The following is a 124,690-nucleotide window of genomic DNA, read 5'->3' on the forward strand; positions in this document are numbered from 1 at the left end:
GCCCGTTCTCTGGAAGAGCCAACAGAGAGAAGCCTGGAGCCCTGACTCCCGCCCAGCCTCGTGTCCACTCAGCACTCCCCCTCCCTTCCCTGCCCGCCTCAGCGCCCCCCACCACATTTGGTTCTGCCCACTCGCTCCTCTTCCCCCCCCTCCCCGTTTGGTTCTGCCCGCTCCTAAGCAGCTTCGAGTCCTCAATTCCTCCCCCGCACCGACGCCGCGGGCGCTTCACCCTCCCAGCTCCGGTTTTTTGTCCCCGGGCGGGCTCCGTAGCGCGTGCGGCGGCCCCTCCCCTCTGCGGCTCGCTCGCTTCTGCTGCGCGATTGTGCGGGCGAGAGGCGGCGGCGGAGCGAGCGAGCGACCCAGGCGGCGGCGGCGGCAGCGGCTCGGCGGCGCCATGGCGGCCGCTCTCAGCGACATGGCGGAGCCGGAGGGGCTGCTGCCCGGCGAGGCGGCGGCGGGCGAGGAGGAGGAGGAGGCGGCCGGGGCGGCGGCGGCGGCGGAGTCCGAGGCGCTGCTGCTGCTGCCCGGCGAGGCCGAGAGCATGTCGGAGCCCAGCCCGGAGAGCGCCAGCCAGGCCGGGGACGGGGAGGACGAGGAGGAGGAGGAGGAGGAAGGCGGCGAGGAGGAGGCGAGCAGCCTGGTGGGGAGCAGCAGCACCAGCAGCGGCTGCTGCAGCGACGAGACCCGCTCGCTCAGCCCCGGCGGCAGCAGCGAGGCCGACGCCAAGGAGGAGCCCAAGGGCCCGCGGGGCAGCCAGGAGGACGGGCTGGGCCGCGGCGGCGGTAGCAGCAGCAGCAGCGTGTCCAGCGGCGGGGACGAAGGCTACGGCACGGGCGGAGGGGGCGGCAGCGGCAGCAGCAGCTGTAGCGCCACTTCGGGGGGCCGGCGCGGGAGCCTGGAGATGTCCTCGGACGGGGAACCCCTGAGCCGGATGGACTCGGAGGACAGGTCAGTGCGGGCCCCGCGCCTCGGCAGGCTGGGGGTAGCCACAGCCCTGCGGTTGCTCCGCGGCCGGGGCTTGGGATCCTCGGCCCTCCAGCTCTTCCCTCAGCCAGGATTCACCCTTGAAATCCCGCACGGGATAGGGGCCCTGAGACGCCATCTCCTGGGCCTCCGGCACACAAGAGCTCCTCGAAATTCACCTCTCTTAGCCCAGAGAGACATGGAGCAACACCAAGCCACCGTCACCCACACTCCTGCCCCATCTCCCAGTCTGGGGCAGTAGGCAGCCAGTACAGGAAGGGATGGGTGGGGATTTCCTAGAACCGAGAGTAAGGGTTAGGAGCCGCCAGGTGGGTTGTGTATTCCTCCTGAACTGACCCAGCAGACGGAAGAGAGGTCTCGATACTTTTATTTGCATGCTGATTTTTTGCATGGTTAGTGCTCTCTCCTGAATGATTCTAGTCTTGCCAAGTTTAATGATAGTGAGCAGAAAAGTCCACAACTTCTATACTTTCAGATATCTATTTGGTCTTAAAATCTTTGTTTCTTCCTGAAAGTTTTTCGGGAAAAATCTCTGGTCAGGTGAGATTTCTTGCCGTATAGAAATCATTAACTTATTTTGATAGCCACTCGATTTGGTTCCTTCCTAGTTTGGTGTGCAAGAAGCCCAGCCTTTAAATAGTAGAGTTTAACTACTGTTTCCTGGGATGCTAATATCTCTTTCAAAATACTTTCAAGTGTCTCTAGTTGTATTTTGTGTTTAAAATGCAAACAGCAGGATCTAAACCTCAAAGATCAAGTGCTAAAGGTGTTCTCCATGTATTACAGAGAGAACATAAAGAAGCAGCCTGTCTAACTGTAGGGGGGAAATTTTAGTTTACTTGATCAGCATAGATTGTTATCTGGTATGTGGAAAAACCTCCTCGTGTACCAATCTTTGCTGTGTAAAATATTAGTTTTCTTCATTTAAAAGCCACACAGATTGATAATCCATGTAGTTAGTAGACAAGGTAGGTGAGGTAATTTGTATGGTGGACCAACTCTTCTTGGTGTAGTGATCTTTACAATTTTTTCAGGACTTGAAATATGTATGTAACTGAATCCAAAGAAGGATGAACTTTTTCGATTCCTATATAGATTTATCTTTTACACTAAATCTTTAGTTAATTCCTTTTTGTAAATGAACAATGAACTTAGCGTGCAGAACTGAATATTTAAAAATACTGTTTTGGCATGATTTAAGTTCAAAAACATAAAACTAGCAGCTCATTGACTGTCAAGTGCTACCACACAAACTAAGTGATAGGCAAATAGAATAAGAAATGCTAAATTAGTTACTTGAGTCACTTTACTAGTCCAACTCTCTTCTGGAGCTGCTTAATGAGTTTCAGAATGGCTTAATGATTCTGTAACTTTGATTATATGTGGTGCTTTGTGTCCTTGACACATGTATAGATCATTGCCCATTATTATTTTTACATAAATATGTTTTTAATTTTACTTAAGTGGAGAAATCTGGTTTATTTGTTCATATAGAGGAGCAAATGACAAAACAGTAAGGTTCTTAGTAGCATTTGAAAAGTTATTTATTTAGGTTTATAATGTGCTGTGTTTTTATCACTCCTAACAGGACATGATAGTGTGTGTGCGCGCGTGGGGCACGACGACAACCAAACTATGTTAAAAGCTTAGTTGAAGAAAAGCTTAAAATGTCCGTTCAAATACTGCAGAAAAGTAGCAGATGAGATTGATGTCAGTATATTTGAGTATTGACAACCTCTAGTGTTCAAATCAGCCACCTCCAAATCATAGAATTGACTTGAAAATCCTGATGATTTAAGAAACAATATTTTGGGTGCTTTGCATTTACCTTCTGCGTCATATGCTTTTAGTATGTATTGGTGTCATGTTTTCATTCCTTTTTCAAAGTGGAATGCTAGAAACTTTTTAAATGAGATTCTCATTTAAATTGCATAGAATCTGGGAGTTTGGGGCTTTAAAATATGAAAAATCAGTATTGCCAATCCACACAATTTTACTACAATGTCTAGCAATATTTGGTGTTTTTTTTAATCTAATGTAAAAACCACTTCATGTGTTTGAGTGACTATCTCGACTATCTCCTGGCCTAGTAGATACTGGAACACAGATACGAGCTAACTAGCCTGGTGCAAGTTAAGGATATTAAGAAGTGGGTACTTGACTAATTGTGTATTCAGTACAATTTGTTTCGAGTACCCGGTTAGTCAGTAAGGGGCCCTGCTGCAGCTCTGCCGTTTAAATGTAATAAGAGCCAGCCATGCAGGCAGCCTGGCTCCTCCTACATTTAAACTGCAGAGCTGCAGTGGGGGTAGGTCCAGAACTTGGTGCAAGCTAGGATTTAGTAGTCCTGGCTTGTGCTGGGTCCCGGATGGCTGCTCCTCTGCCTTTTAAATGTAGTAAGAGCCAGGTGGCTCTTACTACATTTAAAAGGCAGAGTCGCCATGTGGGTGGCTCCCAGAGCTGGCGTGTTATGAGATTGAGTAGTCCTAGTTCGCTCTGGTTCCAAGATTGCTGCAGTTCTGCCTCTCAACCTCAGCACCAGCTTCTGCTGCCTCAGCTCCCCCCCCCCCCCCATAGAGAAGCAGCAAGGAGGGTGGGAAGCAAGTAGTCATCATTTGACTCGACTACCTCGTAAGTCTAAGCTTGTCAAGTAGTCAACTACTTGAGTAGTCATTTACATCTTTAGTGAGAGAGAGAGACTCAACTTAGATAAGCAACAGAGTTAGGAGAGCAGTGGAAAGGAAGGCTGGATTTCTCTTTTGTGACTTATTTGCTGCATAATAGGATCCATATTTTTCCTCTACCCTTTCTCTAGCTGTTGTCATGTTCATTTTGGCAGGAAAGTTAAAACCTTTTTTTTCTTAATCTATGCCTTGCTACAGTGTTTCCCCCTAGATTGTATTAGTAATAATGTTTACATGGGGTACACCTCAAAATCATTTGGAAAGTGCAGCCATAGCAAAATGAGGCATCCTGTTTATTTACTGGTGTAGCACATAGAGAACTTAACACCCGTCCATGCACTGTGATCTTCACTGACTACCTGCTGACTTCTGAGTGAAGGTTCTGGCTTTCACCTATGAAGCTCTGAGAAGCTTGAATTTAATAACCCCTTTTTTAAAGGAGGAAGGGGTTAGTGGAGTGATGGTGTTGGTGAGGGATCCTTTTTAACATCTGCCACAGCCTATGTCTGGTAACAGTATGATTGCCCTTTAAGGTATGTTTTTGCCATACTTTTTCTCTGAAGGTTCGAATGGGTTAGGAAAAAGTTGAGAGGGTCACTATTTCAGAATTTGGGTGAGTGTTAGCATTCTAATTAATAAAATCCAGACATACAGTAATACAAAAATTCAAAAGTAGTTAATTCTCCTGCTTTTTGAGAGAACAATTGAATGCACTAGTATGAAAGTATTATAAAGTAATATCTAAATATATGGATGGTCTTATTTAAGATTTTAATATTCAATTGAAATCTTTCTCCTTCTGAGCAGCAGAAATGTACCTAATTCATTAGGATTGTCACATGTCTTTATGTCAAACTGTAGCCTGAAATATTTGAGGCATTGTGAAGCAATGAAAAAACCTACATACATGGTTATGGACTTTTTTTTTTTTTTTTTTTTGGAGGGGGCGAGGAGTCAGAATATCACCACACTCATTTGTTACTGGGATTCTGTTACCATCCAGTTTCTAAGTTTTCAGCCATTTTGACTTTATGAATTACACCTGTGACAACAAAGCATGTATTTCTGATATGTCCGGTGCTCAGACTTGTGATAGCTGTGGTAATTCAACCAATCACCACCCTCATTTTACAGCTAATTTGCATGCAGAGATTTCATTGGCTGTATGAAGGCAAATGCCAGGTAGATTACCTGGCCCAACTGCCATATCCATGTAAAACAAAATACTCCAAACACATGTGGGCTTTCATCTGCAAAGCTTAGCATAACTCACAATAACCCAAAACACAGCCCCATACCACAACAAGCACTTCCAATTTACCATCTACACATGTCAAAGCAATCTCCCAGCACAAAACACATATTCTAGCCTACTTTGACTTATGCTTACCATAAACTTGAAAAGCAAAGTTGCACATCATCACAAAGAAAGATTATTCAGCTTTTTTTTTTTTTTTAAACTGATTTTGGGTGGATCTTGATGAAAACATGAGGGGAGAAAATAGGGATGTAAAATCCCATTAATCAGTTAGCCAGTTAAATGTTAAGTTTAACAGCTTGACCAGGATCCCGCAGGCAAGGAGCCTGGCCGGGCTGGAGCAGGCTCACTGTGCTGTGGGCTGCTCTGGCTGTGAGAACCCGCCTTGGGTAGGTACTGCTGTGGCCCATCCAGGCCTGCCACACTGTGCTGTGGGTGGGGGCTGCTCCACCATACAGCAGCTGGGCTGGATGATGGTGATACCTATAGATAATCGTTTACCATCCCTAATAGGAAAAATTGATTTCCTACAGCAAAAGCCAGGAAATTTTAAACATTAGCTCTTCTGTGTAGAAAATAGACACTTGGACGTTGGGACTGAATTTGACTCAGTGGATTTTACTCATTTATTCTCAAGCGTGAATTACTGTCCTCAAAGTAACTGCATAGGTACCACTTTCTTAGCAAATAGGTTTGTTTAGCCAATTAATTTTCCATTTTTGGTGATTTATTTTGGCTTTAAAGTATTTATAGTCGTTGACTTTCAGTGCCCTTCGTGTTTGAGAAGTTGTAGGTTAGTACCAACTTGCTGTTATCAATCTTGAAAAAACAACTTAACCTGATAGTAAATACTGTACTCAAAGAATGAAATAGATATAGGCAATTAGTAAATGACTGCTTTCTTTCAGTTGAAATGATAGTCTATTGCAGTGAAAATGCAGGACAAATCTCTCAGGAGCTGATTATCCTCCAATACCTACCCACAATTTCACTGTGTACACAGAAGGACAGACAAGTTCTGCCACAATTCACTTCAAAAGACTGAGTGGCTAAGCTTACTGCAGTAGGAAGAACCATGGGAGATGCCTCCAAAAAAGTACAAGCGGCACACATGGGTGAGGACAGCACCAGGATGTACTCCAGTCACCCGCAAGTTTCTTAAATTGTGAACTGAAAAAACCCCCAACAAATAGTCTGGTAGCACTTTATAGACAAGTGGTCCCCAACGCAGTGCCCGCGGGTGCCATAGCGCCCGCCGGGGCATTTGTGTGCTCCCGTCGACAACCTGGGCCGGCCCCGCCCCCGGCGCACTGGAGGCACTGGCCCTAGGCGCGCGACATACACCGGCGCCTGGTCCGCGGCGCTCGGGCGGCCCCAGCCTCGGGGCACATGCGGGCGCGCGTCGCTGGTGCTGGCCCCGGCGCACATGCCGGCGCCGGGTGCAAGGGCATCCCTGCCCCTGGCGTGCCCCAGGATGCGCGGCCCCGCCCCCGAGCGCCCGGCGCATGAGTGGCCCCACCCCGGCGCCCGGGAGCCTCTAAAGGTTGGGGACCACTGTTATAGACTATCAAAACATGTAGATGGCATCATGAGCTTTTGTGGTGTGTGGCAACTCTTACCAAAGTGGTGTACCTTGGAGTGCAGATTATCGAGGTTAACTCTAGGCAAAAGACATAATTCACAGTATTCAGAGGATTTCAGGGAAGGACATTTTTAGACAAATGCATTTGAGAAATTATTTTTAAGGTTTAGAAGTAAAACCTTAGATTCAGTTGTTCCTTTGTTAATTTTTGCCATCTTAAAATGAGGATGTAGCAGCACTAGGAATGGAAATCCTGATGTATTTTTTTGTCTGATTCGGAATGGGGGGGGGGTCTCCTTAATATATTGTGTGCAGCTTTTTTGGGGAGGAGGTTAGTTTATTAGATCTCCTAAAGGCTTGGTGTCAGGTTTGCCCACATTTGACCTACTTTTTTAAGCTGTTAGTTGTAAAACTTTGTCGTCTTCTAAATTGACTTCTTTGGAGTGGTATTTGCAGACCGTATTATGAATGGTAAGAGTGACATTTATGAAAGCAGAACAGCAATCTAAAATACAATAAAAAAGCAGGAGGTACTAGTGCAGCTGTTTCATTTCTATGATGTGTTCTTGTGACCAGATTGCAAAATGCTTCAAGCCTCTTTTAGGTATGCCTTCTCATTTGTGAAGGCTGCACATCCTACCCAGGAAGTGAAGATCATCCATTTTACACCTACATCAGGGTGCTTAAGCAGATGGAATTTAGTATAATTTTTCTAGTTCTTATGTAACACAAACCACAGTTGACAATTGGCTATACAAGCTTTTACTTACAGTTCAATGATTCTGCTGAAAATAACATTAGCATTGTTTTTTAAAAATGTGTTCCTGACATTTTTGCAGTAGCTGTGAGATTTAGAAGTAGTACATGGTACAGGAAAATAAATTCTGAATTCTAGTTTCCATAATGTTTTGTTCAAGTTTTGTGGCACTGGAGGAAAAATGTTTAATGGAAGACCAAACTGCCTAGATATTTCATAGGAAGGCCAGTAGCATCTCTTGCTATACAATCTCCTGCTAGTTTTAATTAAGCCTGGATAATATAAAGGCATTTAGTGGACTAGTTAAAAGAACTTGATCATGTGTACTTTTGAACATTTCTTTAGGATTATTGCAGTGATACCTAAAAAATATCTAGAATCTGAATTTAGTACTCTTACCACTCAATGAAACATGAGTGATATGATTAATTTTACACAAATATAGTTGGGATTCTTGCTCCCAAGATACCGGCTTTCGTTTCCAGCTTTTAATCATTCGCCTACAAAATAAATTTGTTAGCTACTTAAGAGTGTTGTGGGTTTTTAAATGTTTGAATTTTCAGATATCTCAAATTGCTTCCTTTTGAACTTTAGTGGGTTTAGTCATTGATGTCAAGTGTTTTTGTCATATATCTGGGGCATAAGCAGCATGTTCAAAGAGATTGTTTAGAAAGAATGTTATAAAAACCCTTTTGTATTTCACATGATATTAGTTTACAGTGCACAGATATGTAGTGTTCTAATTCTCAGAAGCAAGTTATAACTTTAAAAAACTGGAAAATACATATATCCCATTTCATTAAATTGCTGTAAAGCATCTTGCCATTTCCTGCACAAGTCTTTGAACAGTTCTTGCTTAGCTTTTGTTTCATGCCATTGGATGCAAAAAGAGATGTCCTGGGACTTGTAATTTCAAATTTAGTGTTTCTTTGTAGGACTCTTTTTGTGCTAGCATTTAAGATCCTATCGGTATTATTTATACAGGGATAAATCATCTGTGACTAGCTGGGTGTGGGCTTGTGGGGTTCAGATTCCAGAGCTAAAAGACATTTGGGCTTGCACTGACACTTAAATTCTGGCACCCTGGGAAGGAGGGTCATGGAAGGTCCCACCCCAAGCCTGAACATCTACATAGCGATTTTTAGTCTCCTGAGCCCTGTGAGCCAGATTCAGCTGACCAACTGTGGCCATGCCATGGGTGTGTTATACTTGAGTAGAGGTACCCTAAATCTTTTTCTAAACTTTGTCGTTGCTTAGTTTCACTGGCAACTTCTCCAACTGTATAAGTTCTGAAAGGCATATGTAAAAATACCCTGTGTACTATACTAGTAATGAAGTGAAATCCATACTGGCTGAGTTTGGCTGGCAGACATGTCAGCCTATTGAATATTGTCCAACACGTGCTGTCTAAATACAATAGTTGATACTAATGGCAGGGGTGGGTGGAGAGGAGAGACAATTTAGGAGGCTTGTTTAGGGTATGTGTCATTTAAAAAAAATCCGAATTACTGGCAGTTATCATGAAATTCCTTTAATTTGGATATAGTTAGCCAAATAAGAACATGAGGTAATGGATCTTTACGTAATGTTGCAGTTCAAATGCTGTTCAGGATTTTACAGGATGCAAAAGACACAAGGCTTGATTATTTGTTGCTCTTTTTAGTCTTTTCCTGTGATATAAAGGAGGCTTAAACACAGAGGGACAGATCTTCAACTGGTGAAAATTGTCATAGGAAACAATGAAGTGGTTTTTTTCTCGATTGTAGAGCTGCTACGCTATATCTGCAGTGGCCACCCTGGCACGGAATTACTACCTGAAACGGTTTTTATTTTTTCTAATATTGACTCCAGGGGGTAGCTTAGTTAGTCTGTACAGGATAAACTTAAACAACAACAAATGGTCTGGTAGCACTTTATAGACTAACAAAACATGTAGATGGTATCATGAGCTTTTGTCGGCAAAGCCCACTTCCTCAGATGACTGGAGTTTTGAGTTTAGGATGTACAGACCCAAATCAATAGGGGAAAAGAGAGATGCTGGCAGGGCCCACTACTATATGTATATTGGACAAACTGGACAGTCCCTACGGGAAAGAATCAATGGACAAATCAGATATATATAAAGGGAACGTACAGAAACCTGTTGGAGAGCACTTCAGTTTACCTAATCACTCTTTAAAAGATCTCCAGGTGGCTGTCCTGTTACAAACCAATTGTACAAGCCAAATACACACAGTCATTGGAATTACAGTTCATTCAGTTCCTCTACTGTTAACCACCTCAATCGAGATAACAGATGGGTGGGACATTATCAACCTTACATTCAGTGAAGATGCTAACAGCTCTTTGTGTAGATTCCTGCCTTAATACCCTTCCTATCTAATTGCTATCCTTTGATCCTTATCTGTTTCTTTTTAACTATCCAATCTTCAGGTGCTTATAGATTACCAGTTCTGCCTACTTGTTTTTCCCTTTGCTATTTTCATACCCTCTGCTCCTTGTTTTCCTTTCCCTTCCTTTTTTCTTCCCCCTCCCTCCCATTTATTTGGGGTCTGCACATCCTAAACTCAAAACTCTAGTCATCTGAAGAAGTGGGCTGTGCCCATGAAAGCTCATGATACCATCTACATGTTTTGTTAGCCCAGTGGTCCCCAACGTTTTGGGGTTGCTGGGCGCCTGAGGGCAGGGCCGCTCACGCGCTGCGCGTATGGGGGTGGGGTCACTCACGGGCCACGTGGCTGGGGGTGGGGCCAAGCATGTGCCGCACGCCCGAGGCCGGCACCGGCATGTGCCGCGACCCCAGGCAGGGGCCGCCCAGGTGCCTGGGGCTGGCACCTGCCGCGCACCCGGGGGCGGGGCCAGCCCAGGTTGCTCCGCGGGCGCATATAAATGGCCCGGCGGGCGGCATAGCACCCGCAGGCACTGTGTTGGGGCCTATAAAGTGCTACCAGACCATTTGTTGTTTTTTAAGTTTATCCTAATATTGACTGTTCATCATTTTGAGGGGTGTCCCTTGAAATACTGATAATTATTTCTTAAATATTTGATTAGCATTCTAGAAACGCTATTCAAAGGTGGAATAATTTGTTTCCATAATATAATTGTCTTAATAAAGCTATACACATTTAGCTCTTTAAATTTTCCTCATACTGTACATCAGTTTCTTTCAGAAACCCCTGACAATTTATTTCTGTTCCCTGAACTCCTAGGAAAATACACAAGTTGAAGGTAATGTGGTCCCTGAAAGTAAACAACAAATTCATGGTATCTTTGTTGGAGCCATGTACAGACACTCGATCTATGGGATATTTAATAAAAAGGATTTTTTAATTTAAAATGAATACGTTTATTTTAAAACATTTAAAATTTAATTTGAAATCCTATGCTCTATGTTATGGCCTAAGTATAGAAAGAAAGTTGAAAATATAGGAAATCCTGTTTCCTCTTCCAATTTATGAATAAAATCTAGAAGCAAGTCTATTGATTCTAAAATCTTTTAGGATATGATGCTCAGAAAAAAAAAGAGATCACTTTATAGTTACAGATAATTGTTTGTTTATCCTACCTTTAATGAATCAGTCATTTTTAAATGCAGAGCATATGTCTAAAACATTCTGGTAGTTTTATTCAATAAAAAAATTAAAATGCTTTGTGTCCTTTTAATTCAATTTATACCCTAGTCCTTGTGTTATGAGAAGGAATAAATAACTCTTCCTTATACTTTCACCTTGCCAATCATGATTTTTGTAGACCTCTCGCTCCTTATTCATCTCTTTCCCATGCAGAAAAGTCCCAGTTTTAGTCCATCTCTCCTCATATGGAAGCTGTTCCACATTCCTTATTTTCTTGCTTTTTTTTTTGCTTTTTTCCGTATCTTGTTTGAGATAGGGCGACTAGATCTGTATTTACATAGAAGCAATATGATGTTTTCTGTCTTCCCTTTCCCTTTCCTATTGATTACCAAATTCTGTTAGATTCCTGGAGCTATTCTTAAGGACCTCTCAGAAGTTTTACCTACCAGTGTGGACTATAGTGATCTCTTCTTCTGGAATCTGTACTGACTTCAAATGTACAGTTCTCTCTTTCTGTGCTTGCTGAAATCAGGTGGAGTCTTTTTGTTTACTGTTCAAGGCCTTGTCTATACAGAACAGTTTTGTCAGCAAAAAGTAGCATTTGCCTACAAAACAGTGGAAATGTGCACACTACATAGCTATTTTTGGTAGCAAAAACTCTGCTGTTTTGCTGACAATGTAAAATCATCTTAATGAGAGGCATAAAGTTTTTTGGAGTGAAGTTTAACAAAGCATCAGTGTAGGTGCTATTGACATACTGGCCTCCCCCAGCATCCCACAATGTTTTGAACTCATGGCATGCACCCATACCTTTTTAGAGCTCCCAGGAGCTTTGGATGCTTTCACATCCCTCTGCATGGAGAGCTCACAGAGCTGCTGAGGAGGGAATTACAGAACCATTAGTGCAGAATCATCAGGCAAGCAGACCAGGGTGCTGCTGTGGTGGGAGTAAAGGGAGAACAAACTGCTGTGCTGTGCAGAGCTGTGGGCTGATATATATGTGGGGATCCCCAGTAGAGATATTAAATGTCAGTTAATTGAATAGTTGATTAACCTCACGAATTCTTATGTTACTCGACTATCTATAGTCCCCGGAGGCTGGGGCCAGGAGCTGTATCAGTTCAGACACCAGAGGCAACAGCGTGTATCGGAGGCAGCAGTGCGGGTTGCCGGGTGGGAGCTGGTCCGCGAGGGGAGAGAGTTTAAAAAACAGCTCCTTTTGTGAACTGCCTGCCTGTCACCCTGTGCTCCTGCCTCTAACACAGAGGGAGCGGTGCACGGTGACAACAGCCCCTGTCCGGGAGGGGTCTGAGCTTCTGGACCCAGCGCAAGCAGGAACTGAGCCGGGCTGCCTTCCCGCCTGGCTCCTAATGCACTTTAAATGCAGAGCTGCAGCAGGGGTAGGTCCCGGACCCTGTGGGAGCCACAACTGAGCCAGGCTCCTGGCCAGCCCGCTAAAAAATTTACTGGGATGGGGGAAATATGTATAGTCTGTAGCAGTGGTCCCCAAACTTTCGGAGCTGCTGGGCGCCCAGGGGCAGGGCCACACATGGACTGAGCGTCCAGGGGTGGGGCCGTTCACACACCGTGTGCCTAGGGGTGGGGCCGTTCATGCGCCATGCACCCGGGGCAGGAGCCTCCCATGAGCTGTGCGCCCCGGGCAGGGGATGTCCACAAGCCGCGCGCCCGGAGCTGGCACTGCGCATGCGCGCCGGAGGCAGGGCTGACCCAGATCATTCGGCGGGCGCCATAGCGTCCATGGGCACTGCATTGGGGACCACTGGTCTGTAGCATTAACCTATAAGCTTTTGCTAATCAGTTAATCAACTACATTATTACATCCCTAATCCCCCTTCCCCAGGATTGTTTGCTCAGGTTGCTGTCTGAATTTAGACTGCATGCTGGCACATTTTTCCCCAACACACTCTTCCTCTCGGTCTCTCCCGCACGCTTTCTTCCCCCTGTCTTTCAGTTGAAAACTGGCTGGCAATCTAGTAGAATGCCTGTGGATTGAGAAACTTGCATTATATGATGATGCTCTGTTTGCATTGCAAATCCTTCCCATAGCACCCTGTGGACAGTTGAACCACGGGATAGCTATTTATAATACAAGAGATGCTAGTGTGGATGTGCTCCTCCAAAACAAGGAGCATTCTGTGGACATGTAAGAGCAGTTTAATTAAAGTGGCATAACTTTTGTTGTATGTATTGTAAACAAGACCCTAGATTTGAGCATCGGAAAAATTGGGTGCTATTAATGGAGGAACCTGTAGGTCTGAAAGGTTCTCTTTTTGATCAGACTGAACTAAAGTTTGTTGACCTTTAAGAACTTCTCATAAGGCTAATTTTTTAGGTTAGAATATTTTGTGTGAGGGAAGATTGCTCGGGTTAAGCTCTTGAGGAGACAAGAGTAACCAGATGTAGAAATCTTAATTGTAAATTTTACAGAATTTAGTTTGTACCTTTTTGTGTTCAGTGCCTGGCTCTGAGGAAGTTTTTACATAAGTGGACTGTTGCAAGTAATTGTATTTATAGAAAGGTAGAACAGAATTAGGCTGTTCTTGTCTTTTTAAATATTCATTCTCCACCATTCTGCTGCTTTCAGTTATGAAAGGCTGACAAAGATGAATTTTGAGATAACAGTGCCTTCATTAAATTGGCCAGAAGGGATTATTTGCAATAATGATGAAATCAGCCTCCTTAGAGAACTGCATTATGTGTTGGGAGTAGTGTGTACTTACATGATTTTCATTTAAAGAGATAAAATACATGCTCAATATATTTTCATTTGTCTTTAACTTTTTTATTGCATTTTTCAACCTTGCAAAGTAATTAAGTCTTTAGAATGTATGTAATCAGTTTAAAATGTCAAAAGAAAGCATTTTTAATTTTTTGCAATTGGAAAAATATGTTTATATTCAGTTTCACACCCACTTAACTTGAAACTGGCTTACTGGATTTTGTGTAGGTAATTTTAAAAAAAGGAAAAATGAAGAAAAACTTCGAAATTGTAAAAATAGAAGTTATAGGTTTAAATGATCTTTCAACCTTTATACTATGATTTTTTTCCTTTGCAAATCATTTTGAGAGCTACTGATCAAAAGTGCTATATTGGAGCTATTTATAATTAGTTGTATTGTTGATATTTTAATGTCTTGTAGAAAGATGTGCTGTATCGGAAAATGGAAGGAAAAAAATGTTCTGGTTACAGCTCCACTGGGAGTGATATTTTATGTATTATTTATCTCTAGGGCATATATCTAACGGATTGCAAAAATCCAGGCGGATAAAGCACTTTTTCCAAAACACCCAAGGAATCCCCAAAACTCATTTCATGTGCACGTTGGTTATTATGTTACATTTTCCAGGATTCTGTTTTAAAAAAAAAAAAAAAAAAGTGGGAACTGCTACTGACTCAGTGTTTATAGTTAAGAGTCCTGTAGCTTGAACAATGGAATGGGAACTTCACAGATGAAATGGAATTTATACAGTACTGGTCCAGTTCTTATCCATCATAAAATTGAAGCAGATGTGGAGCACAGATTATCCAAATATGAACTACCTACCCTGATTATCAATTTCTGGAACGTTAAACTTCAGTTTAAACACCCAATGGATCCTTATCACACACTTTTTTCTCAGCAATTATAACCAGTGCAAGTAGAGTTAATTTCTTCTCATTTTATTAATAGGTCTGGCCCATCATAATGAAAGGATTCGTATCCTCTCATAGCCTTAAGGTTACTGGTTTCAGCCTTTCCCATGTTTCTCTAAAATAATATGTTGAAAACAATCCAGCATTTACAAAGAATTCAAGCTATTTGCAGAGTCCTGAGTTTTCAAAAAGTCACTGAAATTTGTGACTTTGTATTGAAAAGAAGTGTGTGCACACTCCAAGGATATAAAACATATCTGCTCTATTTCCCTTTGTTTAGAGAGATTTTTTTAACTTATAAATCCTAGTAACCATAAATCAGCAGTAATTCCTAAAATGCGTACTGTTTTTATGTCCAATACTGTTCCCATTCCATTTCAGTTTGACAGTTGGGTTGCTATTTAACACCAATTTTTTGACGGTGCCTAGCTCAGTAAGGTCTCGATTCATAGCCTAGGATTCCTAGGTGCTGTGGTAATACAAATATACGTGGAACCTAGGTGAATCACCCATGCCTTCCCCTGTTTTTTCCTTTCTCATGCCTACTTTAATCCATTGTGGTCTGGTTGTAACAACCCTGTCTTCCCTCCAACCCCCACACTTTCCTTTCTCCCCCTACCCCCCCAACACCTGGTTGTGTGGCTTTTAGGAGACAATTCTGTGTAGACTTGGAAATAAGGCCTTAAGTCACATAGGCCTGAACCTGCCATATTTTTGTAACAAACTTCCCATTATACTTTCACAAAATCCATGGAAGTGATGTCAGTTCTTGACCATAAGAGTTATTTATATCATGTTATGCCTGGCTCACTGGCACTTAAAGCTTTATCTTCAGATAATATCCAGTGCAATCTACAGGGAAAGTTCAGTATTTCATTCTGTTTGTGTTAGTATCTGAGGTAAAAACACTTGGGATGGAGATACTTCTTAGTACTTTGGTAGATTCTTATGTGATGGCTATAAGGAATGATAGTTGGGGAGAAGATGGCAGATGCTTTATCAGTGGCTAAGCAATTTAGTCAGTACTGAAAAAATAAAGTTAAAAGTCCTTTAACCTACTAACGTGTTATCCAGATACCTTGCAGATTACAATCTAGTACTATATAGATGGGAGAGAAAACTTGAAATAGACTTGAGTTAATGCTTCCCAAAATTGAAACATTTGCTTTGAGAGAGGTAATTTGAGCCCTTGGTGAATGTTGGTATTGAACCCTGATTTTTCTCACAGGGCAAACAGTATTGTTCAGGTCCAGTGATCTTTCCTCATGGTAGAGGAATCTTGGCAATTAAGAATTCTCCGAGCTACTGCAAGTAGTGGTATGGCAGTAAGGTTAGAATTTTAGGTTCTAAGCTCACATATGTAGATTAGAAGATTCTAGTGCTTTGATTGGGCTTTTCTATAGTTAGGGCCGTCCAAAGTAATGACCCCACTTTCTTTTCTGGTCAGAGAACCATAGCTTCTGAACCACTCCAGTATGCCTGAAAGTCAGTGATATGCATTCTTATTTTTACGGGCTACTTTTACTAGTAGTGGAAAAAGATGTATTTCACACTTGTGCTTCTGAATGAAGTACACAATTTTTTCATGCTTGGAGGTGAAGATATTAAAATGCATGTAAGCAGCCATCTGCCCCCCTATGCTGCTGCTGCCTCTGATACAGAGGCAGTAGCCTGAGAGCCCATGCATGTGGTGAGCTAGCTTTAGGCTATTGCCTCTGTATCAGAGGCAGCAGCTCAGGATAGCAGGTAGCTCCACAAGAGCTGGCGTGTGCCAGGAGCGAGCTTTTAAGATGGCTCTTCACATGTACAGGTAACCTGTGTGTAACTGTGAACATTAGCTGATGAGCTCCCCCCCTTTCTCTGTATCGGAGGCAGTGGGGAATGTGGAAGCAGGAGCCGGTGCTGGAGGGGAGCCTGCTTAAAAGCTGGTTCTCCCCAGCATTGTTTTTGCGGTGCTGCCTGCTCCCCCTTCTGGCTGCTGCCTCTATCAGCGGCCATCTTTGTACAGGTTGGAGATCTGTAGAGTTATAGGAAAAAGGACTCTAATTATAGGCCTTATGAAGTTGCATGTGGTTGAGACTAAGTTTTGAGTTTCAAACTCAGTCATTTGAGCTTTCCAGTCAGAAGGGTGGGCATTTTGGGTAATTTTTCTGAATGGTGGTCCAATAGCTATTTCCCTGATTTCTGTTAATTGCAGGGATTTTTGTGCTGTGTGGAATGACCTGTAGCCTGTCAGCGCTATCATATAGCAACAAAAAAGGGCCTTTGGTATTCAGAAATGGTAAAGATTGCTTAATTTAACCTCCCTCTGTGAAGGTCTCTTTGCATTTCCATGTGTGGCTGTGCCTTGAAAAAACAGACCATTGGAGGGTGCAAGTGAATTCTTGTTTGAAGGTGGTATCATCTTGCTTAGGGAGTGCACTCTCCCAACTTCCTTGGTTTCTTTACTTGTCACAGAGAGGAAATGGAACTTGATTTTGATCTTTAGGACTAGACTTACTCTTTGCTGAACTTGAGACCCAAGAGAGGGAGGAATAGCTCAGTGGTTTGAGCGTTGGCCTGCTAAACCTAGGGTTGTGAGTTCAATCCTTGAGGAGGCTATCTAGGACAAATCTGTCAGGGATGGTACTTGGTCCTGCTGTGAAGGTAGGGGACTGGACTCAATGACCTTTCAAGGTCCCTTCCAGTTCTAGGAGATAGGTGTCCCTTCCAGTTCTAGGAGATAGGTGTATCTCCATTCATTTAAATTGTATAGAGCAGGGATTTGAAACTCTCAGCCCAAGAGACATCTGTGTCCCAAGAGTTCCACAATCCAGCATGTGTGACTGCTGGCACCCAAGTTCCTGCAGCCCTGGGTGTATGTGGGTGTACATATCTTTCCCCAAACCCAACTCCTGCGCTGCCTCTTTCCACCTCTGTTCTGCCTTCTTTCCCCTATTGCACCTCTTCTCCCAGAACCCCTTCCCTGATGGCCATGGCTTTCTGGGATTATTGGAGAGCCTGGCATAGGGAGGCAAGTGGGGTCAGGCCCCTATGTACTCACTATCGTGGCAGGAGTTGGAGGGAAGCAAAGTGATGCAGCAGCCTGCTCTATTCTGCCACTATCTCCCAAGCCACCTGGTTGCTCCACATTGCTGTAACAGCTTATAGAAGGGACAGCTCTTCTCACACATGCCCTGAGCCGGTCATCAGTTTGTTCTGTTTCTTTACAGTTAAGTTCTGTGGGATACCATGAATCTTACCTTGACTTCCTTGCAGGAGGAACAAAAAAAGTAGTTAAGATACTGTTCACTATGTGCCATATGGTCATTATGCACTTGGAGGAAAGAATATGATTCTTAGGACAGCAGTGCAAGTGCAGTAGTCAACACTCACCTTTTCTTACCCTACCGGGTCTGGGATTTTAAGGGCATGATAAATGGTCATTATGTTAGGAAGCCTTGCTTTTGGGATCTTTATTAGGACAAAATTTAAGTGGTGGGGTCTCCATATAAGTCTCTTCCTCCTTCATTTATCAATGGAAATTACATTCCTGATAGCTACTACATCTGTTGAGAGGGTGAAGGAACTCAGTACTTAGATGACCGATGATTCCACATTATACTGTGGCCCGTAAGGAGCAGATCACTACGAGGACCCATTCTGCCTTCATTCCCAAGGTGGCTTCATGTTTCCATTAATTTCCATTCCTGTATCTTTCCCAAATCCTTACTCTCATCCAAGTGGAACCTTTTCATACCATAAATGTAATAAGGTCCTTATTTACCTGCAAAAGTCCAAGTCATTTATCCCTGTGGTGTTCAGCCAGCTATTGCGAACTAGCTACATTCAGTTGGCCCAATAGCCACATGTGGCTAGTGTATTGGACACCATGGATTTAGAAAATCTAATTTATTTGTAGCCTGTTGGGAGAGTTTCATGGCATTCTGTTACCAAATAGAATTTCAGTCTGGGATGGTAGATGCATAGAATATTGCCACATGTTAGCTAGGAGGCCAGTATTCCTTTTTTTAAAAGACCAAGTCCATGAGAGTTACCAGAGCTGTACCTTGTCTTAGTGAATATCTGTACTGAATTCCAAATTGTAGCTGTGCATATCTCCACCACAGGAGCGGGACTGAATACTATTTTTTGGACTTAGCTTTGTGCTTCAATGCCCAGTTTGGCAGAACAGTGCTGCCATCCATTTATAGCTAAGAACTTGCCCATCATCCATTTCATGGAATGTTGTTTACTACTCTACCACAGGTAGCAACTTGTACAAAGGCCCTTGAAGAAAGAGAGGATCCTTTTAGGTGACTGTTGTCTACAGTACTCATCAACCTTTCCCTCTGCCTCAGTTCTGTACAAATCACCCCTGCAGTTTTTGAGGGGAAACTGAGGATAATCTTGGGGATTACACGCCTAATATTGAGTTGTGGCCTAAAGACATGACTTTTTCCAGGCATTTCTGCAGCTGAGCATCAGTGGAATTTTATTCCTCAAGTGCATATATATGAGAGTCATTCTTGACAAGCATTAGTTAGGTTCAAACAGGGTGTATTACTAGGGGGGACTGGATTTTATTCATTGACCGTTAAAGAGATGGGAGACCTTTCATCTCTAGATTTGGCCCATGTAAAAATGGCCAAGCCTATAATGTGGCAACTCTTCAGCTTGTTAGGCTTCAGTTTTGATTACTGATTAACAAAATGTGAGAACTCACCTCAGTCAGTTTAAACATAGAAAAATTCATATTTTATCTATTCTGGAGAGCAGACTTACACTGATCACAGCTTACATCTTTCACATGTATCTGCTCCAAAGTGTTTACCTAACTTGATTTTTATTTGTGACAAGTCTGAGGGATAGCCATGTTAGACTGTATCTACAAAAATGAGGAGTCTGATAACACCTTAAAGTCTAATAGATTTATTTGGGCACAAGCTTTCGTGGCTGTAAACTGCTTCTTCAGATGATGTTTTTATTCACAAAAACATATGTCCAAACAAACCTATTAGTCTTTAAGATGCTGCAGGACTCCTAGTTTTTGACTTGCATTTATATTATACTTGTTTATGGTAGAAAATATATCTTGTTCACTTTTTCATATCTCACTTTGTGCAGAACCATTCTGGATGTTAGTAAACAGTAGAGGGCAGATAACATTAGACATTTGAGAGCTACGCTAATAGTATCTGGCATGCAGTTAATATTTGGCAAGCCTCAGTAAAACATGCCCCGTGTTTTTGACAACTCAGTAGAACATACCTTTTATTTCTAATAAAGTCAACACATTAAAAAAAACAAAACAAAGGCTATACATAGTTTAATAAAGTTCCCCACTAAAATTTGACATGAATACAAGGCATCCTTCGAATACAATTCAGAATCATAGTTGGGGATGGAGAATTAGATGCTTTCTCTCTCCTGTTTGGTGCCTTTCTCTCCATATCAGGGTAGTAGCATATTGACAAAGATGTGTAAGGAAGTTTTCATTTTCTGTGCTCTACCTGTTTGATTGTAGATGCCAGGTCTGTAGGTCTAATTCCTTTAATGCTGTTATATTCACATAAATGTATCTTAAAGCAAGTCAGAGAACTAGTAATTGTTCTACATTGTTTTGTCTTTGTATTTGTCAATTTAAATTATAGGTTCTTCAAAGCAAGAACAACACCTATTGCCTATTGGTTGGTACTTTGTGAATAACAGTGTTTAAAAAACTTAAGTATGAATAGCAGTAGGTTCCAAAACTACTCTGTATGACACTTGTTTTTCTGTGTATTGTTTAGTTTTGGTATCCTAACCTTTCTACAATAGTCCATAAAGGTGAACTTATGTGTCCGTTAAAGAACTGAAAGATGTTGAGAGCTGAGGGTGCCAAATTTGGCCAAAGGAAGACAAGGAATAATGCGATGAATTCCAAATATTTAAGAATATATTAAAAAGAGAACTGGGACAGGAATCAAACTATGAACAAAGTGTGATGAATTAATATGACCAGAGATAGTCATGGTTAGATTAGTCAAGACATTCCTAATGCTCAGGAATGAATCTCTCCCTGAAGAAGTTGAATATTTTGTGTGTTTTCATAGAGGGAGTTTGGTGGTAGACATCTCCCCATCCTTATAGAACAAGTTTACCGTTCCTCTGCAGAGCTACTCTTCGAGTGGTGGGGGCAGAAATGTTTAATTAGGAAATGAAAATGTGCCAAATTAATTTAATCTTGGCTTTGTGGGTGTTTTTCAGCATTGCTTGGTCCTCTGGTGAGTAGGTGCAGGGGAATTTGTTTTCAAGCTGTCCTTATTGTGAATGGGTTAAGGATTACTAAAATCTGCTTTACCGTAGATGCAGTAGGATGGACTAAAAAGTCTGTCTATAGATCCTTTGTCAAATCTGTGGAATGTTTTAAGTGAAAAATAATTTAATCTTTAAAATAAGTAACAAAGGCTACCTGCAACAAGAAGTCAAACTAAAAGCCATGTGTTCTTTGAGTGGGTGTTGAGGTAACGTGCACAAAAGAATAACTTTCTCTTTTTTTCTTTATAGCATAAGCAGCACTATAATGGATGTAGACAGCACAATTTCCAGTGGGCGTTCGACTCCAGTTATGATGAATGGCCAAGGAGTTACTGCTTCATCAGCAAAAAGTATTGCTTATAACTGTTGTTGGGACCAGTGCCATGCTTGCTTCAACTCCAGCCCGGATCTGGCAGATCACATTCGCTCCATACATGTAGATGGTCAGCGAGGAGGGGTTGGTCTTATTTCTTCTTTGCTGTCCTTCCTCCATGCATAAATACTATTTTGCAGCTCTTTCATGAAAATGTCAATAGTTTTGTGTCTTCAAATAACTTTGTTTGCCTGCATATGTTTGTTTGAACTATAAAATTAGATGCCAGCTATCACATCTTTATTTAGAAACATGCTATCAAGGTCCTTTCCAGTTCTAGTATTTTGTAATTCTATGTCACCACAGATTTCTTTGAGTAGATAAAATAGCTCATGTTAGGAAATGCAGCATCTGAAGTGAATTGATGCTGGATGATTTATACTAGTCATTATGCTTGGGACTTAAAAAAAAAAAAAAAAAAAATGGATGCCTAAAGTTAGATTCCTTTATAAATCTGACCTGATATTCAAAAGTTCTGAGCTGCAAATTTTAAATCAAATTCAGAAAAAAATATTTTCACAGCGGTTTGTCCATAACAGCAGTTGTCACAGGTTTAGTGGAAGATAAAGTATGCATGTTATGTTTTGAGTTAGTGTATTGTTACCATAACACAAATCTCTTTTACTTGCAAGCTTTATAAAAATTCTTTAAAATCTTTTGTATAAGGTTGTTTTTGGTGCCCCTGTTCCAGTTCTAAGTTTTATCATTAGAGTTTCAATCACATGTTAACTGAATAGTTAATTTTGGAACTATATGCTTCTTCATAAACTCTTCATTGTTGTTATGCTTCCTTTGATCTCTTTTTTTTGTGAGTAAAGGATTTCTTTCACAGTGTTGGTCGTAGGATATGAGAGTCCAGGTAGGAGTGGTAATATATTTTATTGGACCAACTACTGTCAGTGAAAGAGGCAGGCTTTCAAACTTATAGTGTTCTTCACGATCAAATTTGTCCACAGAGATGCTGGTTTATTTGGATGCTGAAGCTGATCTCTCTTTTAATTACCCATAGTTGGAGCTTGTTCTCCAATAGTTTCTAGAGTACATATTGTTGCATACAGCTTGGAGAAAAGCTACATTTCACCACTTTAAGAATGTAATATGTCTTTGGCTTGGTATTGAATATGTAATAGTGTTGACTGGCATTGTTCCAGTTCATCCAGAGAAAGAAAGATCTCATAGTTGCAGCAGTATTTCTAGTTTCTGTGACAGGTCTCTGCAAGCTGTACCCTCACAATATTTTGTGTTCATGTATTTTTAGGGTGTGCATGTCTTAGTCCTTGTTAATATTTGGGGAATTCTGTAAAAGAAAATTACATTCTCTGAATGCTTCTGGCTTCTTTATGCCAGTATTAACGTAAAGCTATATTCTGAGTGAAGTATTAAGCCTGCTGTGTAACAGAACATTAATCTGGTCCCTGATCAACACATGAAGTCTTCCTTGGTCTCATAGAAATAGTCTGAGATTCTTAAAATTATGTAGTTTAAAAATAAATTGAAAGCCGTGAAATTAACTTGGTGTCAGTGATGCCATTTCAAACTGAACTGGCTTTGAGTTAGGTGTAAATATTAGGCCCGTTCAGTTTCTAAATCATGTAAAATGCATCAGCTAGAATATCAGTCAGTCATCCTAATTTCCTTTGACAGGTAGTATAATTACTTACATTAATCTTAAAAAAAACAACAAATGGTCTGGTAGCACTGTATAGATTTACAAAACACTACATGTTTTGTTAGTCTGTACAGGATAAACGTAAAAAAACAACAAATGGTCTGGTAACACTTTATAGACTAACTCAGCCACCCCCGAAGCTTAAATTAATCTGTTGTTCTTGTTTCTTGTTTCTCAGTTTCTATGTGCCTGTTCTGACAAGGACCCTGTCTACACATAGGGCATTAAAAATCCTTAACTACACTTGAACCTCTGTACTGCAGGTGTCCCTAATCTGGGAACACCTGTGACACAGAGGGGGAAAAGACTCTGCCTGCTGCCAGTCCTCCTCCCCCCAGCTAGGGAATGGCAGCGCAGGAATGCACTTTCCTTGTGGCTTTCCCTGCTGCTTCCTTAGCAATGGGGAACAGTGCCTGGGAGTGGCAAGGAGTGTGGGTCATGTATGCCTTGGAGTGTGGTGCCAGGTGAGTGCTACCTTCCCATCTCCCTCATGCCCAGACCCCACTGCACTCTCCCTGTCCCAGCAAAATCTTTAATTCAACATACCCTGTTTCCCAGGATTGCCAGATTAAAGAGGAATTTTCAAATTTTGGATTTTAATCTGTTGCTAAGGAAGACTTGATATTGTGACTGTATCTTGTTAATATTATTCCTTAGCAGGAAACAGGCTTCCTGCTAGATGATAGGTAATATTCAGTCACACAGGCATTGCAGTGCAGTTAGCCAGTCTCACATTTTTCACCATGTGCAAAATGTGCGGAGTTACGTGACAATCTCAACACATATTCACCAAACATTTAGCATGGAATCTGGATTGCAAAAGTGTAGCTGCCAGTGCACATCTGTATTCTTTGCATTTTCACACTCTGCTCTTTTAAGCTTTTTAAAAATTCTTTGGCTTGGTAAGAGAGAATTCTTTGATATTTGTTAAGAAAGAGACTGACAGTTACAGTTTGTTCCACAAGAATAGGTGAATGTGCATCACCTGCTGGTGAGGTGGTTGAATTGCTTATGGCTTTATTGTGGAGTTTTCTAACTCGCTTATGCACAATGACTGTTCTTATAAGCATGATAATTAAAGGAGCAATGAGGCACATTCAGAACAATATGATTAAATGTAGAGGCTGCAGATATACATAGATATAAGAACTCGTATCCAAATTACTAACAGGGCATATAGCACATGTGGCTATGGGTACTGTAAACCTGAGGGTGAGTGTGAAGGCAATCCTACTTCTACCCCATCAGCCTGTTAAAGGATCCCAGAATCCCATCCCACTCCGTTCCCTGTGGTAGAAGGAAGAAATGAGGGAAGCCACAAAGTACATGAGACAAAGGCATACCTGCCCATCCTGAACTGCTGTGTTCAGGATCAGTCCCATCTAGCCCATTGAGTTGTATAGACTTCAGTCAAACACTTTCTTACTCTCCAGCCACAATGGGACTTTCCAAAAATGGAACAATTAATAAGTGAAATGCCCCAAACCAGAGGTCCAGCATGAAAAATGAAAACCTATATGGTAGTTTGACAGCTTTGCCATTGGGTAAAAATCCCTTCCGGATCCCCAAATGATGACTGTCTTAGCCTCTCCAGTCAAAGGAGTTCCAAAAGACTAGTTTAAGGGAAGGGATGAAAGAGGGAGCCCCAAATGGCTATTTGCTTATGTAGCAAGCCATAGCAGCGTTTTTCATCTTCCAGGCAGGAACCAGTCATCCTGTCCCATGGTAGCAGTGTTGAATGGGACAGGCTTCGTAGCCAGAATGCACAATGCAATACACTTTTCCACCCTCCCGTTGTACAAGTGGAGGATGAAGTGGGGGAAAGGGAAGCAGCCACCCTTGCATTATAAAGGAAACCGAGAGAAGGAAGTGGCAGCACATGGAGTCCAGCCCTAGTTGCTCCTGGATGAGATCTAATCTCATCTCATCTCCCCCTCCCCCCCCGCCCCAAACTCTTCATCCCACATATCAATGCTCAGAGCTGCCTATTATATAGCTGCCTATGATGTGATCATTTTCTTTTTCCCCTGGATGTAAAATTAGCAAATACCTTGGAAAATTAATTAAGAGTTGCAGTCAATTTAAATCCGTTTTTTGTGATGATTTTTTTGCTTCATTGTTTTGCAATTAATATTCTTCGGTAAAATAGGAAAGCACAAAACATTACAAAAATTGGCCTGGGAGATTGGAGTGAGAGTTTACATAAAATTATTACTTCTAATTCTTTTTAAATATGATGGTTTTTTAATGCCCCACTTTTTTACTTTTTCACCTGCTTAGGTCTCTGTGTCAAAGTCCAGAGAACTGAGGTCGATTCTTCTTTTTTTTTTTTTTTTTTTTTTTTTTAAATTAAACAAGGTAGAACTGAGTGTGCACTGGAAGGTTGATAAAAAAAATATGGAAGGAATTATTTCAAGTTGATGGTGTATGTATAATAATTGTTGAATACCATACTTAGGGTCTCTGTACATCATTCTTAAAGACAATAACCTAAAATTCAGTACTTTGTCTTTTGAAAACGAATGAGTGTTTAAAACATGCTTTCAAAAATTACTTGAATAAAACTGCTCATGGAATCAATCTTTTTAATATGATGGATAACAAAAGCCTAGTTCATTTTGTTGGAGGGTGTTTTTGTCATCAGAAATTTGAACCCAGAGGAGAATGCGGAGAAGTAGAAATCGGGAAGTAGAAGTTTTGAGTTTTATGGAAGGAAAGAAATTGACATGGAAATAACTGGCACTGTAGAAGTAGAGTTAATCCATAAGTGTATCTGATTGCTTTTCCTCCATTGTACGAGAGCAGTTAGATTCCATAGTGATAGATGGAATAGAACAGTGGTCCCCAACACGGTGCCCACTGGCGCCCTGGCGCCCACAGGGGCATTTGTGTGCACCTGCCAAGTTCTTGGGGCTGGCCTGGCCCAGGGCACGTGGCGCATGCATGTTGCCGGAGCCGGCCCCGGGCGCACGGCGCATGGGGTGGCCCCACCCCTGGGTGCGCAAATGTCCCTGCCCTCTGGTACCCTGCAGGCGAATGGCCACGCCCCCTGACGCCCAGCAGCCTCAAATGGTTGGGAACCATTGGGATAGAGAAAAACAGTTACATAAGTTAGGGGTTAAAAATCATACTAGACAGAGACAACTTTTCCATTATATAATATGTCTACATGTATGTTGTGATGTGAATAATGTGAACATATGGCTTAGTTTGGAGTGTTCAAAAATCACTCCTGTTGAACAGTTAAGTCAGGGATGGGGAATCTCAGGCCTAGGGGCTGGATGTGGCGCCCCCCCCCTCGTGCTCTAACCCCCCGCTGCCCCACTACGGGGCTGGAGCACCCAAAATATCCTAGGCTGGGACCCCACTAATCTTTGGTGTGCGATGGGAATGTAGGGAGTGTCTTTCTCTTTCTCAGTTAAACGCCATGTCAGTGAGGGGTTTTTGTATGTGGCCCTCAACTGATTTCTCTGAGAGTCAGTGGCCCCTGACCCAAAAAAAGTTCCACGCCCCTGAGTTAACTAAATACTTTTTAATACCTTGAAACAAAGTTTTTTAATTTGATTCCCTCATGGGCTGTTTGCCTTTTTCTGGGAATAAGCCATTTTGTCCTTTTCTCTTATGAGAAGAATGTAAAGATGGTTAGTAAGTTTGGATATTTCGTTTCCTTTATTAGTATAGGCAGGGCTCGCCAAGCGGTGGCGAGCTCTGCTCGTCAGCCGCGTGCTGCGCATGCACAGACTGTATTGTGAGGCTGCGCTGGGCTAAAATTTACTTGCCACGGGTGACGAGATTACGTTAGTTGTCGAGCCTTGAGTGTTGTAGGTATTAATCGTTATAGGATTTCAAGATTTTGAAGTTCTCTATAAGGTTCATGGTGGAGCTCTTGAATATGTTTATAGAGGAAGAACCACTTGGGCACCAGAATTTTGCTCCAGAGAACTGCCATTAGGAATACTTGTGGGTGTTATTTCTTTCCCAAAATTCTGGGCAAGCTGTTGAGAGAGCAAATAATTCTTATTAATTTATTCAGGGTCTCATTCCTTTTTTGTTTACTCTATGAACCAGCAAGTTTTGTATTTACCAACATGTTTTGCATTCATAACAAATAATACTTTGATACTTCTATAAGAATTAATGACATATTTTTCCTTTATCAGGTATTTGTTTGCTTATGGAAAGGTTGCAAAGTATATAATACACCTTCAACAAGTCAAAGTTGGTTACAGAGGCATATGTTGACACACAGTGGGGACAAACCTTTCAAGGTAAGCTTTTTTTTTTTATAAGAGATCATGCATTGTATTTTGAAAAGGATAAACAATATTACTTTTCTATCTGGACTACATTATTAATACATTTTTAACACAGGAGGATTTTCTAAAAGTATCAAGAGACTTTGGCCAGTTTATTTATATTGTTATAGCATGGGAAGCCTGCATCACTATATGAACACAGATGAAGACACTGTCCCACCCCTACCCCTCACAGAGCTTGTATATTTATTTTTAATGCCTTTGTCTAAAATTGTATGGGATTATTACATTTAATTGTCTTTTCCAAAGCTCAGCTTCCAATTTAACCTGTTTGCACTGAAAACAGGTGGAAGCGTGACTCTTGTGTTTTAAACTTCCACTCTTGGTGAGTAAAAACATTGTGTAACCTGTATCTAGATGAAAGCCATTTTTGCAAACAAAATTTAGTTGAAACTCAGCAGTATTTATGACCAACATATTTCTTGTAGTGTAGTGAGGATATGTGCATCAGGAATAGAGGTCCATATAGCTTACTATATTTCTTGCATAGCATTTTCTAACTTTCTTTCTCTCTCTGTTTCTCTCTCTCTCTCTCTCTTTCTCCCCCCCTAATCTGTACCTGTGATTCTAGGTATAGTAGTGTTTATCATTCCCATATCCACCTATCCGTTATTAATGGGTTGCTTCATCCTCTTATGGATACAGTGGGGCAGTTCATAGCTGTCAATCCCGGATCACTTGATGGTAAGTCCCACCCACGCTATTTCCAGTCTGAAGTTCTCCCTCCATGCAGGGTTCCTCATTTTGATAAAACATCAATTTGGGCTTTTCTTCCTCTTTGATAACTTACTTAGACAGTACTACTTTTTAGAGAGAGAAAAATGCTATTTTTTTTCTGGCTACTTTTATTCCATTTTCTCTTTTAAGGCATTTATATTTCTAAGATGTTTTTTTTTGTTTTGTTATAATGATCTCTGCCAGAAGTTATTTCTCTGCAGAGCTAATGTTTGTATCCTAGCTGAAGAAACTCTGGTCATAATCTGAGATGGGGGAAAAATGCAATCCCTCTCTCCAAATTTGAGAACTACAGTGTCTCTTTTCATCCCAAACTGTAAAACACAATCTAAGGATTTATGACTGAGAGGATGAATGACAAGAGAAAATTCACTGCTAGCCCTCAAGGTTGTTCCAGGGGAATTTAATTGGCATAGAGGTGATGGCTCCCATTTTTTTTATAAGCTCAACAAATGGTTAGAATCTTTAACACTTCCAAATATTATTCCAGTAACTGATCCAGCTCTAAATGCTAGTCCTGGAAAGAATTTTGAAAGTTATTGATTAATTGAAACTTTTCCTTTAATTCACTCTTATTTTGAGATGTAAAATGGGTATTTCCTGCACAATAAGTTAAGTAGTGGTCATTGTTCTGAAAGATCATCTCTTCCTGTCGCTTTCTGATAGCATGCCTAATCCTGACTCAATAAGTGTACTCTAATTGTACTCATGCAGCTGTTAGAGATGTCACATTTTTTATCATCACTCTCCCTAAGTCAACAAGATTGCTTCTATCCAAATTTTAGTGTGATGTAAACAAGCAGTGAAAAGCCATAGGCATTCAATCCAGGCATTAGTATAAATCAGGGAAACTTAGCCCATGAAAGATTAGGTAAAAGAGAATCCAATTCTAGAGACATTTGTCTTTGCAAATGTAGGCTTTGAAGTGGAATACCCACAACAAACTGTGATGAATTAATCAATTATAATTGCCATAGTTACCTAGCGAAAGAGAGAAGCATCTGTAAAGACCCAAACTTCAGTGGACTCCCAACTTTTAGGTTAATGCATCTGCATGCAGCTCTGGCGAGAACTTGTACAGTTTAAACTTCCCAATAGTTTGTTCTAGATGAATGTAACTTATGTTACATGTGCTGATATTGCTAATCTGGTCCCAGTACTTTTTGGCTAAAATTAAGGAAAGAACTTTTTAAGGAGCACAATTATTGGTCAGTAGTGCTCATTATGGCTGAGTAATTTCAGCATTTCATCCTATTAGACTCTAATTCTTTAAGTCTTTGGTGTATTTCCCTTAAACTCCCTTGATTGTTTTTTAAACATTTCCTGTGATGCCTTTGACTCTGGGGGAAGTTTTCATCTCTATTGTAGCTTACTTGTTTTTGTTTGTTTCTCTTATGTTTTTGGTTCCTTTCAGAGAAGCTAGCACAAAATGTAGGCATTAGAAATCAGATTGCAAGTAATCAAAGCATCTGTGTGCCATCAGTTCCAGGTATTGGGGAGTAGACTGCTTCCATATGAATGGGGGCAGAGTTTTTACAGTCTGTACTTGAATGGATGGAGAATATATTATAGCCAGTGCAAAGACTGCTGAACTAACCATGGATACCCACCTCTGACCTAATGCACTGGATACTCTTTATTAAGGTTTACTAGACAGCGATGCTGATGGCTTATATTAGTTAAAACATGTCTTTCATTTGGAAAATGCCATCTTGAGCAGTGAAGGACAGAAGGTGTGAACTCTCTTCTAAGAATATGATTAATGAGGGAGTGCATTCAGCTATCATATGCAGTCATCCTTTGCCTGTTATATGGCAGAAAATGTAGATAGCATTGATGGATACAGACACGCATAGCTGTGATTATCTGGCATTCACATGGTATTCATTAAAGGCTCGAAAGATCTACCATATCACAAGAAAATCTCTTTAATGAAAAGGTGGCATCTAGTCTCCCTAAGGCCAAAGATGATGTGCCTCTCCTTCTCTCTTTTCTTACCCCTCCTCCTCTTCCCCCACCCCCTAGTTTCAAGTATTTTAGCCATTCATCATCATTCATCTGCAGCAGGATAAAGCTGTTTCAGGTGTCCTCCTTCTTGGTCTGAATTCAGGAGTTCACAAAGTTAGATTGCTCTGCCCTTGTAGCAGATGCCAAAATAATTCTGAGTCCTATTTACACATGTAGCAATTCCTACTCTGTTTGCTGCAAGTTAGCACATAGCTAACCCAGGTCAGTAATCTGCTTCTTAGAGCCTTCTTGTCCAGTAGATGGAGGCCTTTTGTTCCTATGACCCTGGTCAACTCAAACACAAGAATCCTCAGCAATATCCAGCTGCTAAGTCTACTTTAAAAAAAATCCCTCTTTTTACTCTACTCAAGGGACATGGCAGGAAATCTGATCCCATCAAATCTGGGGAACCTGGCAAAAATTGCAAAGAGTTTTAATTTGAAGGAGGGTTTCCTGGATACCCAGAAAGTCAGAAGAGCTTAATCCTAGCATCAGTTCCTGAGAAACCAAACTTCACCCAATTAAGAAAAATGTAATCTCTCTGCATGCTAGTCACTAGTGTTCATGGTTGATTATCCAGCATTCTGTCTTGTGCCCACCAAGATCACCAAAATACATACATGTCCTGTTAGACATCAGTCACCTCAAAGTGTTCTTTCCCCATGATGGAATCCAGAACATTGTGGATTTGGCAGGCAGGATTTACCAGATTAGGCATCAACAAGAACTGTGCTAGTAATGTCACTGTGAAAGCCAAAACAATGTATAGACTAGTCATGCACAAATCTCTAAACTGCAAGACCATTCATGTGGTTAAAAAGCCTTGTATGACATTCAGGAAATAGACAACTTCTTAGGAAGCCTCCCTGGTTTGGTGGCATATCAAGTATCAGGCTGTAGAGGAATGTGAAGTCCATTCCTAATTAATCTCCAGTTACTCCAATGGGATTATAAACTCAGGCAGAGACACTTCACAATTTAAATGCTTGGTGTCTCTAGATATTACAGCAGCTTCATATTAATGTTATGGAGAGAAGTGCTGCTTGAAAGCACAGGAGACTTTCTGAGAACTGACATAAGCCATTCTGTTTCATATAAATGCTAAAACAGGGGAAAAAAAAGAATCTCACTTCTTTTACACGTGTGGGATTGAGCTATGTTCCATAGGACATTCCTAATTGTCTAGGAAATACCTAGGAAAACAAGATATCAGGTGGGTAATTGACTTAACAAAATTGAGAGAGGGATAGAGGATGAGAACTTTTTTGGATGGGGGAAACCAGAGAGATCTATTTGGAATCTTCCTGAAGAATGAGCTATGAGCTACCACTGCTCTCTAGGAATACTGGGAAGAAATGTATTTCTACGTATTGTGACAGCAAAGGTTCAGCTCAAACTTGAGAGACTGAGTGATTTTCCCCCCCCCCCCCCCCCATGGTTTGGTTTCATGTAAATTTCAATCCTGTTAATGATGGTGGTGGCTAATATCATTACCATGGTAATTTGGCTATATTATCACAGAAATTGAGCACCTTTATACATCCCACTCAATCTCTCTACTTGTTGGCATGAGTCTTTCAGTACAAGAGCTAAGTACTATTATAGTAGAAAGTAAGATGTTATGTCTGAGAATCCTTGTTTGAATCCTTTTAGCTTTCTGAAGGCATCTTTTATAATGATGAATGACAAGGACATATTGTCTTTTATATGCCTTCACCATGGAAAATTATAGGGTGGAAGGAGCTTTACTCTGGATCTTCACATTTTTAGCTAATAAAGATGAGGCACTGTCAAATTGAGATGGCAAGAAGACTTGCTGGAACAAATAAAACAGTGCAGTTTAAAAAGACAAATAGTACACATCCAAGAATATAGTGCCTGAGTTGCAAATAAAAAAATAGTCTTAATTAAAACAGCATGGAGTCCTGTAGCAGACTGGCATGGTAGTGCCTGTCTTTATAAAAGGTATTAGGGTTGATCGTATGAATTAGACCTTGGAGGCTTTCTTCAGATCCAGGAAAATTGAGTGAAGAATCAGAGAATTATGAAATATCTTGGCGCTTATAAAAGAATCATGCCTGTAGTCTATTAAAAGTAATTGAATAGATCTATAAAACAGCAATTAAAATAGATTTGGTAGATATAAATTTGGATTTTTAAAAATCCTTAAACTTGTTTTGGAAACTAACATGGAGCAAGAGGCAAAGTTTTTTATATTGGATTAGAAACTGGCTAAGAGAAAACAAGGCATTGAAAAAATGGTCAGTTCTCAAGTAGGCAAAAGATTAAATAAAAGATTGAGGAACTTCAGAAGAGCATATCAGAGTGAACCCATATATCTTGTTGACAAATATAAAATAATACATAGTGGAAGGAATAGTTTGAACTGCTGGTATACCTTATTGGATTACAAATTTTCTGAAGACTTTCTAGGGAAAAGACCTGGATGTCCTTAGGTATGTGTATACAGCATGCTAAGGTTGGACTCTCAGTTTTGAGTCCATCCGCAACCCCCTAAACATCCATACACAGACTGACTTAGGGTAAGCAAGCACTCAGGATCCCTCTAGTGATTCTGGTAGGTAATAGCCCCCCAAATCCTAATATGTCTTGGGTTCATGTCCTAGGTCAGAAGGTCTGTGTACAGTTTTAGTGCAACCAAGAACTGGGTCTAGCAATTGTAAACCCAAGATTGTGGGATAGCTCAATGAAAATCTCTATTCTGTGTGAAGAAATGCTTTTATAAAAAGCAAACAGTGTTAAGATTTATAAAGAATGGAATAGAAAATAATAATGAAACTATAGCGGTATATGAATCAATGGTACAGATTCACCTGGAAAACTGTTCAGTTCTGGTCAATCTGTTTCAAAAGGGTAGAATAAAAAGAGGGGAAAAACTGCTATTGATTAGAAAGTTTTCTAATGTGGAGAGGGTGAAATGACTGATTTGTTTAGAGTGGAGACTATTAAAGCGTAAAGAAGATAAAATGGGTACTCTTGTACCCTTTCTCATAGACCAAGAAAAAGATTTGTTCATTAAATTGAAAGATAAGCTTAAAACTCTGTGTGTGTGTGTGTGTGTGTGTGTGTGTGTGTGTGTGTGTGTGTGTGTGTGTGTGTGTGTGTGTGAAAGATAAGCTTAAAACTGTGTGTGTGTGTGTATATCAAACTCTTAAACTAGTCTGGAACTTAGTGAGAGAGAGATCACTGACTCATTTAGATCTTTAGCATTAGAAAAGGTTTCATCATTTATGTGATTAAGGATAATATGAATCATTACATTAAATAAGGCTAAAATAATATTTTTAAAATATATGGAAACCCTCATATCAACTACTGAAAGTATGTCTGCATCCTGCAGATGTACTCAAACCTGCTTTGATGGAGCTAGTATTACGATAGCAGTGTAGTCCTGATGGCATGGGCTAGCCACCTGACTACTGTGGCTGTCCAGGACTATGGTATGTAGTTGAGTGTCTAGCTTAAATATAAGTGTTCTCCAAACATACACTGTATGTTTTAATGACTTGGTACATCACTTCCCCACAGAATTGAGGATTATGTAAATTATGAGTACTTCTCTCTTAATTAATGATGATTATGAAAGTGGCTTTGCCCCTCATAGGAAGGCACTAACGGAAGACTATGCCTAGCTTAGCTACAAAAGTAAATCAAGATGCTTTCTTGAGTCAAGAGATCTTTTGGGTTGTGGTAGTCCATGCACTCATGGACCCAAGAGTGGTAATTTACTGCAGTATTGCTCTTCAGAGAACTATAATTGTATATAGCTCATTACCTCTTCCAGAGGGGAGAGCGTCTCCTTTGTACTTCATGGATAGAATTAATATTGAACTTTCAATGATCTCGGTCAGCCTGATCATTCTCCAATGATCGCAGTGATTGAAACTAACTTAGTGTCCCTTATTATGCCTTATCTTGATAAAGCAAACAGAAAAAGGAAGTTACTTGATTAAGCTTTTAGATGTACTAATGAAACTCTTAAACCGTTTCCTCAACAAAGTCAACAGGAGTTTGACAATTGCTGAAAGGATTTAAATGCATGGGAGAAGTGATATTTTTTGACAAGATGCAACAATTTAATTATTGACCCAGAAATAATTCAGTGAGATTTAATCTGGGATGTTATAACCCTGGATAGAAATATCCCTGTAGGCAAGTCTGCACGTTGAGGACATTGAAGCTGTTTATTCCCAGATTTAAAAAAAAAAGTTTTTTGCAGGGTTTGAGTGTACAGTGGCTAATATTTAATAACTGAGATCAACATAGACAGCTTTAAATAACTGAGGGGTCCTGCTAGCACCTTCCAGAATTCATTGAAGGATAAGCACATTTGGAATGCTTGTCAGCAAAAAGCTCAAGTCTTTAGTTTGATTTCTGCCAGTTATTCTTCTGGCAAAGTATCCTCTCCATCAGAGCACTGTACACAAAGGATGTATAAAATATTAAGGCTGATTGCTTAAGCAGACTCATCATTGAGCAATAACAGTGTTCAAATTTGCAGGGTTTATGCAGATGACAGATGTTTGAAACATCAAGTTTGGCTTTATTTGCAAAATTCTTAACTTGATTACTGTTGCAAAGATTTGAATCTCATAGAAATATAAAGGCAACAGAATTTCTTTTCAGATCATGTCCCACTGATTAGGAGTCCTCTCTTTATTTTTTTAGTGCCCATCAAATGTAAATGTTGAACCAACATGTCATCATTTTTTACTTACTAAAACCTGTAGCTAGTGTTCTGTGTATTTGCATTCCAGAATTAGCACATCAATGCCCAAGGGTCGGATTTTCAGAAATGCTCATCTTTAACCTAACTCTACACCTTTGAAGTCAGAATTTGGTCCAGTGCTGGAGCTTCTGGGAATCCCACCTAAAGCAGTATAGGCACTGACACACACAGAATTATTTTAGGATTTAATAATGTCCTTTCAAAATAAATATTAGGAATGAACTTAATTTGGATTTTAAAATATGGAGGAAAAGAGTTTTGGCTTTGAAACTTGATCACAAAGTAAGGTCTGACTAAATAAAAGCTCTGGTGTGCAGAGAGCTTTCTATTCTTGACACAGAGTATTCTGTGACTATGTAGGGGAAATATTAAAAAAGTATATTTTACAAATGTAAGTATAATTGGAATGGTTAACTGCTGTTACACTCCCATCCATGTGCTCCTAGATATGAGGGGACAGTACATTTTATTAGTCTACAGTAAATTGGGAAATTCTGAAAGAAGGAACTGAAACAATGTTTGAAATAAGATTGGCAATTGTGAAGCTGATATCTGTTAAGTTGGCATTATTATAAAGGATGAAAAGTGCACAGTTTACCTCAAAAAATTGCAGATTGAAAGCTTTTAAAGTTGTCATTTTAGTGGATCAGGTGCTGGAATATTTACAAATGTCACCTTTGGGATTAAAACCATTGTTTAACAAAATTAATAAGAACAACTGCATGGTCAGAAAGAATGTAGATTTCTTCAGAGAAATCTAAGGTAGAATGTTGAGTTAGTTTTTCAAAATACAAGTCAATACTGAGCATTTGTACAGATAGATCTTTCTTATATAGCACAAGCTATAATTCCAAAATAACATATTTAAAAGGGGATTATAGCAGATGTTCTGTTTTAATTTACTACCTATTTCTTCTCCCCCCCCCCCACTTATTCTGTAAATTAAACTCAATGCTCATTACTGCCCATTAGTAATGGTGGGTATGGGTACACTGGAGAAATTAAACTTCTTACATGTTAACTTATTTTCTCTTGAAGTAACATATCCACCAATCCGGACCCACCCTGTGGTAGTAACAAATAAAATATTTAAAAAATAAGATCTGATTTTCTGAGAGAGAGGTTTAAAGTTATGCATAATAGTTGAGTTTGATTTATCAATGGCCTTCTAAAGCTGTATAAGTATTTGGTGGGAAGCTGATGGGATTTAAAGCCCAGAGATCCTGAACTGACAGCCTGAACTGCTCCTATATCTTTGGAGAGGAAGAGACATAACCCATTAGTAACGGATTGCTGGATATATTATTTTAGAGAAAAAAAAGAAAAGAACAGGTAAGACATTTTTCTCTTCTATTTCCTCTTCACTACAAAGTATTTTGTAGCATCTGTGGTATACTGCAGGCTTCTTTTAATTGGCTGTAATAATATAACCAACTACTGGCAAACTATGTGGCACATTTGTATCTTGGTTACAGGCTCAATTGCTTAACTTATAACCAGTCATGTTTGGGTGTTTTTTAGATGTAAACGGCACCTACTTAAGTATGCTGTGTCAGTAATGACATGGATAATAGTTCACTTTTGGATAGAGCATGTGCTGATTTTTGTGGTGGAGCTCTTGAATATCTTGTGTTCCATGTCATCAGTGTGTGGTTAAAGAACAGTGACACTCTAGTCCATCTAAACAGACTAGAAACACCATTCTGTCTTATGAACCTGCTGTCCAGAATCATGTCTGGTACTCATTTACTTGGCACATTTGTAGAATGTATTACCATTTCACTTTCTTTTAATAAGTTTGTAATATTGCCCCCCACACATTTCTAATAACCCATTTTTTTCTGGGACATTTTTTCTGAGTTCTAGCATGCATTGCCAAGAGTGTAGCTTTAAATTTCGCAGGTAACATGGTTCTTCTTTGGGTCTTTGCTCCAACCTTGTCAGAGCTAATGGAACAAGAAGGATTTTTAGTGAAAGTTAAGAAGGCAGTTTTACGCAATTTAAGTAGAGTCCTATTTTTTTTTATAGAAGGTACATAGAAGAGACTCTTAGGTTTCATATTCGTAACCCTTTCCTTTCATGCAATCCTCTTGTTCATACAATTCATATAGTTCTTATGGCTTCAGAACTGCAGAAGAAACCATTTTTGGTAGAAATTATGCTTTTGGATAGTTGTCTTTATCCTTATTTCTGCAGGTATATATTTGATTTCTTTTTCTTCACATGACTAAGCCAAGGTTTTTACTTTGTCAGCATGAATTCAAAGCAATTGAAGTCACATTGGTGTTACTTCAGCTTTACAATTGTGTATATGACACCAGGATCCTGGACCACTGTGTTAAATTTGTCGATGGATGCACTAATTAGGTATTTATATGTGATTGATAGGTTCCAAAGTCAGAAGGGATCATTGTGCTGATTTAGTTTGAATTGTATGTAACCAGTGTCTATAGAACTTACATTAAATAATTCCTAAAGCATGTTTATAGGAAAATATCCAGTATTGATTAAAAAATTCTTAGTGATGGATAATCTACCTTGACCCTCAGTTAGTTGTTTTAATGGCTGGTTACTCTGTTACAAATTTATGCCTGATCTCTAGTCTGAATTTGTCTACTTGCAATTTGTAGCCATTGGCTCATGTTATACCATTTTCTGCTAGATGAAAAAGCCCTGTATTAGTGGCTTGTTCCTCATACTTATAGATTATAATCAGGTCACTTCAGAACCTTCCCTTTGTTAAAATAGATTGAGATCCTTGAGTCTATAACTGGAAGGTATGTTTTCTAATCCTTTAATCATTCTTGTGCTCTTCTGGTAACTCTCTCCAAATTATCAACGTCCTTCTTGAATTGTGAATACCAGAAGTGGACATAGTATTCTAGAAGCTGTCATCTCTCTATATATTTTGAAAAACTTGTCCTGCAGGATGACAGAGTGATGTTGTCATGTCATTCTGTGTCCTGTAGCCCTTCCCTCCTCCTCTTTCCCTCCCAGGTGCTTGGCAGTTGCAGCCGGGGAAGAGCACGCAGGACCTGCAAGGCCTCTGGGGAGAGGGAAGAGTACAGAGCTTGTGATGCCCCAGAGAGGTCCCTTTCCCCTCCCCAGCAGCTGAGGGGAAGAGCCAAGTGCAACCTCGCCCTGGCCCCCCTCCCTGGCGGCCAGGGGGAGGAAAGAGCCAGGACTGGTTGGTGGAGGGAACGGGCTGGGGGGCCAAAAGCAGGAGTGAGGGGGTAAGGGCCGGGGTGGCTTCAGGGGGAAGGGGGGAAGAGCTGGGGCCAGGGCGGCCTTGGACCCTTGGTCACGGAGGGGGAATGGGGGAGGCAGAGCCTCAACCCAGCCCAACCTCCTGGTGGCTGGAGGGAGGGGGGATGAGAGCCGCGGCTGGCCTGGCCTTGCGGGTGGGTGGTGGGGTGCCTGGTGGCCAGGGGAGAGAACCAGGATATGCCAGGGCTGTCAATCTGGGGGAGCTGTGGCTGCCTACCCCCAGAGAATGGGGTTGGCGAGTGTAGCAAGCAGCGGGCACTGCCCCCTAGTAATACCAAAAAGAGAATTCCTTTGTTGATCCATCACAGGATCATGTTTGCTCTTTTAGTCACAGCAAAACATTAGGAGCTCAGCTGATTACCCCAGTCTTTTTCAGAGTCACTGCTTCCTAGGATAGAGTTGCCCATTGTGTAGTCATGGCCTACATTCTCTATTCCAGTGTTTCCCAATTGGTGCTCCGGGGAATCCTGGGGTTCCGCGGAGCAAAACTAGGGGTTCCGCGAGGAGCCGGCACTCCCCCGCCCCCTCTGAAAGAGAGAGAGTGAGCCAGCTAGCCAGCAGAGGAATGGGCGACGAGTTGTGTGGGCTCGTGGTGCCCATGCGCCCCCCCCCCCCGTGCATCCTCCCACCCCGGCCCCAGAGCATCTCTCCCCCGTCCCCGTCCTGGTCCCGTCCCTGCTGTGCGCAACCTTCTCTGAGCTCCCCCTTGCTGGCTGCTGCTGCCCTGCGCAGCGTGCTCATACCAGTGGGTAGACGCCCGGATGTGATGTAACGTCACGGCCCTGGATTTGAAACCTGCTGGGTGCTGTGTTGCGCCGCATGGCTGAGTTGCGGGTTCGGAGTCTGGGGACAGAGCACAGACTTCGGCCCCGCAAAGTGGAAGGCAGAAGGTACGGGAGAGGGAGAGGGAGGGAAGGGGCTTGTGCAGAGGGAAAGGGGAAGGGCTGGGAGAGGAAGGTGCTTGTGCAGAGGTGGAGGGGAAGGGGAAGGCACCAAAGGGACAGGGGTGGAGGAGAGACGAATGGCAGGGGACCAAGTACAGACAATGAGGAAAAAGGCAGGAGGGGAGGTGTCAGTGGGAGGGGGACAGAGTGATGCTGGGAGGGGAGAGGGTAAGGGTATTGGGGGCTAGAGGGAGGAGGGGGAGAAGGCTTGAAAGAAGGGATGGGCATGAGGAAGGCCAGGCTGGAGCAAGTCATGTGAGAGGGCACAGGGGCATGAGGAGAATGGGGGCAGAGGGTGGTGAGGGGTGGGCATCAGGGAAAAAGGGGGCAAAGGGGACAGGGGAAGTGAGGGAAGGGGGAGGCACCAGGAGGGTGCAGGGGTAAGAGAAGATGCAGGTGCCAAGGGATTCTGGGGGTGAAGCAGAAGGGCAGACACCTGCAGGGGAGGGACCACCATCAGGGGAGAGACACAGGGCAGGTCTGTAGAGGGAGGTGTTAGAAGAGGGGATGAGGAGGGGTAGCTCACATGATCAGAGTGGGGCTACTGGAGGAGTGGGCACAAAGAGGAGAGAAGGGCTGGTGGAGGGAGGCAGGTTGCAGGAGAGCTGAGGACAGTGAGAAGAGTAGGAGTCAGGACAGCAGGGGAGGGGGGAGGGGCAGTAGGCACCAGGGGACCTGATGGAGCAAGGGGAGGAGACATGGCGGTAGAGGTTTAAAAATATTTGTTAATAACTTGGGTGGCACATCCAAACAAGCCACATGAACTCAGTACTGGTGCACAACACAAAATTCATTTTGCTCATGGGAGGAAACTCTTAGACTATGTCTACACTGGTTGTTTCTTGCACAAGAACATCTTGCACAAGCGTTCTTGTGCAAGAACACATCCACACTGCCATGTGCAAACTGTGCTTTTGCACAAGAGCATTTATGGCAGTATGGACGCTTTCTTGCCCGAGAAAGTGCCGATGGCCATTTTAGCCATAGGGCTTTCTTGCTCAAGAAATTCATGTTGCCTGTCTACACTGGCCTCTTATGCAAGAATAGTTGTGCAAAAGGGTTTATTCCTGAGTGGGAGCATCGTAGTTCTTGCGCAAGAAGCCCTGATTTCATACATGAGAATGTCAGTGTACTTGCGCAAGAACACACGGCCAGTGTAGACAGGCAGCAAATTTTTGTGCAAGAGCGGCCGCTTTGGTGCAAGATCGTGACAGTACAGACACAGCCAAGGGGAGGGAGGAAGGCAGGGGCAGGGAATCAGCACTGGCTCAGCATGTCTGCGTGGTTTGGGGGAAGGTGCAGGGAAATTGAGCTCTGCTGGGTTGCAGAGTGGGGAGGTGAGGGAGGGAGGGAGAGAGAGAGAGAGAGAGAACACACACACACACACACACACACACACTCTCTCTCTCTCTCTCTCTCTCTCTCAGAGCTCAGTTTGGCTGCAGGAGGAGGGAGGTGCCAGGAACCAGGGCTAGACTCAAGGGGGGCGGGGCTTGGGGGAGGTGCAGGGAAACGGAGCTCAGCAGTTCTGTAGGGGAAGGCATGCAGGGATCCAGTGCAGGTCTCAGCTGGGCTGAGGTGGATGAGGGAGGGCATACGGAACAGAAGGGCAGCTCAGCTGGGCTGTGAGGGGCTGCAGGGAACTGGTACTGCACTCCCTTGGATTGTGGGAGATGGTTTTGGGGGAAGTGCAGGGAACCAGTAGGGGTGAGCAGCTCAGTTGGGTTTCAGGGGATAGAGGTGCAAAGAAGCCTAGTGGGGAAGGGGGAAACCAGGAACCCTGAAATGACCTCCCCTGGTCCAAAAATTCCTCATCTGGGACCAGTCAGATCTAGAGGGTGCCAGATCAAGGAGGTCCAACTCCTACCCAAGTCCGCTTCTTGCACCCTACCCCCAATCTGCTCCTGCTCCCTCCCCCTCGTCAGACACCCTACATCCAGCCTGCTTCTGCACCCTACCTACCACCCCAACTTAAACCTGTCCAACACATTATCAATAAACTACAGCCTATACTGGAACAGGATACCATACTCCAAGAGGCTCTGGGAGACAGACCCATAGTCTTCTATAGACAACCACCTAACCTCAAGATGATTCTTACCAACAACCACAGGACATATCACACTAATACCAACCCTGGTACCTTCCCTTGCAACAAAGCCCATTGCCAGCTTTGTCCACATATTCATTCTGCTGATACCATTATTGGACCTAATCAAGTGAGTTATAAGATCAAGAACACACATTCCTGCGCATCCAGAAATATAATCTATGCTATCATGTGCCGAAAGTGTCCATCTGCTATGTACATTGGACAAACATGTCAGACACTTCGCCAAAGGATTAATGCCCACAAAACAGACATCAGACAAGATCACAAAGAAAAAACAGTTTCTTGCCATTTTAACCAGAAAGGACACTCTCTCAATGACTTAACCACCTGCATTCTGCTACAAAGACCTTTTACATCTGCACTTGAAAGGGAATCCTCTGAACTGTCATTCATGTTAAAATTCGACACTCTCCAAAAAGGAATGAACAAACACTCAAACTATCTTAGCCATTACCAAGATAGCTTCCCCAATTATCACCTCTAATACCATTAACTCACAAACATCCCACTCCCCACCTCTAATATCATCAATTCACAGACACCTTCCTTCCTCCCCCCCTCTTGCATCCCCCTCCTGTTCTGAAATGTGATTTGTCCTTTTCATATGTGTTCATTTTTTTGTATCCTTTGGTATATATGGTTGTGACTATTTTCTTCCACTATTTGATCTGAGGAAGTGGGTCTGGCCCACGAAAGCTCATCATCTAATAAACCATCTTGTTAGTCTTCAAAGTGCTACATTGTCCTGCATTTTGCTTTACCTATCACCCAGACCTTGACCCCTTGCACCCCCCTCCTCCTTCCCAGATCCTGCACCCCATCCCACTCCTTGGCAGCCCTGCCATCCACTCTAGCACCGCCCTGACCCCAGCACCTTGCCTCACACCCCAGGACTCAGCACCACCCTGGCCCTGGCCCCAGCACTCTGCCATCCACTCTAGCACCCAGCAGCACCCTGTTCCTTGTCCCAGCACCCTGCCAGTCACCCTTGTGCCCAGCAGGACCATGTCCCTGACCACAGCACCCTGCCACCTGCCTGCCCCAGCACCCTGCCACCTGAGCCAGCATCCTTCCACCCAGCGGCACCCTCTTCCCAGCCCCAGCACCCACTAGCACTCTGTCCTCTACCCCCACCAGCGCATTTGGGACCACATTAGTGAGGCTTGGGCCTTTTTTGAGGAGTTTTTTGTTTTTGTTTTTTGCATCTCACTTGTGTGGCCCCAACTGACTTTTGTGTGGGTCAGTGACCTTTGACTCAAAACAGGTTCCTCACCCCCTCACATATAAAGACAATGCTAAAACCTTTTGAGTTTGACATAATATTTTATTTTAAAAATGAAGCCTGGCCAACAAGCCCCCAAGTGGGACCAAACCCCCATTTCACTGCAGCATCATAACACTCCTGCACCGCCTGACCCCAAATCTGAGCCTATCATACACTGGAACCCTCTGTCCTGAGCCTCTTACATCCCCAAACTCCTGCATCCCACATATTCAGTCTTCTGCCACAACACTCCTGCACCATCCACACATCACAAATCTGTGTCCTGAGCCCATCATACTCACAGCCTCCTTGCCCTGAGTCCCTCACATATCCAGCCCAAACTCCTGCACCCTCACATCCACAAGCCCTGGCTTGCTCAGCACCCCAACCTTCCACCTGAGCTCAACACTCCCCAGCCTAGAGCCCCCTCCCCGAGCCAACAGCCCCTTCTCCTGCATCCAAATTCCCTCCCAGAGCTTGTACTTCTCACCCCTTTCCACACCCAAATCCCCCATTCCCACCCCACACCTCACTCTCACTAGGGTGAGACAGGTATAAGGGCTGGGGATAGCAAGTGATGGAGAGGAGGGGAACAGAGCGGATGAGGCCTCATGGAAAGGAGGTGGGGGGGAGGTCTCTGGGAAAGAATGTGATTTTCATGAATTGGTGGGTCCCTTTCTCCTCCCACCCCCCCTTCTTTTTTTTTGCTTGACAAACCTAGGGGTTCCTTGAAATTCTGAAAAGCTGAAAAGGTTCCTTGGCCAAATAAAATTGGGAAACACTGCTCTATTCCATAGCTCAGAATGGCTCAGTTGGGAATAAGGGAGTAGAAAAATGCTAAGTGGTAGACTCAGCGCCTCCCATCCTGCAGCCCAATTTGTAAGGCCAGGGTATATGAGGAAGGCCAGAGCTACACTAGTCCTGGAAGGTCAGGTGAAGGTACGCAATATAAAATATGTAGCTGGAGTTGGCTTACCTTAAGCTTAGCTTGGCGCCATTTTTACAGAGGGAAGCTGACAGGAGCATATGATCCTGTCATCTTCCCTTACTCCTCGTGACTGAGGGATACCGGCTCCAACTGGAGCTGCCCTCAGTGTTCAGTTGAGCAGGTTATAACTAGACCTGCTAGGATCGAACACTAGAAGGTTGATCACTGGCGCGGCAAGTGAAGACATGGCTGAAGAGGTTTGTGGTTTTATTCTTTGGTCTCCACCTGGATGTCATTATCTGCGGAGTTACAGCCTCCCTCACTCATCCCAACTGCTCAAGTGCCTTACTGTCAAGGGAGTTTTTGTAAGTCAAATGGACAATAAGAGGATGCTGGCCAAACTCAAATAACAAGATTATAATAGAGAGGAGAGAGGAATAGGAGCACATTGTTTCATTTTTTGGCAGTGATAAGTTAGTTCTTTTCAGCTACTAGTCCAGTTAACTATTACTGTTACTTGGAATGGGATCTGAAAAAGTTAATATGACAGTTACACACACATCAGTTCTCATCTCAGAATGAGTGTCAATCTTTTTTCATTTACTTCCATTTTCAAATGGCCTTGGAGGGAAGATTTCCATTATCCCTTAAAGTGAAATTAAAACATTTTGTCAATGAACTAGTACGAAGTAAAACTAAGCCAAGTATAGAATGTTGTGCATTATTTAAACATTGTTTTGGTTGCCATTTGTCTAATTGCTTCATATAACCATTAATGCGAACACTGACTTTAACCATAATTCTTGTGTTTATGATCAGGAGATTTCTGGGTCTTGTTTTGGTTTTGTTTTCTGACCGTATCTTTTGATTATGCATTTTCTTTAAAAAATTGCCAAAATAACGCTGAGGTACTTAAAATTTGTATTGCAGTATCTTTTAAAAATAAACATCCTTTGATAATATTATAATTCTTAACAGTAATTGTTAAACTCAACAAGTACTTTATTAAAAATCATTCTCAAGAAAATAATTGTCACAATGGACAGAAGAGGAAGATATAAAAGAACATTATATTTGATAGGTAAATAAGCTTAGAGACTCTGCTTCACACTATCCATAAGCTTATAGAGTAATTGCAGAGTAGAGCTAGTTCATGAGTGGAGTCTTTGAAAAAAGGGTATGTTTGAATTGAAAGGGGAAATGTCATTGAGGATGAGAGTCAATGGATCTGCTTCTTGCAGTAAGAGCTGTAGGTCCAGTGTCTAAGGTTTTTCTCTGACATTTGAGATGACCTTATAGCACCAAAAAAGGTACTTGTTTCAGTGAAAAGCTGTTATAGAAGTTAGTGAGAATTTGCATCAGAGTTCTTCTATTCTTGCATAGACTTGCGCTTTGAGAATTTGAATTGATTGCTTCTAATTTGCTGGAATTGAAGTCAGCCTAGGTAAAGTGGAAAAAACTGTAAGTTAAATCAATTCTTGAATGAATGCCACATTGTCTCCAATATTCTCTGGTCATTTTGTTTCCCTTCAGTGTGTAGTTGGTGGATGCAATGCGAGTTTTGCATCTCAGGGAGGACTGGCTCGTCATGTGCCCACGCATTTCAGTCAGCAGAACTCTTCAAAAGTTGCCAGCCAGCCAAAGGCCAAAGAGGAATCTCCTTCTAAAGCTGGAATGAACAAAAGAAGGAAGTTAAAGAACAAAAGACGGCGCTCATTACGTAAGTGTACTAGTTATATGGATTTTTTTACCTTAACAGTATTATCTTATTTACCCGCTCCAGCATGTGATCTCTCTGTGCTCCTACCAGCATATTTGAGATCCCTTTCCAATGAAGTTCAGAGTAACCCTAGGATATATTTGCCAGGCAGTGGGACAGAAGAAGCATCATTGTGCAGTGAAGCTGTTGGAAAAGGATTTTCTGACACAAAAATTAACATATTCTATGTAGATACTAGGAAGGAAAAAGAAGCAAGTTTTATGAAGTGGGTGTTAAAACCTTAAGTGTAAATTTGCTTATTGAAATTACAACTGACTGCTTTTATGATTTGATCAATTTTGCATTTCCATCTAATTGAGTTTAGGATAAGCTCCTGAAATGCACTTCTCCAAAGGTCATGTGGCCCAAAAGCTTAGCTGAAGCTGATAATACTTTCAGAAAATGCTGCATATAGCTATCTTAAAACAGTGGTCTCCATCCTTTTTAACCACAAAATCACTTTTTCAACTTAAGTGCAATGTAAGAGCTACCTCAAACCCAAATACCCTTACCCCACTTCCTTCCTGCTCCTTCTCTGAGGCCCCATCCCTGCTCCACCCCTTCTTGAAGGCCTCACCTTGCTCACTCCATCCCTGAAACTCATTCACTTTCACCGGGTTGGGATAGGGAGTTGTAAGCGATGATAGGAGTTACAACACATCATGCAAAGAGAGATTAATGTGAGTGAAAGAGGATAAAATGAGTTTATCTGAGAGAAATGCAAAATAATCTGAAGCAAAAATCAGAAGCAGATTTATCAGGAACGAGAAATCAGGAATGGACAATAAGGAAGATGGACTAGATGACTTACTGGGTCCTTTACTTTGTCTAGAGTTTGTTATTCAAAATCTGATTCTCTTCCTCCTTTTACCATGTGTCTTGTGTGTTTGTGTTGCTTGGATAATTTTAGTTGATATGCCGTTTTGTTTGATGTTTCATAGACAATGTATAGAACAACTAATTTACTTTTTTTTCCTCTTGACATTGCTTGAAAAATTCTTCCTTACAGGACTTCACAAAAGGTATTTTTCTGTTGGAGTTATCTTCAGTATGCTGACATCCTGTACATGTGGGATGTCACCGTTCCTACTCTATGGTTACATACCTGTGTCTCTTACTACTTTGAAATTTGCCTTCCTCTGTTTCCAAAATTAAGTTGTACATAAAAAGAGAACTGACTATTTCCATGAGCACTTGCAGTTTTGTTACCCTACGCAATAAAGTTGTTTGGCTTTAGCTGAAGGCAAAATTTCCATCAAACTGAGTTTAGGATAGGCTTCTGTGATGTACTTCTCCGAAAGTTGTGTCACCCAAAAGTTTAGCCGAAGCTGATAACGCTTTCAGAAAATTCTCCATGTTAGGTGGCTTGTCCTAAATGGTTCTCCATGGATTGTAAATCTTGTTAGGCTCTGAAATCAGACTATAATGCAGGGATGGGGAACATTTTTTGGGTCCGGGACCATTGATCCAAAGGAATCAGTCGGGGGTCATGCACGTATCAGAAAGGGGTGGGAAAAAAAACCCCCTCACTAGTGTGGCCTCTGACGTAGGAGAAATACACTCCCCACTTGCACACCAGAGCCTAGCGGGGCTAAGGCAAGTAGATTTTGTGTACTTCAGCCTTGCGGGCACCCTAATCCTGGAGCCAGGTGCCAGATCCAGATTAGGGATGTTAAGGAGTAGTCAACTATCTGATAAGCAATTGCTTATCAGATAGTCAACAGGATAGTCAACTAGTTGTTCCCCTCCATCCCCGCTGCCTCTATCAGAGGCATGGGGGGGGGGGGGGGCAGGTACTTCAAAGTGGCAGCACTGCACGGAGCCTGGGTCTCCGTGTGGCGCAGCTTTTTTGAAACGCCATGGAGTTTCAAAGGGGCAGCACCACACAGAGCCTAGGATCAGCTGTGCAACACTGCTCCTTTGAAATGCCACCACAGTGTTTCAAAGTGGCACTGTGTGGAGCTCGGAGTCAGCTGGGGAATCATGCGGCTCTGCCCCTTTGAAATAAGGGGCAGCACCACTTTAATGACTAATCGAATAGTTGATGCAAAAATGCATAGACTATTCACTTAGTGAATTACACGCTACTTAACAGCCTTAATACAGTCAAGCAGGGGGGCTGTATCCAGCCCTTGGGCCTTAAGTTCCCCACCCCTGATCTAATGGTCTTAGAATTCTGTTTTTCTTTGCTTCTTCAGAAGTAGTGGACCTAAAGTTAGGCAGGTTAGGGTAATGCTGGTCAGTAATGCTGGTAATGCAGAGCCACACTAATGTGAATTCATTGTTTAAAGTACTATTGTTACAGATAGAAAAATTTGTCTCCAGAAACACTGAGGTCTGAGTGTCACTGCCTTAGATGCATAACTTTAGACACACTACTTTTGAAGAAACAGAAAAGCAAGTAGAATATATAATTAGTCTCACAGCAAAATGACTGAACAGGTATTTTACATGTGCTTAGTAACATAGTAAAAGTATCCTTATTGGTTGTTAATTTAGATTGGTTGATAATTAAATCAGCGTGTTATTACCATGTGCTGCAAAGTTTCAGGAGACACATTAAAGAGCCACCCAAGCCTCAAACTAACCATCTCTGATTTAAGGTCTCATTTCACTTAGAAGTTAGATTGACATAGTTACTAGACCCCTGGGGTGTGAATTTTTCAGACTATTGATCTCTGTAGTTAAGCTGATCTGACACCCCCCCCCCCCCCCCCCGGTAGATGATGTAAGTGGATGGAGGAATTCTTCCATCAAACTAGTTGCATGTGCTTCCTTTCCTACTAAAGGAAAAAACCTTTCATTGCTATAGAATGCGTCTATCATATGGCACTACTGTGGCAGAGTTGCAGTCATGCTACTCTAGTACCCATAATATAAACATGGCCCATATCTGTATTTAAGTACTTGAATGAGACCCCTATCTTAGAGTTGCTCAGCTTAGAATAATTTATTGATCACACAAATTCTGAAATAGTAACATGCAATCTTCTAAAATCATACAAAAAAATTAGATTTCTAAAGTTTGTCTCCTTCCTAACCAGCCTTTCAAATTCCTTTTAAATAACTGAAGTACATACTTATTTTCCTCCTACATTGAGGAGGGAATTCTTTGCACATGTTAATAACTCAGGCAATTATGTTTTGTTGTCTAGAAGTGTCTATAACAAGTACCTGGTTACACGGAAAATATCCTCATATATACAGCTATAAAAGTCAAAGTAAGGAGTTTACATTCTGTGCTCACACCTGAGGTTCTCAGTGGAAGGTATTAACATAAAATAAGTTAACACAAATGATTAAGTGACAAAAGCATGATGATATAGTAAATTAAAAGATGAATCGTTTATGCTGTTAATTTATTCTTCATATTTACATTTTGTAGGTCAAAACTAGATTGTATTTTTTCTTCCTGTCCATAAACACTGCATTTTTTCACTTGCTTGTTATAGGTGTATTTGGTTTTAAAAATTGGTAATGAAAGATTAGATTTTGTTTAAAGTTGAATCTAGTATTTTTGACAATGTGATGTTTTTCTTTTTCTCTTGCTGTAGACATCTTCCTAGCTGATTACATAAGCAGTCAGATGGCGACTTGCTGACGTTGTTACTACAAGTGCTATCAAAATTGACACTTGTGCTTAGTCATAATATCTCTACTACAAAATTCTGTTGTGTAGTCTCAGCTAGACTCTCAGTTCCTAACACTTTTGGAGGCATCCATCTAAACTTATTGAAAGTGATTCTAAATGTTGTATCATGACCCTAAAGTGGGACACAATACTGGTTTTTGGGGTGTCTTCATGTTTGCTACAGAATCTAAGCTTCTTCAGTTGCTTGTCCATCTGTATTCTGCTCTTGCTGCGTCCACACCCATTCACTCACTTGGAATATTTGGGCCAGCAGTATCTGTTGGGACCATGCCTGTACCAGGGAGAAGCCCCAAGCCTTCCCAAGGCATAAAGGATTGAGTAGGACTAACTATCCCTCAGCTCCTTCTTATTGCCCGTGGCAGAGAGCAGCTTCCCTGGCTTTTGCACTTGTGCTCCTTAAATGGGAATTCTTGTATACAGTTACCATCTTAAGGCTTACACAGTGGTATAATGAATTTTCCAAGGGAGTGATTTCTAAGGCACCACACTTTAACATATTCTTAGGTCCTCAGACTTCTGCTAGCTATGCTTCTGCCCTACATGAAGAGGGCTTGCACTGCTTCTCTCTTGGATTATCTTGCTAGGGAGTCACCACGTATTCACCTAGAGGTGACAGTCTTGTGACTCCTCCTTTCAATGGGGATTCCAAGCATTGTTTAGAAAATGTTTTTTAAAATGTCGCAACAAAACATTTTGGCAGTTTCACATGGTAGAAAAATTAGTTGAAACCAACCTTTTCCTGCAGATAATTTGTTTTGAAATTTTCACATTTTCCAGTGGAAAAATGTTTTCCAAAATATTCCCAACCAGCTCTCTGCAGTAATCATTTTATTAGCATCAGTGAGGCCCAGAGAATACTGATACATAGACTGGTTGAAACTTTCCAGATATTGTCTAAAAATATTGTCAGTGTCGATGAACATGATTTCTCAGGATAGTGGCAAGAGTCTTCATCCAGACCTGGCATCTCCACATCTTCTGACATGAATGCTGAATGGTAACTGATTCTAAGAAACCTCTGAGATGTGCAAAAGACTTTTTTATACTAAGTGGAAAAGATTCTAAATGACTGGATATACCATTAGGATTTCTTTTTTTCCCTGGATCCAAATGATGTTATCCTGAAGCTGCTATGGACTGACCCCATCACTATAGGGCTTTCAATAGCTTACAACCTATGTTTCATTCTACTTTCAGATTCAGGAAGGGAATTGCACTGGTTTATGTTTGAGTCACAGTTGGAAAATGTGTCCTTGTAACTAAAAAGCTTGAAATTTAACTTTTTTTAAATGAAAGCTTAGATTCTGTTGAGAATATTAACTCACCCCATTCACCAGAGAGAGTCTTACCACTGGTTAGCAGATTTGTCAAGTACTATATTAACATTTTTGAAGTGTCACGGGAATATTAATTATCAATTTAAAAAGTGTCATACGACACACTTCTGGATCCTTTGTGTAATGGATCCAAGATATTGGGTCAGAGAAGAAAAAAGTGGAGCAGTTTTGAGGTTATGGGTGAAAAAAGATTGAGAATCCCTGCAGTTGTGTAAGCTTCAAGTATCATGTCAAATCAGGCCTTCATAACGCTAATACAAATACCAAACTTAGTGTACTTCTGTACATGTTCTCTTTGTACAAGTGTGTTTTATTGGTTGTATTATAAACAAGGACAGTTAAGGATAGTTGGGATACAAGGCCATGGCTTTGTCTCAAAACAAAGGTACATTTTGCATCTATTATGGTTTTGACAGAAGGATGTCTCAGTATAAAAAATGGTTGTTTCAGAGGCCTCTTGTGGCCTGGCCTACACTTTTAAGTCATTTGATTTCAGCAGGAAACCATTTACAACTGAAATAATTGCCCAACTTTCAGTATAGATTTCTGAGAGAGTAAGGCACATTATGTGCAGCCAATGCCTAAGCAGTAATTGCTCCCAAAAGTGTGTAAAATAGTTTTTTCCAGTAGAATTTTGAGAATTGTTCTTAAATATTTGATAGCTCAAATAGGGGATAACAAGTAGAAGTTGTTTAAAAACTTGAATAATTTTGTTTGTGTGATGGTATAGCCTATGATGTTGTAATTGCTTTTTCTTAAGAGTTCACCTTTACTTTATCTTTCTGTAATGATGGAAGATGAATTAAATGCAGGGTTAAACTGTTAAAATGTGTCACATGGAATGAAAAGATTTTTTAAAAATTATTACTAGTGTAGCAAAGCTTAATATTGTGTGTTTTAGGCTCTATCTTGCATACATGAATATCATGTTAAAGTATTTTTAGCAGAGTAAGATGAAAATGTCTTTTTAATTGCAATTATATTTTAACTAGATACAATGTTCCCCTTTTCTTAAAAAAGCTTAGATCTGACAAATTTCCTTCAATCCCCTCCCCCCAAATCCTATACTATAGCAGCCTTTTACTTAGAGCTCTTGAAGTGTTCACCAATAAGGTCCACCTTTAGTCAAACAAACAAACAAATAAATGCCTTGAGCACCTGAGACAAATCAGTTCTATTGGTTCACCAACCTTCAGCTCACCAACCAATGACTGTACAATACCAGAAGGATGTTAATACCACTTCACCTAAAACTGTAAGTTCAAACTTAAGGTCTGATGGAATGGTTGGAGCACAATTGGCAAGTGTTCATTTTTGTTTTAATATCTACAATTTGTTTATTATCAAACAATAGAAAATGAAGTACTTCACAATGTATTCATAGAGCGTAGGATAATACTAAAGTTTAAAACTGGCTTTAAAAAAACATAGTTGATTGCCAGTATGCTAATATTAATTTTGCCTTATTCTTTTGGCTTTGATTTAAAAGCATGTAATAAATTCATGGATTTTAAAACATACCTCTCATTCCACTTTTAGACATCATGATCCACAGATTAACCCTCTGATTTGAGTCAGAATTTATTTACTGCTTTTCTTACCCTGTCACTATAATTGAAGTGCCATTTAAACTTGATGTATGTTCTCTGCAGCCCTAAGAAAGATAAACTGAAACAACACTCCATCTAGAATAGCATAGTCAGTCTGTCATTGAAACAACTGGAACAGAGGATACATTTAAATCCTAATTTAATTAGGCCTCTAGTGGGATACCACTAAATTCCTCTAGGCTTGCTTGAGTATCATGTAGTTTGTCTACCATTTCTATTGGAATATGTTATATGTGTTCCCTTTTTAAATACTGCTTTGAATTAAGTCACAGCAGTAGTAGTGAAACTAGTGTGACAGAACTTGAGGGTGCTTTGGAGAATTAGGTTTGCAAGTATATTCACTGCAGTGGTGGGAAGCAACCAGTATTTCTTTTGCCATACAGTGGGATTCCCAGTTGTTTTAAAGGTGTTGATTTGATTTGATTTGATTTGAGTTTGAGCAGTGGAACTCTTTTTTTTTTTTTTTTTTTAAAGAAGAATGCAGTACTTCTGTGAAGCTGCATGCTTCAGTAAATCTATCATGGAATTCTTATTCTCAATATTGAAGGTTAAAAAAGAGAAGTGTGTACTCCAGCAAATGAAAAGCAAAAGGATTTACAGTCAGGTTTAGTGCACATTTTGTTGTGGTACTGGGACTTCGAAGTGAAAGTTTGACCAAACTTGAGAAGCAGGAAAGAGTTTTATAAGCGAGTCCCCCCCCCCCCCCTTTTTTTTAGCCAAATTAATTTTTAGGTCATATTGACAAGATGTGATGCTCACGCTCAGTATAAGTAACTGACTTATTAATGATATTTTACAGCCTTTTGATATAAATATAAAGTATTTGCAAGTATTTGAGTGCTTGCACCATCATGGAGTTCAACAGTAAGGATTTTTTCTTTCAGCAAGACCACATGACTTCTTTGATGCCCAAACACTGGATGCCATACGACATCGAGCCATCTGCTTCAACCTCTCAGCGCACATAGAAAGTTTAGGAAAAGGCCATAGTGTTGTATTTCATAGTACTGTAAGTATTATGTTGGTTTCTTCATATTTGCATTTGTGTATCTGAAAGTATAATTGCTGCATGATATTATCTTTTGTTAATGATATTCCATATGCAAAAAATATTAATAGAGACTTTTTGTTTGTTATTAAAACAAAGGAAATCAATTAATTTAATTTTAAGGTATGTTGGCAGTTATTTCTAGTAATCCCTGTTCTATGTCTTAGCTTTGAGACACCCAGTTCAGTGCAATATCTTACAGCAGATATATGTATTGATGAAAAATTTAATTTCAAGGTACATAAATAACACTCATGTCATTGGTTTCATAGTATGAATTCATGTTAAGTGTTATAATGTGGGATTTTTAATGCTTACTACTAAAAAAATTCAAATAAGGATAATAGAGTGGGAATAGCTGAAAATATATTTGAGAAATTAAAAGTCCTATAACGTACATATGTTTGTATCTCTATGGTATTATTGGTGGGCAGCTGGGAATGTCCAAGTATGATCACCAAGGTATTTTTTCCTTATAAAAGATCTGACCAAGATAAATATCTGAATCAAAATTCATTGTTGTCCAGTTTCCATCAACATACCACCAAAACGTGGGCAAGTAGCAGCTGATGAACTGGATTTCAGAGCCTTTTACCTGCAGTAATTTTAGTACTACTAAATTTCTTTCCTAGAATGTGTAGATGGACAGAACTGGTATTGATATACACTGAGATCCATATGGCTCACTTCAGAAAATTATGATTGTTCTGTCGGTGATGAAATACAGGGATCAGAATTTCAAAAAGTGTCACAACCCAATTTACCTTCCTAGGACAGGTGATTTGGATACACAAGTGAAGGAAGCCATAGACATATCAATGAATTTTAAGCAGGCCACAACTTTATTAACTTTAACAAAATGATTGGGAGGGAAGGGAATTATAGTCTTCTGAACTACCAGCATCGAGTTCGGTGCAGGGTTAACCGATTTTTAAGGCATACAACATCTGTAAGAGGGAGGCCTGCCCTTGGCCTAACTCTCTATACCCAAGAATAGGACTTAATTCATTTGTTGAATCCAGCTCATGGGAAGAGTGCATTAAGTTTAAGACTTCCATTCCATCCCATTCACTACAGGATACAGGCCTCTTGACTTCTGTGTCCTGTGCTGAAGTCTTGTTCCAGCTGGTGAGCTCGTATGAATTTTTACCCACAGTCCTGAGCTCACAGTTGCTGTATTTATTGCCATTATCATACTTTGTTATCCTGTCAAGTTTTGAAAGTAAATATCCCTCCAGAATGCTGTGAGGAAAGCAAAAAATAGCCAAAACTTGTCTGTCTTAACTGAAGAGAAAATTTCTTTTTTTTCCCCCCACAAAAGATTATTTGGCTAGTCTCTTGGCAAATATGGAAGCTCAGCTCTGACAGCTTGAGTAGGAAAATGTAACCAGGTAAAAGATTGTGTTTCAAAAGCTGGGGGCCCTGAATACAATTTTGTGGCGTTCTTCCCCTTGATGCTCTCCCCTCTCCCCCATATAGATTGACCTTTTAGAGGAGAGAGCTTTCTTTTTTTCCTCATGTTCACCATTAATGAGATGGTGGATCAGTGGAACATAGACTAGATCTCAAGGCTATTCGTGATTTAGGTCCTAAGAGCATAGTCAATGTAAATATCCATAGATACTAGTCTAGCTCTCATCAACACAGAATTCTAGATTTGTCATGCAATTTGGCAAACAGTGCCACAGCTACATATACAGGCCTTCTTCACTTTGGGGTGGGAATGGAATTTTAATCTGAGAGCCTTTTACACCAAAAGAAGAAAGATCTTGGATATCAAGTCCATTTTCTTTTGGATTCTAAGTGGTGGAACAAAATGTAGTCAGCATAATCAAGTATTGTATATGATGGAAGTCTTTGCATTGGGAGAAAATTAGAAGTTTTTTCTAAGGTGAAAAATCTGGGTATAGTGATTATAAATCTGATGTCTCACCCTTTACCAAAATCACTCCCTTTGTACATTTTTGAGCCAATTCCTCTCTAAGTAGAATAATTTAGAAAGCTGGAGTACTATTTCATTAATAAGACTACATACTGAAGTTTTTGTGTAATATATAATAAATTCTTGTCAAATATGAGGTGGTTTGCTTAGAATATTACTTTTAGAATTCATATACCGTATATTCCGGCGTACAAGACGACCTCTGAAGTTAAAAAACATCCCCCAAAAATCGGGGGTCGTCTTGTACGCCGGATGCCCCGCCGCCGGAGCCCCTCCGTGGCTTTGAAAGCCTCGGGGGAAGCCGGCGTCGGGGCATCCCAGGCGCGCATGGGCTGCCCCCCCTCCGGAGCCCCTCCGCGGCGGTGCGGAGGGGCTCCGGGGGGGGGGGGGGGGGAGCCCATGCGCGCCTGGGATGCCCCGCCGCCGGCTTCCCCCGAGGCTTTCAAAGCCGCGGAGGGGCTCCGGCAGGGGGGGGGGGGGAGCAGCCCAGGCGCTCCTGGCGGCTTTGCTCCCGGTGCCTCTGGTCTGCTGGGGACCATCTCCAGCAGACCAGGGACACCGGGAGCAAAGGAGGCGGAGGGGCGCTGGGGTATAAGATGAAACCCTATCTTTTAATTAAAAAGATAGGGGGTCGTCTTATACGCCCAGTCGCCCTATACGCCGGAAAATACGGTAGATTATTTCAAATACCATTAGATTCTTGGCAAAATAAATTTATTAACATGGAATTATTTGAACAAGATTTTTGTGATTAAAACTTTACGTAGCTTCTTATTTGACTTGGATACTTTGGTATAATAGTTGCAGCTTACTTTGTAAACACGCAAGCATCTAGCCATTCTTTCAATTTTCTTTTCTAGCCTGAACTTACAAGTGGTTGTTTTATTGTTACCTTTGTTGTTAGCATTTGGAGTCTTTTCATAATTGAGCCAAGTAAAAAATGAGACCTCATACTCAATTTACCTGTCAGTGGCCAATTCTAATTTCTGTTCAAACCCGCAAATTTTCTCAGATCTTGCTTTCTGAAGTTCATGCTTTTTCAATTTATGATTAGCTTTAAAACTGATAGGATATTTGCTTCTGAAATATTTGAATGCTGACCCACTTCTACAATAGAGATTTCTGGCTCCCAATAGACTTTTCAACTTCAGTTTTGTGAAACTTCTATTAAAAACTACCACGGTTATATAGGAATTGTGGAAATGTTTACTATTTTGAATATTAATATATGTTGTCCCATCTCTTTGTTTTTGGTTTTGTTTTTTTTCCAACTTCAGGCAAGTTACAAGTATAACTTGTATCTTTTTCTGAGTTTTTTTCAGCAGTCTGTGTTATGCTGGTTACACTTATTACAGACCATTCCAAATAAGAAATTGATAATCTAATTGCTATGAAACTCAGGAAGTTAAGTTGTTACCATTTTTTTTTTAAGGTGAGGTTTTTCTCTTCTCCAGAAGAGGTCAGCAGATTGCCATTTATCTATAATTAACCTTCCTCACTAGTCAGACTTTCAGATGAATCAGTACTGTAAAAAGACACACTGTCATTCAGTTTCCCCCTGCAACTAGATTCCTGTATATAATGTAAATATTTTATAAGAAAGGGACATGACTTTTTCAAAAGAAATCATACTATACCTAATGCATTCCTTTCTTGAACAGTGATAGAAATTTTCTTCCACTATTTGATTCAGTTTTCTTCCACTATTTGATCTGAGGAAGTGGGTCTAGTCCGCGAAAGCTCATCACCTAATAAACCATCTTGTTAGTCTTTAAAGTGCTACATAGTCCTGTTTTTTCTTTCTTGAACAGTGACTTAATTTAATTTCTGTTAAGAAATTCTGATGCGTTGTCATACTTGAAGTTAGTCTCAATTGTGTTAAAACAGTCTTTACTTTCTTCTAAAAACCCGTTGTAGGGAGAAACATTTTCTGTTCAATATTAGCATGTGCCCATGTCCTCCACATTTGAAATGTCTTGTATTACTTTTGGGGGAGCTGACATCTGGTGTTATCTTAATTTGTGTGAATACATGATAGCCTTTAATCACATGAATCATAGACTAGTTTTAATACAGGGTCCTTGCCTTAAGAGAACAGTTTGGACATTTAAAGGGGCAGAATTAAGGTTGCACCAGCATCCATAAATGTGGCATTTTTGAACGGTTGGTGTGTTACTCTGAAACCTAAGTACATAAAGGAATGATAGTTTTTATCTGTAATTTTGGAATCCGATTGTAAGCTCCCATCAGGGAGTAACTTTGTCTCCTTAGGTATTTCAGAAAGCATCATACATGCATATTTGTAACTATAAATAAGATTTGTGTATCTTATCCAATAATTTGAAAATCTTGACTGCTTTTTCTTAAAGCAAATAAATTTCAAAATACATCTGAATTGTGATTGATATGTCAAATACAAAATATCAAAGGAAATTTTAAATGAAAGGGTTACAAGCATATTTAGAGCTATTTCAGCAGTTCTACACATTCATTTATTAGGCATATACATACTTACCAGGGTCTATAATTAAGCAATTTTATTTCCTAAATAGTTGTTTCAGTTGATTTAAAACTGAGAAAGGGAATGTAAATGTGAGCAAATACTCTGCAGATATGATTTTAAATGTTGATTTTAACTGTTAATGTCAGGTAATAGCTAAAAGAAAAGAGGATTCTGGAAAAATAAAACTCTTGCTTCACTGGACACCAGAAGATATGTGAGTATATGCATTGTTAATTATACCATTTGAGAGTGAAACTGTTTACAATACAGCTAAATGTGCTATTCTTTTTCTTTGAGTATTTAACACTTTTTCTGTATAAAATATTGTGGCTTTTAAGTAACTTGAATTTTTGGAACAAAATAGTCATTAAGTTTTTTCCTTGTCTAATTGATTTTCTTTGGTTGCCAAGTCACTGAGATCGTTCATTATTACTGTTTATGTAAATACCTTTAAAAAAATAGTTTGGTTTTGCATAAGTGAGCGCATTTGCTGTGTTGGGCCAGAATAAATGTTAATCAGTGCTGCTAATCATTGAAATGTAGAACTACAGATGGTTTTGCTGCAAATATATATAACAAAATGGTGATTATTCTGTCACTATGGTTTATCTGATTCTCAGTTAAGTGAATTAGCAGCAAACTGCATAAAGTTTGAAAGTACTACAACTGGTAAATACACAATAGGACTAGGACTACAAGATACATACAGCAAGTGCTGCAGTCTTGAATAAATGTCTCATGGGAATGTCATTTTGTCACCTTCACTGTAAATTGTGTAATGCCATTTTGGATTCTCCTGTGTAACTGAGAAACGCTATTAAAAATTCACACGTAGCCCAGGCCAGCTGACTTGAGCTTCAGGACTGTTTCATTGCTGTATAGACTTCCAGGCTTGAGTTGGAGACTGAGCTCTGCGGCCCCCCATCCCTAAAGGGCCCTAGACTTCGGATTGCAGCCTGAGTCCAGAAGTCTACATAGTAACAAAAGGGTCTTTGCTGCTTGAGTCCTGAAAGCTTTAGTTGACTGGCCTGAATCAGCAGCTGGTTTTTCTTTTTTGTATAGGAATACCCTAAGAGCAAACGGCTACACCATATTTGAAGCTTTTAATCCGTCCAGTCATGTTTGGTTGTGGGTTTTTTTTTCATTTTGAATGTTAATCTTCAAGTAGTGTATTTAGGGGTGTTCCATGTCAGGATATATGCCCTTGTGCCCTCTGGATTGAAAATTTATCAGCTGTTTCCGCTGGTCTGCAATTGTGCTCTAGATAACCTCATGTTCTTTTATGAGATCTTGCCAGGAGGGATCAACCTGTTGCCACTCTAATTCCTTCTCATTTGCCTATGACTGTATCACAGGATCTATTAGCTAGCCTATTGGCTTGCTATCCTGTTGTCAAAAAAAATTATTTTCCGTTTTTGTTTAATACAGTTGTGCTTTTAAAAGAGTGGGGTTCCCCCACCCCTTTTTTTGGCACGATTCAGGACTTTGTTTTTTCTCAGGTCTTTGGGTCATGGCCTCAAGTTAACATTATGCCCAAGACCCTGAGCTTTAAAGCCTGCCAGACCTGCCAGTCTAAAGTCTTAAGATTTAAGAACAGAGCTAATTAATTAGGAAAGGACAGGCTCAAATACCTGTCAGTGGAGTGCTCATGGAAGCCCATGGGATCTGAGCATGTTACACCTGTCTCTCTCATCCTCAGAGAGCTCCGGTAACCATCTCTCTGGACAGTAAGCAAAGTTCCTGCAAGACCTTCAAAACCATTTAAATCAGTGAAGAGAAGTCTTCCTTTTCCAGAATGGGGGTGAAAAGAAAGGGAAGAGTTACCGTCAGTCTGTGTCTCAGGGAATCTTGTATCTGGCTATGGGAACCAGGGAGGCTCCCATTACCTCTCATATCAAGACCACAGCAGAGGCTAAGACCGCAGTGCCATGCATTGAGAAATCATCTGAAATCTACCGAAGGTGTTAGAGTATAGTGCAAATGTAGGTGACTCTGAGACATAAAGACTCCCAAGCTAAATCAAAATCATTGTCAGTTACACCTCCAGCAGCCTGACATGAAGGACACACCATTCATACTTCAGGCAAACCAGAGATGATATTAGTGTTCCTATTGTCTAGTCTTTTGACCCAGGAGGACCTTTAGATTCTGAAGGGGCCTGGGCAATTTTTTTCTAAGGAGTAGTGTGAGATGCTTCCCATAGATGCCATCTCATTTGCTCTAGACTATTTAGCTTCCATTACCATGTTCAGTCTTTTCTTGCTTTCTGGTACCATCATGGCCTTCAGTCCCTCATAAACTCTTTGAGAATATACAGGTGCATTTCAAGTGGTATCATCTTAATGCCATCTGATATCTTAATATTAATATCGACCAGAACTGACCTTAAAAAGGATCCATTTCAGGCCCCTGAGCTGACTCACCACAAGTAACTGGCAATGTTTGCTCAGCCGCTTGACACTAGAGATGATTCCTTATCAGATTCAGAATTGTTTTCTCGGGGTTCCCCTTTTGAGCTTCCTTTATTTGGGATTAATCTTGATGAAAATTTTAGCAGGGAATACATCTAACCCAGGCAAGGACAACAGTAGATTCCTGTCGTTTTCCCTTTCCCCACCCATAATCACAGTAAGCTTATTGGAATCTCTGACTGTCTTGGGGTGACTGATTCTACAGGGTGCTGTCGTGGAAAATGGGATGTCAAGAGCAACAGTTACCATCCTCGGGACCTTCCACCCAGCAGGATCTTACAAGGGAGCTAGAGCCACCTGTAAAAAAGGAAAAACACCTTTCCACAAACCTGTCTCCCATACCATATTGTGCTATTTCAGGGTCTTTCAGGACTACAGGTTGGACCTCACTTGTACTGCTGTTCCAGGGCTCTCTAGATGCAACCAGCCCCACTGCTGCCAGAGCTCTTCATCTGGGACAGTTGTGGCATCTAGTGCTGTGGCAGGGGCCGAAACTCCACAGCTGGGACCAGAGCATCCTGCTTCTGCTGGAGCTGGAGCTCCCAAGCATCTGGGGCCAGAACTCCCCGCTGTGCTGCCCATCTATAGCCCCTCTCCTTCTCACATTGTGCTCCTGGTTGAGTTACTGGTGCCCCTTATGGCGCTCCTGCCCCACTGACAGACCTCCCTCTTCCTGGGTTCTGTGGTCCAGGAACATCCATGGTCCGTGCTGGACTACAGATGTTGCCTGGTTAAGGGAGGTACAACCTATATTTTATAGTGAAGACTTGCATTTCCAGTTGGTGATACAGGAGCCCCAGCACTCCTTTTTGGAGATCCTTATGTATCATCAGGGCAAAAATTGCTTTGCCCGTTCATTTCTGCTGACCCCCTGCATGTTCTGTTCTGTATGACAGTCTACCTAGACTGCCAATACATAAAAGGGTGGATAAAAAGTACTACATCCCACTAAAAGTGTTGGAATATATTTTTTTCTACGTCTAGGGATGTCAATGTGTAGATGACTACACGATTAACTGATAAGCCTGGGCTTATACACATTTCCCCCCCCCCCCCCCTTGCTGCCTCTCAGAGAGGCAGCAAGGAGGGGAAAGAAGCTGGTGCCCATGGGGCGTACTGGATCCGCCCCCCTCAAGCTACTTTGATAGGCAGCAGTGCAGAGGGTAAGAGGGGCAGATGGGAGCTGATACGTGCATGCCAGCTCTACAGAGGCAGCTGCTAGGGAGGCAGACAGGGGTAGCAGGGGAGGCTTCCATAAAACAGCCTCTGTCCATGCAGGCCTGGGCTCACTGTGGACAAAGACTGCTCCACAGCAGCAGCTCCTATCTGCAGGCCCTTGTCTCTCCCCCTCTTCCCCCATTCCTCTCTCCCGACTGGGGCTGCTGCGAGGGTCCAAGGTCCCTGCAGACAGGGGCTGCTCCAGCATCTTATGGAACAGCCCCTGCCTTTGGGGAGTCCAGGCTCTCCGCAGATAGGGGCTGCTGCAGTGGAGCAGCCTCTGTCTGTGAGGAGCTCGGACCCTGGCAGAAAGGGGCTGCTGCCACAACTCTGATAGAGGCAGCAGCGCAGAGTGGCACGGGGTTCCCCAGGAGTGGGACTGGGAGCTCACTGGCTGCCGGCACTACCTCTGGGAGACTATTGAATAGTTGTGTAACGGCTAAAATTTGATGGAGTTATACAACTATTCAGTTACACGCTACCTAACATCCTTATCTATGTCCAGTTCTCTGACCACGAAGGCAATCAACGAGCAGAACAAACAACATCAGTTACAGCCTGTGCCTTCTGATTAAAAAATAGTGGACCGTCTGGAATAAAAAAGCTACTGTATGGCACTGCAGTTTGGGAAGGCCAACTACTATGCCCTGATGGCAAAATATGATTTTACAACATATTCCAAATTTTCATTTTTTTTTAATTGAAAACTTACCATGGGGGTCAGAGGAAACCCATTTCAAGCTTTTATATCAGAATGGCAGACAATCTCCAGAACATTTTCATGCCTCACTATAAGTTGTGAACGTAACTGTTGGCTCCTTCACTACAGAAGCAGTTATGATGTTCTGCTTGGCTGCAGTCCTCCAGTCTGCTTTGGGAGGTCAAAAACACCGTTGAGGACCTTCCATTCAGCATTGCCATGATCCCTGGATTTAAGAAGAGACCTTTGTCTAGATAGCACTAGAACCTTTAGGTCTTCACCCATATTATTTTATCTCAGTTGCAGAACTCATTGAAGGACAGATGATTTCTCCTCAGACTATCCAAATGCATTGCAGGATCCATCTTAAAGCCTGAAGATTTCATCCCTTTTCAGTAGTTATTGTTCACTTCACCAGTACTAGTTCCATAAGTTGCAGTGCCAGAAAATGCATGCATCGCATACACTTGCACAGCACCCCCCTGGTCTTTGCACATATTCTCCCTGCACTACTCCCTTAAGACAGCTTCCAGAGCTGAAGTTGTTCCACATTGTGTAATCAGTCCTCCTCCTTAATACCCTCCTTTATGATGAAGGTACTGTCAAGAATCTTTGATGTGGAGCACCTGTAAGGACACTACTTGGAAAAGGGGAGGTTAGTTTCCTGGTCCAGTAATTGGAGCTGTTTGACTTGTGAATACTTATGGGTATTCCACTACATGCATTTTTGGTTGACAAGGAACTAGCATGGGGAGGGTTTCACCTCTTACCATATGCCTTTGTCCTGGGGTATGTGTGTGTCTAGGACACAGGCATGCACAGACATGTGGCCTGTGCTGATGAAAGGTTCCAGAATGCACAGGCATGTGTGCATACTGATGAGTACACATCTCGAAAAACTCCATTTACTATACAAGGTAAGTAATCCTTCCTTCTACCAGACTTCAAATAAGTTTCAACTCCCCTCAAATAGGTTTAAGACAAATAAAAAATTGTAAGTATGAAATATTTCATACATCATTAATTTACTTTTCTGAAATGCTCTACTTCGTTGAATATACATGAGAGCTCTCTTTCAAAGAAAAGTTATTTTGTATGCAAATATTATCATCCTAATTATATGGAAAAGTGGAATAATCTTTTTATTTCCACCTTGTTCTAATACTATTAGGAGAGTAGTTTAGCCAGTGTTGCGCAATCCATGGGTTTTCCACAAGTTTTTTTTACGAAGTTGCTACTTTTTCTTCTAAAGGTAAGTAGAATTATAATAGGTCCACATTCTTGAATCCATGTGCTCGCACATGACTGGATCTGGAACACTTTAGAGCTAACATTCAGAAAAGTTAAATGGCTGCCTAAGTAAGGTGGCATATACACATCTTACTTTAGAGATGTTCAAATAAAATCCCTGTGGTACTGTCCATCAAAGCTCTGGTTTTATAGTAGTCATTAAGCAATTTGAAGTTAGGCATGACTTTTCAGGTTTCAAGTATGACACTATGATAACTGAATTTCCATTTATAGAGAATAGTTGCATGTAATAGCTCAGCATTCATTCACTGAACAATTGTCTCTTGGAGCAAGAGAACATTTTTAAATTCAGTGATATTTTTGATGAAATAACTGAAGATTGATTAAATAACTGTCATGAGTAGGTGTAATCTACATATAATTAATTTTCAAAAGTAGGTAGGCAAACGCATGTTCTGGTGAGGTATTTTTAGTGTCCCAACTGGTTGTGTGTAAGAGCATGTATCCAACACTGTGGATCTATTATAATTACTGTCTTCAGAGAGCAAGGATTACTGGTAAGTTATTTTTTTTCTTTCCTGGAGTCCTTGGCATTTTGGTTTGGAGTTGCATCTGTGGCACTTTTTTCCTTCTGCTGCTGCTGCCAACAGTAGTGCAGGATGATTGAATAATTTTCAGTCAGGAATGGGAAGGGTATCAATATTTCAGCTTCCAGTAAGTAGTACTGTTCTTGCAGTTTCATTGGACAATATTGAGTCTAAATGTATTAAAAATAAAACTTAATACCTTGTAAAATAATTTATAAAATATGTTACTTATTTTGAAATGCAACCATAATCTGTACTTATGCCTATTAGAGTTTTGGAGATACAGGGTTATTTGCTTAATTAATACCTGAAATTTCAGGTCTATGAATGTTCTAATATCAGTGGAAATATTTATATTATCAGTGCAGTATTTCTCTTTTTGAAGAGTCAAGCAGAATTTCAGAATGTCAGTTTATGTAAATGAACATTTTAGAACCTATCCTACAGTGCAGAAGAGAAGTTACTTGTATATATTAGACAATCACATATTTAAGTACATGTAAAAAGTGGCAGTTCTTGTCCATTTATAGGAATGCTGTGTAAACTAATGTATATACTTCTGCTATTTCAACAAAACTGAACTGTTGACTGAGTCAATTTATTTGTTCTGACGTAATCATGGAGTACACCTTTGTAACTAACTTGCTAATAACCTATATATTAGTTGTAAATCTGTAAAAATTCTGTACTCTCTGGTATAGGTAAGAGCCAGGACAGAGCTCCAGATGTCATGTCATCTTAATAAACACAGGAAATAAAAACTAAAATTTGATTTTGGGAGTCTGAAGGGGGGAAAAATCTTTTTTTCCGTATTTTCTTCATCTTTCTCTATTCTCCCACTCCCAGAAAGAATGACACAAACTTGCGTAGACCTCCCTTCTCAGCCTGGATTAGTCTGACATTTCCCCCACTCTGGCCCCATACTCTCTCACACAGCAGTGAGTTTGGTGTAAAAATACTTGGGTTTTTTAAATGTAGCCTTGCCTAAGAGTAAAAGTGTGTTTGCAGCTCACTCAGAGCAAAGAAAATTTAGAGGGAATATGGCATTCTTCCCTCAGGATTCAGCTTTAATGCATATAAAATATTCTCCTCTCCTCCTCCATAATGAGGAGGAAGTGGTAATCTGCAAGAGCAGTCAGGGGTGCTGTTAGAAAGGTGAGAAGCCAAGGCAGAAGCAGCATTTTATTAAGGCATTCATGTCCTGCTTAAACGTAGCTCCCCTTTTGTGCCTACCTGCCAGTGTTCGTTCATCCTCACAGTCCCAGCGGAGCCTTGAGAGTCCAGCTGGCTTATGGCAAGCAAAGGAAAAAGCCAATTTTAAATGGACTAGTTTTGTGTCAGAGCATTGAATGCTAGGAGCTGGGCTAGCATATTTCTTCCTTTTTCCCTTGCCATTACCCAGGATCATCACTATATGCAGCAGCATTGGGACTACCTCTCAGTTTATATAACAGGTTCTACTGTTATCTCACCATAGTAACAATTGAAATACTAGATACTGAACATTCTTAACATTGGTTGTCTATATATCCAAAATAGAGAATTAGTACATATTAATTTTTTTACTCTAATCATATTTTAGTGAACATATCAAGTAAGATTTAGTTTTATAAAAATATTAAACAGATAACTCACAAGGATGAAGCTCAAAGCATTTGTTTTTCTAGACTATTACTTAATATTTGAATAGTCAAACACTATTTTTGCTTTAGTTTTGACATGTTAAGTCAAACGTATTCTTTTTTTCTAAAGTCACAGTGTGTGCTTTTTTGTTTTACATTTAAAATGCTAAAATTCAAAATGCAAGGCCATTATTTTATTTTTACATCCAGTATTTCAAAGGAATTCTAAAGGCTATATTCAGCCATTCTTAGCATCTCTTTTGCACTATAAAGGTAAGGAATGTATGAAATTTCTGCTGGCTTTTTATCATCCCAGAGAGGATGCTTTTTTAATGTTTGAAATGTGCGGATTATATTAAAATACTTCATAAGTTATAGATTACCACATTTTGTGGTGAGAAAAAGGGTTGATCTTTTTTGAAAATTTTTATTTTATTTATTCATAGTCTGCCTGATGTGTGGGTAAATGAAAGTGAACGACATCAATTAAAAACTAAAGTAGTTCATTTATCAAAACTACCAAAAGATACTGCCTTGCTTCTGGACCCAAACATATACAGGTAACCTTAATTTTAAACCTCTTCCTTTATTGAAATAAAGTCTGAAGCCTCACTTAACTTTTTGATGCCAGAAGCCAAGATTGCTAATGCATGATGCACGAGTGCAGGGACCTTCTATCCTGCCAGTGTACACGGGTTAAGTTCTGAGGTTTTAAGTCTTTTCAGAATTGCTTAACTTCTTGAACTGAACTCTAGTAACTGAGAAACAGGGAATGTATGTATTTACCAAGTGTATTTTACTTTTTTGTGCTTGGTGTACAGAAATTCTAGTAAAGGAGGTACATACAGTGGAATCCTGAAAGATCACTTCTGTTAAGATCACATACTGGTTTGTATACCAATTTTTTTAAAGTCCAAATTTATCTTTCCATATTTTACATTCAGCTGTAATACATGCAGTATTACTTTGAAACCGGTACTTATCTACAAGTACTATTATTTTTTAATACAAGATTCTTTAGGCTTGGGGGCGGGGAGAGGGATAAAACATGTCACATATCTTTGAACAGCATACATGTGTTTTTAGAAATTCAGATTGGCTTCTAATCATCACATTTCTAATAATTTTCTTATTTTATTCCTCTGTATTAGCGTGCTCTACTTAATCCTGTAGATGCCCACAATTGTAACCTGTGTAAAATTTTGTAAAGGTAATCTGAAATGCTTTCAATTATTTTTAAATAAATTAGGATCCCAAATTATTAACAGGGATGATATCTATGTAGGATTAATTATATATATATATATATATATATATATATATATATATATATATATATATATATATAATATAAAAAAGAAAATCTGATTGTCCTCCATTTACCTGAAATGATCAAAGTTTAGTGTTCTTGTGTTTCTTGACATCGGTAATGTCTAAAGCACTACAAGAGAGCACTCAACTGAGGTCTGGATATATATTAAGCCTTTCAGTTCACCTTCATAGTCAATTTACTTCACTAATCAAATTAATGCAAACCTGATTTTGAGTATGGAGAGAATTAATTTTTCTGCGTGCTCTCTCTCTCTCTCTTTCTCTCTAAATGTAAGTATTTAAAATACTTACTGGAATATGAATTGTTGACATGAACTAATAATTCTTAAAGGTTATGAGCAAAAATTTTATTGTATTTTGTTTAAAAATGTATAACACAAACTGTTTTTATTCCCTACTTTAGGTATTAATTACGTATAATGTTATGGCCCGAATGGAATTTAACGAATGTCGTATAGATCAGTTTGTTTAGGCTCAGATGAATTTATTTTTTGCCAACTTTCTAGAAATCCTTATGAAAATGGATATGAAACTCTAATCTTTTTTTGTTAGATGGGGGATAAGAGGCACCCCAACAAAACCACTAAAATACCCCTATGAACTGTTAAAAGTGTAGTCTAGTATTTTGACTCTGAGTTACGCTGATAAATATTGCTCTTTTGGAAACATCACAGTATTGTGTGATCAAAGAACTGAAACTGGGGCCTAAATCTTGCATGGGGGAAGAATTATTCAAGGGGTATTAGTCCTGGTACAAAGACTGAAATTCTGGATCCTTGTATGGAATTTTCTAAAATGACATTTCAGTTTAAATAAAAATGTAATGACAATAAATTGTGTATAATCATGATTCCAGAATACTCCATAAAAAAACCTGTATTGTCAGCTGTGGAGATGATCTTGAACCATAAATGTATCTTCTTCTTTTGCAGAACAATGCCACAGAAGAGGTTGAAGAGGTAAAAAGCAAGCAGTTGGGGACACCTGCAGTCTTAGTCACTGACAATGGAATTAGAAATAAAGTTGCACATTAGTCAAGGCCCTCCACCCTACCCCCATCCTTTTTTCAAATCCTTAGATAATATTTATGCTTAGTGTAAACATTCTGTGAATGAAGTAGATGCTTCTGTGGAATATATTAATATATTACTGTATATCCACATTGTCATGGAATGGTACAGTGGGAGAATCAGCAAACACTCTTCTGGCAACTTAGTGGAACAACTAAAAGGCTTTGCATGCTTGCTTCTTTAAGCTGCTTTTCTTTTGTTAGTGAATACAGTAGTTTGAAAAGAGGAAATAACTAACCATCACAGCTTACCCTCACAATTCCCAGGAGAACTCTTAACAAGTTAAGAGTTTAACAGTCACCAGACAATGAACAAATTATCAAGGCTTTATCCTATTAACTTCTGAGTATGGTGGATAGTGATCAGTTGTCATTTGTACACTTGTTCGTCCTTTCAAAAAAAAAAAAAGACATTTAACATTGTTTAAACAAATGTTAATGGAATGCTTGTCTTTCCTAATCAATTATAAATCCATATATCCAAGTAAGACTGAAAGGTGTTGTTAAGAGTGTTGCAATATGTCTGATCCTTTTTCAGGACTATTACTGTATGTTAATGAGGTCTGCATTTATGTAATCTTTATTACAAAATGGTTTTTGAAAAACCTCTGCTTAAGCAGTTAGTGATATTGGTGTTTGATTTTAATTTTTTTGACCTTTTAAAACTCATTCACTTGTACAGTATATGTTTTTCTTTATTTGGCCTGAACTTTTCTAGATGTAAAGAAAATGGTATTTTTTTATAACATCTAGAAATTCAATCTTTATGCACCAAAGTTGGCTTTGAAAAAGAAAAGAAAATCACTTTCTTGCTTAATAAGCAAGAAATCATGGATTTTTTTAACTTACAGAAATAGAAATGTGTGTAACTTGTTAGTCTTGTATGGAGACAAAATGTTGCATATAGATAATAGGACATTGCTTGTAAATAATTCAGCAGATTTGTAATATATTTTTATATTATGAAATGTACTGTAGATGTTTTTCTAGAGGCATGAAAGTTAAAATGTATATATTATGGTAGAAAATATGGAAGGATATTGTAATTCACTAGCGCTGCCAGAAGAAATGTTTAAAAAAGCACCTTCCTTAACAACAAAAAAGTCGTTTGCATACCTAAGGGACTATGTACTACTGTTAATATCTATTGTAAACACAAAAATACATTGAACATCCTTCCCAGAAATCTTTGAGGGATGATCAGAAACCCATAATGGCACTCTTTGATAGTGAACGTGAAATTGGTCAATTCCTTGCTGTTGGAAGGAAATAATGTAAAATATGTGCATATATGCAGTCAAACTGCAGAATTAGTCTTCCTTATTGGGGAGGAATTTTCACGTTACTACAGTGAAACAAAAAACCAGCAGTTTTTACACTAAAATTTTATTAAATAGAATAAAACTTAGTATTAACCCTTTGGCTGCAGGGTTAAGTGTTTCCTAATATAATACAAATGCATTCTGCATTGGTACTGACATAAGAGACTTGCTTGGCTTCAACGGGTTAAATATGTTACTTATATACAAGAAAAAATCTTATCATATACATGAATCTTATCAAAATGAAGTGCAGATTAAAAGCACCACTAATCTAAAGATGTTCTGGAATGGCTGTTTAATAAATAAGGGTATTATTCATAAGATTTGTAGCAACCTGACTTTATTTTTTAAAAAAGTACAGTGTTTAATTTTTTTTTGCTTGAGCACTTCATCTACTGCTTATTCTGTACCTATAACGTAATCCACAATCTCTTTGGTTCTTTTTAATAATTTGTTATAAAATTGCCAAATAGAAGTGTTTCAGATATAGTTTGTATTTGTATTTTTTTAATTTTATTGCTTCATGAGTTCCTTGTAAGTCATCTATAATTGACAGATGATTGTAGACCTTGCCTGAGTATTTTTTCTAATAAAAATGCAAATAACACATAGTAGTTTCCAAATTGTAACCATTCACTGAAGGTTTTAAAGGAGCTTAAGACATATGTTAAATATGTTTTTAGTTTCTCTGATGATGGAATGCACATTTAATCAAGAGGAGTTGGATATAAATCTTGTATTTTACCTGTAAACCATTAATAATCAACTGTGGCTATCTGTTCTTGCATTGCAGAAAAGCATTTTATGTTATGTCCTAATGATGCAGCAGTTGATTGGGGAGGGGTAGTTAATTTAAAACCAAAATGCAGGGAGACAGACATGAAGCTAAATTGGAGTTTGCACCAGAAACAAAAAGGTAGGTGACTTGTTTTGTTTGCTTGAAGAAAGTTTCTGAAATGATTTAAGCTTACGTGTCCATGTTCTAAATATTCTAATTCTTTTATGTCTGTTTGCTTCAGAGGCAAGAATTAAGTGTCACTAGTTTGTTGCTCCAAACAAATACCAACTTTGATAGAGGAATACCAGGCACACTTAATTAGCAGTTACACCATGCATATGTCTGAGTGACTTGTTGACCATTACTTAGAAAAATAACATTAATTCTCTGGTTTGAAGTAATTCAGCGCATTCTCATTTTATTGATAATTTTTGTGTATATTCTTCTGTTTAGAAATCGGTAATAGGATATTTTTCATGTGAGAAGCCAGCAAAATAGTTCAATCAGAAAATGCATTTTCTTATTTTGTATTTGTGAAGTTTGCTGCCTTTCTACTATATATGAAATCAGGATAAATGTTCAGTTATTTGCTGATATTGTCTGTTAGTTTATTTCCAGATAATGTAAATGAATAGAAACTACAGATATTTCATCACTAAATTCATACTCTGAACTGACTTCCCTTCTTTACTCAAAAGCTTTTTTGCAAACTGCAGAAGGTAAGGAAAGAGGGATTAACGATAGCTGACACCTTCCAAGTTTATTACCATTTTAATTATACATCTCTTAAAATAATTAAATTACTGTTTAATAGTTAGTGACACCCAAATATCCTTTTCAGAATTGAAGCCCTGTTGTTTGTGTCTGGAAAAAAATCTCGCTGCCCCAGTTACATATTTTTTTTAAAAAATTGGAAATGATTAAGCTTCAGGACATAGAACCACCTCCCATTAAGGGTACGCAGAACTGTAAGCTTGGGCTTGAGCCTGGGCTGAAGTCTAACCTACATTGCATCCACACACCAATGGTTCAACCCAGGGCTCAAAGCTAGAGTCCCAGGACCTTCCAGGGCTGGCTAGTGCAAACCTGTGCTAAATGGAACCTAAGGTCTAAAGCCTGTTGCTTTCATGTTAACATTCTGCCACAACTTGACTCATGCCAGGAAGTGTTCCTGGCATATCCCAGAGCAACTTCCTTATTTCTGTGCCATCTCTTTCTGCAAGTCTAGACTGCCTGTGACTTTTGAAAGAAGATATGCAAATTTGCATATCTTCCGATCCTGTTTTTCGGAAGAGGTTTTTTTGGAAGGAAGAAAAAAAAAAAGCAGTCTAGACACGGTTCTTTAAAAAAAAAAAAAAAAAAAAACACCACACACCCTGCCCTTTTTGGAGGTATACAGAGTTCTTTCAAAAAAGGTTCCCCCCCCCCCCCAAAAAACACATCTGGACTGCTTTTTTTCTTGAAAAAATTCTTCTGAAAACGGGATGGGAAGAGATTCAAATTTGTGCCAAATTTGCATATCTTCTTTCAAAAGCTGCAGGCAGTCTAGGTGTGCCTTCTGAGATCCTCCCTCACGCAACATGCTATAAAAACTCTAGAATCCAGCAGGGGAAGGGACGTCAAATCTTCAGCCACAGTGGGGCTCATGGTTCCCGGCTTCAGCCACTGGGTTGTAGTGGAGACAGCCAACCAATCTAATGCCAACATTGCTTTGCAGAGCCCCTGGAATGGCTGTGGGCCATTGTCCCTTTTCAAGAATTGCCGTGCAGTCTATTGCACTGTATTTCAAACAGAAGCCACACCTCCCTTGCAAATGGCAGCAGCTCAGGTCAGTGTTAATCCATTGTTTGCAAACACACGGTCAGAGAGTCTTCATGGTTTTCAGTGGAGACCTAAACTTCTGCACAACTTTCCATTAAGCCCTGTGCAGGAACTCAGGGCTGCAGCGGGGAAAGCTGCCATTGCCGGAGAAGGTGGGTACCCCTCCTCGCTGTCCCCAGAATAGCCAATGGTAAAGCAGCTAGTGCAGCAAGTCCATTTCTGAGGTTGGGAGTGACCACATGATTCTCTGAGTTGCCTCCGCACTGCGGGACAAGCAGTGCATGTGGTGTACTGCAGAGCCTCAAGTCTCACCTCCAGGATACCTGCTGGCCACTTCTGGGCACAGCTCAGTGCCCAAGACAGGCAGGCACCAGGAGGCATGCCTTAGCGCTGCTGACTAGGAATGCTCAGGTAAGCCATGGTTGGGCAAAAGGGCCTTTGTGGGCCAGATGCAGCCTGCCAAGCGAGTCTATCCAGCCCGCGGAGGCCCTGCCACTCCCCCCCCCCCCCCACCAGTTGGGGCCTGCGTGTGAAGTCTCCTTGTGCCCAGCAAGGGGATCAGCACTTAGTCAACCATTAGCTGCTGCTCAACTGGTTGACTCTTAAGTGCGGCGCTCCCTTTCAGGGCGGAAGTAGGGAGTGAGAGACTTCATGTGCTCCCTCTCTGGGCCCTGATTGACTCAAAGTCTCCTCCCTGCTGCCAGTGGCATGGGTACCTAGAGGGAACCGCTAGCTGTTCAGAACAGCTGGCAGTTCTTGGGGGTGGGGAGAAAGTGCGCACTCCCCCCATCCACAGATCAATCAGGGTTTGAGGGTGGGAAAGCATGGAAGTGTCCTGACCCTGCCCCTTCTACCTGAGGCCCCGCACCTTCTGGAAGAAATTTCTGAAGTGGCCCCCAGTCAAAGATTATTGCGCACTCCTGAGGTAAGCTCAAGCCCCAACCCACTATCCCACTGTGGATCCCCAGCCTCACCCTCAAGGCCACCCCCCCAGTACAGAGCCTGTACCTCAGTCCTGAGCCCCTTCTCAAATCTGCCTGCATATTCTCCCCCACCCCCCAGCCAGAGCCCTTGCATAAACCCTCTGTTCCAGCCCTGAGCCCCTGAACTTTAGCCCCACCTAGAGATTCCCCTCCCCCACCCACCCATTTGCTCCAGGCTTGAGTGTCTAATGAGCCCCCTCCCACACTCAGAATCCCTTGGCCCCCACTCCTGACACATGAATTTTGTTGCATGCACCAATATAAAGGTTATATGTCATACATCACCTCCACATTGGTGCATGGAACAAAATTCATTCCACTCGCATGGGAAAAATTAGAACACTGATGGAAACTGATTAGAAGAAGCTTTTTGCAGAGAGCATCTTCATTGTCATAAGAGCACAGCTAGACTTTGATGCAAGGGCCAAAGAGCAGGGTGGGGACTTGGCAGCTGCCCTGCAGAAAAAGGGAGCAGCACAGTTCCGCACTGCTGATAGGAGGGTGGCCCTCTCTAACATCCCAGCCATTCCTGGGGTTTCTTGTTCAGGGATGCCCGGGCAGCTTTGACCATGTAGGTGGGAGCCAGGTCCAAAACCTCCCTGCAGTCACCTTTGGCAGTGACTCTGGCTCCTTGCTGCTGCACAGAGGTTGCTTGGAGTAGGAAGCAAAGCTGGTAGAAGAGATGCGGGTCCCAGCTGCCAGGATGTTGAGGGTCACAACTTCCCACCCCCAGAAGCTGTGCTGAGCCAGGAACACTGCTGCTTCCCCTAGCTGCAGGGCAGATGCTTGGTCCCACTCTGTTCTGAACCTTGATCCTGGATCCTCCCTGTCCTTGGGGCTATGTGTGCAGGAGTACCTGGGCAGTGTGCACTGAGAGGTTGGTGAGTGGGAGTTGCCTCCAAGCCTCCCACAGCCTCTGGGGGGATCCCTCATCCCTTCTTCTTAGGATGTGCTTGGGTCAGTAAGAACGGTTCCCCTGTGGAGTGCTGGAGCTTCCTGCACTGCAAGCCATAGGGATATACTTTACTGCTCCTCAGCTGGCAGCAGCCAGACTGGAGGGTGTGCTTGCTTCCTCTGAAGCCTACTTTTGAAGTTTGCAAAAAAAAAAAAAAAAAGACACAAAACTGAGGAACAAACAAACAAAACCAGCTGAGCACCCCATTTTAAAAATGAAGACTTGCAAAGTTTAATATTTTAACAACCCTGGAGATCGATGTTCTAATTATCCACAAAACCTAGGGTATATGGGCATTTTCCTGCCAGTGTGACTTAACCTAGGTGTGGAGAGTCCAGTTTCTCAGATTAGATAATAGTTTGGCATATTGGGTCTTCTCAACTGTAGTTACTCTGAGAGAGCTACCAAAGGAGCTAATTTTGCAGTGTATGTACTCATGCTCCTTATGAGACTCCTAGTTACTCTGGGATTTGGTTATTTTGGCTCTGATCTGTGCACTGTTATATGGATGCCACTGCCTAGATTTGAGCACAGATCAGAAAATCCTTAGCATAAAGTTAGAATGCAGTATAGATGCTCAAGCCTAGAGTTTCTTGACGTTGGTCAGCTGATTCAAGTCCCACTAACTCTAGGCTGCTGTGTAGATATACCATGTGAAAATAAGGTGAAACTTTCCCATAAGCAAGTTTCCCAGTCATAGTCCACTTACAGGTTTCCTGCTTCATCTTTGGCAGCAGCTAGTTCTGATCTCTTGTCAGACACAGGAGAGTGGACTATATGGAGGCCTTGAATTGACCTACCCTGATCAGCAACCTGGCTTTGTGTGGGTGGTGTTTCTTTCCTCAAAATCCTAGGATTTTGGTTTTTGTGGGTCTTTTGGTTTGTCTGTTTCTTGCCTTTATGGTCAGTAAAGTTTTAAGTGTGAAACAAATGTAAATGGTATGGTCAAACTGCCCCATAGAAATTAATTTAAAAATCTGCTTCAACCAGTTCACTAATAGGGTTGCCAGATGGTTTCAACAAAAATACCAGACACACTTGGCATTGCATCACAATCTATATTACATCTTATTTAGAAAATACCGGACATTTATATTTTCTCAATTTGTTTCCTGAACAGAGAGCTCAAATACTGGACTATCCAGTTCAAAACTGGATACCTGGCAACCCTATTCACGAATAACTAAGTATATACAAAAACAGATCAGCACAATCTATAGAATCCTGTTTAATTTTGATGCTGAGTAGAACAATTTGACTCATGAAGCTAGAAGGAAGTAGAAGAGCCCTAAGGCTACATCTGAGCCTCAAAGAGGAGCAAATTCTGCAGAGCCTTGTAGGCATTTTAAATCCCTAAATCAGCCACCACAACTCTTTATCTAGGTCTGTCAAATGGCCACTTTTTCCCCAGGCTCAAGTGACTGCTGGTCTTCTCCACTGCAGCCAATATTGGATCAGTCAAATTATATTTTCATGTTCTATTTTCAACCATTAAGGTTAGATAGGGTTGCCAAGTGTCTGGGATTGGCTTGGTCAGTCTGGTATTTGCAGCTTCTGACCAGTAAAAGAAAAACAAACTGAAAATACCGGATATGTAAAATGTCTGGTACTTTCTGTTTTTTCTGATGGAAGGCTGCTTGGGATATTCTTCACCTGGCAGGAGCAGGGAGCATGGGGATTTAAAGGTGCAGTGCCTCCTTTTTTGGCTCCACCAATTTTTTTCCTGCCATGTTCGGTATTTTTAGTGAAAGTATCTGGCAAACCTAAGGTTAAACTTTTTTTTTAAGTGAATGATGTCACAGCAACTAGGAGTTAGGGCTGTGAACAACTAAGTGCCTCTATAAATCCAACCTTAATGAATATCCAGGATTTTATCCAGGATTTCAGATCCAGTAAGCCCAGCAGCACTGTGGTGATCAATCTAATGAAATTCAAATAATATTTTGGCAGTTGGCCTATGACAGTTCTGCTCGTGATAGAAGTTGGAGGGGCAGAGCACAGACGAGGCATAGATGATAGTTTCTGTTTTTTCTTTTAGGTACACTGAAAGTATGGCTACACTGCTTTTTAAAAGCCATTATAGCAAGTTGCAGAATCCAGGTCTACAGTCTTAGCCTCATTCTACAGCACTAAAACACCAATGTTTATGTGGCAAAGCATGGAGCTTAGGTTCTGAAACTGCCCTTCCTGCACTACTTCAAAGCTGGAATCCATCTGAAGCCCAAACATCTACACGGCTGTTTTTAGCACTGTAGCACTAAGCTGCAACGTGTGGGTCACAGGTTTTAAAACTTGGTGTGGAAATACCCTGAGAGTTTGTGTGCATACTCTCTCTTTGCTATCGTCTGTAAGGTTCATTGGCTGACTTGTATTTGAAAGTGTTGCCCACAGAGGGAAAAAATCTCACCATAAGGATTGCGCCTTAGAGGAAAAACAAAAATAACATTAAAGCTTGGAAAAAACACTGTGTTCCCTTGCTTTGCTGCTGGGTGGGTCAGATAATACAGTGCATCGGTTTTAATTTGGTGTCAGCACCTAGAAATGTATCCTGTGAGGTTCCATCTCTGAAATGTTTCTGCCTTTCCTTTTGAGGATTAATTTGTTGATAATGTTAATTGTGAAGAGACTTGTTTCCTAAGTATTGCCAAGTTAAGGCAAAATATGCCAGCGCCATCAGAATACAAAAGCATTCACTGAACCTTCATTTTTGTGTAATCAATGTTGTAGAACCTGGATGGCCTTAACAACGACTAAATCTGTGGTGTGATTTAACTTCCGATGACATGACATTTCCTTAAGTCTAGAATTTTTCTTCTGTTGCAGTTAAAGATGTTGCCCAGGGTTTGCATAAGCTAGGTGTCTTTGTCAGTCAGTGTAGGCAGTGTTTTTGAATCAGCCATATTTCCCCAATACAGTAGGCATTAAGGTGTTATGCTCTTAATACTCAACAGGGATGCATCTAATTTATATAGTGATAGAAATGTAGCCGTGTTAGTCTGGTGGTAGTCCAATTTATATGAAGTTCTAGAGACTGTAATGGTTTTGTTGCTAACAATTTGCATTCTAATTGAAGCATGAGGAAAAAATATTTGGCTGTCCATTTTCCTCAGAAAAGCCTGAGGAATCAGTAAAATTCCTCAATTACTCGTAATTTGTTTTCTGTTCAAATCTTCTAGCTGCTGTTACTCTGAGGATGTGGATCAGAAAACAGTGTGAGTTGCTTACTCCTTGCTTTTAACTCCCTTGAGCTGAATTTGAAAATGTCTCTGCATATGGCATACTTAATCATTGAAAATCTTTGATATGGTTTAGAGTACCTTGGTCGAAGCTTCAGGTGGGATTTGGAATAAGGAGTGATGGACCGTGCTTTTCTGGGAATGAGGGAGAATGGCAATTACTGTGTTCCCAATCTTGTCCTTGGAACAAGGTGATCTGCTGAGAATTGGCTGTTCATATAGTGCCTAGTTTCTGGATACTACAATGCATTTAAAGATAAAAACACATCAGTACTTTCTTGAGGTTTACATAGTGATGTAAATAGTTATTGTGAAATGAGTCACTGGTGTAACCAAGATGAGATTCTGTCCCAATTGCATGACGTATGCCCATGTAATTTTGTTTCCCCAAAGTAATAGTCAGTGGGTAAGATTCTGATTTTGATTAGAAAATTATGTAAATTTTGACTGAGGTCCATTTGAAAATAATAGAGATATTCAGGATACTGTACTTTGTGTGCTAATACTGCTGTTACACATGGACATTAACACAACTACAAATGTTTTCCTTTTTCTTATACATGTATGACAAATAGGATTTTGGCCCTCCATATCGGAATAGTTTATTTTAAAAAGGGCAGATAGTTGAAAGAAGCAGATGTAGGTTCAACTATTTGCTATAAATTGTTCAAGTAAACATTCATAGATCTGTTCTGCAAATGGCTCCCATATGCACACAGCTTTGCAAGTAAAATAAATAGTTTGGTCCCTGAAAACGGTATTTTAAACAACATTCCAGAAGGGAAAGAGGCCTAAACATAACAGGCTTTTATAGTTGCATAAAGATGCACTTTTTTCAGTTGTTGCCATTAATCAGGTATTTGCTTTGAAAGCAAGCAGAGTTTAGGAATTGTTTTAAGATATCTATTGATAAATTTTGCTGTTTAAATTTGTAATAAATTTATTCTGAAGTTTAGGTTTGGAAAAGAAAGGAGATGTATGTTTTACTTAAGCCGTTGGAAACTGCTATTTTAAACAATGGTGGGATTTTCATTGGAGCTTAGAAAATTCCACCTGAATCAGCAAGGTCACTTTTCTAAATTTTCCCATATTCACAAATAATGGCTCCAACTGAATTGAAGCTAAAAGGGAGAAAAATTACCCTGTCAAATACTTTGACCAGATTACTTGTAAAGTGCTTTCACAACAACTATCAACGTTTGCACATATGCTACTTAAGAGCTTTATCCCAAAAACATAGTGCTTACTGTCTTGGAGTGTTTCACTGAGGAAAATCCATATTGTAGTAAATCCATGGTGTTCAATATGTTGACTATTTGGCCAAATGAGTTTGGCTATTTCACTATAGCAGTAGCCACTATATTGGACAATTTAGCTGAAATAGAAGTCTCTACTGAGCATGTGTGCACTGCAACTGTTCATAGGTTTATAACTTGGCCAGATATAGGCAGTCTTTTATAGTGATTGGAAAAAGGCTATGGTGGCCACTCTGTGAGGAAGTTTAATCCATTCTCCAAATCATGGGGCCTCTAAGACTGCTTTAAAAAGAGGTTGACAGAATTTTTTAACCTGGACAAAACCGTGTTTTTTTTTTTCCCTAGCTGTGTTCTCTGAAATGGTTGAATCATTTTGTGTGAAATTTTCAGAAATAATAGGCCTGAGGTAGACACTCTGCATGCAAAGTTTCAGCTCAAACAGTTTTGCAATGTTCTCAGCAATGGAAAACTGGGTTTTTTAATGAGAAATGTTGGGCAACTTTAATAAGCAAAACAATTAACCTCTCAGAACAGAGGCAATGTATTAGCATGCTAGCCAATTAATTAACTTGTCTTTATTCTTTCTACTACTTCATTTGCCTGATACTTTCCCTGTGCTCAGTTTACATTTTAATCTCTCCAGGATAGGAATTGTATCTTACCTTAGTCTCTGTAAAGCAATCACATGAAATTCAGAGGGATTACTCATGGAGTTGGGAATTAAAACAATAAGCACGAAACAATACAGCCCAGTCATGCACACTTATTGTGTGGTACTATATGCAAATGCTGTTAATTATATTAAATGCTCAGCTTTCTAAAAGCTCCTTGAGCAGGTTAAATGTTGCACGCACACTTGCAATTTTTTTTTAGCAGAGGTGAGTTAAGATCAAAGGTTGTTTGACATCAGAGCAGAAATTACAGAAGTGGGAAAAAATGGGTTCAAGGGTCAAGACTAAAATGCCTCGGATTGCTCACTAAATCCAATCTGCCTGTTCGGTGAGGCCAGGTCTACACTGCACCCAGAAGGTTAGCTTAATGTACGCAACGTAGTATATAAATAATATAGCTGGAGTTGATGTACCTTAAGCCGAGCTTGGTGCTATCTCCACAGTGCGAGGTAGGATGGAAGAAATGTTCCTGTCAACTTCCCTTACCTGGCACCATTGGAAGCACCGTTAGCATTTGAGTGAGCAAGTCTTTAATAGGCCCGCTAAATTGAACACCGGAAGATCAATTGCTAGAGCATCGATTTTTCTGGTAAGTGAAGACATAAGCTAAGTCAATTAAGCATCAGCTGTGATGGATTGTTATGGATTACACTGCTGCTGCATATGATTGAGCTGTGTCTGAGAAGTGTGTTTGAGAATGTGGATGTGCAGATTTTAGGCTAATGGTTACATCGGGGTCTCTGTTTAGAGAGGAGATGATTCAGAGAACTATAAGCAGCAGAAAATTGTCTTGTAATGTGGAAGGAGAAACACCAGAACGATATTTAAAACATCATAAAATTGTATTAATGAATGCCCTTAGAGATGTCTGTATTAAGAAGGCTATTGCTGAGGTGGTAGCTGAATGTGAACAAAGCTTCTTCATGGGAGAATAAACTGTCACTATGGCCTCAACTCGGAAATCATTGAAATCTGTTTTCAAATACAGTGCTCTATTCATGACAGCATTTAAGCACACACTCAGATCCAATTAAAGTCCGTGGGAGTGGAAGTTCTGCACTCAGTTAAGGTCCATTGACGTGTGTGACCAGTGTGTGTACTCCCTTGCCACCATGAGTGGGTATGGTTTCTTGGATTGGCCCTTGAGTCCCATTTGATGTCAATTAATGGAATACAGTTGGCATTTGAGGTCCAAAATTCAGATTTTGAATAAAAAAGGGAACAAGATATAAAACCTCTACTAAAAAGAAACCGTTCTTTGAGTGCTCACTCATATAAATTCCAGTTAGGTTTGCATGTGTCGCATGCATGTTTGTTGGAAAGTTTTAACCCATCGGGTTGGCTGTGGAGCCCCCCCCCCCCCCCCCCCTCCAGAGTGACACTGATCTGGTACTCCATATATGACCCTGCCAATCCGACCACTTCTCAGTTTCTTCTTACCGGTAGTGACAGTTGTTGGAACTGTTCCACTTGTCCCTAGCATTTCTGTAGGTAGCCAACTGCTAACAATGAGAAGAATCAAACAAGCTATTTGTTGTAATCTAGTTAGGCTAGTAGCTTGTACATGGGGGGGTTCCCCCCACATTCCTTCCGCATTTCCTCCAGGACTTGGGGTATGCCCAAGTTCCAAGGCTTGAAGCCATGCAGTTCTTGTGTTAAGCCTATGCCCAATGGTGACCCCCACAGCTTGTGTCTTCAGGGCCTGTGGGAGACCCACCAGTTGGATAAGTGCAGGATTTGTAAGTCTTTCAAACCACATATCAGAAAGGATTGAGACTTTTGTGTCAAACTCCTCCTGGAGTTAGCCTTTCAGCCCCAGCAAGATCTGGCACCAAGTGCATCAGTCCCCAGCGCCCCTCTGGTGGTCCTGGCATCAGCGCAAAAAAAGGATTCAGTGCGGTAGCCCGGGCACTGCCACATTCCCTGAGTGCCCGGGCTACCGCACTGAATGCTTACGCTTTCTGTGACCCACCACCGCTCCCACTCTCTGGCTGGACTCAGCAAGCCAATCGGGATTCTCCGGCACTGACTGTACTGCTGTTCTCAGCCTCCAGCACTGCATGAAAGAACCAACATGGCACCAGTACCTCTCAAGAGTCAAGCCTGTAGCGTTGGATACTCTGAGACTCCAGACGGAGGAGATGGTCGTTCTCTCCACTCTAGACACAGTAGAGGCCACCAGAGGTCTTAGTGAGATGATGGTCCAAAGTTTGCCAGCTGTTGCCGACAAGCTGCTTCCTCTCCAACAGACCTTGTAGAAAGGCAAGATGGTGTTGCTGGACCTGCCCTTCCTGTCTGTAGGCTGGAGGTGCAGCTCTGATTCCTGGCACTGCTCACATGGGTGCTGCTAATTTGATTCATGCTATTGGTTGGGCCTTCCGAGCTGCTCCTGTTCAAGGAACCCTTCCCCCCCCCCCCCACCACACACTCGCTACTAATCTAACTAGACTACCACAAACAGCTAACTACTAACAACAAGAAGTGAACAACCTATTTACAGAAGCACTAAGGTCACATAGGCCACTTGCAAAGCAAGAGAGCCAGAGTTCCAACAACTGTCAATGGTGGTTAGAAGGAACATCAGGGCAGTCATGTCGACAGGGTCATACATAGAGCACCACACCAGCGCCACTCCAGGGGTTCCACAGCCATCCCAATGGTTAGCCTCTAGGGTAAAGCTTTCTGACAATCATGCAAATGGCATGTACACATCTACTTGGAATAGATATGAGCAACATATCGCGAAGATTAACAATTACAAAGGAGAATATCCATTTTTTTCATGTAATGAATAAAATGTAACTTTTTTTTTAAGATTTAGCACCAATTACACTAGCATGATAGTACTTGAGAACCAGAAAGTGAAACTGTGTATTCTTCCTTCACTCTTCAGGCAAGCAAAAATCTGTCTGCGTGCTCATGCGTGCATTTCAGTAACATTTTAAATTTAAAAAAAAAAGCAGTCTAAGATTTGGGGGACTTTTTTTGTTGTGATCAATCAACTATAGATATTTATTATAATTATAAGAATCCCCTATATTTAAATGAAAAATGCTGAAAATGTAACTTCACAAAACAAATGGCTCATGGGTTGCCTGTTTCTTCTCTAACAATGGTGAATCATTTGTATGGCTCCCACAGTTTCACTGTTTTGGAAGGAGACAATCCTAGGAAGGGCAGAAGCTGTGTTTACATCTTCCTGCCTTCAGTATCACTAGTGGTATGGGCAGGCTTTGTCAAAGAATGACCGAGGCCCAGGCCACTTTGAGTTTGGAGGCCTCAGCCCCAGCTCCCTAACATATCTAACTTCTCATCCACAGGATCATATTAAAACCAAAAGAATAAATAAATGTCTCAAGTGTTCATTTTCATATATTAACAATTAAGTCGTCATACCAATAGCATGTATATAAAAAGCATGTAACTTTGATTGTGAGTTTCCACTGCAAGCAAAACTTTTTGCTTGTCTGGCTTTGTTGTGTGCAAGCATGTTTATAATTGAAGAAAAATCTAATGTATGTGCAACATCACTGTTAATGTTAAGCATTTCAAGCCCATTCAAACATTCTTGTCCCATTGTAGAGCAATGATAGTTCTTTACTTTTAACACGTTGAATGTGCATTCACCTGGAGCTACTGATGCAGGGAGACTGTCAAAAATAGGTAATGCAATCGTGATATTAGGAAATACAGTCAACAGGCTAAGAGACTATTTCTTGAAGCAGTTCTTTTGGCTTGCAGTCCAATTTCAAGTTGGTGGAATGTCTGCATTTCAGGAAGACAATCTCATCACAGAGATCTTTTGAAATGTCATTGTTGTACCTTTGTTAAAACTATTTAGCTGCTGAATATAGATCTTTATAACTTAGTTCTCTGAACTCCCAAAGGAATCCAAAAAGGATACAAATTTGTCGCAGTGACTCAAATCGATATGTAAGACAAGATTTGATGGAGTTAATAGTAACCAAAAGAGCTTGACTTGATAGTGCCTTTCTGCATCAGATTGAGATGTTAGGCTGCGATTAGTAGAAAACTCAGATGAAAGTCAATTACCCGTGCTACTGATTTGGACTCAGAAAGGAATGTGTCCCATTGATCACAAATCTTTTGACGATCTTTAAGTCGTTCAACATTATCCGTCTCGCCATCTAATGTAGCATTGTTTGCTTCAATTACAAGATTAGTTTTGCAGATCACTTTTAGCAGTTTCATCCACATGGGCAACATCAAAATGCATTCAAATTTGGATTCGTACTTCTGAATTGACTTACACTCAGTGTGAGCCGTGCTCTGAGAGTAAAAGATTCAAGCTCACTGAAAGCTTTTCTCACAGAATCCAAATGCTGTGCAACTGATTTAATGTCATCAATTTGTGCTGACCATCTCGTTGTTGACATTCCGTGAAGGGAAACAGGTAGATGCTGCTTCAGAATTTCCCACTTTTGAGGATTGCTACTGAAGAGATTGTACAATTACTAGATTGTACCTAAGTATGTGATTGCTTTCTTGCATGATTCAGTGCAATCAACGCGGACAAGATCTGGTGTGTGGTTGCCACAACTGGAGAAAATACAGTTTGGATTTTGCTACAGGACTGCTTGTACTCAGTTGTACTTCCCAGCCATATTGGATCCATTGACATAGGCTTGGCCAATGCAGACTTGAAAATTTAATTTGAAGCCTTCCAGAATTTCTAATACACAATCGGCGATTTCTTTTCCCTTTTTTGTGAAATTATCAAACATTGAATTGTTCTTGCATCGAAACCTTTGAAGGTCATAGTCTGTTCTTTATGAGAACAGTCTGGAGTTGCATCAGTAATAATTGAAAAGTACTTTGCATGTTGTGTATCTTCAATAATTGTTCTTTGTACAAATGTCCCACACAGCTGAATGAATTCATTTTGTATTATGGTAGATAATGGACTTGCATGCATCTTCTGCCCTCTTGTGATTCATGAACATGATAAAAGTGGGTCATACTTGCTAAGATGCTCAAGTATACCAAGAAAGTTTCTGTTTGTACCGTCACCGATATGTTCAGTGCAACCAAACAAAGCCAATCCCAGTTCAGAAAGAAAAAAGAATGACATTCAGTATGTGCTCAAAGAGTTTTTTCTAATGATCAGTTTGCGTTTTTCACTCTGGAGTAACTTTTTTTCAGTTGAACTGTCAGCTGCTCTACTAGTTGATTTCCATGTAACATAATTATCTTTGTGATACTGAAATTTCATGTGCAGGTATTCGGTCTTTCAACTTCCTCCAATCTTTACTAGATCAGACAGTACTGATGCATTTGAAATGAAACAGAGTGCATGGTACAGAGCCATGCTGCAGCAGAGCCAGTCTCTTGTGTAGATCTCTCCATTTGGAAGAGGTTTTGTTAGCAGATCAGTGGGCAAAGCATGATTTACAGCATCTTTTGGTGTATTACTTGGAATCTGAAAACAACTAACTTTGAGAAACAATTGCATTTGAGCAACATTATTCTTATCAAGACGACCAGTGTTAGGTTCTGATGCCACTGTTGTTACACTGTGTCCTGTGCTGGTCATAAGTTCTTGCTCTTGTTGCTCAGCATCTCCGAGGTTCTCAATTTCTGCCTGCACAGTTTCTAAATCGAGCGTAGGTTCTGCATCACTACTATTGGCATTTCTGTATCTTGATTAACGACCTCATTTTGAGGCAGTGGCATTGAAATGTCAGTGTGGATATAAACATTTCATCATCAGAACTGGAAGGGTCACTGTCTAAAGGCTGAGGAGACTTTTCAACAAGAAATGATGTTACTGACTATAAGCTCTTAACAGCTGCTATACTCTGTTGCTTTCGCTGTTTCTTGCACCACATCAAAATTTGGGGCCCCTTTGTCTTCTGAAGCCCAGGCCAAATGGTTGTCCTGGCCCCCCTCTGATAGGGTCTGTGTATGGGCAGTTTTAAGTTCTAGTCAAAGTACCTTAGAGGGCCCAGATAAGAGGGCTGCTCTGGGGATGTAATAGATCAGCACATTCCCAGCTCCTGGAACATCCTGTTCCCAACCAGTACAATATTGTTTCAGGGTTGTGCTGTTCCCTTGGTGACCTCATCTTTAGTCACTTTCCATCTCTGCAATCTGCCTCCCCAGTAGAATTCCAATCCCAGGGACTGTGGCTAGAATTTATGGTGGTAGAAACCTCTGCAGAACATGAGGTAAATAAGTGATAAATCTTTGAAGATTCATTTCTGGTGCAAGGTTGAGATTTTCTAATGCAACGTTTTGTGATATCATTACAGGAAGAGCTGTAAGCCCAAGCACAGAGTATTTTAGGAATGTATGGGAGTGGGTTATTCCCATTTTAAGAGAGCATTTGGGCAGGATGACAGATTACTGATCCTGTCTGGGCCTTAAGAAGGTTGTCAAAGAGACTGGAGTTTCCTGCCTGGTATGTGTGCTTGAGGAAAGGATTAAGAGACACATCTGCAATTCTAAGAGACAGCTGTGAGCTATAAAGACCAGGGAGAGGGAGACAACTGCTGGGTTTACACAACCAGTCCCAATCACAAGTGCATGAAATAACTTTGCAATGAGGTGTTAGTACAGAGTCAGGTGAATACGTAGAGGGAAGAAGGCTGTGCTGTAGACATACTCTCTGCAATGACTTTTGAACACACAGAGGAAAAGCAGTAGAGAGTTCAGGCCCAGAGACAAACTTTGCTTGTTTGTTTAGGGCCCGAGTTTGGAACTCTGAGGGTGGACAGGAATGCTCCCTCTCTCCTCAGTGCTCTGTTATCGTTAGCAGCACAGACTAGTGCAAGAGTGGGAAAACTGTATGGGAGGCTGGCTTAGGACAGTGGATTGGGGTGCACAGAGAGAGATAAGGGCTCAGGTTGGGGAGGAAGGGTTTGGGGTGCATGAGGGTGCTCTGTGTTCAGATGAAGGTGTTCAGAGTCTGGGAGGGGGATCAGGGCTTGAGCTGGGGGAGAGTGAAAGACTCTAGGATGGGGTGGGGTGTGGGGTGCAAGAGGATGCTTTGGGCTGGGATCTAAAGGTTTGGAGGGCAAGAGGAGGATTAGGGCTGGGGTAGTGGGTTGAGGCACGGGGGAGGGGGGAAGGTAATAGGTGCAGGATCTGAAGTGGCTTCTGGAAGCAGTTGAACCATCTCTTCTCCCGCCCCCTTCTCTCTCCTCTTCCTCCGCCCCCCCCCCCCCCCCACACACACACACAGAGGCAGGGCCACGTGGTTCTGCATGCTGCCCTATCTGCAGCTCCCGTTGCTTGCAGTTCCCAGCCACTGGGAGCTATAGAACTGGTGCTTGAAGTGGGGACAGTATGCGGAGGCCTTTGGCTGCCTCTGCTTCTGGGAGCTGCATTGAGCTGTTGCACACATGGAGCAGAGCTCAAGGTCCTGTGGGTCCAGCGGGCCCAAATGCAGCCTGTTGTGTGCCCACCTCCTGTACTAGTGGAAACAATGGGGGGTTTTGCCTCCTTCTCTATAGTTTGACCCTAGCAAAGCTGAAAGCCTCCGATTTGGATTGGCAGTCTTGTTGGTGCACTCAGCAAATGAGACAAGGTCTGAGCGAACATGATTCTTCCTGGTCAGTGGTGAAGCACAAGGACAAGGCACTTCTGATGCTGTACACGTGCCTAAGATAAATAGGACTTAGGGTAGACTACTGTCAGCCCGGTTCCATTCAACAATGCTAAATTTACCAAGAAAAATAATTAAACCATAAAAAGAACCACACAGCAGCCTTCTATTTGAACACATTTCACGTGAGATGTTCCCCCAAAAGATACAGCTTCTGAAATACAGATTTGTAATCCCCAGCTAGCTGTTGGGACTGGTCATCAATCTTAAAATAAACTCTTCCGTTGTAGCACCTTTTCTCTCTGTCACTAGAACGGAGGGGAAAAAAAGTCTTGTAATCCTGTTAGTGTATAGGCATTTATGGGGGTTCCAATATATTGCTTGGTGTGAATCTTTTTGGGTAACAACAAAAACAAGTACTAAAATAAATCCCCTTGCTTAGACCCAAATGAAAAGTAATTGCTAGCCATTCAGCCAGCTTTTGGGCTGTATCACCTGTAGAAGGTTTGAATGCTATCTATAGAATGGTGTTTAATTGCTTTTGTTGAGTGTAATATACTTACCACTGAGTGTGTTCCCTATATTTGTAGCCTGTTAATGGAGGTTGGAGTCAAAACATCCCCTCATATGCTTGGACTCATAGAAGCGTTTGCTTGTCATCTTCTGAGACTGAAGAGCCAGCATGCCTTTTGACTCTAGCAAAGTTAAACAAGAAATTGAGCCGAGTCGGTGATTTTTCTTTCAACTCACAGGTGAGCAATTGGGGTAGGTGAGCAAAGCTGAGGGGGAAAACAACATGTTTTCTGTTTAAAAGAGAGAATGTTTACTTCATGAGGAAGAGAGGACTAGGACATTTAATGGAAAGATCCTTCCTTCTCTGGTGCTTCCTTGTTTAAAAAAAAACAAACAAACAAAAACCTGCAGCTGTCTTCTGGTCTAAAGCACAAGGGATGGAAGCTTTGCCCATACTGCCGTAATCTCTTTGGATGCTAGTGGGTATTCTGAAGAACACAATGAAAATGTCCCATAAACATTTTCACCAGGCACCCGGGCATACCTGAACATGGGCCATGCTTACAATGATGCAACATGTGCATGTGTGGACACGTTGCAAAGTGTACCTGAATAAGTAATCACATATGAACAAGCTCACTGTCACTTGATGTCCTTTCGTATTACCCAACTGCTTCACTTGTTTAGTGAAATGCAATCAAATTTAACTGATATAGCCGACAGCCTGGTGCAACTTGCATATAGTGCTTAAAGTGTGCCAGGTTGAAAGCAGTCTGAGACCTGGCCAATGAAATTTCTACAGCTGCAGAGATGTTGCTGAAGGGCTCAAGTTTCAGCTTCAGTGTTATTAGCTGCTTTCCCTGCCTCCTGGAGTGCAAGCATCCAGTCACAACTGCTTCATGGGCCAAGCTGAGCTTGCGCTCTCCTCCTTCTCTCAGGAGCCTAGTCTCACAGGTGGGAAGAGGAGAGAGTGCAAAGATCCCAGCACTCCCTCCTCTGCAGATCCTGAACCTGGTCTGTGTGCTGACCCTGCCCAGTGCCTCATTGATTTAATGGGACTTCACTGAGGCACAGGGGATTCACCTGAGCCTTAGGTTGTGAAATCTTTGGGGCAGGGACACCACAATATACACAAGCTAAAATTTTCAACCAGTCACTTATTTTTGTACCTAAATGTTTGCATTCAGTTTGAAGGTATTGGTCTTACCACCTTTTGGGGACTAGATAAATAACAATAAGGTAAGTTGCCATTAAAGTAATACTTTAGACTCTAGAATTAAGGCTGCCTTGGGTAAGGAAGAGCCTTAATCCGTTTGCCTTTAGTTTTAAACAAGGCTTTGTACTTTTACATTTGAGTTAATGGACAGCAGGGACACTGCATTCTGTGTGTTCATGTCATGAACATTCTGTCCCAGAGCATAGAAAATGTGTCAATTGCACTTACAACAATGTTTATTGCACAGCAGATGCGCGCACAGGCTGCAGTTGAAATCCAAAGCGTGTAATTGTCCGTTGCCTTGCAGCTGGATTCTTTCTTTCCAGACAAGTGAAGCAGTTGAGTAATACGAAAGGACATCAAGTGACAGTGAGCTTGTTCATATGTGATTACTTATTCAAAATGTGGTTCTGCCTCACAAGCATGGGAAATACTGCCCTTTTCTCAGTATGTGCTCGCGTGTCATGTATACATCAGTGAAACCACTGACGACATACAACAAATATCTAATACAAATAATTTACTGGTTCCGTTCAGGTATAGCTTTTGGTTTTCAGCGAGGTCACAAGCGGGTGTAAGTAAGTTTAAGCCAGGGTGTGTGTCATAAAGATTCAAGGCTCATGTAGTGAACCTTTGCCCTCACCCTGGTAGCTTTTTATGCATGTTGTCTCCATAGATTTCAACTGGACAAGGCCTCTGTGAAGCTCAGCATTTGACAACGGCCCAAAATAAGACATACATAGAAATTATTCAAACAGGAAACTTAAAATCCTAGCAGATTCATCCTTTTAGTGTAAATAGCTTTCTATACCAGTGATGGGCAGCATGGGCTCATGGGTGGGCTGCATTAGCAGACCTCCTTCATCTCACTGGGCCTCAGGATTGTCATAGCCAACAGAATCTCCAAGGCTAGGGTAGTTTTGCTAATTGCGCTTGCGTACCTAGAATGTATGGGGCGTGCTGAATGAACCATAGCAGCCCTTCGTTTGGATGCAGAGAAAGCGCACAGCTCTTAGTCAGTGTTGTGTGCAGTCAGCTGGCATCTCGCTTCACATGCCCTTGCCTTAAGTGTGTATAGTTTTAGTAATACCTGAAGGGAAAAAACACACAGGGTTGCCAAATATTGCTGGTGGACAACAGCAAACAAAATATCTCACAGACCAAACACAGAACCCCGATGGGCTGCATGCAACGTTCTGGCCGCAGGTTGCCCACGACTGTTCTGTACTCTTAGGCCTGGTCTACACACTGTTTTTACTAAATTGGTGAATTTTTACTGATACTTTTGTACCATTATAGCTTATTCTCTACCTTATACAGGAATAACCTGTCCTTAAAAGCATTTTTAAATGATACAGTTGTATCCACGTTCAAAAGGCTTGTACTACTTTAGCTGTGTCAGTATAGTTAAAACATACAGGCTATGTCTACACTACAAGGTTTTTGTGCAAAAACCAGCAGAGCGTCCACACCTCAAGCACATTTTTGAGCAAGTAAACTGGCAGAACAGAGGGCTTTTGCCAGTAGAGTTATTTCTCTCCCCACAAGCAATAACTCCTTTTTGTGCTACAGCTCTTGCACAAAAAGGCAGCTGTAGAGGCTCTGGAGGGGGTTTTGCTCAAGAAACCCCTATTGGCAAAAGCACAGGCACTCTGATGGCCATTCTGGGAATTGTGCAAGAAAGCTCTGATTGCCAGAGTGTCCATGCAGAGTGGACACTCTCTTGCACCAAAGCACATTGCTTTTGTGATGCACTTTGAGGTCTGGATGCGCTTTTGCGCAAGAAGTTTTTGCGGAAGATCTCTTCTGCAAAAGGCTTCTTGCACAAAAATCCTGCAGTGTAGACGAAGCCCACAGATTTTGTGTGTTCACAAGACCTTTGGTTTGTGATTCTTTGGTAGAGAGAGACCATAAATGTGATTGACACAAATCTAAACTTTGGGACTGCAATGAGTGACATCCCCCATAACAAAGGACACATTAGACCCATACTGTTTCTAAAACTTTTTTCAACAAGATTCCAAAAGAATATGTAAAATATGCACTCTATGCACTTGTCATGCTGAAAGGTCTGTGTGAAAGGTTGTGGCATCTTTTTTCAAAAAACAAAGGAGTTTTATTAAAGCTACAATTTAATAGCAGTAACTTAGCAAAATTACCACCACAATCCACCTGATAAGATGCACCTTACACAAGCACAGCAGAACCTATGTATTATTGAGTGCCTCAATTCAAACATTGCATCAGTCTAATTGCAGAGTGCTGAGCACTTCCTGGGAAATGTGGAGCTGCTTCTGAACTTGGTGGGAGTCAGGGGATTAGAGCAATTCCCTAAACCCCACCCAAAATGAGAAACTTGTGTATAAGAATTAATGTCATCTGTTCCATTAAAGAAATGTTCCATGGATGAAGCAGGAGAGTCATCACCATCTTCACATTAAAACAAGTAAACGCCTTAAAACCACAGACTTCAGTTTACCATAAATGGGAAACAAACATGTTTGAATCAAAATGGTTGCCAAGATAACCGAGTGCATTTGCCAGAACTTCTATGAACCTAATGTCAAAGCTCACTCTGCTATGAAGAGTCCCAACTTCTGCTTTGCTGCTAGTGTATAGGGAATTGACAACTATGAGAAGGATATGAATGGGAAGCACCTGTGGTTTTAACTCTTACTGGCCATGAAGATGTTTAAGCAAATATATCACCTTACAGCTCAATACAGGACTCAACATTTTGTCTCCTGGCTGCACAAAAGCATTACGCTTTCCTTAGCATGGGCTTGATCCTGCTAGGTGCTAAGTATTATGGCCCCAATTCAGCAAAGAACTTGATTGTGTGTATCTTTAAGCCTGCCTGTCGTCTCCTTGCAAGCTAAAGTGCTACTTGTGCTTAACATTGAGCACCTGCTTAAGTGCTTTGCCAAGCTGGGGTGCAGAGGGGTTAGCACTTTGCAGGACTTAACTGTGTGTCCTCTGCACTGTTCCAGCATGAAAACCTGTGTTTGGTGGTCACTGAAAGAAAAGAGAGAACCAAAACCATATGTGCAGCAATATATATGTCCACAACACAGTCATTCTATCTAAGCAACCCTTTGGTGCAGTGGGTTCAATTCTCAGTTACACTGAGCAGAGCTCCAGGGCACCTTTGGAGTAGGGTGCAAAGGTGAGTTTTCATGACCATGTGCGTGCAGGCCTGGAGAAACAGAAAGCTGAAGAGCCATCTGAAGACAGTCTAAAACACTGCTGGAGAATATCAGCCATTGCTGTTGTTATATTGGCTTGGAATCACAGAAGCGCACATGTTCCTAGTGCGAAGGAAACCAAGAGAAAGGATGGCTTGCCTGATGCATTGGAGAGCCTGGGGCTAAGCTGTTCTGATTAAAGAAGGAGCTGCACCTGAGGGGAATTGGGCATTTCCCCATGCACAGTAGAAAGTGGCTGCCATAAAAGGGAGAGCTCATTTTAAGTAAAATAGTGATAAAACCCAGCTGGAGAAAGAGGTGTAGAAGAGACAGGAAGCTCAGAATAAGAAAGAAAAGCTCTCAAGGTAGGAAGGACTAGCAGAGACCCTGCCTAAAGTACGTAGGAGATGGAGATGCCCAGAGGGGAATTTAAGAGTTAAACTAGGGAGTAGCACAGGGAAAATTGTGGCAGAATTAAAGGAGCAGGCTTAGGCGAAGTCTCAACTAAAGGGCAAAGTCGAATAAAAATACGCTATTCCAGCTACGTTAATTAAAGTATCTTAATTCGAGTTTCCTTGCCATCCTTACAGCAGGAGGCTGGCAGGAACAAATGCTTCCATCAGCTTCCCTTACTCCTCACAGCAGCAGGGCTACCAGCCGCTGACGGGGGGGGGGAGGGGTGCACTCTGAGTTCGATTTAGTGGGTCTTTTCTAGACCCACAAAGCTGAATGATGTGCTCCAAACCACCCAGGACAATTTCTGGTATACTGGCAATTGTCCTTGCCCACCTAGCTTCTTTTGTTAGTTTTTCTTGGCAACTGTATTCCTTATTTTCTTAAAGTCAAATAGTTTTGTTGTTCACTCTTAAATAGCTGTGTCATAGCTGCATTTGGTGGGTGAAGAGATTCTTACCTTTAGGGAATGGAATACCTCAGTCTGAAAGATCTTATGTAAATCTAAGAAAGCACAGATGTGTTACTGTGTAATTTATAGAAGAGAAAGATAAGCATCTGATATTTATTTCTACTAGCAATTAGAACTAGGCTTCCTACATAAAGCATTCCAATTCAGGAAAAACTACTAATCACATATTGTATCTGTTTTATGTTAAAGTTTTCTAATAATTTCCTTTTACAGACCTCTATAACCAAAAGGTGGCAGCAGCTTACCATGTGTCAGCATATAAATGTGTAAACTTGCTAGCAATAATACCAGCAGTGTTTACTTGCTTTTTAAAACCAGTTTCCTTATCTTATATCAACAACGCTAATAAATTGCGTATAGTAGGGTACTGTATGTTGTTTTAACAGCTCTGCTTGCTTTGCATTATTCGTTGGTTTATATATTTCAGATATGTCAGATCTTTAATAATAGAAGTTTGCTTCTTTCTCTGAAGTTTGTACCGACTAGTGGAAATATAAAATCACATGCTCTCCTCCCTATCCCCCACTCTATTTTAAAAGAACAATAGCAAAATTATGCACTCAAAAGTTTGGAAATACCAGAATTAAGGCTGCTAATTTGGCCTCCTTTGAATATGTATTAGGATATTTTAAATTACACAGTCACTTAGATTTATTTAATTGAAAGAGAGTAAAGATATAGTAATTTTTCTGCTAAAGCTACATTTCAAATTGTGGTTATGCTCTAAGGGCATGTCTACAAAGCAGCGTTATTTCGGAAGAATGCACATTATTCCGAAATAACAAAAAGCACATCTACACGGCAAGTCATTATTTTGAAACAATGGCAAGCTGGAGGGCTTTTTATTCAGACTCCTGTAACCCTCTTTTCACAAAGGATAAGGAACGTTGAAGGAAGAGTGTACTACTCAGTTGATGGAGTTGAAGTTGCATACATTATTTTGACTTTTGCCCTGCTGTGTAGACATGTTCTTAAGGACATATTGTGGGGTTCTACAGTTATTTCAGTAACTTTTCTATCACATAGACTCAAGGAAGAGTTATGTGGAGGAGTCTGAAGTTTCTCTCACCAGCAGAAGTTAATTTGATAAAATTTATTACCTTGCCCACTTTGTGTGTGTCTTTGATTATCGTATGATTTGCTAAATGAGTACATTTGAGGTTTCTGACCGAAGTCTGGTGCACAGTCTAGGATTTGAAAATCAAGTTGCACTTTTCATCTCATTAACTTTATTGACATTAGTCTGAGTTAAATTGACCATCATACTGCTGATGTGTAAGGTAGAACAGAATCCTGCTCTTTCTTCTGTAGCTGTGTTGACTCTGCCTTGGTAAAAATTAAGCTCTGGCAATGAAATTAGAGCAGGATTAAGGTACAAACGCAATGCCTGCCTGCCCTGTAGTATTTCTCCTTCCCACTCTGATCCAGTACCTTGCTGTGGTTCCTGTGTATTACCTCCGTGTGGGATGGTAGTGAAAGGGTTACCTACAAAAGCTGTCTACCGGACTGGAGGGAATCCAGCCAGTCACTGTTTTTGAGCTGGTGAAGGCCTCTTTAGGTGACCACTTTCTGATGATGTATCCCAGAGGAGGAATGATTTGACTCTCATCCCACTTATTGTGGAAAATCCTCCCCTCAGGATCACTCAACAGTTGGAGCAGCAGCAGGGGCTCAGAATTCTCCACCTGGTTTGATGCTGATGGGGGAAGCCCCTTTTGTACTGGAACCCTTACTCCAAGGAGGGATGTGTGTGGTGGGGGAAGGGAGCAACCCTTGTGCCTTGAATATTTTTTTGAGTGGAACAAATGACTGTCAGCTCATGACTCAACCTACCTATTATTTCCTTTATCTCCTCCTTCATTTGCTCATACCTTCTGCCTCTCTTCTCTCGCTCCCATTCCTCTCCTCTTGCTCATTGGTTTTCAATTGCTCTGGCACTCATGCATCTTGCACCCAGGAAAAGGGGCAAAAAGAGAGCGAATGTGTCGGGGGAGGGACAAAAGGAAAGGGGTCCCTCTGTGTCTCATTGCCTGTACCCGGCCCTTGAGAGAGTGCAGTGATGGGGGCTCCCCAACCAGAGACCCCACTCTCCTGGATCAGTGAGGAGCAGTTGAGTCTGGCTCTGATATTCTGAGCAGTGGTTTGGGCCTGGGGATGAGACATTTGGGGTGCCAGGAGGGTGCCCTGGGCTGGGATTGAGGACTGAGGGGTTTGGAGGGTAGGAGCATCAGGGCTGAGGCTGGGAGTGTGGGAGGAGGTGAGGGGTGCAGGCTCTGAGTGGTGATTACCTCAAGCAGTTCCTGGAAGCAGTAGTCTATCCCCCCTCCTGTTCCTACACAGGCACGGCCAGGTGGCTCCACAGGCACCACCCCCATCTGGCCATGATTCCTGGCCAATGGGAGCTGTGGGGATGGTGCTTGGGCTGAGGAAAACATGTGATGTTCCTTGGCCGCTCTTATGCGTAGGAGCCAGTGGGGGGACCTGCTGCTGCTTCTGGGAGTCATGCGGTATAGGAAGCCTGCAGGCCCTGCTGCATGGCACTGCCAGACAAACAATCAACAACCTGATCAGCAGTGCTGATTAGAGCTGCTAGCATCCCTTTCTGACCAGGGGTTCCACTCAAACACTGGGCACTCGGTCACCCTAGTGCTACATGCTGTTGACTTCCATGAGATGTGGGGTCCCAAACCACATAGGCAATTGTGGAAATTTTACCCGGTGGCTTTTATGATTTTACCTGGAGCAGGTCAAAAACGTTGCACTAATGACTTATTTGCCAAAATGTCCAGTTTTTGGTTTGATGCTATTAATGAACGTGACACACGTTTGCAAGGTAGTTTTGGCCAAAAAAACAAACAAAAACAAAATGGGTGGGTTGGCAGCTGCTGTCTCCTTCAAACTTTTATCCCAGTGGTTACCATATTTACATATACTTAATTAGTTTTGGTAATTACATGTCAGTGATAAGATGTCGTTTTCTGATGATGATTAGACATGAGACATGGTTACCAATCTAGACTGTTGGTGCAAACAGCTGTTGAGCCACAGTTTAATTGGGCTGTTTTCTGACTGGAATCTAAAGCATACATAGTTTTTTGTTCTTATTTTGTCAGGGCCACCATTGAGGATCTCGTCTTTCTTAGAAGTGTGTTTGGCTTCTTTTTATCTAAGGCAATGGTCACTAGCCCATTGATTGCAATTTGACTAGTTGATCCTGGGAGCCTCAGCCAGTTGATCTTGATCTCTGGACCACTGATGTCTAGCAGAGCTCAGACAGGCTGCTTGCCTGCCCTGACCCCATGCTGCTCCCAGAAATGGATGGCTGCAAGCTCATCTCTGTGCTCTTCTTAGGGGGAGATGGACAGTGAATCTCTGTAAGCTGCATAGATGGAAAGAGCCAGCACCCCGTACCCTGTCCTGTCCCGTCCCGCACTGCAACACTCTGCCTGGAGCCCCCTGCTAGAGCCAAGACCCCCTCCTCCACTCCAACACTCTGCCTCACCATGTACCCAAATTCTCTACCAGCGCAGTGAAAATAGAAAGTAAGGGAGAGCAAGTGATGGAGAGAGGGGGGAATGGAGTGGGTGGGGCTTTTGGGGAAAGGGCAAGTTAGATCCTGGGTTGCCCTGAAATGTAAAAAGTGATCCTGGGTATAAAAAGGTTAGAGACCACTGATCTAGGGCTTGGTCTACACACAGTTTTTGTACTAGTATAACCACTTTAGTTTGTGGCGTGTGGTGTGTTTCTTTTTAATTTTTGCAATTGTGAAATTGTGGCGCTATTAACTATGGTTTTTAACCTATCTTTTAAACCGGCTTCTGTACCTAATGACTGGAAGATAGCTAACATGACACCAATATTTAAAAAGAGCTCTAGAGGTGATCCTGGCAATTAAAGGCCAGTGAGTCTAACATCAGTACCGGGCAAATTCATTGAAACTATAGTAAAGAATAAAATTGTCAGACACAAAGATGAACATAATTTGTTGGGGGGGAAAAGCCAGCATGGTTTCTGTAAAGGGAAATTATGCCTTATTAATCTCCTAGAGTTCTTTGAGGGGGGGCCTCAACAAGCATGTGGAGAACTAGGATCCAGTGGATATAGTGTATTTAGATTTCCAGAAAGCCTCTGACAAGATGTGACATAGTGGGGGCTGAGTTCACTCCTGTAGCCACAGTGTTCACTCTGTTGCATTCACTGCTTTGTTGTGCTGTGTGAGATTCCTACTGTCCTGTGCTGCTCTGTAGTGTGTGTGTGTGTGTGCGCGTGCGCGCGCGCCGCCAGCAGGGGATGGGATCTCTAGGAGAGAACTCCTGAGGGGAGGCACGTAGGGAATGGCCCAGGCCGGCTGGTCACCTGAGCTAGCTGGAGGATTGTCAGATGACACTTTGACCAGGAGGAGGCGTGGCAGCCTGGAGGGCAGTGAGCTGTTGTGAGGTGTGAGTTAGTTTTCTGCTGGCTGAGGGAGAAGGGAGCTTTGCTGGCCTCTCTGGGCTCCCCTTTCCCCAAGATGGATTGTACTGAATGCTCCTGGTTCCTGTAATCTGGGCTATGCTGTGTCCCTGTGAACCAACAAGCCTTCTGTTCTACCTGCTGTCTGACAGTCCTATATGAATGCAGATAGGGCTACAGGGCCTGGTGACTCCTCTACTCTGTGACACAAGGTCCCTCACCAAAAGCTCTTCAGTAAAGTTAGTTGTCATGGGTAAGAGGGAAGGTCCTCTCAGGGATTGAGAACTGGTTAAAAGACAGGAAACAAAGGGTAGGAATAAATGGTTAGTTTTCAGAATGGAGAGAAGGAATGGTGTCCCCCAAGGGTCTGTCCCCTTGGGACCAATCCTATTCAACCTATTTATAAATGATCTGGAGAAAGGGGCAAACAGTGAGGTGGCAAAATTTGCAGATGATACCAAACTGCTCAAGATAGTTAAGACCAAAGCAGACTGTTAAGAGCTTCAAAAAGTTCTCACCAAACTAAGTGACTGGGCAACAAAATAGCAAATTAAATTTTTAATGTTGATAAATGTAAAGTAATGCACATTGAGGGACTAATTTAGCTACAACTACTCAAAGTGAGAAATCTTGGAGTCATTGTGGATAGTCCTCTGAAAACATCCTCTCAATGTACAGTGGCAGTCAAAAAAAAAAAAAAAAAAAAAGCAGAACATTGGGAATCATTAAAAAAGGGATAGGAAATAAGACAATCTTATTGCCTCTATAAAAACACATCACACCCACACCTTGAAAACTATGCAGATGTGGTTGCCTCCTCTCAAAAGATATATTGGCATTGGAAAAGGTTCAGAAAAGGGCAACAATAATGATGAGAGGTTTGGAATAGGTCCCATATGAAGAGAGACTAAAAAGACTGGGACTTTTCAGCTTAGAAATGAGCAAAGGGGGGATATGATAGAGGTCTATAAAATCATGACTGGTATGGGAAAAGTGAATTAGAAAAAAATATTTACTTGTTCCCATAATAAAAGTACTAGGGGTCTCCAAATAAAAGGAATAGGTAGCATGTTTGAAATAAACAAAAGGAAGTTTTTCTTCATGCAGCGCACAGTTAGTCTGTGGAACTCCTTGCCAGAGGATGTTGTGACGACCTGGACTTTAACAGGGTTCAAAAATGAACTAGATAAATCATGTGTGTTAGCTCCATCAGTGGCTTTTTATCCAGAATGGGTAGGAATAATGTCCTTAGCCTCTGTTTGTCAGAGTTTGGAAATGGATGACAGGAGAGGGTTCATGTAATGATTGTCTGTTCTGTTCGCTCCCTCCGGGGCATCTGGCATTGGCCACTGTTGGTAGACAGGATACTGGGCTGGATGGACCTTTGGTCTGACCCAGTATGGTCGTTCTTATATAAGTAATATAAGTACAATCTATTGTATGGACAATTATAAGGCATCTTTATACCAATATGTTGGTATCGCTTATTTCCTTTCCCTTATAAGAACAAGCTATATCAGTGTAAGCAAACAGAGAGGAGTATAACTATGTCCCTACTGTAAGGGGTGTGCCTCTTTAAAATTACCAATGCATAGACAAAGGCTGACACATCATGAATAGTACTGGTACCATTAAACCAACTTGACATGGATTTGACTATAGTATCAGTAGCATTTACTGCATTTAGCCTGGGATAGCCACAAGTAATCTATCTAGAACAAACACGTGATTTTATTTCTGTGGTACAAAGTAGGTACATTATAGAGCTTGATATCATGACAAGCTTTGGATTGTGCCACTATCTTGTGCAAAACCCTTAAACAATTAGTCTGACTATGGCACAGTGGTGTACTAGGGACACCATATTGAAGTGTATTTCTTTTATTCCTTTGAAAAACTAGCAAACGGTGTAGTGGGTCAGTGTCACCTCCCTATCCTTTCTGGGTTGTATGTCACTGGCATTGTGCTTCACTGTTGGGAGAATTACTAGAGTAGTCGTAGAATACTGGCCTTCATAACAGGCTTAACTCCCAGTGCTCAATATGTCCTTGGCCCGCTGGCCAGGTAGAGTCAGTAAGCAGGCATGGCATTGTAATGCCTAAGCAGGGGGAGAAGGGAAAAGGACCTGTAGTGCTACAGTGGGGAGGCTGCCACTGCAGGCCCTAACAGTGGGGAATGCAGGCCCACCTGACTCCACTGCATTCCAGCATAGGGCCTGACAGTGAAGGGATGTTCTGCCACAGTGTCAGTGGAGATCCTCCCGCAACACACCAACCCTCTGTCAAGCCACATCACCTTTAAACAAACCCCTCTGGGCTGCTTTCTACCAGTCTCTGGATCAGCTTCCTCCCTTTCATCCAGGTATTTGGCCACCAGCAATCCTACCAGCTTTAATTCCTCCTTGGTGTCAGGCCTCTCCAAGTCCAGCATGTCGCCTGGCTCGGCAAATAGGACATGTCTGTCTCCTTCCCTGACTCTTCCCCCACTGAGGTAGGGACTCTGCCTTCTGTACTTTCTGCCCTACCTTGTCACTTCTGAGTGAGCTCAGCTTGGCTATGCCCATCCAAGCAGAAATGGTGGTTCTTTCCATTCTGGCTCAGAGGGCGGCCTCAGCTCACAGACATTTACCTTCCTCTCCCCCTCCCCCCCCCCACGCCCCCCTTCTGTTTTGAAATTTAATTTGTCCTTTTCATGTGTTCATTTTTTTAATTGTATCCTTTGGTATATATGGTTGTGACTATTTTCTTCCACTATTTGATCTGAGGAAGTGGGTCTGGCCCACGAAAGCTCATAATCTAATAAACCATCTTGTTAGTCTTTAAAGTGCTACATAGTCCTGTATTTTGTTTCAACTACACCAGACTAACATGGCTACATTTCTATCACTTCCCTATACAGGGATTGAATTGGGTCCTTTAATTCCTCCCCCATTTTTAACCTTTTGAAAACTTTTGGCCATATTAACATTTAGAATGTGAGCTACAGCTCAATTTTGCTTTTTAAATAAGACACTGTAAAGTGTCTTCAGATGTCCAGATCGGAACTTAAAGCTTTCATTGGACCCAGACAACATCTGTGGTGAACTTATAATTAAATGTATCCTTCTCTAGTGTTATCACCCTTTGTTTTCATCTAGGGAAGTCCTGCAGCTCTTTCCCAGAACAGGTCTCGTTTGCTGTATTCCAAACAGTGCATATGTGAGAAATCAGTGCAGAAAATTAAATGTTTGTGAAGGCTTTATTTTCCCAGTGTTTTTTATCACTTCTGTAAATAAAAGATAATCATGGTTCTGCTTTTTTTAATGCTGCAGTGTGTTAACAGAACTACACAGCAAAAACTGGATAAGAGATTCTGTTGATCCTATATAAAACAAAACTTCCAAGCAATGACCCATTTTTTTTGTATTCCATGTGGATAAATTGTTTTGGATCGATCGTAATCAATTTTTGAAAAGCAGCCAGTGAGGTAAGTGCACGTCATCTCGTCTCACACAAGCTATTATGAAGTTCTAGTTTGAAGTCCTATACAAGATGTTCTGTTAATAATTTAACTAAGTCAATAAATAAAAAATCCTGACTGCCAACAATACTCTTCCTCCTCTTCCTCTTCCTTTCTTTGTAGCTTGACTGATTTCAGTAGGAGGCTCCCTCTAATATTGTATCTCAAGAAGAGGAGACAGCTATTTTTGTTGCCAAAGAAAAAAGATATTTAGGGAAAGGGATAATTGGTCTAGAGGAAATGGCTATCAATCTGCTTCCTTCCTTATAGCCAGCTGATTTTTCCCTTTCTTGCAGTGACTGGTAGCTGGATTTCCTGAACTGAAGTGTCCCCCTTAGTTGGAGACTTATCAGGGGAAAGTTTGAGAAAAATGTCAATAGAACCTACCTTGCAGTATCCCTTGATATTCCAGTCATGACATTGTCCCACCACAGCTAAGCACGCAGCTCTGCCAGTGTCCACCTGTCTTGAACTACAACATTGCAGGTTATTTCTCTCTCAATGTTTCCATCTGTTCAATGAGAGCGGTAATATTTATTCTACCTACAGCTCCTAGTGGTGCAAATGTTTGATTACTGCTTTAAAATTCTTGTGTGGAAGGTATTATAGACGCGGCAAATATTGTCAATAACAGCTAGGCTATGTCTACATGCTAATGAGGGACTCATTTGCATGAGTCACGATCTCATTCGCATATTTTCTGCTCATCCGTTTTTACACTGGGGTTTTTGCGCAAAAACAAGCAGTGTGGACATTTTCTTTTTCCACAAAAAACCCTTTTCCTGCAAAATTCTTATGCCTCAAAAAAGGAGGTTTACTGATCTTGCGGAAAAAGGAGGTTTTGTGCCAAAAGAAAATGTCCACACTGCTTGTTTTTGCGCAAAACCCCAGTGCAGAAAATATGCAAATGAGATTGCAACTCATGCAAATGAGCCCCTCATTTGCATATTTGTTGCTGAGAACTCATAGGCTGTGTCTAGACTGGCAAGTTGCCAGCTGTCTACACTGGCCACTTGATTTTGCGCAAAAGCACTGACTTCCTACTGTCTGAAATGAGTGCTTCTTGCGCAAATACTATGCTGCTCCTGTTCGGGCAAAAGCCCTTTTCCGGAAATGCTTTTGCGCTAAAGGGCCAGTGTAGACAGCTGAAAACTGTTTTGTGCAAAAAAGTCCCGATGGCGAAAATGGCGATCGGGGCTTTCTTGCACAAAACCGCATCTAGATTGGCACGGACGCTTTTCCGCAAAAAGTGCTTTTGCGGAAAAGCATCTGTGCCAATCTAGACGCTCTTTTCCACAAATGCTTTTAACGGAAAAACTTTTCCGTTAAAAGCATTTGTGGAAAATCATGCCAGTCTAGACGTAGCCAGTGTGTAGACGTATCCCTATTGTATACATGTGTGTCTGACTCTTGACTGGATGGAGTCATAAATGCACAAGAGGTGTGTCATAGGACTTATACTGTTGAAAAGGATTCCCCTTTAGTAAGGACCTGTGTAGTTGCAGCAGGAGATTCCAAGTTCTGTTCCTTGCTGTGGCTGTATATAAATATACATGTAACTTGATCCTGATTTTAGAGTACACGTGATGTGACATATAAACAAGCTCTTAGAACTCATCCTCATCAGACTAATTGCTATCATAATAATTAAAAGTGTGGTATCAACTTGGAGTTAACTTGTCATGCAATTGCTACCCTAAAAAGGGCTTCCTGAGACAACTGGCATCCTGCCTTAATGAGACACAAGTCGTTGAGGTCATAATTTCCTTCTGCTCTGTTCAGGAGCTCACTGGACATAGGAGGTTTGCTGTCTCTTTTCTATTTGAGTTCTGTCAGCCAAAAATCTGAAGACCTTACTCAGCCTTTAAACAAAACTTCCTATTGGAGTTCATGGGAATCTTGTGTGAAGGATGACTGAGCGAAGACCTCAGGATTTGGCCCTGTGCCTGTTACTGGGAAAGCAAGAACCCGGGGAGAGGGGGAGAAAAATCTTGAGATACAAGCATGTCCCTTTCCTGAACTTTTGCTGCTAAATAGTGATGAATAAAAAACTTGGTCTTTAAGCATCCAAAATGGCTTTTCCCCTTTTCATTCTAATATGCATCTAAGAGAAAACCAGGAAGGGTCATTGCATCTTTTTAATGTGTTACAAAAGGCAACAACATTTACAGTATCTGAATTACAATAGAAACGTCATTATGATGAAACTAATATTTTCCCTGTACAGACTGAGAGTCAAATTCATCCTTTATGCGAAACCATTGACTTCAAAGAGGCTGCACAAGAGATAAATGTGGACAATTATAACATGTTCAGTTGGCAATTTGGCACCTACATTTCACATTTTCTATGTTTATTTTTATTTTAAAAAGTGATGCACAAACTTTGTAGACTGTTCTTGAGTTTTTGGGAAAACTTATTTAACGTAGGTTTGAGTCTAAGAAAAGGCACAAGGCAGTTTTAAGGTTCACAGGCAAATAGCTAGGAAAACCTTTCATTTGAAGACAAACCCCAGAAACATCTTGGATTGCATATAATTTCAGTCCTCTCAGTCTGCAACATTTTGAATAATTTTCTGCTATGAAATAATTTCTCTCTATAAAAAAGTTTTTTCCTGATAGGAAAGCAAAAGTAGCCAGGGGGGGGGGAGGGGATAAGTGAGTGTAGTGACCAGAGGAAATAGCCCGATACTTAAAAATAAACTAACAATGGAGGATTGGAGAGCAGAGGAGTTTGCTAATGCAATATGAGGACTTTACACTGGAGAAGTGAGTTGTATTAGAAAACATTTTAAAAGATGAATTAAAATGTGTTAACTTCAGTTGATACCCAGTGTGAACAAAGGCAGCTGAGTTTCAAAATGTGTTAGCTGATCAAAAGGTCTATAGAACTAGGGGTGCAGCAGTATCCCTGGCTTGAGGTAGTAATAATAAAACATGAACGTGAGACTTCCATCATAAACAGAGTTTACACTTTTGTTCAATGACATTCAGCTCATACCCCACCCCCTCAATAAATATTATTCCATCACCACTGGCTGCTCATGATTAATTCTGCACCTCCCACCCCACTACCACACATGCGTGTTTTGAAACACAACTGTCTACATAAAGTGGGAGAACATTTAAAAATGTATGAATGAAAGCATTTTGATTAACCTTTTTTCTGACACAGCTCAGGGCTTGCCTACATAGGGGCTACGTCTACACTGGCCCCTTTTCCGGAAGGGGCATGTAAATTTCACTAGTCGTCGTAGGGAAATCCGCGGGGGATTTAAATATCCCCCGCGGCATTTAAATAAAAATGTCCGCCGCTTTTTTCCGGCTTTTAAAAAAGCCGGAAAAGAGCGTCTAGACTGGCCCCGATCCTCCGGAAAAAGTGCCCTTTTCCGGAGGCTCTTATTCTTACTTTGAAGCGGCGGACATTTTTATTTAAATGCCGCGGGGGATATTTAAATCCCCCGCGGATTTCCCTACGACGACTAGTGAAATTTACATGCCCCTTCCGGAAAAGGGGCCAGTGTAGACGTAGCCAGGGTGTTTATACTGACATCAACAAAGATGTGAATTTAAACTACTGCTGTACGTGTGTGGGCACAATTTTATACCTCTTTGAGGGCCATTTTTCAGTTTAGCTTTGGAAGGGGTTATGCTCAACTGACATAAGCCGCTCTTGCACTAAAATAAGTGTCCATGCTGGGGTTATAGTGGTTTGACTGTCCTGGTGTAACTATATCAGTGTAACTACTTACACTTTTTCTAGGTGGACATGCTTTCATTTTCCAGTATTGAGTGCAAGCCTAGGTATCTAGTTCACATTTAGCTTAGGGGAGCTAGACCAAAGATGTTAGATTTTGAAGAATACTTAGTGTCTGGAAGTCAGCCCAAATGTTCTGTGGGATTTAAAAAAAAATCAACTAACCAAAACAAACACAACCAAAAAACCCCCAACTAACCGAAACAACAAACGCCCCTTAACACCTTTAGTTTTAAAAGGGAAGCCACCACAAGGTGTCTTATCCTGGAAATAACTGTACTCCATTTCAGCCCTAGTCATGATGAGCAAGAAACTATATTATCACTCAGGGAAAAATTGCCCATATTAAAAAGGCCAATAACCTAAATACTTCTGAATGCCTTTTTTTGTATGAAACTGCTAGGGGACTGACAGTGAGCAACCCGTGTATCAACTTTTGGTTTCTGTCATGAGCAGCTTTTTTTTTATAGTCTTGCTCTGTTTTAAAACTGTTAAATAAATGACTCCAGTCTTATAGTCCTGCTCACTATTAATAGCAAAAACTCATGGGAAAAGCAGGAGTTACTGTGCAAAGTGAATGTTTTCATGAACACAAGTTGTCAAAGTTCTGAAGCTGCAGCAGAAGATACAGCATGCCTAGGACTGATGCTTGAATTAGTTGTGCTGTTACTTCCATGTTATCAGTGGATTTTTAAGGAGTGAATGCTTCTTCATCTGGCAGCCACATTTGAGGTGATAGAAATGCCTAGACAGACAGCACAGTACTGTTGGTTATAGCATCCTAATAGTACAGTGGAGTTCAGGTACCGAAAGCAGCTTTCTCTAGACCTCTTATGTACTTTCGGAGTGGTAGAAATGTAGCCATGTTAGTCTGGTGCAGCTGAAACAAAAAACAGGACTGTGTAGCACTTTAAAGCCTAAGATGGTTTAATAGGTGATGAGCTTTCGTGGGCCAGATCCACTTCCTCAGATCAAATAATGGAAGAAAATTGTCACAACCATGTATACCAAAGGATACAAATAAAAAAAATGAACACATATGAAAAGGACAAATCAAATTTCAGAACAGAAGGGGGATGGGGGGGGAAGAGGAGGAGGTAAATGTCTGTGAGCTAACCCTACGCAACCAACACCCCTAGCTATCTCCAAGATACTACTGACTTCCTAAAGAAACTACAAAACCTTGATAATCTCCCCAATAAAACCATCCTTGCCACCATGGATGTAGAAGCTCGATACACCAACATCCCACATGAAGACGGATTACAAGCAATTATCATCTATAGTCAAGCCCTTCAATAAAACCGCATCTGCTCTAATCCCACTGACAGAGACCAGAAACTTCAGGATCTCTACCAAGCATTTATAAACCTCAACTACCCACCCAGAGAAATAAAAAAGCAAATTGAAAGAGCCAGACGAATACCTAGAAACCAACTACTTCAAGACAGACCCAAGAAAACCAACAATAGAACACCACTTGTCATCACCTACAGCCCCCAACTTAAACCCGTCCAACACATTATCAATAAACTACAGCCTATACTGGAACAGGATACTAAACTCCGAGAGGCTCTGGGAGACACATAGTCTCCTATAGACAACCACCTGTATAGGCTGTAGTTTATTGATAATGTGTTGGACAGGTTTAAGTTGGTTTTCTTGGGTCTGTCTTGAAGTAGATGGTTTCTAGGTATTCGTCTGGCTCTTTCAATTTGCTTTTTTATTTCTCTGGGTGGGTAGTTGAGGTTTATAAATGCTTGGTAGAGATCCTGAAGTTTCTCACATCTGTCAGTGGGATTAGAGCAGATGTGGTTGTATCGAAGGGCTTGGCTATAGATGATGGATCGTATGGTGCGTTCTGGATGGGAGCCGGAAGCATGTAAGTAACTGTATGAGTCAGTGGGTTTTCTGTAGAGAGTGGGGTCTAATTTTCCATTGCTGATTTGTACTGTCGTGTCCAGGAAATGGATCTCTCGTGTAGAATGGTCCAGGCTGAGATTGATGGTGGGGTGTAGGTTTAAAATCTCTGTGGAATGTCTCCAGTGTTTCTTGGCCATGCATCCAGATCATAAAGATGTCATCGATGTAGCGTAAGTAGAGAAGGGGTAAAAGGGGACGGGAGTTGAGGAAATGTTCTAGGTCAGCCATAAAGATGTTAGCATACTGTGGGGCCATGCGTGTACCCATGGCTGTGCCGCTGATCTGGAGGTATAAGTTCTCAAACTGGAAAAAATTGTGGGTGAGAAGAAAGTTACATAGGTCTGCTATCAGATTGGCAGTGGTGTCCTCTGGGATAGTGTTTCTAATTGCTTGTAATCCGTCTTCATGTGGGATGTTGGTGTATAGAGCTTCTACATCCATGGTGGCAAGGATGGTGTTATTGGGGAGGTTATCAGTGTTTTGTAGTTTCTTTAGGAAGTCAGTAGTATCTCGGAGATAGCTGGGGGTGTTGGTTGCATAGGGTTAGCTCACAGACATTTACCTCCCCCTCTTCCCTCCCCTCCGTCCCCCTTCTGTTCTGAAATTTGATTTGTCCTTTACATATGTGTTCATTTTTTTTAATTGTATCCTTTGGTATATATGGTTGTGACAATTTTCTTCCACTATTTGATCTGAGGAAGTGGGTCTGGCCCACGAAAGCTCATCACCTATTAAACCATCCTGTTAGTCTTTAAAGTGCTACACAGTCCTGTTTTTTGTACTTAGGGAGGATTGTCCAGTAGTTAGGGGTATTGCACAGAGATCTGGGTTTAATTCCTCCTTCTGCCACAGATTTCATGTGACCTCAAGCAAGCCAGACAGTCTTTGAGCCTCAGTTTCTCATCTGTACAATGGAGAGAAAATAGCATTTGCCTACTTCCCAGAGATGATGTGAGGATTAATATAGTAAAGATTGTCAGGTGCTCAGATTCTATGATGACCATGTAAAGACCTGAGAGAGACAGTGGATGCTACTCAGTACAGGCAGTGCCTATCCTGTTTGGAATCAAATACACGCAGATGATGATTTGCTTCTAGAGGTTGCAACACACTGGGCTACTGTGGTAATGAGCACATCATAGGTGGTTAAACAGAGAGATCTTTAGAGACACAAAGTAGGTGAGAAAATATTCTTTTATTGGATCATTTCCGTTGCTGAAAGCAAAGCAAGCGTTCAGGCTTACAAGGAGGTCCTAAAGTTGGAACACTTGTCTTACACCAATAGGAGTTGGGTTAAAAAAAAAAAAGATATTACATGACCCACCTCGTCTCAATATCCTGGGACCAACAAGGATACAACAATACTGCAAACTGATCTTTTTTTAAAAACATAGTTGAAAACGGTCTCAAATGAACCTTTTTTGTCACCCTTCCTCTTTCAGATGTCACCAGTTCCCACAGCCAGGAGTACTTAAAAAAAAAAGTCATCAGTGGGATAAGCATCCACAGCACATGAATCCAAAGGGCTAAATTCTGCTCTTAGTTATGCCTGTGCAACCTAGGCAAGTCAGTGAAGTTGCAGAAGTTTAAATAAGGGCATACTGTTTACAAGGCTGTGGCAAGCATACTTGGCTGTCAAGGCTTGCATTGAAGTTGTAGGGGTACACTTGGACGGCCAAGAGAAATTCCATAGGAAATGAAATAATAGAACTCTTTAGATCAGAAATCCTTTAGAATAGCAGCAACCACTTTATAGATGACTGAATTCCTAGTCACAGAGTCTGACTGATTTGCTTTTAACAGAGCTCCTGCATCCCCTAGAGGCAATGCTGTTAGACCAAAAATTAATCATTTTGAAAATGGAAAGCTTCAGAGTCTCCTACAAAAATGGTTTGGGGAAATATGCTACTGAATGCTGTGGGCCTAGGTTCCAGAAGGTCTGCTGCAAAAATTCATATGCCATTGCCTGCTTAATTTGCATGTGCAAGTATTACAGTTGTGTGTACAATGGAGAAGTGGCTATTTGCAGGAGGAAAATACTCTATGTATGGAATCAAAATTATATATACATATTAGATGTGCAATTTCATGCTTGTTTGTATGGACAGCTATGTGCTTGACTTTGAAAACCTGACCTTTTAACTATTTATTGTGGAGAAATACACCCAAAATATTCTCTAAAAGTCTGTGTACAGATGAAACATAAAATACATGATTTGCTTTAACTAGATTCCTCTTTTTTCAGGAGTGGATTACATTGGGGAAAGTGCCCAATTTACTGAGGATGAGATCCAGACAATGAAAGTGTGTGTGTAAATAAATTGACACATGTTTTGATATCAGGTATACTTGGTGTATGTTGAGAGGTCTGCTTTGCTGTTAGTATTTTCCAAAACCAACATCTGAGGATCATTAAACTTTATTAACATATGTAAAGTTCTGTGAATTCCCTATGCTTCCTATTGCAATATCAAATTGTTGGAATTTTACATGTATCTTCAATGTGTGTCTTGGTTTATATCAAGGTACCACATACGTCATGAACAATATTGATTTTGCTAAAAATCAATACAAAATGTAATTAAAGAAGCAGACATTTTGCAAATCATGTATACTTCTGTTGCTCTTTCAAAACATTATATATTTTCTTCAATAGGCTTTCATTTCTTCTTGATTAACATGGAAGTAGATGTAACATGTCAATGTTATTTTGTAGTGTGTCTGCTTTGACCTCTTTTCGAGGGTATGGTAGAATTTATCTAAAAGTAAATATAACATTTTCTATCATTTAGTCATACAAGATGGAGTTTTTAATAAGGTTCATCATTCACCAAACTCTCATTGACTCAACTGGGAACAGAGCTAGGTTTCCAGTTACCCTGAAAATCCCATCTTTACGTGTTTGGACTGGATTTCCCTCCACATCTGCCTTCATATATCTGATCAGCTATATGAGGCATTAAAGGTACAAGGGGTGATAATCAGTAAGGCTGTGTTTCCCAACAAAGAAAAGTTGGGAAAAGATTACGAACCACAATTTACGTATCTTTTTCCGTCTTTCTTCTGAAAGAGGGATTTCTGACATTTGGCCTGTCTACATAAAACCAAACATTGGAAAAAATCCTTCTTTCGGAACATCTCTTCTTCTTCGTAGAACGAGGTTTACAAGGATGTAGAAAAACGCATCTGAGTTTCTGAATTTTTTTTTGAAAAGCAGATGCATTCCTTGGACACGGCAGAGCTTTTCCACGATACCTTTGGTATCCCGGAAAAGCTCTGTAGTCTAGACGTACCCTGAAATGCCAATTTTAAAAAAAATCTCCAAACACTGGCAATCTAAGAAATAGCCTGACTCATCTGCTGGGCATTTTCATTGTTTTCTCCATATATGACGCAGCAGTTTTGATCTACCAGCCCTCTATAAGAGCATATGATTAATGCAAGATGAAATGGTTCATTGCGATGTTTCAGAGAAAGGTGAGTTAGCTGGTCAAGCACCAAACATCCGCACTGTAATTTAGAAGGCTCAAACTCAGTCAGTTTCCATGCCAAAGAGATTGCAATCCAAAGCTCCTATCCTGCAATGAGCCATACCACTGGCAGTCCATGATTTCCACATTCTCTGCAGCTCCATATGTGACATTTTGTGCAAGTTACTTACTGAGCCCATATAGTTCAGCTTTAAAAAGTAACTGTGTATGAAGTGCTGGTGAAAGATAGTTAACAGGTGTGGTGAATGACTTCCTCTGTTTACAGGACAATGGAAAAGCTAGCTTCTCACGCAGCTTGCCTCAACTCCATTTGGATGTGGGGGCTTGATGTAGTGCTGTGTCTATAGTCAGTGCAGTTCACTGCCTCTGAGGAATTTGTAAACTAGTGGAAAGCCTGAACTTATGCTAGGAGAGCTGGAAATGAGATCCACCAAACTGATGTTATCACATGCATCACCAAACACCCTTTAGATGGAAACAACTTTTAATTACTACTAAACTTCACTGTATTCAAACTGGTGACCGTCAGGCGAAAAGGTCTGTAGGGTATTAATAATGCGATGATGCATCTATTAGAGAGGATCCTGTGTGTGTGTGTGCTCTCTTTCTGGCTTTATCTACACTGTCAGCTTTTGCTGGCAGAGTATGCAAATGAAGTGCTGATTAGCATTTTGCCATGCGTCATTTGCATACTCTGTTTTGCGCAAAAAGGAAACGTCCACACTGCAAAAACGGCTCAAATAGATTCTGCAAATGATGCATGACAAAATGCTAATCAGCACTTCATTTGCATACTCTCTGCTGGCTAAAGCTGGTAGTGTAGACATAGCACCCCTCTCTCAATTAAAATCAAGCTCTAAAGTTAGGAAATGCCAGAATCAAGGTTGCTTGTGCAATCTCAATGTAATGTGCCATGTGTATGCATTAGGAAACCATCTTTAATTATATGATCACATACTGTGTCTCTTCCTTCCTCCTCCCGCCATCTGGATTTAAACTTAAGGGCCTTGAGATCATCAGTGCTCAATTTCTTTCACTTGAGGACTGATAAATAGCAGAAGCAGCATTCTCACAAATTTTGTATGTCCCTGTGTGGAATGAATTTTGTTATGCACACCTAATACGGAAGTACTGTGAGACACACAACATCCATATTGATGCCCATCACAAAACTCCTTCTGCACATAGATGGTGTGTGGCCGGGGTAGGTTGAATGGTGGTGGGAGGAGGCTCTGGGCCGTGGCAGAAGATTGGGTTTTGGGGGGGGGTGAGGATTCTGGAGTGTGAGTTCTGGGGTGGAGCCAGGGATGCATGATTTGGGGTGCAGGAAGGGGGTTGTGGTTGGGGTGTGGGAAAGGGGAAGTGAGTGCTCCAGATAGGGGTACAGCTTCTAAGCTGGGCCTGGGGCTGAAGAGTTTGGAGGGGTCCAGGCTGGCCTGGGGGGAGAGGACTACCCGGAGCCCCCTCTCACCACAGAAGCTTGGAGCTAGGTGACATGTGCCTCTCAAAGGCCACAACAGCTCTAGTGGGGCCCTGGCATGTCTGGGCTAGGCTGGGTGTGGGTAGGGAAGGGGTACCTACTCCACTCCCTACTCCATCAGGTCCATCTCTCTCCACTGCGGCCCTGAGCACCTGTGTGGGGCTTAATAGGCAATTGCACAGCCACATAGCTTAGAAGGGACTTAAAACAGAAGTAAACTGTTACCATCCATGTGGTCCGCTTGGTAGAGGGTGACATGAGAGACACATTGCCAGAGGGTTACATAACTAATTATGATCTAGCAGTGGAATGTTGGGTGTTAGACTCCTGGGTTCTCTTCCCGGCTGTGGGAACAGTGCTTGAGCTTTTGGTTAGAACAGGGATGACCGAGAGCATTGCCAAGCATGCTGGTTTGGCACAGTTTATTCTGAAAGTCAAGGGGGAGATGGGACTTTGGCCAGTCACGCTTCAGACACAGGTTATATTTCAGAGGTGTGTGCAAGGGTTGGGAACTCAAAAGTACTGAGTATAGTCTGGGGAAGTGATATAAAACAGGTGCAAGACAGGAAACCAAGAGTTTCTAACTGCACCTTGGCTACGTCTAGACTGGCATGATTTTGCGGAAATACTTTTAACGGAAAAGTTTTTCCGTTAAAAGTATTTCCGCAAAACAGCGTCTAGATTGGCAAGGATGCTTTTGCGCAAAAGCATCCGTGCCAATCTAGACGCGCTTTTGCGCAAGAAAGCTCTGATGGCCATTTTAGCCATCGGGCTTTCTTGCAGAAAAAATTAAGGTGCCTGTCTACACTGGCCCTCTTGTGCAAGTATTCTTGTGCAAGAGGGCTTATCCCTGAGTGGGAGCGTGAAAGTATTTGCGCAAGAAGCACTGATTTTATACATTACAAAGTCAATGCTCTTGCGCAAATTCAAGTGGCCAGTGTAGACAGCTGGCAAGTTTTTGCCAATCTAGATGCACCCCTTCTGCTTAGCCAAAGGGCATTTTGCTGGAGTGTGTGTGAGAGTACTGGGGTCTTTTTCATTCTGTCATACATATGATTCTGCCTCCTTTGTGGGAAGTCATGATGAGGATATCAGATGTGATAAGACTGGAAGTCAGTGGGGTTCCATGGAGGCACAGGGGACTGCCACTGCTACCTCATTGTTTGATTGGGCCTAAAAGAGAGACAAAAATAAGGTCAAGCTATTACCTTGGGGCTACGTCTACATTGGCAAGATTTTGCGCAAAAGCAAATGCTTTCGTGCAAAAACTTGCCGCCTGTCTACACTGACCGCGAGTTCTTGCACAAATACACTGACATTCTAATGTATTAAATCAGGGCTTCTTGCGCAAGAACTATGACGCTCCCACTCAGGAATAAGCCCTCTTGCGCAAGTGTTCTTGCGCAAGAAGCCAGTGTAGACAGGCAACGTGAATTTCTTGCGCAAGAAAGCCTGATGGCTAAAATGGCCATCAGAGCTTTCTTGCACAAGAGAGCATCTACACTGGCATGAATGCTCTTGTGCAAAAGCACATCTCTTGTGCAAAAGCACATGCCTGTGTAGACACTCTCTTGCGCAAATACTTTAACGTAAAAACTCTTGCGTTAAAAGTATTTGCGCAAAATCTTGCCAATATAGACGTAGACTAAGGGTATGTGTAAACTGCAGAGTTTTTCTGGAAAAACGGTCATTTTTCTGGAAAAACTACATTTGTGTCCACACTGCAATTGCATTCTTTTGACAGAAAGCTGAAAGAATACAGGGGGTTTTCTGCCAGTGGTAAACCTCTTTCTTTGAGGAAGAAGCCTTTTTCTGAAAGAGTTCTTCCAGGAAAAGGTTTGTGTGGACAGGGAAGAGGCCTCCAGGAAAAAGCACAGGTGCCCTGGTGGCCACTCTATCCATAGTAATCACAACTTAAATGCAAAATAACATCCATTCAGTGTGGATGCTATTTTTCAAAAGGCACATCGGTTTTTTTAATGCGCTTTTGCTGTGTGGACACTCTTTCAGAAGAAGTTTTTCTGGAAGATCTCTTCTGGGAAAGCTTCTTCTGAAAGAAGCCTGCAGTCTATACATAGCCTGAGAATACTTTTTTTCCCCCTCTTTCAAAGCTTGTGACATACTTTTAGACTGTTCTATGCAGTATTTCCTCCCTCCCCCCAAATCTTTTGGAAATGATGTTCACTTTTCAAAAGCATGAGTTGGCATTTGCCAGTGACATAAATGAGAGACTGGTTGTGTGGGGGTGGACCACCCAAGGTTGGACTATTATGTAAAATATAATGGTGCGGGAGGTCTGCTTTATTTTATTTTTTTTCATTTTAGAGGTGAGCGCAGTTCCCAGACTCATGCCAAACCCCTTTGAAACAGGGAGCTTATTTCATTCACCTCCAGCTAAGGGATGGGAGTTCCAATAGTTTCAATTGTTTTTGACCCAAATGCTGTTCCAGTTATTTTTCTTTCAGTCTAGGAATTTTTTAAACTGGCTGCCTGACAATGGCACCTCTGTTGCTTTCTAACCCTATGTGCCAATAATTACGTTAATCAGCCATACCAAAGGTCTTTTCAAGAAAAATAGTTCCTCTGCAAACGCTTTGGGTGTTGCAACGTAAAAATGGTGTTTTGCTTTCAAGAATATGTTACAGCAAAAGATTAAGCTTTATGGTACCCCAGCCAGTCCCTTTTGAAAAAAAATTAAATCCTATTGAAGGTGCTGCTGTTATACTTAATGTTAAAATATTTCATAGATATTTCTAAGTCAAGTCCTGGCATCAACTGAGCTACAAATTAAAAACATCTGAATACACAGAAGGGAGGAAAAATGATTTAAAATGGCAGTAAGTATCAAGGGTCCAATCCTGCAAGTTTAGAAGGTGTCCATGGGGGTTCTTTGTCCGATGCCTGGAGTGTGTATAGTATCAGGCCTGTAATGCTTGTAAGAGATGCTGGTGTTAGCTGGTCTGATTTTGGAAGCCAACAGTTTTACTTCATACAATAACATTCCAGCCTTTCGTGCAAGTGTGTCATAAGGGGAAAACTGCCAGTAGCACTTAGGACAGGCATCTCTTCCTATAGTGTGATGCAGAGCAAGTATTCCCTTTTTCCAAGTAAAACATGCCAATCATTTGAACTTTTTTTAACTGCTCATTTTCTCCCAAATGATGCTTCTGCACACAAGGCTCAGTTAAGAGCTGCAGTGTGGCTGAATGCAGCATGACTACATAGCCCCAGAGAAGGCACAGAGTACTCTCTCAGTGAGCACATGTGGAGGTGGAAGATGTGTTCTCACTCTTAGCCTTTGCTAAGCTGTTGTAAAATATTCAGCTGGTGGTTAGAAGATAGGACCATGGTAATACCTTCCCCTGCCCCAACATTCCTCTCTGGGCTGTTTGGTGCTGTCAAAAGTTGCAAGTATTTCACCCTTTGTGATCAGAAAGTGCTGGCTCTGGTGTTAGGGCTACTTTCTATGTGGGGACAGTTAGCTGGAGAAGTCAGTGTTTGATCTGTGGTATTCCAGATAACCTTGGGAGACTCTCATGCTTAAAGGCAGGCAGGTGGACAAGTGCTTTGCTGAGTTGGAGTGCCCAGTACCTTGCGAGGTCTTTGCTAGCTGGTCTCCTACAAAGGTCTTTATTTTGTGATGTTGGCATAGAAGATGGTGTAGGCTGTCTTTCCCTCATGCAGCCTGGTTGGTGAACATTACATACCTTAATAAACTTAAACAACAAATAGTCTGGTAACACTTTAAAGACTAAGTTGTGAATGGTATCATGAGCTTTCGTGGGCACGGTCCACTTCTTCAGATGACCGGACCCTTTATTACATACCTTATTTGGAGTGACATTGCCAAACTTTTTAATATTAAAGGTTTCTTTCCTGCAATCATTATTGATAAACGAATAATTTTAAATGTGCAGCTAAAGAACTTATTTTTGTGTCAAGCTGGCTACAGATGTTACTAGGGGATTTTTTTTTTGGGGGGGGTTTTTTTTTTACCATTGACCATTTTCTTGATATTTTTTACATGATTTCTCTGTAGACTACAGTGTGAGGTAGAGGGTGTTTTCTTGCTATTTCTTATGGCTTAATGTAGGCAAGAGCCCTTTATTCTTGGGAATGTACCTGTCAAGGATCTTTAATTGCTGAGCACACCTACACTGAAAACACAAATGTTACTGCTGCATTTTTTTTTAATGAGTGACTGAATTACCCCTGTGCCTGCACACAGGGCTTTCAATGGGTGGTGTGAGGTGATGACTTCAATGGAAGTTACGGGCACTTAATAAGTTGCAAAGAGATGTCCATATTTTGCAGGATCAGACTCGGCCTGGAGAAGCATGGAAATTTACTGCTGTCAGGCTACCCTAGAAAATATTTGCATGTGTGTGATTGGTCATATCTGCCTGTCTGTAGGACTGGGGCTATAGAGGTCTCCTTGCCCTCGGAAATTCCAGTCATCTGAGATTTGAGCTGATGCAGAGGTTCCTGGGTACAAGGATAAATACAGTTGCCCCCTCTTTATTCAGTATGTTTTGCATATATTTAAAATGCAAATCTATATGCTCACTGAATGCTTGTCTTTGTACAATATCCTCATTGCTTCGCTATGAGCAATATGCAGTATTCCTTCAAATCAACTGGAATCAATCCACCCATTAACTTTAGTGGATACAGATTGTTTTTTTGTGAGAAATAAGTGGTACATAAGACTAGTCCTGATTGTCTGCATAAAGGTGAATTTCACACTAGGTTAATAAGTACTGCTCGATGTCTGTATTCACTGGCAATAAAATCTGCAGTTAATCAACTTTTCCTCACTCTGTACTTACAAGGAGTGGGAGGCTGGCTGCAGGCTGAACTTTACAAAGCTGTGAATTAGAGCCTGGTACTGAGAGATCAGTGGGAGAGGAGGATATTGAACACTTCACAGGATCAAACTCTGTCTAGCTTAAGATCATATTTTTCTCAGCACCTTTTAGATAGTTGTGGATGATTTCAGAATCCTTTGTATACACCTTGTTAACCTTCTTTTAATTATCTTTGATCTTGTTGGACAAACAAATAATCCCAACAATATGGTTACATTAGAGAGACCTGTTGCAAACATCAAATATAAACTCCAGCTTAATATGATAAATGCCCCAAAGACAAGTTTGAGTGTGAAAAACAAAAATGAAATGGTATAGTCACACCTCCTGTCATAGAGTAAGAGAAACAGGAGCATCAGAAATATTTCTACTCCATGATTTTAGTATCTGAGTGCCTGCCAAAACTGCATCAAGTGACATAGCTTATCACTGGGCGAGAAAGAAGGGCTGAATAGCTCCCCTTTCCCATTCGTTATAGAAAATCTTGTTGATTTAAAACCAGTTCTCTAACTTGTCAAGGTAATCTTGAATTCTAAGCCCTTTTTGTGCTACTGACCCAGGGCAGTGACATTAAATAGACAAATAAGAGCATTAGGATTTTCTATATTCTCATGTCTTGAGAGAGTGGGAATTTGTTGTTTAAAACCACTTGAAGCTTGTTTTACAGCCACAATGAGGATCATAAATTAAACTTTCTAAAATGCCATTGGTCATGAAGGCCAGATGCAACCCCAAGAAATAAGACTGCTGGTTCACAAAGTTAACAGAGCAATCCTGTATGTATGTCACTTACACAAACCATCTGAATTTCTAACTAACTCTCATGCAACTTCAAACAGTAGGGTCTAATCAAATTTGGCAGCTTTTTTATATCTGTACCAAGTGCTGTGATTCACCTTGAAGTATGTAGAATTGTGCAGCCACTCTGCAAAGATTTTCATGCTCTTGTAGATGTTCTTTTGAAGACAATCTTTCTATGCTAGGGATGCTAGGAGACAGCCTTGGAAATAAAACACCCAGCTGTAGGTGCTGTGCAAATCAGCTGGGTGGCATATGACTCTCCTGAGCAACCGCACAAGTACACAGCTTATAGGGAACACTGCCTCTGTTCCCGTGCTGATTAGATGACTCATCAGCTGGCCTAACTTTAGTCAAGCAATGGGAATGAAGCAGGTAAACAACTCTTTATGCACCCCTGTACCTTTAAATTTGTGAAAATTCACAACTTTTTCCCCCTCCTCTTTTCTGTTTTCCCCTCTCTTCTCTCTCCCAGCATACGTGAGAACCTATTCCTTATTCATGTCCATTGACTTCATTTGGAGCAGGACTCTGCCTTTGGGCCCTAGAATTCACAAGTACATCCTTTGTCAGAAGTCTTAAGAAGCAGAGAGAGAATTGGAGCACCCGTGATTTGCTGTTTAGTAAGTTTGAGATCTATCCAGAAGTAACCCTCTCAAAGATGCCAAACAGCAATAAGAGCACAAATAGGACTGTTCATTCCTCAGCAATTGTGTTCCTGGGGATGAATGGAATATGTAAGATGTAAAGATAGCCTGTGTTTTCATGGCATCTAGCCAGGAACTAGGAAATAACACAATCGTGCAATAAGAGAAGAGACAATTGGCTGAAGTGAGACTCAGGCTATGTCTAGACTATGGAACTTTTCCGGGATACCAAAACTGCCGCGTCCAGGGAATGAGTCTGCTCTTCTGACATTTTTTGCCGAAGATCAGGCGCGCTCTTTCAGAAGCCTTGTATTCTTTATTTTATGAGGAAGAAGGGCTCTTCTGAAAGAGGAGGTTTTTCTGAAATTTGGCCCAGTATAGACGGGCCAAATTTTGGAAAAGCCTCTTCTGAAAAAATAATCGGAAAAAAGTTCATAAATTGCAGAGCACAATTTGTGTACCTTTTTCCGAAAAAAAGCAGCAGCCTAGATGTAGCCTCAGACTACTTATAGGAAGAAGTTCCCAAATCATGGGGCCTTGAGTCTGTTGGGGATTTTCTGATTACAGTGGTAGGTGACTGTTGGTGTAGCCATACCAATGCAACCCCTAGATCATGCAGACCATCAGCACTTACTTTGGTTTCAAACTGTGGTATAAATAGTATTGCTTTTGCTTGTGTCTACATGAAAGGCAGGATTTATCATAGAATACTAGAACTGACAGGGACCTTGAGAGATTGTCAAGTCCAGTCCCCTGCTCTCATGCCTTCATCCCTGATAGATGTCTGTCCAACCTGCTTTTAAATATCTCCAGTGATAGAGATTCCACAACTTCCTTAGGCAATTTATTCCAGTGTTTACCCACCCTGGCAGTTGGGAAGTTTTTCCTAATGTTTAACTTAAACCTCCCTAACTGCAATTTAAGCCCACTGCTTCTTGGCCAATCAAGAACATTTTTTTCTTCCTCCTCCTTGCAACACCCTTTTAGGTATTTGAAAACTGCTATCATGTCCCCTCTGTCTTCTCTTTTCCAAACTAAACAAATCCAATTATTTCAGGCTTCTCTCATAGGTCACGTGTTCTAGACCTTTAATCATATTTGTTGCCTTTCTCTGGACTCTCTCCAATTTCTCTACATCATTCTTGAAATATGGTGTCCAGAACTGGACACAATACTCCAACTGAGGCCTAATCAGCGCAGAGTGGAGCAAAACAGTGACTTCTTATGCCTTGCTCATCACACTCCTATTAATGCATCCCAGAATCATGTTTGCTTTTTTTTGCAACAGTGTCACACTGTTGACTCATATTTAGCTTTGACTTGTAGATCCCTTTCAGCAGTACTCCTCCTTAGACAGTCCCATTCTGTATGTGTGAAACTGTTTGTTCCTTCCTAAGTGATTGTTCCTTCATGTGTCCTCACTGCTCCAGTGAAGTCAATGGTAGTTTTATAGTGCACAGCTATTCTTACATGACAGATTCCACCCCGGGAGCACTGGGGGGAGTTATACCAAAGAAGAAAATGCCTTCATGTTGTCTTCAATGTAACACAGGCCTAAGAGGAACACCACTCTGCAAGACCCTCACTCCATTTCCCTGTAAATGGAGTTTCAGTGTAAGGGTTTTGTTGTTTCAAATGATCATGGTAGCTAGTTTTCAGCATTCTGATTGCATGTGTATATAGTGTTCCATATTATGTTTAAAAAGTTGCTCAGGAACTGCAGTGAGTATTTCCCACAAATCTGTTTTTAACTGCCCTAAGCTCTTAATGGGTGTTTTCTCATGGAAGCCTCCTTGGGGCAAATGGCAGCCTGCAAAACATGGGCAACCTACTTATGTCAAATAGTGTCTATGCAAAAGTTGTTTGTACTATCTCTAGGCCACATTGTGACTCCATTTGCTTCAGTGGGACTTCTTGTGTTAGTAAATGTGCACCAATGGGAATAAAGAGTTTAGGGCCTGGGGTTAGGAGCACCATTCCATTTCCAAGCTGTAATTATTCAGAAGCAAGGGTTTTGTGACAGAAATTGGAGCAATTTAGCTAAATTAACTTAAGTTGTACCACACACTATTTTTTCTTCTGCAGTTTTCCAGGCATCCTGTGTTTTATATAGACATCACTTTAAAAAAAAGTCTTTTGGGTGCAAATGTCATTTTACTTTTGAATTGGCAGAGTGTAAATCTTAATTACTTTGAGGTAAAGCAACATTTTTCTGTAAGTTACATTGTGGAATTGGAGGCAGAATATGTGTGTGGTTTCTTTACTAGCACAGGGGGAAACAGGGCCACCAGGTGAGCAGGCTTTTAAAAATTGATTGGATTGAAGCAGTTTGGGCTGTTCCAGTTCACAGATAATAGTAAGACAAGAACCATGTAAATGCTAGAGATGGCCTCAAATACCGTTGTGTCCCTTTTCTTCCTTTTGTTTTTAAACAGCATGGACCTGAGTCAAGGTTCTACCTGGCTTATACAGCACCATTAACTCGGTTGTATGGCACAATGTGTGTGTGTTTTAAGGCATATACTTAAGATCATAAGCAATAAAATATGAAAGTAATATGAAAATCAGGGATTTGAAAAATAACACTGCGTACAATCCCAAAGCCTTAAACATTCTACCTCTTCAGCCAAGGATTTTTGTCCTGCACGTTGAATGTCATTGAATTACAAATGTGTGTGTGTGTGTGTGTGTGTGTGTGTGTGTGAGAGAGAGAAGTGGGACTTGAAGACTAGAAGTCCGTATTTGCAATGGGGCAGAGGTGTTTGTACACCACATTTACACACTCAGAAACATCCCTTGATTTCCAGAGGGCCTTGAGCACTCACTGTTCCTCTTGATTTCAGTAGAAGTCTGGAAATTGGGTATCTCACTTAGGAGCCTATAACAGGAGTTCTTAGACCTTTCAGATGCATTCTGGGTCCCGCTCTGCCTTGTTTCTGGTTTCAGCTCTGGGGAAGATGGGAGTTACAGGTTATAGCCAGGAGTTCTGGGAAAGGATTGTCATAAATGCACCCTTTCCTCACAAGGGAAAGAGACTTAGAAAGAGCAGGAGCTCTTGGCCTCTTCACCACAATAAGCTGGAGTTAGGTGAAGGAAACAAGAAAGATGTTGGGCAGAAAAAGCTCCATAAGCCTGAGGCCTGGAGCGAGCACCTATTATTTTTGGGGAAGGGCCATAGGGAGAACAGAGTGGTGCTGTGGGGAACAAAGGCTGGAACACCTGAAAGATAGAAGACAGGCTATCTCCTCTTCATACATCCCCTATGCCCAAGTGGAAGCCTTGTGGGGACTTTTGGGAGAAGCCTATGATGTGGGTGAAGATTGGGGAAGTCTTGGTTAGGGACTTAATTTAGCCTTCTGAATAATAATAATTCTTTAACACAGCCACTGCCTCCGTTTCTCTCTCTAGTGTGTTACCTTGGCAAGGTGGAAAGAACTTTTCCTATGCCTGGCAATAGAGGCTTAACTTAAAACAACTAAAATCTGGAAACAGTGCTGTTCAGGTTTTTTTATTGTATAAAATGAAAACAAGATAGAAACACTATGAAATACCTAACTGGATTTTAAATGCTCCTAATTTCTCAGTGTTTTGATCTGGTGAGAGAGAGCCCATTTGCAAAACTTAGTTCTAGGCTCTCTAACTTGGGGTCTCATTAATTTAGAGAATGTCTACACTGCACACATCACAGTGCACTCTGAGGAGGGCAGTGTAGTCAGTCTTTATCATGGGGGGGGGGGGGCGGAGAGAGGAGAGTTCTTGCAGCAATTAAAAACCCAAACCCACCCTGAATGAGTGGTGGTAGCTTTAATTGCTGGGAACATGGCTCCTGGTGATAGTGCTGTCTATACCGGTACTTTTCAGTGCTACAATTTATTGCTTGGGGGGGGGGGGGGGGGGCTGATTTTTTTCACAGCCCCTAAATGACTAAAGTTTTAGTGCTGAAAGTGGCAGTGTAGATACAGCCTTACTTCCTTGTATTATTGTGTTAGTATCTAAGGGCATGACTTGCACTGCAATTAGATACCTCCAGCTAGCCATTCCAGCTGATGGAAGCTTGGGCTAAGAGGCTGTTTAATTGTATGGTAGAAGTACAGCTGCCATGGATTAGCTGGGGGTGTCTAATTGCAATGCAGACCTACCCAAAGAGCTCCAGTCATGGACTATGGTCCCATTCTGCTAGGTGCCATAGAAACACAGGAAAAAAAGACCGTCCTTGTCCCAAATCTCTACCTCAGGGATATTCATCTTCCACAGATGCTTCCCTTAGCTATGTTCTGCATCCCTTTATATCTGAATAGACTCCATTGCACTCCACTGTGTGGGATAAGATGTAAATTCATAAACTGGAAGCTGAAAAAAAGACAAAAATGGATGGATCAAACTGTTAACTATTGCATTAAAAATACAAAACTAGCTTTCAGCCACAGGGCATAACAGCAATGACCCACCAACTGGAGCTCATTCTGAATGCTTGCTTAGTTTACCGTTCATAGAAAATTGCATGATTACATTAGCAACTGCCACTTCACATGAATTAGCTCTGGTCTACATGACATATCCCTCAATGAAACATGTGCACTGAGGCACTTGCTTTGTGGGTTTTTTTTTTTTTACAGTTTTAACAAGTATGTATTGCTGAATAACCCTGTGGAATACAGTAGATTTGAAAGTCTGGCTGTTACCCTAACTCAGTTTTGAACACTAGTAACCTCCCAATCTCTTTTGTTTTAAAAAATGGGCTCCCCCATTTCAAGCACAGTTGTGCCCCCCACTTTTTTTCTCTAGAACATTGATCATCACAAATGCTATGCTGTGATTACCATATTAAAAGATACATGTGAGCAATCTACGTAAGGAATATATTTTATCCATCCACTTATGGCTCCTGTCACCATAGTATCTGAACACCTCATTATCATTCATGTAGGAGGTTTTGATGTCAGAGGGGTTTTTTCTCCTCTCCCCACTTCCAGTTCATTGTTGACGGCTGTAAACTCCTTCTAGCTCTGCCTTATTCGGGTTTTAATCTGCAAAATTGTATCTCCAATTTATTCCTCAAAGCATGAATGGCTGGCTCTGAGGCACACAGGATGGAGCTGCCTGACTCGTTTCAAAACTGGATGATCATGAATCAATACAGAGGCATCTTACCTCAGCAATAGTTAAGTGCTGCTAAGGGGCTACTTAAACTTGCTGACGTGTATGCCAAGGTTATTTCTAGCATAGCCTTCTGAATGATGTAGGGCCCAATGCAATGAATTAAAACTCATCCTTAATTTCCTTGGGTGCAGGGAAGAGCTAATGTGTATCCATAGCACTATAGGCTAAATAATGCAGGGTCCCTCTTCCGTATCTGAGGAAATGTTCACTGAAAATTGTACCTGCACAAAAGCAGGGCTACTTTTATTGGCTGAGGAGGGGTGATTATACAGTGTATTTGTGAAGTGTCTACAGAAGGAGGTGTAAAGAAGCTGTTCCTCTGGGGAGTATATTACCACTAATGTTGCTGAAGTGTTGCTGTGCATGCAGCAGAGCCAGTGCATGGTGATGGGGATTTCAGTCCTACGCTGCAGCAAATAGGCCAAGCTTAACTCATTTTGGCTACTCATGTGAGAACATGATAGGAGTAAGGACTGAAAAATCTAAACAGCCCAAAGCCTTACATATGCAGATACATGGCTGGAGAACAAGGACCCAACCATGCAGGGTAGTAAAGCAAGTGGTCTAGATGTTAGGCCATCTGTATTGTTGTCAAGGTTATGATAAATGCTGCCTGTATGCCATGGGACAAAGTCCTTCATTTTTCTGCTTCAGTTCTCACCAGCATGTAAAACTGGCAGTAATGTTTACTTGCCTCACAATAGGCCTTGAGAGGTGTCACAATTTGACCCAGCCCCCACCCCCCATCCATTACGGACCCTAGTCTAATGTGAGGGCCAAATTGCTGTGTACGTCTAAGATTCCCAAGTCAGGGTAGTGATGGGTCAGAGTGCCTAACTCCCTGAGTCTTTCAGACAACAGTGTGAGGTTCGGATTTTGTCTGACACCCAGCTTGGGCAGTGGGAGCCCACAGTCCAGGTATCTTAGAACTTCAGTCCCTCAATTGGAACCAGTACGTCAGCCCTTCTGAGCCCCCAATTGCCTATATACGTGTTCCTCCCTTCCCCAGCAGAGTTCACCTGAAGATCTGGTTCTACCTTTCAGCAACAACAGGGAAGGATATCAAGAAACAGAAAATAAATACATTTCATAATCACAAGCACTTCATTTTTGAAAGCACAAGCCATTTATAGATATATGAAAAACCACCAACAGGTCTGAATGCAATCCTGCTCAAACTGATTTGCCCCCTCTCCTATGCAGCTGCAGTCTGGTCACCAACCTTAGGCCTGTTAGACCACCTGCGGTTGGCTTCTTTGCTCTAGTGGTTGTTTTGTCTGTGCCCGGTAGTCTGGGCTCGTAGCTCACAGAAGTAGCCACCTTTTAAAACACAGACTTTGGCCTGTTTCTGTCAATGTGCTTTAGGTGGGAAAATTTCAGGCTCATATCCCTTTTGTATAGAGCAGGGGTGGGCAATAACTTTTGATGGAGGGCTAGACCAAGATTTTGGTAAGTGGTCTAGGGTGGCACTTTTCTATGGAGGGGCTGTGGGGTCTGGGACAGAGGTTGGGTGCAGAAGGGAGTTTAGGGTAAGGGATTGGGATGCAGGAGAGGGAGCTTCAATGGAGGGGGTCTTGATCTGGGGCACAGGATTGGGGGGTAGGGTCTGATAGGGCATATGGGTGCAGGAGAGGATTCTGGCCTTGGGGAAGGGTGTAGGAGGAAGTGGAAGGTGTAGTGGGGAGTTGTGAACTGGGGCAGTGTGGGGGAGGAGGGTACAGAGGGTTTGGTTGTGACTTGGAGCAGGGGATTGAGGTGCAGGGTCCAGGAGGGGGTCTTACAATGAGGCAGATTTCCAAGTGCCATATAGGACCCGAAGTCACTTGTGCATGAAAGTTTTACACCATATCTGAACAGAACCTTTGGTAACTTTACCTCTTCACTGTGTCATTTCAGGCCATGTCACAACTAGTCTGCTTTAAAAGCATAAAAACTCTGGGTTTAGAGCAGACTTAGGCATTCCAACAAAATGCTAGACCAGATTGCCCCAGCATAAGAGTAGAGGCACTAAATGACTATTCCATCCAAATGATTTTTTAAAATGGTGTACAAAGAACACTTTAATTAGAAAGTGAAATTATATTATTGCATATATTAAAAATGCTCCGAAGCAAAGAAAGCTAAGCCCCCAAGTGTATAAATATTTCTTAGGTTTGCTGTATAGGGTAAATAATAAGTGAGGAGAGTGCCTTTAGGTTAGCTCCAGCAGCTTATAATAAAAAAAACTCTGACTCTAAAAGTGTTATTACTGAAATAAAAATATGACTCTGCTTACACTCTTTGATATGTGAGAGAGAAAATAATTGTAAGCACTTCTTAAAAATGTCAGTGTAAGGCTGGAAGAGATTACCAGATCATCTAGTCTTAGTTGTACAACACACCCCATGAACAACATCCAGCACTTGTACACTGAATCAAGCAACTGAAATTGCAGACCATTGTATAGTAAACTATTTTGTGCCACAGGCAGAAAGTAGGTGGGAATGAGATGCACCACAGCCCCAAAGAAAATTGATTACAGAAGATCATCTGCGTATAATTTCAGCAAGTGATACATAGACCCTATGCTGCAGCAGAAGGCAAATTTCTTTCCTGCCCAAAGTCCCTGCCAGTCTGTTTTGGGTGGAAATTCTTACCTGACCCCATGTGTAAGAACCTGAGTATATGCAACCAGCTAAGTATATGCAGTCAGAACCTGAGTATATGCAACCAGCTAAGCACCTGAGAGAGAGCCAACCCTGATGCTTCAGAAGAAGGAAAGACAAAATACAAAACAAGCACACACATTCAAAATTCTCAGAGGACGGGATCTAAATCACTGCCTTTGAAAGCTCAAAGCCACTGAGGAAGTTGGTGTCATAAATGGAATGAAAATGTAGGAATTCCTCACCCATATTCCATTAAACCTTAGTTCCCACTCTCTTTTGGTTGGCAACCACAAAAATCATCCT

The 124,690-nt window shown here is 41.4% G+C and overlaps 1 protein-coding gene across 2 annotated transcripts; it reads left to right on the forward strand.

Annotated features, from left to right (window-relative positions):
* The first annotated feature begins 204 nt into the window (after window positions 1-204).
* AEBP2 (AE binding protein 2) lies at window positions 205-69,171 on the forward strand. 2 transcript variants are annotated; one of them, XM_075897833.1, is made up of 9 exons: window positions 205-948; window positions 21,021-21,228; window positions 26,974-27,081; window positions 44,671-44,857; window positions 52,380-52,504; window positions 57,135-57,202; window positions 65,284-65,397; window positions 65,659-65,725; window positions 67,102-69,171. In XM_075897833.1, the coding sequence occupies exons 1-8, from the start codon at window positions 395-397 to the stop codon at window positions 65,711-65,713; spliced, it is 1,419 nt and encodes a 472-aa protein (XP_075753948.1). In that variant the 5' UTR covers window positions 205-394; the 3' UTR covers window positions 65,714-65,725; window positions 67,102-69,171. The 2 variants fall into 2 exon arrangements, with proteins under 2 accessions (XP_075753948.1, XP_075753956.1); XM_075897841.1 differs by lacking the exon at window positions 65,659-65,725 and having other exon boundaries at window positions 207-948.
* The last annotated feature ends 55,519 nt before the right edge of the window (window positions 69,172-124,690 follow it).

The sequence above is a fragment of the Pelodiscus sinensis genome, chromosome 1 (assembly GCF_049634645.1).
Source record: "Pelodiscus sinensis isolate JC-2024 chromosome 1, ASM4963464v1, whole genome shotgun sequence".
In the NCBI taxonomy this organism is placed as follows: domain Eukaryota; kingdom Metazoa; phylum Chordata; order Testudines; family Trionychidae; genus Pelodiscus; species Pelodiscus sinensis.

Coding starts and splice junctions, on each gene's coding strand:
- AEBP2 (XM_075897833.1), top strand. CDS start 395: ATGGCGGCCGCTCTCAGCGACATGGCGGAGCCGGAGGGGCTGCTGCCC. Junction 949..21,020: donor CGGATGGACTCGGAGGACAG/GTCAGTGCGGGC, acceptor TTTTCTTTATAG/CATAAGCAGCACTATAATGG. Junction 52,505..57,134: donor GTGTTGTATTTCATAGTACT/GTAAGTATTATG, acceptor TGTTAATGTCAG/GTAATAGCTAAAAGAAAAGA.